Source organism: Xiphophorus maculatus, chromosome 18, assembly GCF_002775205.1.
Source record: "Xiphophorus maculatus strain JP 163 A chromosome 18, X_maculatus-5.0-male, whole genome shotgun sequence".
Taxonomy (NCBI): Eukaryota; Metazoa; Chordata; class Actinopteri; order Cyprinodontiformes; family Poeciliidae; genus Xiphophorus; species Xiphophorus maculatus.
This window is the reverse complement of record NC_036460.1, coordinates 22,172,329-22,275,958: the sequence shown is the minus strand read 5'-3', so window position 1 is coordinate 22,275,958 and position 103,630 is coordinate 22,172,329. Positions and strand designations below refer to the sequence as shown.

Sequence of the window (103,630 nt, the reverse complement as noted above, 5' to 3'; positions counted from 1 at the left end):
CCCAGTCGTTTTAAGTATCTTATGTTTACAGGCACAGATTAAATCGAACAAATCTCAAAGTTCACCTGACTCAGGTTTCTGAGTCAGTTTGACTGACAGATACCAGCTGAGCATATTACTGTCAAAACAAAGCAAGCTGCACGCCTAAGCAACAGAGTGCAGCTGCAGACATGTTTTGTCTTTTGGCAACGTGCCGCTTTTTACACTTAAATGTATAATAGTTTATGTCAATTCAGGGAATCCTGACTAATAACCACTAAAGAAAAGAATAGACGTAAAATATAAGACCTCCTTAAAAGTAAAATGCCGCCTTTGGGATTTTTTTTTATTTTTAGAAGTTGTCAGATAAGATATTGAGAGGAGGAGGAGGGACAACACAGTGGAAACGCAGGTAGGACGGGTAAAGTGTCGTGTTACCTGGATTTAGTTTTGCTTTGTCAGAAGACCTCGGGTTATTAGGAAGAAGCTCCTTTCTAAACTGCGCTGCAACAACACTCGGCACGGTACACCGGCACATTTTATTACAGCGTTGGGATCACAGAGGTGGAGGCCAGGCGTCCTTCAAGCTAGATTCAGTTACGCAGGTGTAGATTGAAAAGGGGAGGGAGACCGGAAGGGAGACCGGGACAGGATCGCTCCAGGTTTTCCTGTTAAAACCAGGAAAAGGTGACAAAAAGGTGACAAAAGGCAGAAGAAGAATATAGAGGACAGCACCTACTGAGGAAAGGGCAGTGGTATTCTATTTACCGAAAAAAAGGACAAGTGCATCCATCATGGGGGTAAGTATAGCATACAAGGCTGTTCTTTTTTTTTTTTAAAAGGCAACCGTCTAGCAGTTATGATTGATCTGACTATTTGACCAAATCCCTGAAACAAGCTTGAAAACACTGCAAAATTAAATGTGGTGATGTCTTAGGTTGAATCATGTCAATCAGTTTCTGAAGTGTAGTTGGGTAAAAACTTCTAAATTTATACTTCCTATTTTGGACATTTTGGACTTTGTTCCATCACATAAATTAATTATCTCATTTTATATTTTGTTTTTACATCCCTCAGCTCTATTTTCCTCCATAGCTTCTCAGATGCCCATTTTTCTCAGCTGAATTCAGATGAAATATTTTTGTTTTCTAAATGAACACAGTTATCTGAAAGGTAACTGCCAAGGTTTTCAAATTACCCAATTATACTTGTCTTTGTTAAAGCTGAATAGCTTCCCAAAAAACTCTTAACTAAAATAACTATTGGATTAATATGACTTAAAAAAAACAAAAAGAGATTTGTGTGTGACTCACAGACAAGTTTATGTCAGTTGTCGTGTTATTTTAAGACGTCGTCTTACAAAATATGCCGAGTGTGTCATGATATTTCGGGGAACAAAAACAACCCACTGCTCTCAGAAATCGTTTGTTCAATTCCCAGTGTTCTACAGCCATGTTTCTGGTTTCCCAGGTTGTCATGACTAGTTTCATCCTTCCTGTATTCTCGATACTCGGAGTTTACGGCACACTTTCAGGTGCTGGTGACCTAGTTTCCTGTTATAATTTGTTTGTTTGATTGAAACCAGGAAAAGAAACTCATCGAGATGAAAAATCTATTTCCGAAGACTGTCCTGGGCTATTCACCAGCAACGTTTCTTAACATGACATTGATTTCTTGACGTGTGTTCAATTGTTCAGATGTATTGATATTTATATATTATATTTTTTTCTAAAACTAGAATGAAGTTCCTAATACAATGAGACTTTATTTTTGTTACTCAACATCAATGTTTTAAAGAAATTAGCCAATCTTCGACTTATTACAAAAAAGAAAGCAATTGTCAAGGCCATAATGTAAAAAAGAAAAGAATTGAAAGTACGATAAAATAACTCTTTGAATGGAAAATTCCTCACAAAAAAATGGAGACATGTATAAAATGTTCTTCACTACAGATTTGACCAAAATGCCTCGCGGGGTCTTATCAACAAAACCTACTATGACAGAATATAATGCACAGAAAACCTGTTCGGCAACATTCTCTGTCTGTGTATCTATTGGTCCTTTTATTTGAAGTAGATGAGTGTGTTTTTCTGTGTCTAGTAACAAACAAATTACATGAAATGTAGGGCAAACACAGGTCTTTAGAATGTCTTTGTGCTGTAAACATGGTTGCAATCTAAAGGCTGTGTGAAAAACTAGTAGAACAAGCTGAAAAGTAGAACAACGGGCAAAGCGAAAGGTTCCTTAAACCATCTGTTTGCACATTATGTGCTAAAATTTCTTAATGAGACTCTTAGAAGCCGATTGCCAAAGAACAAAATCTACCTTTTGTGAGAAACAGCCGTGAAATAAATTCGTATCTGATTGCTGCAACATAATCTCCTAACAGTATCACCTAACAGCAAACTTGTTGAAGCAGTTGTTGTTTTCCTTTTAAATTCCTCTTTTTCTGATATAATATTTTACGATCATTTTACTTGTAAGCACAAACTGCAATAAAAACTTCCGTGTTTTTAGACAAGCTCAAAATGAGCTGTACTTTATTTGTGCATTAGACTTCTCTTGTCTAATTTTCAATGTTGACACTTCCTCATAAACACTGATCAAACAGGATTATATGTCGGTTTGTGCAGCTGGAGAGCTGTGAACTTTACCAGCATATAACCGGATTCAAATGTATTCTAGTTATCAGAAGCTATAGCCCTAGAACATGTTTGTGATGAGTGCAGCCATGACTAAGTGTGTTTACATCTTAACAATTCACAAAATATTTTACATGATTCTATATGCACAGAATTCATATATGGAAAAACAGGAAAGATGAATGATCTTGCAATAGTGCTACCTTTCAAGGCTCCGTCAGAGATTTAGCATTGAGAAAAATTAGTTAATGTTGCCTGATAAAACATAAATATGTTGATTTGAAGAATAATTACATTCGAAATGGACTCTTGTACAAATTGAAAAGCGCGATGGTTGCTTTAAAAGGGAGTGGTGCTGGAGAGCATTGTTGTTTGGTCAACAATGGTTACCACCACGGTAACACAGGCTTCATTCAGTGCTTTGCATAAAAGAGGGCCTCACATGCAAATATGCTACTTCTAATAAGGTCACACCCAACTCAACCATTTATCAAATTAAGAACATCAAGGACAGAGGTTAAGCTGCTTTTCAGAAAGTTTCAGGCCACACAAGGAAGTGACGCACCGGGAATTTCGTTACCACCAGTGAAGAGGGTTATGGGTTAGGCGTCAGTGATTCTGCAAGCAGACACATCTTTTCCTGATCTCAAGACAGGCAACAACAAATTTCTCTGAAATGTAATAAAGAATAAAAACAGAACACCTAGGACAGACCGAGTCAAGAAACTCACACGATGTTCAAAGGTAAAAATCAGCGTGTCAAAAGAAATCCTCAGATTAAAAGAACTGAGAACCCTGACGCTGTAAAGTCTGCTTCAGTCTCTAAACTTGACTTGGATTGTGGAGTCAGCTGTAGTGAACTTGAAACCTTCTTCAGAGCTTATCGATCTCATCTACAGATGTTGCATCGGGCTGTACAGGTGTTCAGGAACGCCTCAATAGTTGTTGGGCAACACACCGTAGATCGGATAAAGGCTCATATTATTTATGGCGCCAACATTACAAACATTGTAGAGATCTAGAATAACATAAATGCCTTTCTTATTGGTTAATTACAGGTTTTTGTTTTATCCTTCAGTCTATTTTCCAATTCAAACACGCCCGGCTAGAATAGTGCAATATTTTAGCTTAATTTGTTACAACAGTATAAGCATGACCAGAAAGCAAAGTTTTCCACTTTTGAGAGCAGCTGGTGAGAATTTCACCAATGGGGAGATAAAATTTCATTCCATTTACCGCCTAATAATTTCTTTAATCGCCCCTCCCACCACTAAAATGTCTGCATTCTCAGATTTACATGGAGGTCAAGCCTAATACATTAAAAACTAACATATATGTATCATTTGCTTGCTTCCCGTTAAAGATCAGTTAATAGGATCTTATCACATATTTGTCGGGTACACCATGTACAGACTTGCATGGCCGATGCTATTGTGTTTCTGTGCTCCACCTAAGCCTTTTAACGAGAAACATCAAGTACAATAAGCCCTCAGCCTGTGGCTCCTGTGGTCGAAGATGCAGCTCTACATCGATTTGCGTCGGTGTCGCTTTTTTCCCACAATGTGTTGCAGACGAACAGCTCAATCATCAGAGCTAACAGACTTTGCAGTTTGGTTGGATGACATTTGTAGAGGATGACACTAACGCAGTGGTAAACATGGAAATGACATCATAACGGCCACGTTTTTTCTACTGGTATTTCTTTTCAGTCATTACGATGTTCCCTCTCTGAGCTTTGGTATCCCAGCAACTAAGACCGAACAGGTGTTGGAAGTAAGCGTCTTTTTCGACTGCTCAAATATCTGCAGGCAGAGTCGGCTTGACGTTTTGATCCAAGCCAACCAAGTATTGCATCCGTCCAAGCAGTTCCTTGGTGATTTCAATTTTTCACACCTGATCATTTGCGGCACATGCACTGCAGATCCTGCTGTGTTCTTTTGAGTGTGGGGTTGGACTGATGTGATTGCATCTAATAGAAAACCAGAAAATAACACTGTGGTAATTTGACAACTCATATTTGTGCAAAAAAAAAAAGTTCCATGTGTCGTGCAGCGTTCTGGTTCTGCACCTATAATCACACCATAGCTGTTTTGATCCTTTTCCATTCTTCACAGTTTTTGACTATAGGCTTTCAGGCCTCTTTTCTTATTGTATAATTTCTCCTAAGTTAAACCTCATGCTTTGTATCCAAGGATAGACTTCAGCAGGGGTATTTTATGTAAATAACCAACTATTTGAAAATTATAACAACCAAGCAACGTGGTGGTAATAAAGGTCAGGCTTCACGTATTTCGTACATTTCACTGACTGCTGTTTTGCTAGATGCAAACATGAATATTTATATTATTTGGATCGAAAACCTCCTTTCAAATGAACTGCTACATTTTTATTTTATGAATGTAAACATGCAAAAACTAATCAACAATCACAAAAAGATTTTGATTGTTACAAATTCTAATTAAAGATTTTCCATTAAAAAGGTTATAAACACTTATTAAAACGTATTTTTTTTTTTTTTTTTTGATACCCTTTGTATAGTGGCTTATTTTTTGCAGGTTGCCTGCGTCTTTATTAGGAACAAATGTCTAAGTTGAATTAAAAACTATTAAAAGTCTGAATCTCAGAGAGGTGCGAATAATTTTAGGCTTAACTATAATTTTTAATATGTTGTAAACCGTCTGCTTAAAGAGAACTTTTACAGGTAGGGCACTGAAACCGGGCCACGCTTCCTCTGAAATCTGGCCCTGGTTTCACAGACGCCTGTTGCTCATGTGATATCTGTTCTCTTCTGTCCTCAGAAATCTCAGTCATCAATTCAGGAACCAGCAGATATCGACATACCACTTAATCCGAGGATGCCAAGTAAGTTAAGAGTCCATCTCTGGTTATATTGATTGATTGATTGATTGCTTTCTTCAACAGACTCGTGTTGTGGTCCACAAACAATATGTCGTTGTTGTACGATACACAACAACACGACATATAAAAAAATAAAATAAAATCTTACAAAGGACTTGCATACCAATGTTTCCACAGAACCGACTGGTATCTTAGCACACTGAGAGAGGGATGTGAAAACATTACAATAAGACTGTACAATGAGCTGCACAAACGACACATAAACTTGTATATCAGATTTCTCACAAGTGCCTGGAATGTTCTGACAAAACATCTCACTTGCACTGCTGAACCTGGGTTTCTTAAGCAGACTTCTAGGGGAGTCATTATAAGCAACCTAAAGCTTCTGCATGCTAGCTTTTCTAAATTTACACCACAAAGGAGCTGCATACAAGGATGCACAGTAAGCTTTAAACAGACTTATTTTTACCTCATCAGTGCACATACGAAATTTCCTCCCCAGAATGTTTGCCTGGGCGTACAGCATGCGACACTGCCGATAAATATTATCTTCACAGATCTGGTCTGTGATGTAGTGACCCAGATATTTAGTTTTGGAACAAACATTTAACTTTTGCCCTGAGAAAAAAAAAACAAAGTTATTTGTCTGCTTTAGTCCTACATACTAGTACAAAAGTTTTCTTAGCGTTATGCTGCACATCAAATCTCAACCCATAATCAGAGCAGATATTCAGTAACTGCTGAAAGCCAGCACTGCTGGGTGAGAGGGCAGCCAGGTCATAAGCATACATAAAGTGATAGATCGAATGTGGGATCAGGAAGCTAAAACATTTGAAACTGCAGGGCAAAACTCTTGAATCCCACTCAGGTCCTTTTCTGGCTCCTTCACAAGTCCTAGATCAGGCTATTTCAGCTCCAGTCCTCAATGGTCAGTGTCCAGCAACGTTTAGATGTGTCCCCGGTCCAACGCACCTGCATTGTCTGATTGACATCCTCAGCATACAGTCAACTACTGGAGTTACCTTCAGACCTCTGTTATTGATTATATTTTATTTTTCTGTCTTTGATATTCTGACTTTTTTTTACTTTGTTCTTTAGCAGTTCCACAACAAGTTGTTTGCAAAAAACCCATGACGAACTCAACACCTCAAACAGAAAAGGCGTTGAAGAGGAGGAAAATATTAATCTGGATTCTGATAGCAGTTGTGATTTTGGGCATATTGGTCACTGCAGGATATTTTGGTAAGTCCCAATTCCTGATAACATTATATGTTACAAATGTTCTGAGGATACAAACGAGTTTGCTATTTTAAACAAGACTTTCCTTTGCATTTTAGCAGAACAAATGTTTCTATGTAAAGAATCATTTCCAGGATTTAGTGTCACACATTTCTAACCCATATTCTCCTCTCCCCTCCAGTTAAGAAGCTAATTGAAAGCAATTACTACTACTGCACACGCTCAGCACAGTTCATCCCAATCGCTAAATCCTGTGATGGGAACATTGATTGCGTTTATGGAGAAGATGAGGTTTATTGTTCGACAGAATTCAAAGCAAACGACACATTTCCAGGTACAACTGAAACACCTGACATTTTCACATATTATCCTTTAAGCAAAACTAGAATTTTGAAGCGAAATTGTAACTTTGTTCCCCCTCCTGTCCCTCTCAGTGCGTCTAATTTCTGCTGAGCGTGTCCTCCAAGTATTCAATGGCAAAACATGGGTGACCGTCTGCAACGACGACTGGAGCACACAGCACACCGAGACCGCTTGCAAACAACTAGGATACACAAAGTGAGTTTTAACGAAAATGTCACGACTTAAGAAACTGGTTGTTTGGTCTTGGATTACATAGAGCCTCCCCTTTTCTCCTTTACTCTCCGTGAACAGTTCCCCAACAAGCAAAAATGTCTATGTCAGCTCCTTGCCGTCTCCTTTAAAAACTGGACCGTTCACGGCAGTCAGGATCGGGAGTGGAAGCACACCAGTACATCAGGCAACCATTGACCGGTGAGAACAACACAGTTTTCCTCATGTTTTTTTTAAAAAGTCCTGTTTGTTTGTAGCACTTGTAGGGATGACTTATGGCCAAATTGAGGTTTCAAGCTATCTGAGCAGGCCAAAAGATCTCCCTATATAAAAAAAAAAAACAAACGAAAGTTAACATACTATAAATATTAATCTGCTATTACTGTACAAAAACTCCCCTCCACTTTTCTTTTTGACTCTTGTTGTGTTTTCTTTACAAAGTTTCTGTTCCTGTAAGCCACTGTAGTGCAGAAAAAAGTCCAGTTTTTGTTCCTTAAATGCATTTTCTACGAAAGTGAACAAACAGGTGCTATACCCAGATAAAACGGAACGAAAACTGAGGCATAGTTCAACATGGGTTGAAGTTAGAGAAGCAGGGGAAAGATTATTCCTACATGTCCATCATTTAAGTTGTTTTCGGTTACATTAGCATATACAGTTCTTGGCTTATCACCCTTTCTTTTTTCCACCAACAGCAGCGTGTGCCGCACTGGATCTGTGGTCTCTTTGACGTGCTCAGGTGAGTTCTGGTTTTAGAAAACCAGTGTGTCATGTGACTGCATTGTTTCCAGGGTTTTCATGACATAAAATAGGTTTCAGTGGCTGTGAGCATTGGAGGTGACAAGTTTCACACATGCAGACCTAAACAACTCCTAGAAACTCATCACAGATTGTGTTTATTCCTGTTGCTAGGATACTAAGAGTTCACGTCCCCCTCTACCATACATAATAATGAGCACAATCTTTATAGAGATTGTTTTTCTTGCATTTACGCCACTGTTATTTTATCCATTTGTACAGACTATAAAACCATCCTCGTTACTCTATATATTACATACTTTTAATATGCATTTATCAAACACATACCAAGTATTACAAGACAAACATTTGTGATCATTATGTGATCATTTGTCAACCTTATGATCTAAAATTAAGCACTGTTATAGAGCAGGACAAAAGTTATTTACAAAATTTGCTGGTGGGTGGTGCCATTAAAACCCGTTTCTCATAAAAATTGCTGTATTGGTCAGATTGTGGAGTGGGGGGCAATCTGGAGCGCATCGTTGGTGGCGTGGATGCCCATATAGAGGAATATCCCTGGCAAGTGAGCCTGCAGAATGGCGGGCACAGATGTGGCGGCTCACTGGTGTCATCACGCTGGATTGTCACTGCCGCCCACTGCTTTAGGTTAGTAAAATCACCACTGTTCGCCATTTCTTGTGAATTTTGGAAATATTAAACCCCCTTCCTCCCACCTCTCTCTCTCCCTACCTTATTCTCGGGCCCCTGCAGCAGTAACAAAGAGCTGAGTCGGTGGACAGTGATGTCAGGAGAGACATACTTGACCACATTAGGAGGCTCTTCTGTGGACAAGATCATAATCCATGATCAATACGATGAAGCCAGTAGCGACTACGACTTGGCAATGATGAGGCTGAGCAGCCCGATCTCAGTGGGAGGTTAGGCTTTAACACTGTACACCTAAAAACACGCAAAATCTTAACACGCTCAGATCCATCTCTTAAAGGTCAGATGACCTTTCTGTACATTTATCCCACAATTACTGAACATTTATCAAGAGCCTTTTACTGACATCTAGTGCTCAGTGTTTCAAACTGCAATGTAATTTTAAATTTAAATCAACAAGCTGATGAACTTGTTTTTTTTTTTTTTTGACTGCTTCTCTGTAGAGATTCTTACGCATTCTGGTCATGTTAATAGTAAATGCTTGAAAAAGCAGCTAATTCAACTCACCTTTGTAACTTTCTTCATGATCAGATAAACGTAAGCCGGTGTGTCTCCCTCCTAAAGACCTTCTCCTTCCTGACAAGGCTCCTGTGGTTGTTTCAGGCTGGGGACTGCTGAGAGAAAATGGTGAGACTCTTACATGAACCAAGGGAGGAAAAAAAAAAGAAGTTTTGCTTTGGTAATCTAATGCTACAGCAGATTTGTTTTACCTTTTCAGGGAAAATTTCAACTACACTGCAAAAGGCTAATATTGAGATGATTGATCGAAATACATGTTCCAGTATTTATGCCACCATGCTATCGCAAAGAATGGTCTGTGCTGGCAACTTGAAGGGAGGCGTGGATTCCTGCCAGGTAATGAGTTGCAGTCGGGGTCCATTTAAATCAGGAGTCTCAAACTCCAGTCCTCAAGGGCCACAGACCTACAGCTTTTAGATGTGCCTCAGGTACAAACCACTGGAATGAAATGGTTTAATTACATCCTCCTTGTGTAGATCAGTTCTCCAGAGCCTTGCTAATGACCTAATTATTATATTCAGGTGTGGTGCAGCAGAGGCACATCTAAAAGTGCAGGACTGCGGCCCTCAAGGACTGGAGTTTGAGACCCCTGATTTAAATGTATAAATTTAGCTACTTGACGATGCATCGTTACTGTTCTGTTCTCGCAAATGTCTGAGATTTTTTTAATACTAAGCCATCTGTGTTGTGGCTCAAACTGCAGGGCGATAGCGGAGGCCCCTTGGTGTATCTTTCCGCCTCTCAGTGGTATCTGGTGGGAGTGGTGAGCTGGGGCGATGGCTGCGCGCGGGAAAACCGGCCTGGCGTCTACAGCAACGTGGATAACATGCTCAACTGGATCTATGCAGTCATTGAGGTACTGCATGCAAACAAAGGAACCTCCATTTTTACAGGCTTTAATTACATCGGTTTTTTTCTTCTTCTATTTTTTCAGAAAAACCCATGATGTTCCACCGTGACTGGAGCCACTAGATGGATTTCAGGCATTTTTACCTGAGACAGACTGTGAAGCTCAAAGTTCTTGTTTTAGCACTGCTGTATGGAAAAAAGAGGACTTTGAGGGAGAAGAGAGGAATATGCGCATCTACTGTCAATGAAACATTTGCATTGCCCTGAGCCACAAAAGTATGGATGCAGACATATTCATTTTCACAGATTGTGCCATTATGTCTGTATTTACCTCAGGGAACATGCTTATTTTTGTTTCCTTCTGTTGCCTATTTAAGGTCTCAAAAAGTATTGTAGCTTTTGTTTTTTCTTTCTTTATTCTGGAAGCACTTTTTGGCAAAACAAGCCAGTCAGAGCAGATTCAGTGACGTGTGTTTTGCAATAATGGATGCTTTTATGGTGCTGGATTTGTGACCCTTCTCTCCACTTAAGACCCAATAATGCCCGATTTTTACAGGCAAGGATATTTTAGTCTAATTGAAAAAGAAATAGCATTTTATTGTATCACAGTGACTCATTAATACTCGCATGAAATATTTAAAAGTGCAGGTCAAATAATTTTTGCCTTTCCATGTAAATTAAATGTTGTTGTTGCTGTTAACATTTATTTGGTTTTAACATATACTTGTAAATAGTCTGTAAATATGATCAACTTTTTCCTCACCTTGGAGGCTGTTGTGTTGAAGTGAGAATAAAACTGGGAAATTAACGTCTTTCATTTTACTGTCTGCTTCACAAATGTGAACAAACCACTCTGTACCAATGCATTTTACCATTCAACATTAGTTTATTCCTATTAGTAAGGTGTTTTTAATAAACTGAGATAAATATTTGAACAAAATAATAATTTCTAGTAAAAGGAATTAGTTTCTAAACATTTGAAAATACTTCAAGTTTCAATTGACTTTAGTTCTGGGGTCAAACTGATTCTTAGGATATCTGGTCAACTATAATAAACTGCAAATCAGGAATGAAAACCTTGGCAGTGATTTTAAACATCTTGGACAGATGTTTGTAATTTTATATGACAAGTCTTTATTTTTCCATATTTAGAAAGGGCAGTGAAAAAAAAAAGATTCACAACAGCAGGAGCCCTCCAGGGAATGGAAAGCAAACGAAGGTGCAAACTTGACATTTTCTAAACTCCTCTGCTCAAACTCTTCAAACCCCACAATAACGGAAACTGATGCACTCCATTATTTTTACCCCATGCAGGTTAGGTTGTAAAATTGAATTAACCACTGTCATCATTTAAGAAGACAGAAGAACATTGCAGGAACACATGCAGTAATTCTTTGAATTAAACACAACTGATGGATGTGCTTATCTTCTTGAACCACGACTGTGGCCTTTGAATGGGTTGTCCTGCAAACATATGAAAATAAATAAGATAAAAGAGTCACAATTAGTTTGTATATTGCAAAATAATAAGATGTAAATGTGGAAAGTCTATGAGTGATCTAACTTCCCATATCTCTTCATACCTCCTCATCACTGTCTTCAAAAGCAACTCCTCGAGATGTCTGACTCTGGCTCTGAGAACTGTACTTGGGGAAGGATGATGATGACGACGACGATGATCTGTGTTTGACAGGAACAAAATTCAGCTTAGAGGCCAAAGAAAAACGATATGCATCTCTCTGGCTTTTCTCTGCTAAATGTTAGCGTAGCACAAACCTTGGAGGCGGCCTGGTAGCTTTCATTACGGGTATATCTTCATCCGAGTCATCTATGATCACCTGAAGACGGTCAAACGGCACGGAGAGGAATTATGTATTACGTTTATGAAGGTTGCAGGAATGTTTTCCAAGTGACAGGTAAGCTCCAGAATTAAGCTGCAGAAGGACTTGTCTGAATGTTTTTATGCTTATTTTTGACTTAATTAGTCGCTTGAGTTTTTAGCCAGGTTCTCTGTTACAACTTTCCATTTCATGATGTTTTTATAATTCTTTTTTTAAAATTTTCATTTGATCATTTCTACAGTCCGAGCTCGACACTGAACCAAAATTTGGGCCAGGTCAGGCCAAAATTATTTGCTCGATGGTCAGGTTAGCTTGGGCTTCTGTGGCGAGTTTCAAAAACCTACAATACATTCAGCAAACGATAGACCAAATGTAAATGCCCAATATAAAGTTGTGTTAATCTACTTATTAAGGCCCAGATAACTGATTAGGTAGTTTATTATGATGAGGACAGAAAGACAGTAATGTGCAGATGTTTGTTAAGACTGTAAAACATGCAGCGCACCGCACATTAATGCACATACAGCTCCGCCCTGCTCTGCTCCTATCAATCACACATCCCAGATGATTTGCACATGAGTCACCCTGCGGTTACAAGTGACAAAATGGAGCTGGAAGTTGCCAAACAAAAGCTAAAAACGGCAAGAGTTACACTGCTTACTCAAATTATACTCTAAAAACAAGAGCAGTGAAATCTTATTTGAAGTAATATGTTGCGTTGACTTCAGGCTCGCACCTGTAATTAAAGTCAATTACTTATGATAAGTTAATTACTTGGGCCGGATTGGGCTTGGACGCTGGCTTGGGATTTTTTTTTTCTTTTTTTGCCCCAATCTAAACTCTAAAATTGACAGAGCTGAAACATAAGCAACAAAGAAATGTTGAAATGCATTTGAGTTGCTGAATAAAACTAAAATCTTAACGCACGCTACAGCTTATTTGTTAATTTACCTCTTCGGCTGCAGAAGAAGTGGATCCTCCTATTTGAGATCTTTGGGATGTAGCCTGAAAAGCTGAGAAATGAGAAGAGATAAAGACATACTATTGAGAAAATAGGAAAAGATCTAAAATATTTCAGCAGATTATTCTTAATGACTGAAGAGTCCCCTCTACCCTGAAATATGTTTCTGGTTTGAGATGCTGGTGCTGATCTCTGGGAACGACCTCGACCCCGACCCCGACCGGCTGGCTTTGCTTCTGATGCAGCAGAACCTGGACAGAACAAAGAACATAAGATTTACTGAGACAAAAAACACACACACATCCGCAACGCAGAATTAGATGGAAAGTTCTACACGACAATTTGAGTAAACGCTTTATTAAATTAACAAAAAGGCTCTCACTGCAGGACTCCAGTGGTGGCTTATTTATTTACCACTTTATACAACTAGGGTGACGTTTCGAAGCCCTAGGCTCCGAATTCAACTGTGAAGAACTTTCCAGGTCGGCCCACGCCCAGATTCCGGCCTGAATGACGTACTGAGAGCACATTTGAAAATTCCAACTGGTTTGCATATTCAAATCCAGAAATCAGAAACTACCGTAGCTTTCCAGCTACGTAGACTTCTTCAGTAAATTAGGCCCGACATAAATAACAAATTGGCTGCAACTGCAATAGCTCACTGAATGCCTGGTGAATAATAATTAGCAGAAAGTTCTCCACCTGTATGAAAACAGTGAGCAGAAGATATTCGATATCATCATTATTAATATCAGTCTTTCTAGGTGTCTGATAAAAATAGGAACCCGTTACGTATTTGACTGGATGGCAGCAGCCATTTATATCAAGATCATATGGTAGCTGAATTTAGAGAGAGTAACAACAAATAAAATCAAATCACAAACCAATATGGTTATGCCGACGGCCGCGTTAGGCCAGATTTACTTTATGAATATAAGGTAAGTCACCAGATTTGCAGAGATATGTTAGTGGTAAAAGGTGCAGCTTGCAATACTGGTGTGAAATGAGAATAAAATTGGATTTTAATTCAATAAAGTCAAGCTAATTTTGTTGAATTTGAGCAAAACGTAACTTTCTTGCTTCTATTTTTATTTGACTGACATGAACACCTCGAATAGCAGCCTTATCTCTTTAAATGTCTTCTCTGTGTTTAGATGTGTTTAAGTTTTAATTGTTGGAACCCTAGAATTGATAAATAAAACATTGCATCTCACAAAAGCACGTCCTGACATCCACGTGAGACTCTCACCCTTAGCCCCGCCCCGACTTCCTCGCCCTCTACCGCCTCCTCGTCCTCTGCCTCGGGTCGGAGCAGGAAGCGTCCCTGACTCCTCGTCAGAGTCCATGGTAACATCTGCGGGCTCATCAGACAAATCGAGATCACCTCGCTCCATCCGGTGGGCTCTGGCTCTGTTAATGACCTGAGACACAAACGCGTAATGAAACACAAGCTCTTCAAATCATCTCAAAAGCCCGGTTGGTGTTCTTCCCTACTTCTTTGATGTCGTCCTCTTCTTCAGTCGTATTCTTCTTGGAGTCTCTGAATTTCTGAATCTGAAAGATATTCCGTTAACCACCCGTCACAGCGCCACACGACACGACGGTTTGCTTAGCTCTCTGGTGCCTCTCTTGCCTCTGCATCAATGTCTTGCTCTGTGGTTACTCCTCTGCTCTGAAGATGCCGCTGCGTCTTCTCCAACTGGTAGGTGATCAGCTCCTCGATGGCGTCCTTCTCGTCTTTGTCCACGAACTCCTGAATGGCTTTGCCCATGCCCTGCTCGGTCAGCAGGGACAGCTGCACCTTCTGTGAATACACACACACACACAGTGACAACATCAGATGAAGCGCGGGAAAAAATGAAATCCTACGAGTGACGTCAGAATTTCATTTAATGTTTACCCACCTGCTCAGCCGCTTCAAAGTACTGTTTAACCAGGTCCTCCACTCTCAGTCCCTCAACAGCAGCTGGTTTTACTAGCTTGCTGTAGTCGACATTGAACTCATCTAAAATTTGCAATAAATAACAAATACATAAAACAAATAATACATACTTAACATAGAAAACACCTGGATGTCTTACAAAAGAATCCACTGACGGTATAAAAAAGCAAGATTTTTTATTTCCCAATTTTTTTTCTCCAAATTTAATTAACTTGAATTTATTGAATACAGATCCAGTCAGAAGTTTAGAAACTTATAATCTGCATGAATGTCATTATTTCTTGGATTTTAAGCCTTTGACTGCCACATTTTTTTGTTTGTAAAATTGGGTTCCCGTGCCTTCATTTAGCTGCATTTCAGATTTTGTAAAACGTACTGAGATAACTGGGATTTCCATTAAGATAACAATCCCAGAGAGATGAAGAAAGTTAACATCAAGCTTCTGGAATGAATGTGACATTAATACCCTGGAAAAAGGAAAGCAAAGACGCATCCATAAAAGAATAAAATTCCTCAATTTATGCCCATAATGAGGGGATGCAGACTTCTGACTGAGACTATATCGGTTTGGCTCAGTGTTGGATTCAAAAAGAAAAAGTCAGCGGAGGAATATTTAGGCGAAGTCCGACCTTTGACGCCCTCCTTTTGCTCACGCTTTCTGAGGAAGTGAATTACATCTTTTGGGTTAGCCACGCGGTCCACAAACTTCTGACTGAAGCGAGAGGTGTTGAACGTTTCAAAGCCTCCACTGTAGTCCACCTAGAGACAAGAACAAGGGGAATTCATTTGCTGATGAGCGCTGGCGTAAAGATGAGTGCAGAACTCAACTCACCCTCAGTCGAATTAAAGGTTTCTCCGGTGTGCGTGGACAGCCGAGTCTCTCCCTCTCGGCTTCTTCTAACATTTCAGAGACCTGCATATGGACAAGACGGAAAAGATTAACAGAGACAGATAAAGTGAAGTCTTAAACCAGTGCAGTGCATTTTAAGAAGAACATCGCTACCTTTGCATAGCACAGGTTCTCCACCTTCTTTGTAACCTGAGGAGTATCAGGTGTGAAGAGGTCCTCATAGTCAGCCAGCACGACATCCTGGATGAAGAACTGACGGACTGTCTTTAAAGGGATCTTCTGCAGGTTCATTTTACGACCTTTGACTCTAAGCAGTCCTATATGCCTAAGTGAGCACAACGGCAGAAGCTTGAAAACTGTAGCTGTTCAAAATACAATAAAAATTTCCTGAAGTGTGTGTGTTTACTTCTTGGCGGCCTCTCCAGGCGACAGGGAGGTGGCTACAGAGCTCCCTGGCTGCGTCACGTAGAACAGCTGCTGCTCATTTCTAGTTGGAGTAATCAAACACTCGTGTTCATGGCCCCACACAACCAGGTCAATGAAATCATCCAGGAACTGCTCAGGAATGTAATTTGTGGGACCGTGTTTACTCCTAAATAGAAAAAAGCAAAGAAAAAAAAAACTGATTTAGGATACATTTTTAAAAAATGGAAAAAATACTGCTCATTTTGAAAACAATGCATCAAAAGATTGACAAAAGTTATTTATCTTTATGGTAATAAATAACATAAGAAAAAAACCAGAAATAACATATTTTTCAATTGGCCATTCTTTCTTAAAACAGTTTGACATTGCTTTTCAATATGGCCACTCCTCGCATAAACAGTGGTAAGGTAAGATGAAAACATGTTCATTATACAAGACACACATGTAAGAGTGTGTCTAAATTCATTATTATATGTTAATATAAACTGAATGAATCAAAAGTGGTGCTTGCTTATGCGAGATAAGGCTGTGAACCTGATCTGACAGGCCTGGTAGTAAAGAAACCCATAATCAGAGAAGCAGCCAAAGGGCCCATGGTAACCCATAGTAACACTGCTCATGTGGGACAATCAGTTAAAGCAGCAATATATCACTTTTATAAGAGATACATACTGTATATAAATATGTTCTTTACATATTTGTTAAAACTATCACAATGTTGTGACAAGATGGTATGAGACAGATAATCTGTGAAAAAAAATAAAAATCAACCTCCTCTGCCTTCTCACAGTGCCAACTACAGATATACACTGCTGGGTCAGAATCAACCAATCACAGCCAGGAGGAGGGCCTTAGCACTGTCAATCACTCTCATGTATGCACTGCTCACACTCTTTTCTCTCTGTTGCAGCTGTTTCACTACAACAACCTGCCATTAATGCTTAGCCTAAGTGGCATGGCCACCAATGTCTCTCAGGATCAACTTTCAGTGATTTAACCCTGAGAGACAATGGAATAGTTTAGGTTAAGGGCTGCACACATGTTAGAATGGCCCAGTTAAAGTTCAAACTTAAAATACTGACTATAGATTTTAACAGAAGGGACTGAATACAAAAACAAACGGTAAATTGTCTTCCATGTCACAATTATGCACTACTTTTTAGTTTGAGTATTTTTGCGAGGCACTGTATTTGTTACAATACAAATTCTACCAACTAATTTAAAACTGTTCACATCACTCATGTTTGAGAACACACCTGTTCTGGTGAATTGCAAAGAGGTTAAACCAATTGTCTTGATCCTCTTTGGGTCGAAGCATGGTAACCTGCTTGTTGACAAACATCCTGTACAGGCGCTCATCCGGGATCGAACCTTAACATGCATTCATACAAAATTTAGGTACAACATAGATGAGAATTTAACAAATAGGAACCAATAGGAAACCCAAACTTACCAAGACCATACAGGGCCAGCTTGGTGCTGCCTTTCTGCAAGAGGATTGGACTAATCTCTATCCTCTCCACAGAGTGAGAGTGACCAAAGTGATTGACGAGACCAGAAGCACTCAGCAGGTCCAGGGCACACAAACCTTCCGCCTTGAAATAAAAGACATTTTAAGGATGAACACACAGATAAAGTAAATTATATATTCAGGATTCATTTGTACTTGATGTACTCGTTGTTTTTCAAGCAGAAGGAACTAACCCCAGTTGGATCATCGTGGTTGCCATGAATACTGAAGACAGGGATAGAAATGTTCAAGTTTTCATCCTGATAGTTCACCCAGGGGAACCTACAACACAATGATTCATTCATTCATTCGGCACATATACAACACTGATGGAAAACCCATAGAGACAAACAACAACGAAAAAAACTGACTGTGTTGTGTTGAAGTTAATAGTCTGGTCACTGAGGATGTTGAAGGTCACAGGCGAGTCTCCCATGCAGTATTCCCTCAGCATAGTGATGCAGCTGTGGAGGCATCGTCTTGACGGCTTGTTCTCGTGAAACAAATCCCCGCCCAGCAGGATGAGATCTACCTGCGGAAAAATAAATTAAAAACCAATCAGCCAGATGAACAGCAGAGAAAAAAAATTGTAGACGTAAATACTGACTTCCACACTGGATCGCAGCTATTCGCGCATACCTGATTCTCCTTGGCACATTCCAGGATTTCTTTCAGCGTGTGGAAGGAGTCGCTGCCGCGAATCGCGTCTTTCTCAAGGTAACCGAGGTGAATATCGGTGGAAATCAGGATCTTGAATGTATCCTCATCATCCCTAGAAAAGTGAAATGAAAGGTGATGATAAACACAGCTCAGATATTTGATCTTTAAGAGAGACACAATACAATCAACTCTCCACCGTTGCTACACCCTCAGGAGGAGATGTTGCCTCTACAAGTTGGAAAAATTCGAATAAACCTGAATGCATTATCGACTAGCATCAAATTGTGTTGTATGTAATTAGCTTTAAATCAGTCAGTATGATTGCAATCTGTATACATTGGATGTCCTATTTGTTTTTTGTTAAGTTCCTTAAGACAACATCTGTTGTTAAGTGGCGCTGTATGAATAACTTTAATTTGTATTTCGCCACCTTGACTTTGATACCAACAGCTGACCAGTGCAAAGAGGGTTGAAGCATGACAGTGATAAAGGAATGATCTGAAAAGAGAAAGAGTATGATCTAACTAAACTGGAACACAAGAACCCACAATGAAGTATGGTGGTGGCTGTATCATGCTGTGGAGATGCATTTTTCAGGAAGGAAAAGGGAAACTGGTCAGGATGGAAAACTTACAATATGTTTTCTGAAGACATGACGATACAAGAGGCTCTATTCAAAAGCTGGCACGTTAACAAATGGTTCCCCTGTAGAGAGCAGAACAAAGACAATCCAGAACAAGTAGATTTTAGACATGCTAAAAGATTCTCAAAAATCAAGTTGTATATAAGCATCCCGCTTCTTAAGACATCCTCTGTTCATTCAGATCCCACGATTTCTTTCAAATTTTCTAACTTTTTTTTTTTATATAACCATCAGTTATAAAGTAAAACATAGTGTCGAAATGCCTACGTTATTATCTTTTTTTATTTATTTTTTAAAAGAAAGCCTGATTTTCGTCAAATGGAATTATTTCCGAAAATTATAGCTATAGCTTCTGAAACAGCTATTCGGTGTTGTATGGATTGACACCGCGCTAACAACTAAATCTGCTAACGTAGCTAACAGAAGTGTGTAACTCAATGGTAATTTAGCGTGGGGATAGTACAGTTAGCATTTTTAAAAATCCTATGGTGCAATGCACCGGCTTTCTTTGCATGGAAGCTAGCTTTAGTTAGCATTTAATATGTATGCGTAACATTGGCTTGATAAGAACACAAAACATATAAAACACAGATAAAACTGTAAGTCTTGCCACCAACCTCCCTGAAGTCTCTATTTACCCTGAAAATCCCGGCAACTCTTGCGAAACGTCATTTCCTCCCCGCCCCCTTTAGATTGCTCACGGTTATTGTAGTTTGTATTCCAGGTGATCACAAAGTCGATCTACAACAATCTCCGAGGAAGAGAACTACATTTCCGCAAAACGAGTGGCTTGGTTTATCCGAGTAGGAGCACCGCTGAACCTTCTCCTCGCGTACTAAAATGTATAGAAATTGAAGAATTAGACGCCGCAAAGCGATATTTAATACTTGACTTCGCTATATTAACAACGGTATTTTTGTTGGAAGGCAAACAAAAACAATATCATTTTTTTTGTGTGTGAACACGACACACAAAGTAGAGTAATGTAAAATTCAACTTTCACTTTTAAAGAAATGAATACAATTGCTGTACATTAAGTTCACGGTTCTGAATTACAAATAGTATTTTAATGGTGGTCTGATATATTCTCACTTTAAACATTTTCATTACATTAGCAGTAAGCGAACAACGGAAAGAATAATACAGTAAAGACAGGAGAAAAATACATTGCTAACCATGAAATTGGTTGGATGGTCCAAATGAAACTATACAGAAAAATAATACTTTCAGTGGTGAACAAATAAATAAATTTAAATGCATTTAAAGCACGATGTGTAATTATGCAATACCTAAAATAATACAAAAACAACAGCATATAATAATAATAATAATAATAATAATAATAATAATAATAATAATAATAATAATAATAATAATAATAACACATTTATTAAAATCACATACACGCATTTACTACTGCTGCAAAACACGATATAAAATTAAACCGATGCGCACTTACATTAATTCCTTAATTCGGTGAATCAAGTTCTAGGACCGCAGCGTTTTAAGGCATTATGTTACTGAGATGAAGTTGCCACTCACAAAATGGCGGAAGAACTGACGTACGTTTCTACGGGGCAACGCGAAGTCTATTGTCTACGTCTATGTTTAGCCCTGCTGAGCGTCGTGTATAACGGGCCAACCCGGACTTGGTATCATTCGAACACCAAGGAGAGCCTACTGTTGTTTTTCCCCCACAATATATTTGCACAGAGAGGCTGTACAAAAAGCGGAGCTTGGCTAGCTTGTCATAATTAAAAAGGGCGTTGCTTGACCAAGTTTGAAATCAAATCTTATGGTTTACACCCTTAGCTTAGGCGGACAGCATCGGCTGTGCATCAATGGAGATACTTTCGAAAACACCCACAGCAGAATCCTATCGGCATAAGGTAGCTCTACTCTTTTGTATCATTTAACTCGAAAGAATTTGAACTTACTCGTTGTCGGTTATATGTATTAGCCAAACCGCTAGCAGTGGTTGCTACATTCTCAAAACAGCTCCTCGCTAAGCTTAAAAGTCTATGTTTAAATAAACTTATTTTTAGTTAAGTCGTAAATATAAACGCTTGTCGTACTTTTTTGTTATGTTCTTTTAATTGCAAGCTTTTATTAATTGAGAAATAGCTTCTCATTGACATTCTCAAGATGTTCTTGATCCTGTTTCTCTGCAGGCACCGCGTTCTTCTCCAGCACCTAGCAGGATGGTGTCTGACACCTTTTCCCTGTCGTCTTATAAAACCTATCCTGCTCATCGATATTCCATCAACGCTCCTGCACGTCACACGCCCCAAACATTCACTCAGGATTCATATCGTCCAGCATCTCCCAGCAAAGCTCTTCCAGAGAGCAGCAGTGCAGGTAATTCGTGTGTGGACAAAAGTTTCCACTCAAGCAATGTGTTAGAGCTCCATGGTTACACGTGCAACATGATGCCACACTACTTGAATGTCTCAGCCGCAACAGCATCCTTTAATTCCTGCTGATTTTATTCTGTTAATTATACTGTTGCAGCGATCTTATCTGCCTTGAGGAACCTCCAAGAGAAGATTAGGAGGCTGGAGTTTGAGAAAGAGCAGGCAGAGTTGAGCCTTTGCACTTTATTGAAGGACGGACGTCTGCAAAGTGACAGCCCTGCGCAGAGACTCCTCACTGATGAGGACATAGAAAGAAAAGCAAGTGAGCAGTCAAACTGTAACCAAGGTAAGAAATGACCTCCAAACGGAATTGAAGTTTTAAATTCTGTATGTTAACTCATTACATATTTTGTCCTTCATTTGCAGTGCTGATCACCCACCTTGCTGCCGCAGAGAATCGTTGTGAGAAGCTGGAAGGACAGTTGGAGCAGATGAAGAGGATGTTGCCCAGGACAGAAAGCACCAGCTTGCCCAATCAGGAGGTGAACTCAGAGGTATGGATGTCCTTGAAGAGTTGGGTAACACCTCATGCTTCAAAATGCACAAAACATTGTAACGCGAACAAAGCTATTTGTTGCCTTCGTAGGCTTTAACAGAGAAACCGGGTACAGGTAGTCAGCAGCCTGATGGACTGAGCGAGCATGCTCAGTTGGAAAAGCTGGAAAAACTTGAGCAGGAATATCTCAGGCTGACTTGCACACAGAAAAATGCAGAGGTACGTACAAGGCACAAACATGTTTTTGTTGGGGGGGTTTTAAGCAAAATGTAGCTATTAAACAGTTTTAGCATCACAAGAAGGAACAGTGTTCAAAAAAAAATTCAGAGATGCTTTATTGGCCCCAAAGGGAAATCTGTGGTAATGATGAGAGTGGCGCAGAATAAAACCACTTCTGATTTCTTGCAATAACAGTCATAAAACTGGCTCATTTGGATTAAACCAGAATCAAAGATGAATAATTACTACATTCATAGATCTGTTTATTACCATTCAGTGATTTGGAGGTGACGGATGTCCTACTCCGACTCTGCCTCCCCAGAGACGTTGGAGTCACTTGTTGCTTCCTGAACTATCTGGCTCAAAATATATAGCAATCCTTCATTACTCGATCTAGCTTCTTCCTCCAAATACATTGCTCACAATTCCTCCGCTTCTTGGCGATACCTGTACTCAGCCTCAGTTGTTTATGATTTGACTTACCCTGATTACATCACAAGATGGCACCATTGTTTGACCCACTTACTACGACAAAACCTTAACACTAATATTTATTAAAAGCTTCTTTTTTTCTTTTTTTTTTTTACATAGAATGAACACACATTAGTTCCATCTTTCTCAGACATGCAAGTGGTTTTATCATGTCAGTGACACTTTAAGCTTATGCATTGTCCCAGATCTAATTGGAAGGCTGTATTTTTAGCTATCTATGGCCACGGAAGAGTTCAGAGCACAACAAAATATCAACAAACCAACCAAATTTTAAGTCAATGTCACAGAAATGCTTTTTGGAGTCTTATATTTTCAGATAGACTGGTAAAAAAAAAAAGTAGTTCACACTAACCATATATAAAATTTATCACAGAGTGTTGGTGTCATATTATTATTGTAGTATCGTTATTATCAGCAGCACAGTGATGATGATTGTTGTTGATTTCAGATGAAGATCTGTGCATTGGAAAGAAAGATAAACGAAGAGGAGCACCAGAGAAGGCTCATTCTGGATAAAGCCAATCAGGTAGAAAGACTTTATCTTCTTATTGTTTTTGAATTTTTATATTTTATTTTTAGCTGGGATTGATAAGTCGAAAGACTATTATTTTCATGCTTTCGTTTTGCTTGCAACCTTCAGCTACAGACAGGTATGGAAGCCAACAGAATGTTGCTGCAGTCCGTTTCTCCACGTTTCTCCATCAGACAATTCAAAGAGAAGAAATCCAGCTCAAAGGTAACAACCTCTAATGGATGGCTCACGGTGTTTGGCATGTTTGCACTTCAAGAGAGTCACATTTCATTTTATTTACAGTTCCTTCAGACCAACTGTAACATCAGTGGCATTGGAAATATTAAAGGTCTTGATGTTTAAATACATAAATACCAAACAGACATTTAAAAAACACACCCACACACACTTCACCACAATTTAACCATGTTGTATGTTGCACTACAGTCAGTGAAACACACCTTGCAGCTGAAAAATGTTTCAGCTGCAAGGTGAAATTCAATTATAATTCAATTATAATTGAATTATATTCATTCAATTATAATCATAATTGAATGATTATAGCTTTTAATCATTCAATTAAAAGCTATAAAACCTGCAGTATGCAGCTTTTATAAAACTTTTTTTTTTTTTTTTACATATTTATTAAAATTGTCACCATGTCGTGACATATGAGACAGATAATCTGTGACATAAAAAAAATCAGCTCCTTTGCTGCCTCCCAGTGCTACTATTGACATCTGCAGAAATGCACTGCTCCCAGTCAAAAACTACCATTCAAAGCCTGGAGGAAGATCTAAGTGTTGTCAATCAAGCTGGTGTACGCACTGCTCAATGTGCTAACAGCGGATAAACAACCTACCGTTGCATACAAATTGTTTATCCGCTGTCATCGGTGGCCTGAGCTATTCACTCTTATCAGGAAGACGCTGTAGTGTAGCGGAGAGCAAGGGAGGGGAGTGTGAGCAGCATGTACAGCGCTAAGACCCGCCTCCTGGCTCTGATTAGTTGTTTCTATAGTTAGCACTGAGGGAAGACAGGGGAGCTCTATTTTTCTACAGATTATCAGTCTCATATAATACTGTCACAACAGTTGTAACAAATATGTAAAAAGCAGTTTTTTAAATAAAAGTTAGATGCTAAATCTTTAAAACATATGTTAAGTTGCTGTCATGATTTGTATCCTTCTTTCCCTCTTGTTTGCTAAATCATTGTTCAATTTTTTTTCCCACAGCAACCTTCTCCAAAATACACAGAGCCTCACTACAGACTGAGCCTAAGAGACATACCATTTGTCACTGGAACGGTACCATTTGCACTTGTACACTTCTGGTTGTGCCTTTTGAAACACAATGATAAATCCTCCTCACTCTCCCCCTCAGTGTTTATCTTTAAATCTCTTTCCGTTTCCAGTCGGTCGCCTGCAGCCACTCGGTCAGAGCCAACGTTCAGGCAGTCTTGTCCCTCCTGAAACGGCACCAGCCTCATCTCTGCAACAAACGCGTCCTGTCTCGCGACGCAGATCACTCTGAAACGAGCAGCCAGTCAGACGCTTCCTCCACGTCGTCGTCCTCTTGCGGAGACGAGCTATCGGAGCTGCTAGAAGCCCTGCAGGAAGAGCTGTGCCTCATCAGTTTGTGAGCAAGCTTGTAAATCTGCTCAATTTTGGAGTCCCGTTTGGTTAGATGTTAAGGCGCATCCTCGTCGCATACAGGGAGCACGGTGAGTTGATTAAGCAAATGGAAGGGAGCGCCTCTGAAGAGGAAAGGGGAGCGCTTCAGAGGGAGCAGGAGAGGCTACTGGTGAGAATGGAGAGTAAAGAAGAACAGATCAGTAAGCTCTGCAAGCATAAATTACAGGTGGGCCTTCGCAATAATTATCATTTTGCATCCGTAGTGTGACAAAATCGGTGTATGAGTGTCTTTGTTTGTGCTCCAGATAAAGAAGTTAAGAAAGAAGGTGAAGTCTGGGAAGAACAGTCGAACTGGAGAAAGACTTGCCACCAGAGGGCGCTCTGAAGCATCAACTAAAGCTCAGCTAGTTGAGAGAAACAAGAAGAACCTGATGCTTCTGAAAGATATGAGAGCTTTGCAAAACTCTTTACAGATCTGAAACTCACTACAATATATTCATAACATAATCTGTTTATTGTTTTTGGTGCTATTCTTCTACCTCTGACTATTAGTTCTTACCTGAATCTGCCTCGTGCTGAAAACCCACTACACACAACAGGAAGATTCACTGCTTTCATCTTCTTTATGACATTATTGGTGCCTCGGCAGTCGGATTTTCTGAGTTCTTACTTAGTAATAGAACAAGGACATCGACTAAAGTCAAAAGTCCAACAAGGAAAGTCCAAGATCTTCAAGTAGCCCTCAGTTTAGTATCTGAAGTGGCTGCCATTCATATAGGATATCATGAAAGGTGCCTGTTACCAAATAATTTATGATTTTTAAATTACATGCCTTAGTTTGGGCTATGATCAGGTTGTTCTTTTTAAAATGTTTTATTGAAACAGAAATTGAATATTTCCATTGAGCATCTTCTTCAACTTTCCACGCTCTGACCAGCAGAGGGTGGAAAAGTGTAGCGACGCACTTCCAGATTGATTTCTGATGTACAAGGTGAAGCAAACTAAGAGTGCTTTGATTTTTTTAAAATTTTCTTTAAACAGAGTATAAGATTGTATTATACATATGATACAATCTTGTATGTAGGTAGGTAGTATGTACGTACTACCTATGTACATATATATATATATATATGTATATATATATATATATATATATATGTATATATATATATATATATATATATATATATATATATATATATATACACAGTTTCAGATATCAAAAAAATACCATTGCTCTCGTCTTCAATTAAATTCATAATTACTCAAAATTTATAAAGAAGAGCTGGACATATCGTCCTCACATATTAAATAAATAAAACTATCGACATCAGCTCTCAGAAGACAAGTAATCATTTTTAACTTTTTATTATACTTGGAGTACAGCTGTGGAAGACTTACGATAATTTCTTCTAAGCATGTAGTCCTTAGCAAAAGTATTCCACTTGGATTTTCTTCACATTTTACAACCTGATCATGATTTTAGGATCAGTTATTATGCGATAGACCAAAAAACAGTAATTAGTATAACACAGTATACATAAGAACCTGAAGGAAATGAAAACCATGTTTCCATTTGCGCTGCTGTAAGTTTAAACCTTTTCACTTGAATTAATTTATATTTCAGATTAAAAGGCGCTGAATACAGAAGTACGCCACACGTTTGAATGGTTTTTCTGTAAGATATTTTGAAACCAAGTCTCATTTTTGTTTCATTACACAATTATCTATGTCAATCTATTTAAATTCACCAAAATTTGTTGTCAAAGCGCAAAATGTGCTAAATTTGAAGGGGAATCAACTTTCGGTGATCTGCTGAACTTTGGAGCAAATGTAGCAGATCACTGACTTTGTTCCATTTACTCAGTCCAGTAGAACCAGCTGTAAACTGGTCTTTAACAGGTACAACACTGAACTCCATACAAGACACTAGTTTGCTCATTCCGCTTTTGAGCTTGACAGTACGGCTTTACTTGTAACTCATTCACTAGACATCCCGAAAAATAACTATTTCCACTTGGGGAAAACGTTTACTTTTGTACCAGTGTTAATTTTGATTGTGTTTCATTTTAAACAATTAACTCTGTGCATTTAATAAAAACATGCTAGCGAATGTTTATCCCATTGCTGTGTAAAAGAGTTCACAAGAGGACACAGCTAGATTTTGTTCATGCAAAAGTTGACTACATAATTACATAAACCACGTTGCTGCTTATCAGGCAGTAAAAACTGATGTTTCATGTGTCATTTTTAGATTTTAATGAGGATGATGTGTGGTTGTGAGATATTGGGTAATGTTGCTAAATAAAACCTCCTGAATAGGGACACATGTTGTTGGTGACACCTTTAATTCCCATTTTGCACGGGTTACAAATAAAATCCTCTTCAGGATGCCAGTTTGACTTGGGGTTGTGGATATGCATTTCAGCGTGCCTTGTAAAGAGAACAAGAGATGAATAAATAATGACTGTGACGTGACTCACACGGACAGAGTCAGCGAACACAGCTGAGTCTGATAAAGGCTGCCACATGTGTCACCCTGAAACCACAGCCCGGACCGGGAGAGGAGTCCGGACACCTGATCCTCTGTTCAGAGAGGCCCGCGTCTCATCCCTGTTGACCAGGCATAGATTGCCATGGCCAAATGAAAAGAGCACCTGTAATCAGAGACTCCGGTTTCTTGGTCAGGTGTGATAAAAATCGGTCTGCTTTCTTACTCATTAAGAGCCCAATCTAAATTGACCTAGTTAGGAGGGAAGAAAAAACTCAGATGAGGATGCAAAGTTCCAGTTTAGATCTTCAACCTGTTCCAATAATATGTCCGAAGTCTTTTTAACATTTTCTCTCAGGACTCGGTCTCGGCTATGGACGCCAGACCGGTGATTTTGGGCTCCTCTCGGTGTTTGGTCAGAACGGGTCGACTGGTGTAAATGTCATCAACGGGGAGAAGGAAGGTTACAGTTTTTACCTTGGCCCTAAAGGGAAAACCAAATGATAGGAATGATTTCACCTCAGTCGGAACACGGTCAGCGATTAAACGCCACACCTTAAAGAACGTCTTTGTACCTGTTTTTATGGACGTACTCCTGCAATGAGTGGCGGTTGTTGGCTTTCTCTGCTTCTCCAAACACATCGCTGTCATGCTGGATTTCTTCATGAAGTCTGGCCCATCCTGAGTTACTCTGCCTGTTCTTGTCGATTCTTCCCTCTCTCACTGTCAACCCGGAGAGGCCGGAGCTCGTGGAGTACCTTCGCACAGTCATGGCAGTGTTTTCTAGAACAAAAACGAGTGAAACTAAACCTTTTAAAATGTATCCAGTTGCTCTTAATTTCACACCATTAGTTATTTAGTAATAAAACAATAATTTTGTTTTATTACAAAATGATTTATGACTAATATTCTTTAGTCATGAATATTGTGAACATGTCTAACTTGATAAGAAAAATGCATCTTAGGTAAAAAAAAAAAAAAAAAAAACTGCTTTGATAAAGTTGTGTGGTAGTTTAATCTAAATAAAAATCATCCAAGGTGACCATGATAATATAGGAGGAAGAATTCAATATATGAATGCTTGTATTCCGTAGGGAGAATTGATGGGATCATGGATGGATCTAAATACGGGGCATCCCTGAAGGAAACTTGTTATGCTGCAAAAGACATCTTGAAGTTTCTCTTTTATCAGGAGATCAACCACTAGAATTTAGAGTAACGGATTAGATCAAATCATATTCATGTCTTAGGATGGTCCAGGCCTAAATTCATTTGTATTAATTTATTTAAAATTTAGTGAATTTTCCTTAAGAAAAAAAAAATACTTGGTGTGCTAAATTAGTCAATGTCCGGCCCAAAAATAATATAATAATAATAAGTACAGACAAGACCAGCAATGGGATTTTTTCCCAAGTTGTCTGTTATGTGTACATAATATTTGTCTGTCACTTATTTTCAGTTAGATATATATAGAGAATCTCTGGTCAGAGACAAAACAATGAAGCCAAAGCCTAATCCCATCATTATTATTTCTAATAGTTACTACTAATAATAATAATAATAATAACTATTATTATTATTATTATTATTATTATTATTATTATTATTATTATTATAGCTGAATTGTATTAAAGAATATACTGTTTTGCGTATTTCTGCACACTTGCTCTTACCTTTATACTGTCCCTCCAGGACTGGCGCAGACGCATTCCGTCTCAGGTTCCCATAGGGGTTTTCCAGTATCGCGGGTTGCTCCGTTCCAGCGCTGGTGTCTCCTGCCGTCCCTGAATGCTGACCACCACAGTCCCCCCGCAGCTCTCGGTTTTCCGCTTCCAACTTCTTGATTTCGTCGCGCATCTCCATGATGACCTGCGCCAGGCTGCGGCTGCTCTCCATGGTGCTGCTGCTGCGCTGCCAGTACCAGGGCTTCCCGAAGACCGGAGGAGGGTCGTGCCGGAAGGGCTCGCCTTGCTGCTGCGGGTTTATCATGCTGCCGCCAGGAGACTTATGCGGTTCCTCCAGATGAGCGTCTCTCCAGGTCCTCTCTGTGTGCGTGTCTCAATCTCAGTTCGGATCTTAATGTGGGCCGATTATGTCGCCTTTCACCACTTATACAGCTGAAAGAGCTCCAGTGATCAGCCAGCACCGCACAGGGGTTCTTTTATTTATGAGCACAGGAGTCTAGTTTCATGAAAGCCAAGATAGGGGTCGGAAATGAAATGTGCTCTTCACAATAGCTTTAATTGGAGACCAGTGGCGCCCCCAAGAGGGGGGCACTGGAAAAAGTGCTGACCATCCCACTGGCCCCCCCGGAGAATCATGTTCAGCTCAAACACATACACACACCTTCTTCTTTAATCAGTACATACATGTAAAAACCTAGTAATTATTTTTATGTTAGTTGTGCCACCCTAAAATTTTTAGTGGCTTGTCCTGGCCACAATAGAAAAGAAAGATTCTGGAGTGGCATCATTGGAGACGAATATGAACCCAAGCCAGAAGAGTTTGCTGCTCTTCTAGTTGGTTGCTATGCTTGTTTGTTTATCATCAAATAGTGCATTTCCGGAGGCACCTCTGTTATAGGCTATAGTCAGAACAAATTAGGAGGAGAATTTGGAAGCAGAAGGACAAGATTTTTCAAAGATTTTTTAAAAATAAAAATAAGAAAAATGTTTTGAGTGATTGGATTCATCACATCCATCCAAGCTCCCTGTGAAATCACCTAATAAATTGCAATTTATTGAGTGGCTATTATCCATTAATTGTAATGAACTGTAATGAAGAAGTCACCTAATGAATTATAATTTCAGGGTCATGACAACCAAAAACACATCAGGGAAACCGGTCAGAGTTGATGGGAAGATGAATGGAGCTAAACAGAGGAATGTCCTTGAAGAAATTATTATTATTATTAATAGAATAATTTTTTTAAAGAAAATTGAAAATCATTCATCATTTCCATTCACTTCCCAATTATTCTCTACTTCGTGTTGATCTATCACAGCGGTCTGTAATCTGGGGCTCCAGATCCAAACTCTCAATGTCTCTTCATATATTCGTTTCAAAATGATAAAGAACCAATTTTGTTTTTAAATCTAGATAAGAAATGCAGGGTTTTTTTGCCTTTGCTGAAAAGTGCTATTTTTGAAGGTTGGAAACATAAAATCTCAATAAAATATTTAAAAGTTTGTGGTTGTTGTGTAACAAATTTAAAAACATTGAAGTCATACGAACAATTCTGAAGTAATCCCTACAGAGCAGACTTCACCACCGTATTTTGATATCATAACTAGAGAAACAAAAATTATAAATGACTGTAGCAAATGTTCAATCTGAACCTATCAAAGTCCAGGCTACCAGGAGCAAGACAGACACCAACAAACCAGTCTGCGGAGGAGAGAAACCCAACCAACCCGCAATTTTAGACTTACAAAATAGGCTGCAGGAGGGATGAGACTAGAAGGACGATCTTGTAAAGAAGATGTGTCAAAGGAGATTGGTGCAACTCTATCGTCTACTTCATCTCAGATGCTCAACAGACCGAGGGTGAGGAGGCGGAGATATAAATGTGTCAGCTGTCTTATCAGACAGCGATAGAAACCGAGGCCCTGAGTCCCAAGGCTGCCTGTTATCAACAGCATTATGATCAGGGCCACTTAACCTCTTTCTATGTGCAGTGTCCAAACCTCAGGCTTAGCATCAATAAGTAAACAACTGCTCTACTTTTCTTTCTCTCTGCATGGTCAGTAATTATACCCAACAATTGGGGGAGGAGGAGGCGGGAACTGACATTAGATCCCATGGAAACTGTTCTCTGCGGGAGTGCAAGGTAACGCTTAATGTCATTTCACTTTCAGTGAAGCCTCAACTTCTGGTCGCGGTGGCAAAATCACTTCGACGCAACTTTCTGCTCTACCTCACTTATTTTACTATTTAGAATCAAAAACTCAAGCAAGGGAACAGAAACGAAACCGAGAGAAAATCTTTTGCAATCCTAATTTGCCAAACACAGGACAGAAAACCAATAAAATAACTCTTCAAATTAACTTGGATTTCTAAAATATATAATAAACTAGGTTAAAGAGAATGAGTTTCATTTTTAGCTTAACTGTCCATGAAATATAATCAGGTTTAAAAAGAAAAAAAAAAAAGGTGAAAAATAACCTCACCATGTCTAATGTAGAGTTTAAATTGGCTTAAAATGTGACAAAGTCAACATATAGGGGCAAAACTGTGTAAATAATACCTGTCAAAAAGCTTAAAACAACAAAAGATTTATCAGACAAGGGCAACATACACCAGCATATCAGAGGATAATAAGAAGGTTAATTAAAACTCGAACGCTCCCTGTTAAAAAGAGAACTACAGGAAAAAGAGCATTCCCTTAAAATCATTAACACTTATGGATACTAAAAGACAGAATTAGAGCAGGATGTCACATTATTAGCAGCATTATTTGGTATAATGCACAGATTTAGTCTGAAAAGATTGATCTTATTAAACATTACTGAAATCAATATACTAAATTGACTGTATTGTATCAAGATGAGTTGCAGGATGACCAACAGGGATCCTGCCTTTGCAACACCCAGATATTAGATAAAGACAGTAGTGAAATGAATCAACACTCATTTTAACATTAACAATTTTTTATTCAAATCTCATACATAAAACTTTTAGTTGTTTTTTTTTGTTTGTTTGTCTGTTTTAAATTCAGCTAAACAAATATTAATATACTGTATACTTTATAAAAGGAGACATTTCAAACATTTTTTTAAATAGTAATACTTCTTATTTACAATTTAAAACATGAAATAATAACTGTAACAATGCCATTTCAATTATAAAAATGTTACAAAACATGTTTTTTCTTTTTTTGTTGTTGTTGTTGCTTGTTTTCTTGTTTCTGTTTGAAAATTGGCACGGCGATATCCGTTCAGAATGTTTCAAGGATACAAAGTAGCAATGTGGAGCTGCTCTACATTCAGATAGTAGCTGGAGTTCTGTATAATACCTCAGATTCTTAGGACCTGCATTCAAATCCGCTTTTGTTTTTCACATTAGTCTTCTTTAGATTGTTTGAAATACGTTGGGATTCCATACGTAAACAAAAATGTAAAAGCCGTGCATGAGAAATGCACCAGAAACGCACCTCCGTCTCAGTAAGGTCACCGTATTCTAAAGGGCAAAGGGGCGTTGGGAGAGAAGGCGCACGTGTGTGTGTGAACAAATACATTGTACGTTTGTCAGTTTATATTAAGTCAGCTGGCAGGGCGGGACAATCTGTACCAAACCAACACAAACAGTAGCTAACAGTCCAGGAGCCTGGCCTCTTTTGCAGACAGTCTAAACTCAACAATGGGACTACAGACTACCACAACCACGGTCTACACACTTCTTCTCTTTTCTTGTCTTTTCTCTAAAAACACGCCAGTCACAGTTCCACTAATCTGCCGCTTCAAGCAGCAGCAAAAACAAGATCACGATCAAAAACAATCAAATGAGCAACGCTGAGGCTCAAACTGGCACAAGGAATTTCTGACTGTTCAGTAGGTGCTGTGTCGCTCCGTTCCAGGTTGTCTTGTGTGAGGAATCTAGACAAGGGCAAGAAAAGAAAGCTCGAGTTGGAACAAGAAAATCTGCGTTTCCGTGCTAGCGCTTTGACTGATTCGACAGGTAATTCAATAAGCATGAAGCGAGGTGGCTCATGAGTGGTGACATGGCATAGCAGTTTTTAGAAGGAGTGGACAGAGAGGAGGCACTGAAGGCAACAGCATTTGTCAAGCTACAAAAGTTGGGGGGGGGGGAAAGAAGGCAGAAAAAGCTGCAGTTTAAACAAAAAGTCCATGAAGTCCATGAAAATGCAGAATGTTTGATAAAAAGTAATGCAAATTAAAAGATGCAGTGCAAATGCAATCGAAATAAAGAAGCAAAACCTATGCAGAATAGGCACAAGATGGTAACAAAGTCAGCGGAGCTATGTCTCGTTGTGATGTGAGACCTGTTCATTCATGATGCCCGACAACTCAGTGAGCATGTCCCGGTAGTGAGCCCTCATCTCCTCCTGGTACTCCAGCTGGTCCTCCTTGATGAGGCGCTCATTCACGTCCAAAGCCTGACCGCAGGCTTCTGCAAACTGCCTGCAGAAAACAAATCAAGGAGTAGCTTCTCAAGTGCATCTCATTTGGCTTATCAGCAAATGATAACGTAAATGAGCATGGATGATAGCATGTTATTCAATTGTAAAACTGTCTAATTTTAGCATTTTATCCCTATTGTGACTATAATACCTAACTTTAGATAATCAAAATTAGACATACTAATACTAGAATGTTTTTTAAAGTTAGCATTTCATAATAGGTTGTGATCATGTGACTTGCTTGTTATGATTAGTAATTCCAGATCCCATGTAGTCGATTAAGACCAAAGTTTTAGATTTCAAAATTCAGAACTTTTCTAGAGTCAAGTTCTGTCTACATTAACACCAAATACTTTACTTTAGCGTTGCTACTGACAGCAACATGCTAATGCCAGTATGACTGCTGATCCTAGCATTTTCTGTTTCTGTTTTCACTATAGGGAAGTAAAAAACAGAAAAGTCCTACCTGAAAATCTCTTTTAGGAGTTTGACCTGGTTGTCGGGATATTTCTTTGCATTCTTCTCCTCCAAAAATGCTCTGGCATAAGCCATAGGTCCTGCATTCACCTAGGAAGGACCAATCAGCAGCTGTAAAACCAAATATTTAATGTGGCGTATTTGTATCTTTTTTTTTTTCTGGAGGAGTACTTACTTTGACGCTAACACTGCCTTGAAGTTTTAGCTGGAGCCGGATCATGTCCACCTCTCCCATGTTGCAGAGCTGGTTGAGCTCAGAAACTTTACGCGACATCTCATCAATGGCAACTTCGATCGGATTCATCTCTGTGCTTTGCTGCTCCACCACCTGGATGCGCTTCTTTAGATAGGGAAAGCTGGAACTTGCTGCAAAAATGTAAAAGTGCCACACCAACATTAGCCAAATTTGCCAAAAGACTCGAGTATTTTCTGTAACTTCTCATTTGCACAACTACAAAAGATGTTTGGAGAGAAAAAATGAAACAAGATGTAACAGAAGAACAAAAAAGTATCTTAGGTTTAACAAACTTAGAAGTTTTACTAAGACTTCAGGCATAGAAGCTTTTCATTCAATGCTCACTATTGGAATTAAAGATTGCTGAGCATAAAGCAGCCATCAAGCATAAAAACAGAAAATAGGGGGCGTGCCGTGGTGGCGTAGCGGTTAGCGCGACCCGTATTTGGAGGCCTTGAGTCCTCGACGCGGCCGTCGCGGGTTCGACTCCCGGACCCGACGACATTTGCCACATGTCTTCCCCCCTCTCCTTCCCCGTTTCCTGTCAGCCTACTATCATATAAGGGACACTAGAGCCCACAAAAGACCCCCTGGAGGGGTAAAAAAAAAAACAACAGAAAATAGGCAAATGGATAAACAAACACTAACTGGTCAGTATGGTGCGTCTCTTGCATTGCTCCTCCACATCTCCGTGTTTCTTTCCTGACAGAGTGAAGGGTGTCTCGAACACAAAGCGGTTGATGTTGTGGTGTCTCTCAAAATCTGTTCTTTTGTCTTGTTGCTCTTTCTCATCAAAGTAGGGCACTACATATGTCACCTGAATGTAGGCGTACTTGGATTCCAGGTCTTTAGGATTCACCTGTATTGAATGAAAATTAGGCACAAAATGTGAGACTTTAGAGAGAAAAAAAACATGGCTCCTACTTGTTGGCAAAACTAATAAAGATAAAAATTAGTACAACATTGACATTTTTTATTGCAGTTGCATGATGTGGGAATGTTTTGAACCAATTTTTTATCTGAGATAAATTTTCAGGACCCTACTCTCAGTACTTGATACAACTGTCTTTAGTAATAGGACTCCACCTAGCTTTCTAGCCACAACACCTGGACTGACTCTGAGCTGACAGTCATGTTTTTGGACTGTGGGAGGAAGCCGGAGTACACAGAGAGAACCATGCATGCACAGGGAGAACATGCAAACTCCATGCAGAAAAACCCTGGACCGGGAATCGAACCCAGGACCTTCTTGCTGCAAGGTAACAGTGCTACCAACTGCAGCCCCCTTGGTAAACTATTACAGTGTTAATTTGTTCATGTTACCCTACTTAAAGATCAAATAACAACTCCCTCTAAAGCTTACCAACATATGACATATTCTGTCATATTTTATTAAAATTTTCCTGATATTTTAGAGTTTATGATGCCATGTACTCTTCTAATCAGGACCTTTGTAAAAGAAACATGCCCACAGTATCCTCCAACATGCTCAACATTAGGCATGAGGTTCTTTTTTACATATTAATTATTTGCTTCATGACAACCACAGATGGAGGGTTTGTTACCAGGAAAGTCAAGTCAGGAAAGTTAGCTTCATTTGACCAAATCACGCTGTTCCAGGTGTGTTCAGCATAGCTCTATGGAATATGAAATAATTCTTTGCTGACTTTCTCTCACATTGATATTTGAGCTTTGTCATCCTTTCTCTCGTGTCGTCATGCTCACTGTGTGTGGTGGCAAGATAAATGTGGTTTCTCATCAAACCTTTGTTATCTCGCTATGACTGTAGATATGGGCAACTTCAGGAAAGACACAGAATTATGTGAGGGCATTTTACAAATCTTTACCAACTGTGCAAATACTTGTTGAGGTTGCTCAATTTTATTTTTAGATCACATCCACATGTAATAAAACCAAGTAGATAAACTGTTGTTTCAATGGAAAAATTCTACCGTTACCTTGTTAGAGTCCTGGATCATCTTCACATTGTCGGGTCCAAACTTGTCAGAGTAGAGTTTGAGTAATCTCTGGGAGATTTCAGACAAACCCGTCAGCTTTGGCTCTTTATAGATAAACTCTTTGCTCTCCTCCTCCTCAAAGAAGCCCTAAAATCACACATATAGATAACTAATTAGTAAAACATAGATAAACCATACTGCTTTCTTCATTCACATTTCTTGAGTCAACGATGCTGCAAATAAACATGATTGTATTAAAGCACTTCACTCTGCCCTATCAGCATGTTTGTTAAGTTTTGGATGGAAGAGTAGGAAGATCATTTTCAAAGCAACATTGGGATCAGATGTCAAAGGTGAGTAGGTTTTGCTGAATGTGTCGAATGTGGGTGCATGACATCAACCTGTCTTAAGTTTTAGGGGAAAAAAATGACCTCATCGTCAGGCGTTACGGGGAGTAAGGTGGACCACAACAAGAGTCACACAACCTTTCAAAGGGTCAGAGCAGCAGATGTTATTATTGGTAAAAGGACAACAGAGGTAAGATTGATTAGCACCAGGGGAAATGAAAACTTAAGGGCACTCGAGACTTACCGCAATCTTGAATTAAAAATACGATAAACAGAAAAGAAAAGAGCAAACAGAGAGATTAAGGATTCTGACTACAGAGAAAATTTTAGCTATCTAATTTTGTCTAAACAGACTGTATTTAGAGCTCAGAATTGATACCAAATCAAAGCAAAGTGTAACACTTGAATGTTACCTAAATCACAGTAATTGTAGCTGTGGAGTTAAGTCTATGCTTCGGAAGTTGGGTGCCCATTAGCATCTCATGAAATCATAACCACACTTTCCCAGCCAGCACTGAGTTTTTATAGTCGATTCTGTTTATATTAGCATGGTCAGCAGTGTGTGCCTTAATTTACATTAATTGTCACTCACTTGTCCATAAAAAGCCACACGGTAATAGCGTCCAAAGAGCCGTTTTTCTGAGTTCACGACCTCCGTCACCTTCAGATATGAGCGATGAATGTCGTAGTACAGCTCCGACAGTCTCTGCGGAAAACAGGGAATAGCACACAAACTTAGACAGATATGGCGGTTATTTATATGGCACCAATTCACAACAAATATCATTTTAAGGAAGTTTGAAATTATAAAGCTTTTCTAATCCATATTCAAAATGTAACACCATCTGATTCATTTCTATCCAACGATGCAGTCCGATTATTGCTACATTTTGTTCGAATACAGCGAAACTCTCAAAATCAGAAAACAGATTTTGACTTTGACTTTAACTTCAACGTTACCTTGAAGTCTCTCCTCTTCTCAAAAACAGCAATCACAGGTTTGTTTATGTCTGCAATAAGCTCATATCGCTCAGATTTCCACAGGTAGTCCACACACAGCTCCAGCTGCTCCACCAAAGTGTCCTAAAAGCATAATCCAATATATTATTTTTTAAATACTAAACTACTATTATCCATAAATGATCATCTTTTTTTTTGTAAAGAAGAACACTGACCTCAGTGTATGGCGTATCTTGTGTACCTGTATCTTCCTTCATAGCACCTTCCTCCTTAACATTGGGGCTAATGCACATAAATGCTGCCCAGCCCATGGAGAATGATGCTAGAGTAACAGACAGGTAAAACTGACATTAGGGCATGCAATTCAGAATATATGCAGTACAGACCTTCAGATTTTCCACTTAGGTTTTGTGCTAATGGTATTGAAGTCAGTTCCATTGCAAAGGTTTTCAAAGTCCTTGAACATTTTCCACATTTTCTCTTGACAAGAACCACAAACGTTAATGTATTTTCTAGGGTTTTATGAAAATCCCAAATAAAACTAGTTGAAATTTGTGGTTATAAAAAGGGCAAAATGTGAAGCACATGCATAAAATCTAATGTATAATCAGGCGTCCGTTTTTGCTGCCTTACACAAAATGAACATCATTCAGTGTAAATTGTGAGTTATAATATATTTTGGTTATATATCCTATCAAACAAAACTGGTGTGCACAACACTGGGCAGGCATTGACTGCCATTTTATTCCCTCAAACAAGCTATCTGACATCAAAGCTAAAATGTTAATTCCTAATCTGGACAAAAGTGATACAACCTACAGGAGAGAAGATGTTAAAAAGAACACCTGATAAGTCAACTCTTCTTTCAATATCAACACATTAGAACAGATTATGTGAACTCCCAGTCCCTCCACCCAGCAGGCCCCCAGGCGCACACACTCACTGTCTTGATCTCGGGAGGAAGTTAGTAAGGAGCTACAGTTAAAGACAGGGCTTTCTTCAGGGGACACACAGGACATTCCGGCTTTGTCTGCTCTCCAGTAGCCTGTTTGGTAGGAGGGAAGGAGGACCAGCAGGTTTATAAAAATATGCGTCCACTTGCTTTGATCTTCTACGCTCGAGGACGAGACTCACAAAGCGACTAAGCAACAGTAGCTATGGACTCGGTTAGTGAAGCGCATGCAAATGGATGCCAGGCACATTCGGCTAAAGATGCAGGCTTTATATGAGGGTGCACAGACAAAAGGAGCGAGTGAAGACAAAGAAACAAATGAGAATATGTAGAGATCAGCCTAGAGCTCTACAAGAAATCAAAAGACTGTTATTCGGAGCTAAATATCTTCACTATAACTGTGCAGTAAAGTAAATCAGCTTTAATTCATTAGCCATCTGCACTAAGCCACTGTGAACATATTCCACTATTTTCAACAATTTTAGAAAGAAATTATGTCTGAAAGTTTTGATGATTGTGTTAAATGTGAACAACAGTTTGCAGATTAAAAAAAAAATATATATATAGCTGTATATTTTTATTATACAGCCATATTTTAATACAAGTTCTGCTAACAGACTAGCAGAACTTATCATGTAAGTAAAGAGGAACAGAAATAGATGCTCAGTAAGCAGAGATTTTTGGGCAAAACGTTACACAGGCAGACCATGCTGCAAAAGAAAGCTTGTTAAATTTAAGTGGCCAGGACTTACCTCTCCTCTTCAGCGATTCAGCAATCAGGGCTGAGATGTGGATGTAGCACATGGCAGCCTAAGAAAAAAAAACATCAACAAGTGCAGTTTTCAGGTACAATCGTACAGCAGAAGGTGATACATGCAGTAAAACGTTCCAAAAAATAAATAAAATAGATTAAAAAAACAATGTAACAAATGAGTGAAACAGAAAAATCATGTAAACGGTGCCTAGCTTTTTAGCTAACCCCTCTGCATAAAAGCCTTGTGAGAAGGAGCAGAACAGCTGTTTTATGGTATTAACATAAAATTAAAAAACCCACATAGCATGATAAAAATTCTTTAAAACAAGTTTTTCTACTGCTGCAAAAACAATAAGCCACATTAACCATTACAGTTACATTATTTATGTTATATAGACTATTAATCTAATGTTTTTTGATTTATAAATTTGGACAGTTTCTAAAAATCTCCTTTAGCTAAAATCAAAGAACAGAAATATTATATATGAAAGTTTCAGAGGTCTCAAACCGTAACTTTAAAAACCTTAGCATATACTATTTTTGGTCTCAGACATAACCAAGACTTTATAAATGTAGTCTCAAAATGGTACATTGTTATAGTACATGTCAAACAGGAAAAACTATTGTAGCAATTTCACCATTGGTTAGTTAGTTAAGTGGAACTCAATTGTAACACTAATGTATAACACTTAAAATTTATTAAATTTAGGTTGGTATGTTACTCCACTTCAAAGCTACTGAAGACTGAAGTTAGGTATTGACAGATGCCTTTCCCTAAATGACTTAGATCCATATAGGTAAAAACAATAAAAATTCTAATCGAGACATCCCAAATTGAAAGTGTTTCAAAAGTCATTTAGGTGAGATCAGCCAAAGAAAATTTGAGATGTCTGACCTCAGACAAGTCCCCGTTGCGGACGTGAACCTTGGCCATGCTCTCCAGCCAGGTGCGTCGGAGCTCAGGCGTGCTGGCGTAGGAGTTAGCCAAACTATACTGCAGGTCCACCAACATTTCTGGGTCTTTTTCATGCTCCTTCATTTGGGCCGTAGCCATCAGGACCGTCCTGATCCGTTTGGTCAGATCCTTCACCTCAGCAGGGAATGGTGTGTTCTGAAGGAATTAGAAGAACATTCCTTATTTTAAAATGTTGATGATTCTCAAAACCCATATGGCCATAACACAACTCTTAAACTTGCATTACCTTGAGCGGCACATCTCCGTTGGCAAAATTGTTAATGATGGCCAAGGACTGTTGAAACCTCGAGCCTCCAATTCCAGCATCTGCGATCAGCTGGCTCACTGCTTTGATAACCTACAGTGGAGACAGAGGCTCAGCGTGGCTCTGGAAGATCCCTTGTACTTCCATTACCGTAAATCAAGGGGGTGGGGGTGTCACTGACCTGCAAATGTGAGCGGACGATTGATTTGCCTTTTGTAAACTCAAAGTTTTGCCTCATGAAGAAATAGAGCAAGGCAGCTGCCTCCGTCTGGGTGGAGCTGGATCGATGGTTACAGCATTTTAGGATCTCATGGCACAGACAGCCACACAGATCTGCCTTACCCTGGAAGAATGCGCTGGGAAACTGCAGAACGAAAGGACCGTCAGACCCAACATCACATGAGAGAAGCTAGGGGAAGTCTTCGAATGCATTTTTGTGTAATTAAATGGGGCTTGCTGGACCTTTTGCACAAAGAGCCTGAGGGCAGCAAAGACGTGCCGCAGGGTCGCAGTTGATTGGTTGATCTGAAAGAAGAGCAAGTAGGTGTCCAGCACCTTCTTCATCAAAGTGTTCTGCCCTTCATCCTGCAGCAACTGCTTCTATATGAAGTAAGAGGAATAAAGGAGAAACTGTGTGTTATTGTGGTAGCTACATTTAATAATAGGAATCAATATCATTGAAACTTAAGGAAGTAATTTTAGATATTTTAATTTTGTCGGGAATTAAATTGAATATGACAAAAAATGTTTGAAATAACAGCAACAAATTATGGATTTGTGGGAAAAAAAGAAAGAGAGTGCAACTCTGGAAGATGGAAGAAAAATAAACCCAATTAATAATGAGCAAAAAATAATACAATTTTCAAAATTAAATATACATAATCATCATTTTTGCAGCATGCATTCATTTTATAAGTTAAAAATATCAACAATAATCCCACTTGACTGTTTTGGAGCCGCATTGCCTTGTTTCCATTTTTGACCTCCATCTCATCTCATTCCTGGTGGAGGTCTCACCGAGTATTCATTGCTGGGTTTCAGACACGTGACCCGGTTGACCCGCGAAATTCAGATGGCGGTCCGGAAGTGGATTTCTCCGGTTCAAAACAAAAGCAAAATGGAACACAAGGAGTACGCTAATGCCCTAAATAGGCTGAAACAGACGAGGCACCTCTAGAAAACATGCGTATATTTAGGATATGATCCATATTATCTCGGTTAAAAAAGACTTCTCTTATAATCTTGAGGATTTACCAGATGTCGAGACGATCGACATAACTTAACTATTCTGGTGATGCAGAGTTCATATTATACGAAGAGCCAGAAGAAAGTTTTCTAAAGCCTGGAGAATACAATTATTTAGTTCCAGGTTGGGTCAACCATTTTGGATCAAAAGTAGCATTAAATGGCTGTCGACTTGTTTCTGCCTGGTGAGTAGTGAGTTGTGCTATTTTAAGTAATTAGTCTATGATAACAATGCTTTTGCTAATAACAAGCTAATCCATGTTACAAGAGCTTGGATCTCCTGGTAAATAATTTATTTGGCTTCTCTAAACCCAAATTCAGGCTGTAGTTGTATTTTAATGTTGAGTGGCTGTAGGACAATGGATTCAGGTTCAGTGTAGGTCAACCATTCACAGGGATCTACAGGATCCCCCATGTTTGTGTCTGGCCACATCTGGTTCGTGGCCAGACACAAACCATATGGGGGAATAGTCACAACTCACTGTTACTGTATGGCTGGGTAGGTTATATTTAATTTATTTAGCTTTTTAAATTTTTTTAGCATGAAAGTCCCACTGCACAAACATTTTCTGTCCGTGACTGCTAACAACATTAGCTCTCTGGGGACTGTCAAGCTAGGGCATAAAAATAATATATCTTATCTTACATATGAATGCTTGTCCTTCTGAATAACTGTCCAATGAAACATCTGGAAATATGATTAAACGATGCCATCGTTACCTGTAAGAAAGTGGGCGCTGCAAACTCTTGCATTGTTAGTTTCTGCTCCTCCTGTTTTTAGCTGTAGATTGTTGATCCACATTTCTCTTCTTTTTTCGGTAATTTTTTTAAAAATTAACTCCCTTCATAACACAAAAATAATGAAGTGTGCAAAAACAAAAAAGCCACACGACACATAACCTTTCATGCACAAAAGTGCAGAAAGTGCAAAACAGTTTTTTCTTGCCACCGGGTGGCAGTAAAAGATTAGGTAATATGCTGCTGAATCCATAATTTACACCACAATCCCTCCCGGATTCAACACAAGCCTTTATTTACACTAAATAGTTTAAGCGTTTGCTACCACAATTCAACCTTTTTTTTCTGTTTTGTACAAAACGTCATCTGATTTTACATAAGAAACAAAGAAAACTGATAAATATACAGGCAATATGTTGTAGCTTTGGCTGTGCAGCATGATGCAGACCTTATGATGGTGAACAAAGAGCTCTAGTACATCCAGCACGGTGAGAGCCACTTCTGTGGACAAGTTGGCCTCAATGTCTGTGGGACTCAGCGTGTCACCTTCCTGGATGCTCCCATCTACAAACAGAATCGAGCGCGGGATGTAATTTCAATCCACCAAAAGCAGCATTATAATCCTCTGTCTGTGTTTTACCTGTTTCCATCATCTGCAGCAGCTTTGGGTTCATGAGAGCGTTCTTGCCCCTGATGATGGGCATGGTCTGGGAGCGAGCATGTCGGTGGCCTTCCCCTCCAGAGGCCATCCTGGGGATGACAGCACCAGGCATGTTTTAGAAATTAAACAACTGTAGCTATAGGAATTAACCTACAGCGAAAAAGAAAAGTTTATGCAACATATTAAATACTAACAACACATAGTCAATAGCTGTGAGGAGGGGCATGCTCAAAACACAGCTACAATATGTGGCATGGAAACACAGTGATATAAAAAAAAATGAATATACATAAAGCAAAAAAAAAATATTTTTAAAAATGTATCTACTTGTAAATTTCATCTATAGTTGCATTTTCTATGGTTTCTTTTTATTAAAGCCAACCAGACATCATTAAGACCAAGAGCACTTTGAGTAACCAAAGACTCAGCATCTTCGTCTTAGCTCATCGTCATCATCATAATCATCATCATGGCTGAGGTGGAGGATGATTACCATTGTGGGAAGAGGCTCGAGGGTTGAGAGGACTGGGAGGGGTTGCTAGAGCCCTTCAGGGTGCCATTGGCCTGGGTTGCCTGGGCCAGCTTTACTGCCGCTGCTAGCTTCCTGTTCACAAGCCAACCACATCACAGCTAACGTTAGTTACTGTAGTTAAAGCAATCAATGTTTTTTATGTCCATCATTTATCAGTCAGTGATCCTAACTGAGTGGCAAGCTAACAGGTGTCGTTGCTTGCTTATATAATCAATTAAAGCCCTTTATGTAAACGCGATGCACATCAGAGAGCTTTTGGCTCTTTTGTGGCCTTACATAGGTATAGCAGCTGGCTCACAATGTGTGTGTTTTCTTTTTCCCCAGCAAAGCAAAATGAAACGCAAAAAAGCATTCAAGATCTGCAAAATTGACCTTGGTAGGATGAGAGAGCAGCTGGAGTTGGAAAACAAAATTCAGCTCGTACAGAGTGGAAGGTCAGCCAGATGGAAAATCAATTGTTTTAGTTTGCCATTAGTATAAACCTACAGAACTGAAGTGATGAACAAAAGGTTAGAGTTTGCATTAATGTAATACAAATATCAGCGTCAGAATTAATACATATGTATTTGATCATGCTGAATGCCAGCAATCAGATACCTGACCTCAGCGTAGGTTTGTCTAGGTAAACACTTGCTGCCTTTGTAAAACAACAAAAAAAAGGATATGGAAATGTTGCAGATGGATTCACAGAACAGAGGATTCCATGCACCATCGGTGAGAAAAAAAAATACATAACTATACATCAACACAGGAAAAGCAATCAAGTAAACACAGATAAGTGCTCGATTGATGCAATACATCATACACGTGCACCAACATGGATGGTCACCATGCACAAACCTGGGGGGAGACATGCAATATGATGCAGCTTACGGTACAATGTTTAACAGTGACATTACTTTATTAATGTGTCAGATAGTGTAGATAGCCATTCTTCTTTTAGGGTCGTGATAATGCAGATTGGGAGTTAGCTAAACTGTTTAGGAAAGCATAACTTGGCAAACAATTCTTTTCCAAAATATGAACATTAGGGGGATATTGGAGGTAGTTTTCAGTGTCAATATGGTGTGTAAAACAAAGTCTGGGTACGCATAAGGGTAAGATATGGACAAAACTATTTTAAAGGAAACTGCACTTTCTATGACTTTGCGGGTCACGTCTGAAGTACATTCAAGTTGAGAGAAAGACTGCAGCAGATAACAGTTGGAACTGGTTTCCTGTTCCAACATCTGTCTGCTATAGAATATGTTGAATTTGGAAATGTTGGCGACCATTTGGAAATCTCAGAGCTAAGGATCAACACTCTGGAGTATAAATGGAAACTGCTGTCTTAGTAACGCTGGCCTCAACAGAAGGTATACGTCTTTTAGTCTTTCTTTAAAGGACCAGTAAAACGCTGTTTTAAAGTGATTGTTTCTGCATGAGTCATAATGTTACATCCACTTTGACACTAAAGAATGAATGACTTCTTATATGAGGCTTAACTTAAGAAGAAAAATCCATATGTAGGTCAAAACTTTACAAAAATAGGAGGTTTAGAAACTGGCTACAAAATTCTTGTTGCATCTCTTATAACTGCTGGATTTTGCACTATGTGAGTATTATGAAAGGATTTTAATGTCAAACCTGGACACAGTTCCCCCTCTGGATGACTTAATACAATGTGCCAAGACTTGAAGCCTATATTGTTGTCTGGCTTGCAGGTTGGCTACACACTGCTCATGTACTTCACCCCTCCTGACCTACAACCGGTGCCCACACTGACTCAGCCAGGCACTTAGAAAGGCAGACACTGATACATACACAGGCGTACGGTGGTGAATCCTCCGATGGCCTGGCATTACAGACGAATGTTAAGCAGCTAGCTTAGCCACGACCGAGAGCCTCCCAGCTATTCATATTCAGTTAATGCCTCCGCATACGGAAAGTCAGTGTGTTCATTCAGTCTTTTTGTTTTGTAGGGCTTACACATCTGAGTCCTACTGCTGAAAGGAAAAAGACGGTTAATTTAATTAGCTGCAAGGAACCAAAAGATGGAAGGGTCTTGCAGTGCCAGTGGCTCTGCTCCAACAAGAGCAGACAGTCACATCTCAACCCCCATCCTGAGCTTTCCAACTCCTACAGCGCAAAATCCAGCAGTGATTCTTTCCTCGCAGCACGATCCAGGAGTTTCACCTCCCCCCTTCTTTCCGTCTTATTCCCTCCTTATCCATCTTCTTCTCGTGAAGCTCATCCACGAGCATGCACACGCATGCAAAGCACATATTAGGATTTCTGCCCGACCGTGCCCGATTAATTTATTTGTGTGTGCTCCAACACGTCTGAATGCGGCTGCATTTATGCATGTGTGCAACCATGATTATATGAATTATGTATCAGGTGGTCGAGGGTGTGGAAACTCTCAGCTGCAGCAGGTAATAGGTTTTTTTTTTCTTTTTTCGCCATATCAGTAGCTTTGTGAAGAAAGCATGTGAACAACATCAATTGAGAAGAAAGCAAAGAGAGACATGGACATACCTGGCTATGTGGCGTTTCCCCAGAAACCTGAAGTGCTGAAGACAAAGCCTGAGGGGGAAAAAAAACAACAACACCCATTTGGAAATGTCTTGTGTTTCAAAGGTTAAAGGGGGAAAAGAAAGTATCTCAGATAAAATTGAACTAGCATACATGCTGACACAAACAGGAAGCATAGAAAGTTAATTTAATGCACTCCTCTGTGGATTGGGATCTTGGACTAAAATCACAAACTGTTTTTCTTCTCTTGCTGTGTCATTATTTTCATCTGTTCCCTTCTGGCCATGTTCCCTTTTCTTCTCATTTGCCTTTCCCCACCCTTGGCTGTCTCAGATTTCTTTCGAATTGCCCGCAGGCTACTTCTATAATCAGCCGAATTCGACCTGTGGTACCGCTCTTTCAACAAAGAAAAAACAAAAAGAAATTAAAAGCTCTTACTCCAGGATGTTAAAGAAGTCAGAGATCTCCTGGTGTATGGCCCGGTGCCAGTAGGACACCAGCACATCTGGAAACAGTGAAAAAAAAATGGATCCAGTCAAACATTTCTGATTAGCTGAGTACTGTTTGTAAAACCAATGTTATAACTCAGTTATTCATGCAGCTCAGGAAACAATGCTCACAAAGCTTTTTGGGAAAAGGAGAAAATATCCTTACACCAAATAAATATTACATGTCATATTGTTTCTCCAATGTTACATTCCGAAACAAAAGAAAAACAGCCAAATGTTGTGGAAGTATGCAACTTCAACAGATTTGAGATGATACATCCGTCATTGTGACACGCATGACTCCATGTCCAGTAGCAAAAATTTTCAGAGATCTGGCTAATTTGGAGATCAACATCTTGATTTTTTTTTTCTACGTTCATTCAACCAGCATTATTCTGCTGAAAAAAGGCCACAGTTGTCAGAGAACGACAATCATAAAAGGAAGTCCCAGGTCTGCAACAGAAATTACATAGGTGGTATATGTGTATGTAAGAGTAACTTTCACTTTGATGACACTTTGACTGAGGAGCATTTTGTTGCCAGAGACTCCACAGGTACACAAAGTACAGCACAGGTAGTCAGGTCTTCCATGTACTGTGACAGAAAACATAATTTATCAGACCAGGACACCTTTTTCCATTGATCTCTAATCCAGTTCTGGTAATCACATATCCAGACCCTGACTGGTCTCTGGCAATGCGTGTCCATAGATAGCTGAATGCAATGTAGTGTGTGTTCTGCATGCTTCAAAGAATTTTGGTTGGCCAAAACTCTGTTTCCAGTTCAACACTCTTCCTTCCCTGGACCACCTTTGGTAGTGATGCTCTCTCAGGTCTTTAAGCAATCACAACTGGTTTCTTGTTAAATTTGCTCAAATCCTTATGCTTGCCTTTTTTTCCTTCTTGAAATCCATCAATCAGGGTAAACAATGTTTATTTACCCAATATATTCTACCCACAAACAGATGTCAGGATGTAGAGATAATAGGCATATCTACTTCACCTGTCAGTGGTTATAATGTGATGCTTGATCTGTGTTTATCCCATGACTTGGGATATACAACAAACCAATGCCAAAAAAAGCAAAAATGGATGGATAAAAATTTGGAAAAAAGAAAGGGGTCAAAGTAGGTCTAGTTGAAATGCAAATTTTAAATCTCAAGACTTCCACCACAATTCATCATAGTCATGAACTGAGCTGTCCTGCCCTAGTTATATTATAATAATAATAAAAACACATTTCTTACCTTCAGATATCGTCTTCATGATGTGTAGAAAGCACATGAGGAGACTTCTGGTTTCTGCCTGGTCCAGCTTGTCACAGCGAGAACCATAACCAATTAAAGACTGTGGACGAGCAAACTAAGACAAAGACAATAAAAGAAAAAAAAAAGAAAGTTAGTCAAAAATAATCTGTCAGCTATGTGATGATGGACCTTTTCATCTCCTCTTCAATTGCTTTTAGGTAACAATGTAGGCATTCAGAAAAGACAGAAATTGTATTTTTAATAATATGCAAGAAATCAATTGCCCAGAGATCTGAATCAGACTATTTTCTGTCTGGTTCTTATTATAGTCCAGGAGGTCAAATACTTAAAAATCAAAATAAAGAAGTACTGTTCACTAAATGCTTCCAATCCTAGAACACATACCATGATGAGTCTACACCGTGTTCCAAATTATTATGCAAGTGATGTTTTCTCAGATTTTCCTAAATGGTCGATGCAAATGATGGCCAGTATAATTTTCAAGTCATGAACTATTACAGTATAAATCAAATTTTACTGAACAAAGCTCCCCAGTATTTTTTTCAAAAATAAAAAACTCAAAATGCACTTTTCCAATTTATTATGCACAGCAGATTTTCTAAACATTTTATGGATTATAAAGAACTGCAAACGGTCATTCTATGAATGTGCAGCATTAAGTGGTCACATGTACTAAAATCAAAAGCTACTTCAATCAAAAACATCTTAAAAGACAGAGTTACATGTTAACATAGGACCTTCTTTGATATCACAGCACAATTCTTGCATCCATTGAATTTGTGAGTTCGTGGAAAGTTTCTGCTTGAATTTCTTTGCAGGATGTCAGAATACCTTCCCAGAGCTGCTGTTTTGATATGAACTGCATTCAAATCTTCTGCTTGAGGAAACTCCAAAGGTTCTCAATAGGGTTGAGGTCAGAGGTCAGAGGAGGATGGTGACCACCATGAGTTTCTCCCCTTTTATGCCCATAGCAGCCAATGACACAGTGGTATTCCTTGCAGCATTCATTGTCATGCATAAAGATGATTTTGCTGCTGAAGGTACGGCTCTTCTTTTTGAACCATGAAAGAAAGTGATCAGTCAGAAAGTCCATATACTTTGCTGAGGTCATTTTTACACCTTCAGGGACTCTGAAGGGGCCGACCAATGATTCTCTCCCCATGATTTCGGCCCAAAAAATGACTCCACCACCTCCTTGCTGACGTCACAGCTGTGTTGGGACGTGGTGGCCATCCACCACCAATCCACTACTGCGTCCATCTGGACCATCCAGGGTTGCACAGCAGTCATCAGTGAACAAGTCTGTTTGAAAATTAATCTATGTATGTCTGGGCCCACTGCGACCGTTTCTGCTTGTGAGCTCTGGTTAGGGGCCCAATATTGGGTTCATGCACCACAAGCCTCTGGAGGATCCTCCACCTTGAGGTTCCAGAGGCACCAGCAGCTTCAAATAACCGTTTGCTGCTTTGTAAGGGCATTTTAACAGCTGCTCTCTTAATCCGATGAATTTGTCTAACAGGAACCTTCCTCATTTTGCCTTTATCTGTACAAACCCATCTTTGATCTGAATCAGCCACAAATCTCTTCTCAGAACAATGATAACGCTTCAGTTTTCGTTAAATATCTAATGTTTTCATACCTTCTCATATGGCTCTACATTATCTGATGATTTTCGTCAGCAGAGATCCTTTCTCTTTCCCATATTGCTTGAAACCTGTGGCCTGCTTAATAATGTAGAACATCCTTCTGAAGTAGATTTCCTTTAATTGAGCTCATGAGACAAACTAATCAACCCAGCTCTCTGAAATTAATTATAGTGATTCAAAGAGCCCTGACACACAATACCATCTATAAATTTAATAACACAATGAAAAATGTAATCTTTATGACACTTAAATCCAATTTGCATAATAATTTGGAACACGGTGTATAAAAAACAACTTAACATATCCATTATTTTGCTCTTGTTTTAGTTACATAAAAATTAGACAAAAGTTAAGAAAACTACCTTTATCAGATAATCTACAGCATACAGTTCAAAGTACAAGGCAGTAGTGGACCACACAAATACATCTTTTTTAAATTATTAAAAATGCAAAAACAACTTTCCTGTGACGTTTTCCATTTTTACTTGTTCAACAAAAACTAAATACAATAATAGTTTAACAAAACAAAGTGTTCAGACTTCTGTAGAAAAACATTGTAGGTGCACTGTACAGCAACATGAACAAATATCAGTATTTCTTTTCATAACAGGCTCAAAACTCCTAATTTTTTTCTATATTTCTCTATAAGTAAATAAATATTTTTAACATTTATTCTGGAAGATTGAGGACAGAAAAATGCAAATACAAACATTACTTAAATTATTTTTGCACCATCTGAGGAAAAAAAAAATCAGCTTTTCATAACAAAAAGGAAATTATGAAAGTTCTCTCAAATGTTTCCTGCCTCACCTTCTCACATCCATCCATCTTTTCACTGTTTCTGTCACTGTTGCTAGGGTTGGAGTCCACGCTGATCAGAGAACCTCGGGAGTCAGCCTGGTTACCCGTAGCAACCGCCAAAGATGAAAAAGCTGGTGCAGGGTAGGAGGAGCAGTTAGAGGATGGGAGGGAATCGGTATCATTGTCTCGATTCATATATTTTTTACAGAAGATAGGCTCGCAATGCAGACAGGCGCATGCTGCACTGGCATACCTGTAATTGAATTGAGCACTTCTTTGGAAAAGGAGGCATCCACAGAGTTTCCGTGGCGAGTCACCCCTCCTGCCACTCCTCCACTGACGCTTACATCATCTCGAGAGCCCTGCAAGGCGGGAAGGCAGAGAAGCAAAGAGAAAAATATCAAATGCATGTCATCCACAGTGATTCTAAACCTAAAATTAATTATCAACATGAATAATTTTAAATAAGTCTGTTTTGTTCAGTCCAGACCTCGAAGAACTAGAACCTGTTTTTGAAAAGAATGTTGTGTATGACATATAAACCAGAAAGAAAAAGCTAAACAATTATGCTAAACTAAAGGCTTTCCTAACCTTGGGCTGATATCAGTAAAAATCCACATATGTAGAAGATATACAGTATGTCAGGGTTATTGATATTTGACAATAACCTTCAAAGAAGTGGAAGCTGATCGTTCATCATTCATTTGATAGACCTTTTGAAGCAAATGCAGAGAAAATCCCACTTGTACAACGGCAAAGAAAAAAAAATCATCTAGGGAATAAATGCTGCATAGCTGTCCTAGAGAGGAGCTTCTGCTGTCCTTTCTTTTATAAACTAAACTTTTATAAAATAAAAAAAGTGCAAGCTACGTGTGCAGGAACTCAGAAACATCGTCAATCTCTCTGACTTACTTGGTCGCTTGAAGTGAAGTAGATGGGGAAGAGGTCCCTGAGGAAGAAGCGAGGCATGTTGTCTAAAATCAGTCCATACAGAGGCAGGTAGAGGGATGCGATTCTCGCCTGCTTCTCCTGGAAGAAAAAAAATCACCCGGCGATAAAGAATCAACACATGAAGATTATTAGAGGAAATCTCCACTTGACAATCAATTTTAGGTTTAGAAGCCCGTTTTCTCATATTAACCTGACTTGAATGACTAACAAATGTTTAAAATTTTTGGCTTTTTAAAAGAAATAGAAAAAAAAAACCCTGAAAATTACTTTCAAATGACAACCTTCCCATTTCCCACATCCTACCCCTTGTGGCACATTGGGTTTTGACTCAGACCTCAGGAGACTCGGTCAGGGTCCAGACTGTTTGTTGTGGTTGGCACTGCTTGTCCGAGGGCAGATTATAGACTTAATCTGATCTAGATACTTCCCAGCATTCATTAAGAAATCCTGACCGTTGGTTGCAGCTGCCATGAAGAATCACGTCAGTGTGTGTGTGTGTGTGTGTTCTTCTATGGATGAGTCACAATTGAACGATTTCTGCTGTGTGCTCATGAGTCATTTTTATGCCTTTTGAGTTTTCATCCAAGCAAACGCATCTACCTTGGTGGCATAGCGTGAATCCAAAGAGTGTTTGGCCATCAAAGTCTTTAGCGTGGCCAAGGCTAGATGCCTCAGGTCCTGCTCGTCCTGGAGAGCCAAACCCAGTTCTCGGAGCAGTAGCCCGGTGAGGAAGTGCTTCCTGCAGAACTCTCCAGTCAGGTTGTACTCAGGCACTGCAACTAAATCAAGATAGAAATTAGAAATTAGCTGAGTTGCAAAAAGCTTGTGACGATGTTTGATTAGGCTCAGTTAGTTTGAGAACTTCTTTACAGTATGAAGTCTGCTGCTCACATTATTTAGAGGAAAGCAGAGTTGCCCAAAACTGTATCTAAGTAAGAGCAGCATCACTTCCAAACATTATTAACAAGCAATTCACCAAAGAAATACTTTTGGAAAAGAAACTGAGAAAAGCACTGAGTGACAGTGTTAGATCTGATTTATTTTTTAGAGATTATCAGACAGACAGAAAATTAATGTAAATAAGATCATGTGCAAGTTCTGCTATTTAACATTAGAATAAAAAAAGAATAAAGCAACAGACAACTTTCCACATAAAGAATGTGCATGACATAAACCATTTGAAATAAGCACCTCCAGTACATAACGTGTGTATGTCTGAACAGTGCAACTATTTCTAGTGAAAATATATATTGTGTGCTTTATATCTGCTGAACAAAAAATGATGGGAAGACAAACAGGACAGACAACAGTATAAAAAGGACTGAATGGAAATATTTACCATGAGTGCTTTGCGGCTCTGGGGATACATGATCTGACAGGGTCAAAAAAAATGACAGGAAAATGGCACAAAGAGAAGGACAGATGGACTTAATGTTAATATGCATAAATAAATGAAAATGAGAACTACTCGGTGAATGGCTTTAACCACATAAACAAGAAGCGGCTGTGAGCTGCAGGGAATCTTACCAGTGATGCGGGCAGAAGGGAGAGGCAGACTGAGAGGAATATAGTGCTCATGGTTGCACACCTCCCTCAGGAACTCAAATTTTAGCTCACAGAGAACCTGTCAATCGCACAGAAAAATGAGAAAATGTCTTTACTTACAGTAGATACGAGTTATCTCCATGCTTATATTTGTGTTTATAAGAGTTTTTGTTACCTTGCTGTCTGTAGCAGTGATCATATTTATGTAGTTGCTTATCAGCTTAAATGTGAAGCCTCTGTCCATCAGTGTAAAACAGCGCTGCAAACACAAAGACAGTCACATCAAAAACTCAATTAGGTCGAAGATAATATGCATCACATTAAGGGAATTTGATATGTAAGGAACAGAGATGCACCAAGGAATCGGCTGGTGACCGGAATCAGACCCTTTTCAGCTTCATTGGCAGTGATTAGTGGCAAGCCAGTCACAAGCTCAAAAATGTGATTTTTCTCTAACAGTAAGGCTACCATTCTAAGCACAACGAGGTCATGCTGAGATCAAGACTCTTAGTGGGGACGCTGTTACTTAGAAAAGATGATCAGCCATGTTTGCTTAAACCATGAAACACACTGGATTCAGAAATGTTGGCAGCCTATGGAAAACCTTAAAGTTAAAATAAGGAGCTAAGTTTTCTAGAAGATTCAGATGGAGACATTAAAATAATAGTAAGACACAGTAATTAGTGTGTGCTATGTAGTTCCTCCTTCCTTAAAGAAATAATTATTGACCATTACAACAAAATGGGTAGAGAAAAAATATTTGCAGCTTTGTTCATATAGCTCTTTATATTAAAGTGAAATAGGAATCTGCTTAATCGGTATCCGCAAGGTAAAACTTTATAGTGCACTACTAGTGAGGATGATTATATTATACACCGACTGCAGTGACGTGCGGTGAGGTTCATAGCTAGTGAGGCACTGACTTAATCATAATCAGATATACAAATATTGACCCCCAGCATGTTATTGTTTACATAAGGAAATTTCACGCATGCGGACAAAGCTGGAGGGCAAAAACACTATCAACATGTCGTGCACAGCCGCGCTGCCGCCGTAGAATAATTTCGTTAACTCAATCAAACTTGGACATGTAGATATTATTAATTTCTTGCTGTGCTCCACAGCAAAGGGAAACCCCGATAAAGTACAACTCAAAACCTCTTCTTTCTCGCTCTCTGTATCAGCACAACTACGAGCAGACTCGAAACAAAAACAAAAAAAACACTCAAATATTTCTCACACAAAAAGCAGAACATTCAGTCTGTTGCAGTAGTATGGTTTTAGGCTTAATATTTATTTTTGAGATTATTAATAAGTGATTGCTGTGGTACGAGGAGAAAACTATAAATATATCGCTGCATTTGACTTTTCTGTGTAGATAGCTCGCTGTTACTGTCTCTTAACTGCCTGCCTCACCTCATCTGTTTCTGATCGCTTCTCAGCACATGAAACACGTTACACACACAGTTGGTGACAAAAAACACTGTACGTTATATACATAAGCTAAATTATGGAAAATAGGTTTATATATTAAGTGTTTTTTAACCATTTTATTAGCGACGTACAGACGGGAGGAACATGCTCTCATCGAAAGGCAGCCAGTGTAGCTAGCCAGAGGTTGATCAATCCCGGGCGAGGCTCGCTGTTGCCTCACCCGCTTCGCTTCCCAGCATTTGAATGGGAAATTAATTAATTAAAAGCAATTTTGAAGAAAAAAATAATCAAAATCGGCTAAGCTTAATGAAAAATAAATACTTCATAGTACAAACCACAGGGTGAAAATAGCAATATAAATGATTTTATCATTATATATTATTTTTCCATGCTGCCTCCCCTGACCGCAAGTCACTGACTGACTGCTCCAAAACCATAAAGCTGTAAAGTATTCAGAGCAGTGCTGTATGCAGCAATTTTCTCCACAGTTTGGGCTCACCTTGACAAAAGATGCCACAGCTGAGTTGGCACTGCGGGTTTCCTCCAACAGATCTTTATACTTCCAAAAAATGTGTTCGGACACCGTCTCCACCAGCGTCTCCACGCGGCTCAGGTAGGACGAGGGGAAACGCTGAGGCCTCGGAAGCTGTGGATACAGCAAATGATCAGATGAACCTGAATATGTAGTTATATCTCTGTTGATTAACTAATTAGCAATTTTTTTTATTTCAGTGACAATTTACCTTTAGTTTTTCAGAGTCGACCAAATGATGAGCCATGGACTTGACAATGAGGTCAAAGAAGAACCAGGAGAACTGAAACCATGGAAATGCCAAATATTTAATGTAAGGCTACAACTATTTGGAATATTTACAAAATATTTGTGTAAACAACAACCAAGAAACTTTTTTTTTTTTTAATTAATACAAATATATCTGGCCCAGTGAGTGGAGACAAACCTTGAGGACATTCCTGACTGCTGCCTGCTCATTGCTCTTCAGGTCAAAGGTCATCCCTTTGGCCAGCTCTTCATGAACCGTCCGAAAGCCATGATCTTCTGATTTAAACACATACTGAAAAAATATCAAGATTAAAAACTCAGGTTACAGGTATACTTCCAGAAGGGCAGCAGAGTCTTGCAAAAAAAAAACTCATGCTGTAGTAATTGAATTTTAGACAATTTAATAAAGAGTATGTTGTTGTTCACAAACATTTGGAATAGGCTGAGATATTAACTAGAAAGCTATGTCATAATGAAACAGTTTAAATACAACATGATCATATTTGACAAAGAATAAATCAAAATTTAAATATTTAAAAAGGCAATTAAATATTGTTTTTATCCATTTTACATAGGAAGGGAATCTAGAAAAAAAGGAAAACCGGTATAATCATTATAACCTCTCACAGACTCACTCAGCAGTTTAAATTGGACACCACTTCATCATGCCAGTCTGTTACTATGGCAACCTCAGTTTCATTAGCTCTATTGGTCATCTCCTCGTCCCTCCCAGCACTCCCTCTCTGCTGTTGCCTCTTCAGACTCTGCAGCTTTCCTGCTCTGTGGCCAACATGAAGTGGGTCTTGAGAGTTTTTTCCATCTCTTTTGTCTAATTTTGTCTCTTATTTTTCACTAAATAAAAAAATAAATTGTGTCGTGTTTCTCGCTGAGAGGGCTGAGTGTGCAGATCTATGGATCTTTCTCTTCTTTATTTCACAAAGAGCTTTTAAAAGCATTGTGTAATCTTCCTCAAAATGACTAACAACACGGGTACAAAAACAAACTTTCCTAATTTCCCAGAAAGTCACATAACACACACATTCATCTCTTACACTTTACCTTAATGTAAGACTGCAGGTAATGATCCAGGTTTTCTTCGTGACACTTGCTAACAATATGAACCAGCACTCTGCAGACACAAAGAAACAACAAAGATGTTATTTTCTTTTAACTAAGGCATATAATAACTTTCCTGTCTATAAAATACACAAGAACGAGGGATAATTTGTTTTAATTGTTATTGGTACTGCAAGCTTTTCAGCTATTAACTAAATCAACACCAATGCCTTCAACATGCACAATGGTCCTGCAGCGCCACTGTTTACCTGGTGGTGGCAGTAGTGACCTCATCATTGTCATTCTGAGTCAGAACCTTGAACAGCTGGTTGAAAAGAACAGGCAAAAACCGAACAATCACTGTGATTCTCTCCATGCTGAGGAGGCCCTGGAGATGTATAAGGAGTAAAAAATAAAATAAATAAGCGAGGTAATAAAAATAAGTTAAAAAGAGGCTTAAAAACAATTCTGATTTGCAGTCGTATTCATTAAAAGTAGGAGTTATAGGCCAATGTGCTTAGTTTCTGTCTCAGTTACAGCTTTTTGAAATAGGAACAGATTCTGCTGGCTTTCCTCTGACCTTCAGGCAGTTGAGGAAGTTGGAGGTAGGAGGCTGAGAGAGGTCCAGCTCTCTCTTCTGGCACTGCTGGAAGAAACGGTTCAGGTGGGGGTCCTGGCAAACAGAGACGGGTTCATAAAAAGCAGCAGCAAGCAGCTGAAACATTACTTAGCGAGCTCCTTTCTTTTAAAAAGAACACAAAACCTCAGATATAGTTTCGTAGCACTATGTAAATCACCTTACCTACCTGAGGTCAATTGTTCAACTTCAAAAGCAACAGAAAATGTTTTGTTATTGTACATTTATTTTGTCCATAAAATAACTTTTATCAGCATGTGCTGATGTGAGATTTTTTTTTAGAAATTAGTTGTACATTTTGCTGATTAAATTAAGTTATCCTAATCTAGGCCCCGTAAAGAGATTCTTCTGCCGATCGCCCAACAGGCTTTAGTTTCAAAACTGAATAGAAACATATACACAGAAATATGCATTTATATTAACTTTACATTGGTTTGCACATATGAGAGTTTTTGCATACTTTGCATAACAAAACACGATTGCCATTTTATGAAAGCTTTTGTCACACATAAGCTGGATTCTAAAGCTGTGGTCACGCTTTCTTATCCTGGAAGATATTTTGATCAATTTAAAAATTCTTTCTACCTGGGTTTCAAATATAAAGAAATGAAGCAAATTTGTCAGTCTTGCCACTTATGAGGAGTGTGGGAATTATTTATTATGCTCCTTCTTACATATATTATTTATGTATTGTGAAAAAAGGGTATTAAATTTAAAATACATTAATTTTCTTATGACGTCATCTTCGCTTACTGATTCTTTTCGGTAATGATCACCTATCTGGGGTTTAAAGTTCAAAACTTTAGACTGACCCCAAGTGGTTAACTATGTATGAGCTGTTATAATCTGAAATAAAGTCGACTGCCCCGCCATATTAGTCACTCTTAGCAACTGGGATGTCAGACTGAGTGAATCTTCATTACTGCAGTCAGAGCATTTGCATGGCATAGAATGAGTTTAAGTAATGTTATTATTGTGTTGCAACCTTTGCATAGCCTCTAGTGAAGTTCAATAGCAGTAACACCTCTTAGTGTTACTGCTAAGAGGTGTTACTCTTAGCAGTAACATCTCTTACTGCTAAGTAAGAGATGTTACTGCTAAGTAAGAGGGGAGTTATTTGCTAGTTTGAGGGTCCAAAAATGATCTTTGCTTTTTTTTGTGTGGCATACATGGAGTCTCTCATTCAGAGGAGTTTTTAAAAAATATTTAAAAAACCCACCGTAGCCTGTAATTTGTCTGGAGATCAGATCAGATTGTGCAGAAAGGCAAAGCCTCCAGCACCGCTTTCGTACATCATAAATATCCAAAGGAACATGTATAAAAGTATGAAGGCAATATCACTGTGTTAATAAATTAGAGGACTTGCAATAATAAGCAGATATTTCAAGAAAGTCTATTTCACCAAGGGGTTGGTAAAATACTGCGTTAGAAAGTCCCTGCTTGTCATTTGCATGTTCTTATTGGTCTTGGAACATGTGAACATGGTGTAAGGTTTGAAAATAAGCAGATACTCAAAACACAGTTCACTGTTTTACCTGAGTGTATACAGTTGAAATGACATTGGTGGACACTTTGAAGATTGCTTTTCCTCCATCAACCCATTTCACGTCAGCTCCATTCTGGTAAGAGCAAATAAAAACAGCTCGAGTTGTGAACTCTAGAAACTTCAAATCCCTTTATGTGCCTTTCTTTGCCAAATCCTTTGTTGTAATCATCTAATCTTCTTAACATCCATCTGTTACTCTTACCTTGGTGTTGCTGGCTTCTTTGATGGCAAGGTATCCAGGAGGCAGGTTGCAGGAGACAGGAATGTTGAACTCCTGAGATGACACTCGACCTTCTTTCAGTATAGGCAGCCAAGAATACCCCACTGACAAATAAGACATATATTTTTTTTAATGCGTAAGATCGAACCAACGTTATCCCATAACCTGACTCAGACTTTAGCACAGTCTCACCTGGGGTCTCTAAGGCCTCTTTCCTTTTTGAGCTTGTCTTCGCGTTGATGTCGCATGTGACGTGGTAAAATGAGAAAAGTAGATGGTGCTTTTCATGAAGCTGAATAGGAAGCTCAATCTTCACCTGCGGAGATGGAAATGTTAGTAATGAGTGGTGGAAAGTGCAACCCTCTTCAAGATCATCCCTTAAGAGCCAACTCCCGACATCTCCTTTTCCAGCTGACCTCATCGTAGAAGTCAGGGTTCTGAGAGTGATGTAGGACGGTGGAGCAGGCCGCTGTAGTAAAGACTGGTCCTCCAGGCTTGCCATAGATGCACTAAAATAGAAACCCCCCCATGTTGGAGAAAACTTATTTTGGGCAACAAATGAATCACATAATTCCAATAAAAATCCCATTAGGCTTTTTTTAATTTAATATATTATTTTTAAGAGGGATAATGTTCTACCTTTAATGGTTTGGCAACTTCTTCGTCTGAACTGCGAAACTCTACGTAGACTGCAAGGTTACGAGCCTGCAGACAATAGGACCATTGTAATGCTAATGAGTGAACACATAAACCGCACAATAAAAAGGGCATTAGAAATATGCATACCAGGAGGATTATTGGAAGTAATTTAACATTTAACTTGCATCCCGTTTTTACAGACTTTAAGTCAGGATTTAGCTCAACAAAACCCACCTTGGCAAAACTCTTCTGGCTGTCGTACTTGAGGTGTTTTGGGTAGACATAGATGTGGTTTCTGTAGACACGGTGCGGTTGGGTGAACTTGGTGGTGTCCTGTACAAACTCCTCCATCTCAACAGTGGGCTGGTGTTTGCTCAGCTCTTCAAAAGGCCTCACCGGAACATATGAGGATGTCACGCAATCTGAAAGACAAGGTTTCGAGTTAGAGCAGAGACTTGACAAAAGCGGAGAGTGGAGAAATACTGGGATACATACTGGGATGCTCCATTGGAGCATTTTCTATTGCTATGTCCAGGGTCCCGGGGACTGTCTGCAGTTTACTGGTCTTCTCAGCTCTGCAGAGGAAAAAAGACAGAGGTGATAACTCTGCATCTTATCTTGAAGATAAGCAGGTTGCTTTCTTTTCGCGTTCAAGTTATCTCACCTCCTGTATTCAGAAACCAACTTTATCAGGTCATCAGTGGAAATCTTATTGCTCTCTTGTTTGAAAAGAGGTGAGAAACGGGACTCGCGGTCCAGCCCACCATGGCTGTCTTTAAACACCGGCCTAATAAAGACAAAATGGAACATAAATCACAAACTCACTGATAGCAACTATGAAGAAACATTTTTCAGTGAGCCATTACTCACCTGACGGACCAGGCGAATGGCATTCGGTACTTCCCTAGCTTGCTGCAAAACTGCTTGTTGGTTTTCAAAGTCTTCTGCACAGTCTGTTCAGATTAAAAGCAAAAAAAAAGTGGATGAGTGGGCACTTTAGTAAGATGTAACAGCTTCCATTTTTGTGGTCAGCCCTAGATTGAACCTAATATATAACAGGCTAAATCATTGATGCAAAACCTAAGGTAGCTGATTCAATGTCTGCTGATTAGCTTAGCTGTCTGAAACATGGACTGCTGAAAACGGGAGAAGGAAAAGGGAACATCTCCGATAAAAACTTAGAAAAATCTAATATTTGAACAGTGTAAATAAACAACTGACCTTGCTTGAGTCTGTATTTTTGATGTAGGGTTCAGTCCCAGAAGCAATGTTTCCCATCAGCACCTTTTCCACTCTTGCCACCATCACAATGTCAGTGTGGGGGTTGGTAACTGAGAAAATGGCCTGTAAGTAAACCATGAAACAGTTGACTGCTACACTCATTCTACGGGGTAAAAGGAGCAACAGGAAAAAAACTTGTACCTGTTGGGGGAAGCAAAGCCATTGTTCCAACTCCGGGCTGAGGTGACAATCACCTGGCTTCCTCTCAGCAGGAGAGGACAGGCCATTTTCCTGAGCTCCCAGCCCCGAACCGGAACCCACCGGCCTGTTGGCGCTTCCTCCGAGCATCTGACGCACAGCTTCGTGATTTAGGTCTACGTGAAAGTCTGCGGAAACTTTTCTTCCTTCTCGTACGTCCAGCAGAGCCAGCGACACGAAGAAGGGTTCAATCTGGAGGAGATTTCAACCTGTCAGCATCTGCACATTTTCAGTTATTTTTTTTAAAACCGCTGCATTTTTTTATTTACTTAACCAGGAGAAAATAACCAATAATCATCAAATGCCTTATTTAGTCACCCTAGTTGAAATAACATTTGGAGAAAAAAAGTAAAGGTCAACATATCCTATCCTCACATTTGTGACTGGCCCAGTTTCACTTTCGGTGATGCAGCCTTGCAGCATCAGATTCAGGGATTTGCAAGTTATCATGAATCTTCTGCCAAGCTTCTCCTCAAACGGACGCACCGGCACACCATCAGACAAAGAGTGTTCAGTCCGTGGGCTCCTCAAAACCTGCAGTTGGATAAACACTTTTACTTTGTGAAAGAAAATGGGTAGCTGTGAGCACAGACGCAAACTGCTCAGAATAAAACAAGTGAGGATTTAAAAAAAACAACAACATAAAAGTGAAAAAGAAAAAAAAATCTTACAGGTGTGTCGGGATCAAGAGAAAACAGATTCAATCGGCCTTCTCTTCTGACAGAACGTATTCCATCATCTGTCTCTGAAATATACTGCAAAGAGATGGACAGTAGAAAAACATCAGAGTGTGTGAGAGAGTACTACACTATTAAATCGGAAAGGCTGCAGCAAAAGACCTGATGATAATTAAAGGAACACGTCGCATTTGTTCAATTCTAGCTCCTCATCAGTTGATTCTTGTTAATTTGTTAAATCCAGACTAAAAAAATACCAGTCTTACATAGAAATCCTCAAAAAGATCAAACTCCAGTATATAATTGAGATATACTGGAGTTCGCTTTTTGATAAAGCTGACAGTTAGCCATTATAGGTTATCCTGTGCTATCTCTGCAGTTATGCTGCTCCAGGTACAGTGTGCTGGAAGACATAATCCCATATGAGGGATTGCTCCACCACAGTACGAGACCCAAAGCAATGTTTTGGATTACTGTAGATAGAAGACTTTTTACCAATTGCCTGGCATGATGAAACTGTGCTTGGCTCCATTGTAATATAACTAAGATAAAATTGGATAGGACATATGTTTTTTTTTCTGTATATTATTTGCCTCAGTGTATCTTGTAGAGTACCTTGAGAAGACATTTATTTTGAGTTTGTGCTATGTTAAACCAAAATGAATGAAACTGCATTTACAATCTTTTATTACAACTACAATTGGTGTTATTTGGTAAACTATTTATCTTCTATACTAAATTCTTTAAAATTCCACAATGTCTTCTTATGTGTGGCAGAGAAAATGCCCCTGGTTATTAAACAAAGGGTGGACTGGCACGGTCCAACTTCTGTTTTTATTACTGGGCAGCAAGTACGCATTCCTTAAACTACTGGTTGCTAACCAGAGAGGCCTTGAGTTCCACTCCTTGTGGCTGGTGACAGAGCTAATTTTTGTTCAGTGCATTTATGTCACCTTCTTAGTAGGTTATTCTCTTCTTTTATCTATTGATGTACCGATAATTCATCCAGTAACCCAAGACAAAGGTTTGGTCTGAGGTAATGAAGCACTGGAATCCTTGCAGTTTTCTCTTTTAATATCCCCGATAACATCCAGGAACTCACCTTCCGGCTTGGACAGAATCTTTCAGTTTTGACATACAATAGGTCTTATCCACTTTCAGAATTTTTTTTATATAGATAAAAAAATAGCTTCCTTTGAGCAATTGTATGTTAAGTACACTCTTCCTAAAAGTAATTTCTTACATAATTGCAGCTCACTCATTTTCTACAAAACAAGTACTCAAACTTTTCAGGTTCGCTAATGCAAAAGCAGCCGATGAGTTTATTTCTTACAACCATCATGCAACGGTTTAATCTCCATTACTTCTAATAAAATATGAGACACTTCAGCTCTGATTATAATTGGGATACAGTGCTTATTTTGGTAAATTCACCAAACCTCTCACAATTTAAGGTAAATCACGGGGCCTACAGGTCCATATTGAAAATTGGGTCAATATTGTGAAGAAGAGGCAGAGAAGAGGCCACACTAATCATATGCTTTGAACCAGATATGCTTTAGCTTAACTCTGGAAAACGGTTTTCCACAGCTTAAATAAATCTAGTGGCCGGAAACAGATCCTAAACCCTCAATTTGTGCTCTTTGTTGCCATGGGGAAAGAAAATAAACATATTACTTACATGAGACATTATGTGCTGTAATTTGCCTCTTCAGGCCCATTTTTAAAATTTAAATATTCTGAGCATAATACTATATGACAAGGAAGATTGGAGATCATCATAAAATAATTGTTTAATGCCATCCCCAGAATGTCAAGGAAGACGAGATAACCAGTGCTGGTGTAAGAAAACTCATTAAAGAATAAAAGTTTCTATACAACTTTTAAAAGTCAGTGTATAATGTTTTAAATGTTTTTAGATTACTTATTTTCTGCAATGCAATGTACCCTGTAACAAGAACAGCAGTAGTTAAATGCATCTTTGAAGCTGAATAGATTGAAGTCTGTGCTGGAACAGCAGAGCTGTGGGACTACTTGTAAGAGGCAGCCATAAGTGGAACCAACCTTTGCCAGATCTGGATGGATGCCGTTCTCTGTGGTTTCTTCGTTTTCCTGCAAACAACTGTCACTCAGTGACATGTCAAACACGTCTGCAGAGAGAAGAAAACACAATGAGGACTCCCTGGAGTCTGTCCATAAGCGATGACTGCCGTCATCAATCGGATGGGAATGTTTACGCAAGCGGTTCATATTACGTAAATACGAGGCCATGAAATGTTTTCTAAAACAGGTTCTGCAGTAAATTAAACACTCCGTTACCTGAGCCAGCAGACATATATCCAATTAGGTATAAAATATGACACCATTTGAACCGTTTATGGGTAATAACGCAAGCGGGCCTCCGCAGAAATATACCTCTCATGTTGCCTGGAGCTATTCTTCCAAAAAGGCATGTTGGCTCATTAATGATAGGTCACCACACACCCACAGCCTGATTTAGAGGCATGTCAGCAGACCACAGAGCCATGCAGCCTGAAGCCATTACATCATTCCTTCACTTTTCACTGGTTTAAAGAGCCTGACAGGCTGTTATGTTCAGTTAGAGGCTGTGGGCCTACAATGTAGCGGGTCCAAGAGGTTTTTAGACAACTACTAAATAAAGGGTGGAGTCACTGTCAGGTTTCATTTCCTGAAATTGAAAAACAAAAACTCCAAACCCTTCAAAACAAATTCCCCATTACAGCAACAGCATGATGATAGACAATACTTAGCTCAACTAGGAGAAGCATTACCTCTCCCAGGGGATTTGTACAATTGATGCAATCAAAGAAACAAATTTCTCACGGTAACGGTGAATTTTGTGCTCCAGAATACAATCACGTCTCACCCTGCGGTTTTTCTGTGGTGAGTTCCAGACTCTTGCGATCGGGAGCCGGCCCATCGGGGGGACTTATCTGCAAAATGCGAGTCAACGTGCTGATCCACTCCTCCATGTCCTGCTCGCTCTCCGCGGCCAGCACGAAGTACGTCACCTCGTTCATCTTCAGCTCGAACGCGTGCTTCCTCAGACGGTTGTTCTTTGAGGAATGAAGATAAGTAAATTAATTACTCATTCAATTCCTTCATTGAAGGTTTCTCACCGTTTTTGAAAATCGGAGAACCTGGTGTGTTTGTGATATGCAATTAATCGTAAAGCTGAGTTTTTCCAGTAGGGCAACTAGCCAGACTTTTATCTTGCACCAGATGTTTGCATCTGAAACCTAACATGTTAGTTGAAAATCTGTGGTGGTATTTTGTGGTCTTGAGACCAGACAAGCAATAACTGAGCTGGCCTGGTGAAGCATGATGGCTGCCTACAAAATAAAGTGCACAGTAAAGTGCGTGTGGCAAACACTGTGACGCAATCATGAATTTAGTGAGACCTACCTGTACAACACCCGTGCATGAGTCAAGGAAGATACAGCCTTTGGGTTCCTTAGAGATCTTTTCATCCTTGTAGAAGTTCATGATGTAGGAGTTATCTGTGAGCTGAGTGAGCTGGAAATATCTCCGCTTAAATGACTGCACAAAAACAAAAAATACGTTTCACAAGAGCAATTAAGAAACGTATATATTATACGTAAAACAAATAAGAATCCAGAACATAAAATTAAACCAAAGCCAGATATGCAATAGTGTGCATTTTAAATAATAATGTAAGCACACGTTTATAATTAATCCTTTTAATTATTTGGGAAACTTTTCTCAGCTTGTGTAGATATATACTGAACCAAAGGTCAACGTCAAACAACAGCATTTTCTTGGGCAAAGACAGAAAAAGTGTGGCGATAAGCCAATGTGCAAAAGCGGAACAAGACGATGCATTTCTCCTCACTCGGACAGTGATGCTGTTGTTAACTGTGCTGTTGAAGTTTCCTTTATAAAGCCAGCCCGACCGAAACACACCAATTCCCCCTCCGCCTCCACCTCCTCCACCACCTCCACCCCCTCCTCCTTTGGATGAGGACAGAGATGTGGTGTCCTGTAGAAAAAACACAATCAGTTATAAATGAATAATTTCTTTTCAACTGAAACTCAACTTCTAGACACGAAACCAGGATCTTTTTACAAAACACAAGAAACATAGTGGTAAAAATAATAATGAAAAATGACCAAGATGTAAGCAGTGTGCAAAGTTTTAACTCTACCAAAAAAAAGGTGATTACAAACCTCATCTTTGTCCACATCTTCATAGTCAATCTCAAAAGAATGGGATGGCAGCTTTTCCGGTTTGTACAGTTTTCTTGAAAGGAAATGGAAAACCAAACAAGTAGTTGAATCAGTACATCTTTGTTCTGATAGAAGGGGAAAAAAATCATTTGTTGCGTTGGATTATTGCTCTCAATTGGGAGGAGTGCAAACAACCGTGTGTGGCTGCCTCCGCTCCATCGATCTCTGCCAGGAGTCAACAATAAGTAGCCCTCACTGGATCCCGCTCCACTAATTTTTACAGGAGGACATGTCTTTGTGTGTGAGCGATGGAATGAAATGTTTTTTTGTGTGTGTCTGTGTGCTGTGAGGGACAGACTGAAAGGTTGGAGTCTGTGGAGGACGGCCCTGGAGCCAACCTCTACAAAAGGTCTAAAGGCAGTAAAAGCTGTCCGGGAAAACATCTTGTTGGACTACGTTTAGATGAATTGTGGCGACTGTGGGCTGACCACCGACATGGGAAGACTGCTGCTGGATGGAAAACATGGAAGCCTCTTCACTCAAACCACGGCAGTGACAACAAGCGATAATTCCTCATTGTCATTTGGTTTTTAGAGCATATTTCACTTCAGATTGTTCCATAAATCCGGAAGCAAACAACATATTTACATGTAAATTGAACAAGCACTACAATCTGTGTGTCCTATGTTTTAAATGACAGCACTTTGGGGACTACAGCTCTGCAAGTGTTGTACTCTAACTTGTCTTTATGCCTCTGTTTTATTTTATGGTTCATCCACGATGTCATATCAGAGGTCGTGTGAACTGGCTGAAAGAATATAGTGGCAACCCAGGGGACAGAAGAGGGACATTCCTGTGGCCGAAGGGCTTTTTCTGGGTCAGCCTCCCTGGGACTCACTAAGCTAAAGTTAACTGACTGACAGACTGATTCAGAGCAGAAACTACATTATTCAATCCATATCTAACAGAATGATTGGCATCAGAAGAATGGGATAGTAGAAGAAATGTAAGGTCCTTGGAAAATTCAAGATGGCTGCTAATGTAAAACAAAACAAAAGAGACAGTCCCCTCAATAATTATTGGTGGTGTGAAGTGTCTGTAAAAGAATTCATCCTTTAGAGTGGGAGCATTTTCTCCAGTATTAAATGTTAAAAATTCCACCTTCAATCTGAGAAGGTGAGTAAAATAACTGTATTAATTTATTGATTCCAGTAGAATAAATATAATAATCATATTACGTATGCTGCTGTACTTTTTATGTTGACCAGAGTGTTTAGCTGCCTTTAATTGGAAAATCACGACTTCTGTTTTCTTGGGGTATAAATATGACATGACACAAAGTCCCATTTCTCTTAATCAATCTTCTAAATAGAAAGAGGAGGAGAAACATGTAAGTCAAGTAAGGCAGATATATGTGCTGACACTCACTGCAAGAAAATAATTACTTATCTAACGTACCCATGTCTACAGCTTAAAGTTAAACTGAAACTTTAATAAGTCAGGCTCGTTAAGGAGGCAAGTATATCTTCTGTCATCAAGACTCCATGACAAACACTAGACATTATCTACATCCTGACTGCTTGTTTGGGCGTGTTGCTCGGGAAAAGGCTTTTCTGTCCACCCATCTGAAATGTAACAAGTGGAGTTTGCCAAGCACTACGGGAATTTGGTCAAACGAGGCTAAGTTTGAGCAGATAAACAAAAAAACAGAGATTTGGCATGAAATAAAGGATACATAGGCCTATGCGGAAAAGCGCCTGATGTTCACTGTTGTGGATGGTAGGATATGTGATGATGTTTCTCTCCCAAAGGCCCAGAGAACCTTGGTTGAGTGGCTACATCGTATCACAACCCCTTAGAAATTGAATAAAAATCTGGTGACACCAGATGGAAAACCAGAAATGGCTACTTGTTTGATCTTTCATCAGGATAATGTTTCATAATTGTCAAATTGACACAGAAATGGTTGAGCAGACACAAAATCCACCTTCCCCATGTTCATGTCAGCACCCACACACATAAGGAATAGTGGTAGTAAGAGTCCTATTTTTATATGCAATTCAACTGAACTGGAAAGAGAGAAAACTTTTAACATGTGTAATAAACACAAACACACTGCAAACAAAAACATAAAAGCATGGCATAGCATAATACAAAAAAATTAAACAGTAGTCATTTCATAACTTTCTGTACACCAACCAGCTGCAACGTTCTCAGTTTAGCAGGAAGCTGAGCTTACTCAAATTATAGAGCTTCATCTTTGCACACTTAGTAACTCACTCTTCATAATTCACAAAAAATGCTTTTTTTTAATATTAATATACAAAGAAATGGAAATGTTACATAATCAAAGGAAAACATGTTACTACCTCGGCAGCAAGCGATAGTCTCCAGCATAGTCGTCATACTTGAACTGGACCACATTTAGCTCAGAGTTATAATATTTGCAGGCCTGAAAAAGAGGGTGAGAAAGAAATATTAACTTTTTTTTTCTTTTAATAAGATCAAGTCTGTGTAAAATGTGGATGAAAAGCAGGTAAAAAAATATTCACAGGTCAGAAAGACAGGGTAGATGAACTGACTCCAAAGCAAAAAAAAAATCCTTTATCATTAGAATATTTAAATTCATGCAGGGGAACTAAATTTAGATTCTGTCACCAGAGATATCTTTAGCTTGCCAGAGATTGCTTGACTGGTTCAATGACTACTTTCAGACGGTTTGTGCAGTACACTGGAAGTCACAGAGGCTGCAGGGAAGTTTCACATCCTGCTTGTTTGGTCAACAAAGTTTCACATTTTCCTTTAATCCATTTATACACATCGACATAAATAATTTGTTGCCAAGGATACAAAAACCAGTAACCCAACAGTTACTAGATTCAAATGTAACCATAAGAAAGTGTGCACATTAAAAAAATATGGTCAGAAATATTATGCTCCATTGAGTTATACCTATCTGATATCTCAGGTATTATTCCAAGCTGAACCCCATTTCATGTACATCACCGCTAGTTCGTCGCAGAAACACAAAAGAACTTTGCCTTTTGCACCAGGAAATTGTAAAATTAGTGTAGGTTAAACTGACAGTCGACCACCAACCGATTTTTCTTTTCCCCTTCAAACCACATTGAATTCAGTGAAAGGCTCTCGCACAGTAATAGCAATAAAGCACTGTCAAACAAAGAGCTGAACAATTACGAGGAGACAAAAACCAAAGTAAAACAATCAAGTTTAAAAACAGACACTAAGTAAAGCAATAAATCAATAGGCATAAAAGAATAAAAGCATCTTACTTGTCTGACCAGCAGACACTCAGCCTGGAGTTCTGCCCCTTCAGGGACTGTTGAATTGAGAGTTCGTCTCTCTTGAGGCACCGTGGATACCTGCAAAAATAAATGGGCCGATGACGGTTGATTACCAAATTGAGAGATCCTTCAAATATTTGCTTAAATTAGTTCATTCTCAAACATTAAGAATTTACTAATGGATCTTTAAAAAAAAGAGATGCTGTAGTGTCGCATACAACCAGAAGGCTTGTATGCAAAACAGCGTTTCAGCTGCAAAAAAGCTGAAACAACAAGTTCCTTTAAATCAAGACTAAAACCCCACCTGTTTAGAGAACTTGATTGATTGAAGTGTAGTTAAAGTTAGACCTGTAATTTTTTTCCCCTTCAAATTCCACATAAATTGACTTAATTGTTGCAGTGAGTCTCATTTTAATGGCATGGATTTGTCTTAAAGGTCTAACCTGCCAATTCTTATTTTGACCAAATCTGATAACACATAAAAGCAAAGATAAATAAATAAATACATACATAAAAAAACAAGAAACATACCGCAGGTTCCTTTATTAAAGATAGTGGGATTTATGAATGAATTTTACAGGCACAGCTTAAATATGTTTTTATTTACATTTTCAAAAAAGAAATATCCATAATTATTTTTATCCTTAATAGAAGAATGTATTGAGACTGCTTTTGCATGTTTTCACTGTTTCTGTAACTAATCTCTGGTGATGAGGTCCAAGCCCTTGACATTGGAAGGCCTCCTTGTCATCACCCTAATCTTTAGCTGTTGCATATCAGATTCAAGTATAACTTTGGCTGTACCATTCTTAAGTGTGAACATGTCATGTAGACTGGAGAAGAGTATTGGTAAAATAATAATAATGAAAAAAAAATACTTATAGCTAAATCTGCCAGGGGTGTGAATATGCTTTGGCCTTAATTGTATTTGATATTTCCAATTACACATGAAGAAAACCATGGCCTGGAAACTAAAGAAGCACCAACCTTTATCAGGCCATGTTTTAAAGACACAGTTAGTAAGATGCAAGCAACGTGTTGGTTAAGCAGGAGACTCAGAACAAACAACAAAATTACTTAACCAAATGGTATGAGCTTGTTAGACTGGTGTTACTCTATACAAAACAACTGACTAGGTGGGATACTCTTTTTAAAATCCACTTTAACACTTCTGCAAAATTTAGTGGGCATTTAACAAGCTTTTTATTTAGCTTTTTAACTATGTTTGCATTTAATATAAAAGCAATTAGATCATTTTGTAAGTTTTTTTTTTTTTTAAAATACAGTGAAATCTTTGTACTTTTACTAATGGTTATTCATACCATAAAAAATTAATACAAAGCTACTGTATGTCTATTTCTTGATTTTATTCTCGTTTTTTTTTGTCTTGTTTTAATTTCTCATAGTTTTTAGCGTTGACATTTGGTGCTTCTTGACGTATGCAGCACATTCAAAAACTGAATTAAAAGTGCAGATTTTGCAGTGGCTAAATCAGTACAGAACGTGTTTGATGACATGCTATTTTTTGGAAACTGAAAATAACTGCCAAACACCGGTTGGTGGAAAGGTGAGAAAAGTTTTAAATACAGAAATCAAGCTTGACACCTGCAGCCAACACTTTAGAATCAAAAACTAAAACGGTCACGCTCTAATATTTTGACACCAAGACAGTTGTCTTAAGAATCTTCCTCTACCGAGTTTTCTACAGACACCACTGCAGATGAAACAAATACCCAGAATCCTTTTTTAATTTTTTTTTTAGTAGATTTACACATTTTAATCAGAATGTCTTTATTATCATTGCACAGATGAAGCACCACAGAACTTCATTTCCATACAGCCCATCCAAAAACAGGTGCTTGAGGCTGCAGCCATTGTGGGAGGCGCCACCTTCATAGCGCTGGTGGTCCTTTAGACAACTATGGTTCAGACTTTTAATCCTGAGTAGCCCAGATTATGTCCATGAATGTGCCTCATACAGCTTTTTACAAGACACTGGGTCGAGATCACAGAGACCCGATTTCATTTTTTATGGTCAGTGGACGTTTTGGGTGAACATCAAACCAATGTGAATCATCCGCTACAACCACAAACAGACAATTAGTGTTACAAGCCGACAATTCAAGATGTTGTTTAGTCTAACAACATCTTGGTTAAGTTACATTTTAACCAAGATGGTGAGTATTTGATAACAAATATGCCTCATGGCTAAAAAATTTACACTTTTTTTTAAGGGTCTGCATGAGACAAAATGTTTTCAAAGGTTTTACTCTACATGACAAGCATTTGATCCTGAAATATGATTCTTCTTTTTATCAAATGTATGAGCTTGCATCCACTAAGATATATTTATATATATTTAAACATTTTGTGAGAGCCCAGATAATAATGTCATAGGTTCTGAAAAGTTAATTTAGAACACTGGAGTTAAGAAACACCTTTTGATGCGTTTTATGGCTACACCTCAAACACAAAAAAAATGGAGACAGGAAAATGGCCACAAATCTCCTCAGATCCTTCAAAAACTTAATCAAAAGATTGTTCAATAAGTTTATGAGCTCAGACCAAAAATCGAATGCATTTAACTAATAAATTGCACAAATTTAATTATAAAAATTCTATTTCCTTGTCCATAAACTAAACATCAAATTTCAAACAGACGTCAATAACCAGATTAAATTGCTTTGATACATTTTTACAAGCCCACGGATGCAGAAAAAGGAATAAAACCCTATCAGCACCAACATTCAGACTTTGATTTAGATGCTGTGCAGTCAGCTGGCAACAATTTTTATTTCTCCAATGATTTAGCAAAAGAGCAGAGCTAGTAAATACCTTCTCCTTGATTAATACTCTGGCAAGCTGCTTTGACTTATAAGAAAGAACATTGACAGCACACTGCAGACATAAAAATCAGAGAAGATTGCTATGCTGCCAAATAAAGCTGGCAACCAGCAAAGCCATAAAAAAAAAAAGAAAAAAGCTTCAGTACTGGGGTCAAAAGCAAATGGATCCTTGAAACACACAACGAGGCCATTTTATTGTGCAGTGGATGCACATCTGCAACAAAGCATTAGCATAGTAATAAAGGTGCTAATGAACAAAGAGCTAAGGAGAGTCTAAGAGAATGAGCTATTGAGTGACTGCAAAGACTGTGAGCCTCTACATGCGTGATTAGTGTGTGTAAATGATTGGCTTCCATAATGAGCTGGAAAGTAACACACAGTGCCTTTTAATAATAAGTCTATCATGGTCAATTTCATTTACAATCTTTTGTTTTCATTACTATAAACAAGCAATACGTCCTGCCAATTCCTAGCAATATTTAATGCTAATTTTAAATAAGTAAATAACTTTTTATGAAGCAGACCTAAATTCTTCCAGGAGCTCCAGCTCAACAACTGACTCACTCGATCAGCCAAGACTTTTTTGCGGATATGTTGTTGGGAAATGCTGTGTTAAACTAGCCGAGGTTCAGATGAAACGCTTTGACAAATGTCCAATAACAAACCCAATTATTTTCTAACACCAAATCGTCATTCTAAAAAGGTCAGACGCAACAGAAAGGTTTCTTGTTGCCTTATATGTCAATGACTCTATAAAGCCTGAATGCAGCTATGAACGTATAGATTGATTTCTCCACAACGGCACAAACCACTGAAAACTTTCACTTACCGAGAAATCATTGTCGGGGAAGAGGAGCAGCTCTGTGAGCGGGTCCTCCTTCAGCTCCTCCCAAAGTTCAGAGATGACAGCCTCATAGTCAAGAGGATCGATCAGCTTCGGCTTCTCCTGCTGCAAATGGAGAAAAAGGAAAGGGGCAAAATTAAATTTTGGATGTGTGTTGGATCTGAACACTATAAAATACAGTGTCTTATAAGATACCATATAGCTATCCAATCTGAAGCAATCCTGTGTCGCATGGTGCAATGCAGTGCAATGGAATAGATGATAGAGCAGCATGTTATTTTGAATGACTTGAATGAATGAAGGATACCATAAAGTATTTCGTCATAATTTGGTGCATCATACCACGTAATTGTGAAAAGGGAGAGAAATGTTTTTCAACAACTTTTACAAATGCAAATATATAAAAAGTATATAACGCATTTTTGCTGGGACCTCTACGCTCCGATGCCCATAAGTAATTTCAGAGCAGCCGACTGGTATGGGCAGCATCAAGGTAAAGTGGAAGCAGGTAGATACAGGCCACACCTGTGAGAGGCTGCAAAAGAATCTGAAAGGACAGCAACCCTAAGCATACAGCCAGAGCTACAAGAGATGGTTTAACTCAAAGTTTATTTATGTGTCAGAATGGCCCAGTTAAAGACCAATCATTAATAAAACTGTGGCCAGACTCAAAAAAAAATTCTTGCTTACAAACACTCTCTACCCAATCCGAGTGCAATTGAGGTCTTTTGCAAAGAAAAACAGAGATATACCTCAAAAGACTTGCAGCAGTGATTGCAGCAAAAAGTGGTCTTACGAACACTCAGCTCAGCTTGATACAAATATGTGCCAAACTTTTCTGATTTTGTTTTATTTTATTTTTTTCAGGAAAAAAAAAACAACTTAATACACAGTGTCTTTGTTTTCACAATAATGCACTACTCTGAGCTGGTCTATCACATAAGACTTTTATCGAGTACAAAAATAAAAAAGTTTGAAAAGGTTCAAGGGTGTATTACTGTTGTAAGGCACTAACACAATGTAATACAATGTGATAAAGCGCCATATGAAATGGAACATATTGTAAAACATATATATAATAACCAACAGATCATTACAGTAAATCATAATTATCATCATTTTAAAGTTAGCATGTGCCATATCACCAACACAAGCAACTGCATAGACAGGGATGGAACTAGCTACTAAGTGCAATGCATTTGTATTTTGAAGGCCATTATGTCCAGTGATGACCGAGTGACAATGTTTAATCAGGGTAGAAAGATGTTTTACAAAACCTTGCAAACTCTTCAGTCAAGCAATGCATTCTTTATATTTACTCTTCGCTTCCTGATTTTGCATGGCATAATCAAAAGAGAATCCATTAATAAATTGTGAAGTGTTTAACACCGTCATGGCTGAACTGACTAAATGTCTCCACTTGGGAACAAAATGCAATAAAGTAAACCTCTCAACATATTTACAAAAAACATTTCTTTTTCTGTTCAAACCAAATTCATGATGTTATTTTGATATTTCAGGTACATACACCAGCCAGATTCAAGCAGAAATGTGTGTGTGCGCACATGGCAAATAGCCATGAGCATTATGTTCATTTTAGGTGTTTTACCATGACATCACAGGAACCTAAATAAGTTGCAGAGGAAGTGGAGCTGCTGCTATAGCTCAGCTTTTGAAACACCCCACTGAAAAGTGTGAAGTTTAAAAGCAAATGAGATCAATAAATTTGCGTATTAGACAGCTTCCTTTATCTTCCAGTCAAAGTAATTATGTTTTTCTCCCACTAAATAAATAATAACAATTCCTGATATTATAGTGGGCTAATGCATTGAATCACACAACATTAAGGAACCAGCCACTCAACAGTTTCTGCTACTTTTACAGGTCAAGTCAATCTTCTCACAAATAAAGTGTAAGCCGCCAACCAGGACTTGTGACATGACAAAATAAAACAGCATTTTAGGCATGTTTACAGCAGCAGACAGCAACTTCTGTCATTCAGAGAGCGGCAGCCCTGCAGCAACAACAGCAAAGTGAGAGGTGCAGCAGGTTGTGGTCAGAAACCCAGAGGAAGTTAAGGTAGCTAGTTCAGTTCACATCTATACTGTAGCCCGGGCTTCACAGTTAGGTTTAACAGCCTGGCTGTTTTCACGGCCGTCTCTGGCACAAAAGGTGAAACAGATGGCAACAGAATGATGGAAATACAGTTTTAGTTCTCTGCAAAAATGTGACCATGGATGAAAACGACTTCTGCCCCTAAGATAGTTTGTGTTTTTAACAAGGAAGGAAGTTCAACCTACTTTATTTATTATCAAAGAAAAAACAAAACAAACAGTGATCCCTTACAGTTATCGCTGGGGATTTTGTTCCTCATTTCTGTTTGATTGTTGAACTTTGTTAATCTATTGGTACTTTAGCCTAAAATACTCACTGTTGCCAATTATTGAAGACCTTTAACCATTCTAAAATAATGGCAACTGTTAATTAAAATGACCTCTATAGGGAAAAAAAACAATTAGATTATATCTAAAAGCAAGAAGCAGCTGTGTAGTTGAGGTGTAAGGATTTTATTTGTAATTAATAACTTCAGTGGCACTCATGTGACATGTCAGGAAATGTTTCAGGGAAAAGTCTAGATTTCTGTTCTCAAAAACTGGAGATTATTTAAGAATTACAGTTTATTGTCGAGCTGGATTGACTGGTACAAGCATGTCTTCCGAAGAAAAGCAAGAGGACTACTTGTAGGTTTCTGTACAAACCAAGCTTAGTATTGTGGTCCTAGATTTTTAATCAAATAGTACACTCACTAAATGTGTGTAAACCACAAGAAAATATGACTGACATGATCTATAACTAATTGCTGATCAACTACCAGTCTGGAATAGTGAGTCAATCCATCTAAAATAAGGAAGAATGCTACAAGAAGTAGAAAAAAAAAACCATAGATACATACAATGCTGAGCCGGTTGAAATCCGCCCGTGCTCGTTTGGATTTTATTTTCCTCCTGAAGGTGATTTTGCTCCTGAAACTCATTGCCGGCTGCCTTCAGAGAACCATCTCCAGAACCTGAAGTCAAGAAAAGCTATACGACACGCACATTGTGGGCATGTGCTCTTTCAGAAGCAGAACTAACTCTCAGTGTGAGCTTGCCTCAACACACGTGGATGGAGGGGAAGTGGATGTGTGATTGTCCAACAGACACTGCGCACACACACACACAGATGGCAAGAAAGTCCCCATTGAGCGAGACATTAACCAATCAGATTGTAGAGATTCTACAAATCGCTTTTTAAACTTAAGTGAGTTAGCCGGAGTTTTTAAATAAATTAGCCGCAGAGTTTAAAAAAAATAGAGGCTATACTAACTGCGGCACTGACGATCTCATTTGGTGTTTTCAGTTTAACATTTTCTTGGTGTTCGCAACAACACAGAAACAAACACGCCCACAAACTACCACCTTCCTGCACGAAGCAATATTGTCACAGCAACTGTGAGCCAAAAATAAACATCAGCACATTCACGAGCGCTCATAAAAATAATAAAAAGCATATATATTGCACATGAGCTAGATATCATAATTTACGGCAGCCAGCATAATGCTTGTCTCATGTTTGGCTGCTCTGAGACCAGCACCCACTTCCCTACACTGAGCAGAACAGAGACATATACAAGAGGAAACAACTTTTGATGATACAACAAATGCTCATGTATTTATTTTCAGACTGTGTAGGGAGGTGGCCAGAGCACAGTCTGTAGAGGACACCATCATATGAGCGCGTTTAGATTATATTCAGAGCTACAGTCAACTTCAGTAAGACTATGAGTTCTGATGAGGCTCATCTGTCAGATTTACAAGCATCACCTTTCCTTGGTCCGATGTAATATGATCTTAAATCCGTAAAATAACAATAACTAAAAGAAATATAAGCTTGATGCGTATGGTTGTCTGTCCATTCTCTTTCTATGAGGCCCTGTGATGAACTGGTGACCTTTTGCGAGTGGACTCTCACCCACAAACAGGTTATTGGAAACAAGCGTCCCCATGACCCGTCGTGGATTAAGTGCATATAGGAAATGGATCGATGGATGCTTTTCAGGACAGTAGGAAAACAGACGCAGATCATTTGGTCAAGCAACACAAAATAGAAATAGGAACAAATCCCATAACAGCTCTGCTCGCAACTTTTGCACCTTATTGTCGGGAAGTAAGGCTCTCCCAGACTTTTATTCCCCTCGTGTATCAAGAGGGCAATAGAGTAGCATTATACATAGTGCAATCATATAACTTGAAGAGCTAAAGAAATAAATTAGCAGCCAGAAGAAAATTAAAGCAAAATTAAACCTAAACTTGCCATATCTACAGTCAGTACAGAAACTTGAAATGTGAGGAGGATGGTAAAAGAGATTAATAAACCCCGCCAGCTGACAGATGGAGAGCTGGATCAAACTTTTAAATGTAAGATTAAATGACAACACAAGAGAAGGCCAATATATTTCACGTGTTTTAATGCATCTTTACCATTAAATGTGAGGTGTGCTGCATTTTCAGCCTGTACCAACCTGAGCCACATCCATTCAAGATGAGAAAGTTGAACTATATGTTTGTCAACTGGGGAAATGATAACAGCGAAAAAAAAAAAATTTATTAAGTGAAACCCTTGTGGAATCTGTTTCATAAGCCTCGTCTTTTAAAGCTCTTCTCTCATCAATTCAGTCAGTGACTTCTATTCAGTATCTGCAGCCGCTCTTCCCTTCACTCCATCCTTTCCACTGCTCCCTCCCAGCTGGCTCCACCCACCTCTGCTTCTCCTCAGCAGCTCCCACATTTCATCAAACATCCTCAACAGCCTTCAGTTTTTTTCTCTCTCTTTGATACCTCTCTCTATCTTCACCCCGTTCCCTTGTTCTCACCCTGTTAAACATCCCCTTTTATCCTCTCTCCTCCGTCCCGTCTCCCCTCTGTGTCCCTTCCTCCCTCCCAGCAGGGGTGAGGCAGGGTGGGTGTGGTTGATGCTAAGCTCCAGCTGCATGGAGGACACGAACAGAGCAGCAGACTGTCGGCTCACAGCGTGACTATTGACAAGGATAGCTGGGAGCAAAGCAGTCTGTCCGAAATTAGAAGAGAAAAGAGATTGAACAGAAGTTAGGAAAACACAGAGACAGACAGCTAAGAAAGACGTGTCATTTTCAAGCAAAGATTTAGGAGCTTTATGTCCTATTAAAGCATAAAAAATGAAGGTGACAGAGGGAGGGATGGAGCGTAAAAAAGACAGATATTGCAGAAGATTGATGTGGACTAATAGCGGAAGACGGAAGAGGTTAAAGACAGCTGCTGAGCCAGCAGAGACGAGCAGATCCCAGACAGAAAACATCTGCTTCATATCATTAAAGCAACACAGGGTGAAAGCTCTGGAACTGATGGAGAGTCACACGCCTGAAGTTCCCGTCTAACAGAAGAGAAATAAACGGATGAGATTGAATAATTGAAATTGCTAAAACTAACAAGGCAAAGGCAATTATAATTTGCATGCAAATAAAGTTCCAAAAGGCTGCAAGAGTTATTTAATAAAAATAAAACAAAAACAATTAAATTAATTAAGAATAACTAAAAGTTGTATCAGAAGTTCATCTGAAAACAGGATAGATTCAATTTGAATTCCATTATTTGCCATTGGAAATTAATTTTTGCATTTTCCTGGCTTAAAAAAACAACAACTAATTATTATAAAAGTCACCATCAATGAGGTCGACCTTTCCACAAAGATCGCGGCTCCTTACCTATCTGACAGTCCCAATTAACAGCAAACAACTTATAAGTGGTTTCCAGGGAAACATAACCGGAGCTGACTGAGAAACTGTCATTCAATCCATTGTTTATGTTATGCAAATTTGATTTGGACAACATTGTGGGATGTTTTATTGTTTTTGGGTTTTTTTCAGATGTTTGCTCCAGCCTCCAGAATATTTGTCTTTCAATCTGAAAGTTATGAGCTTGATTTCAGACGTGTTAATGTGCTGCTGGGGAAGGTACTTCACCCCAAATTGCCTACAGATCTGCACATCAGTTTATCGATGTGTGTGCACATTTGTTAGTGTGACTGGACAAATGTGCTTCCACTACAGGGAGCTTAGAGCGATCAGTATGACTAGAAATTGCAAGTGACTTCTGTCCTTTAATCAAATCCGCCAAGATGCTTTTCTGTTTTGGAGCAACATTAATGTGACATCTTGTCCAAGGAAGAGCTGGAATATTTAACTCTATGTATCACTGGAGGTTGCGGTTGACTTTGTCATTGTCCACCATGTTGACAGGTGTGATAAAAAGAAAAAAAAAACCTGTCATAATTTTTTTTTAACTATTCATTTTTATTTTATTATAATGACATTTTCATTTGCATTTCATTTTCATTCTTTTAATATTCAACAAGCTGAAGGGGGAATTCGCATAGTGCCGTTCCTTCAAAAGCAACTTCAAATGGCTACATTTGTTTTTCTTTATAAGTCACACAATCTTCATACTTTCTGAGGGAAAATTTTGTTCAAACCTAATGGCAAACCACTGGTGCCACCATATTCCTCTTCACCATCCATCAGTTTTACATTCCAATTCTGTTTGTAAAAATCAAGAAACTCTTAACAAGGACGCAACAATTATTGTGAGGGTGCACTTACTCTGGCCTTGTTGAGTCAGACTCGAGATATTCGCTCGAAAAGTCTGATCTGTTTGCGGAGGCGCTGAAGTGCAAACAAACTTTGGTTCAGATCAAAGAAATAAACTCTCTGCCCATAAACGTGGCTCTTGACTCCCTTCCAGTGAACAAGATCCAGGAAGCAGACTACAACACTCAGCACTGTGGGTACACACGACCAAAACAAATGTGTGTGAAGCAAGGTAGCCAAGAGAAACATCTGGTGGTCAAATGTGGAGGGAGGACGAGTTAAACCGATACTAATAGAGTCACATGAAATTTATCACCGCTGCTTGTGAGCCCTCAAAAGGCCAACGAGGTTTTCAAGTTAATTAGTGGGAAAATGGTTTGCAGGATTCACCCGTGCATTAGAGCAGCACCTCACAAAGAGGCTTTGTAAAGCCACGGATTTAGAATCTCACCCTGTCCAAAGCATCTTTATTCTCCTTTGAGGGAAAATGTGAGCAACAGCTGGTACGCTGCCATATACACAGCTTGGACTGATTCAACCAAAGAGTTTTTCTTTTTAACTGGTTCGCTCCATATTTGAGCCAAAGGTTTACACGCCTTGAATGAAACATGACAAGCTCCCTCTTCAATGGATCGCCCCTGTCATTCAAGAAGGATGTGGGATTTTTGTTAAGTCCTGACCTCATACAGGTCACTGAGGTCCTGCGGGGAAGTCCCAGTAATTTTGCAACACGGTTTTAAAATGCCCTACACATCAGAATATTCTGAAATAATAAAACGTCTCGTTTATTAAAAATGCAACACAATTAAAACAAAATACAAACACTGACTAATGAACTTTTTGTTGCAAAGGAAATGCCTATTTAAAAAAAAAAGGAACTCTGCAAGATAGGCACTTTGTGCTCAGTTGTTCCGTGAGCTAAATGGATCAGCGGAGTCCACATGCTAATATGATTTTGGAGTGGATCTCGCCCTCTTGCCTTTCACAGGAGCCAGAAACTGGGCACCAAAGACGACAAGATTTAAGGAGGGAGGGAAGGGGATTAAGGGGAAACAAAAGGGGCGACTGTAAAGATCTCCTTACTGCCAAGATTCAAACATTTTTTCCACTTGGCTTACAGAGAGTAGGATTTCTTGGAATTAAAAAAAGAAAAGTCTGGCTAAGAATAGTTGTTACAGATGGCTGACAGGGAACTCTGTCCTGAAGAGAGAAGATAGTAAGGAGAAACGTGTACTTTTACATAATCCATTCATCAACTGTGTAACCCATTCATTCATATATTTAGCGAAACACTTCTCATCCACCAAATACTTCTGTGAAAATCAAATAACATTTTCTTTTTTTCCTTTTCACTTCAGGCCAAATGCAAAGAAAATACTTTTTTCCCACAGAAACCAGATTCCTCATGTCTGACCCCACCACCCCACTCTACTCTCCTTCTTCCATTTCCGTCTCTTTGCCTCTTTCTCAGCTGTGAAACTTAATGGCCTCCTCAAGCCATTGCTCATTTGTCAGCCTCAGCAATAAAATAAAACAAACTAAATTTCAACAAGGGAAGGTAAAACAAGATGCAGAAAGACAAAACGCATGACTTAAACCTGCACACCCCAACGTACTTTTTAAACGTTTCAAAGTGCATGCTAACAAACTTTAAAATGCAGCTGCTTTTTTTGGGCGCAACTGCTTCCTTTCCAGCACAATGCCAGCTCCCACCCACCGCTCATCCACACATGCATTTCGTACTTAACGGGAAGCCACAGATGCAGCGGTGTTGGTTACCATTATAATGATGGTCAGAGGCGAACTGGTGGAGATGTAACCCTCCAGAGTGGGAGTTGCAGCTTCCACTGATGCCTGGTCCTGCCGTGAACATATATGACCACAGTCTGCTCCGCCCACCGAGCGAAGCAGCAAGACCACACTGGCCGAGCATCCCATTCTCCAACGCCGTGGCCTCCGAATCCTCCCTGATCCGCTCCGGATGAGCTCAGCCTCGTCTATCGGACGATCTGCTCAGGCCTCTGGTCCCGCCAGAGGTGATGTGTTCTCCTCTAGAAGTGTGACACCTAGAGCTCCATCAGGTGTCCCGTCAAGCAGTCCTGCTCTGAAAACTTGGGGAGGTTTTCCCAAAGCTGCTCTGCTTCAGCCTGCAGCTCCTAATGTTGCTGTTGCTGAGCTGACACACTGGCAGCCCTGCATGTCTCTCTCTCTCTCTCTCTTCCCTTCTTGTGTTCTCGCTCTCTTTTGCTCTCATTTTCGTCCTCCAACACACACACACTGACTGCAGCTGTGTGAGGTTCAGCCGAAGCCAGGCACATCCAACAAATCACACTCAGCAAAACCCGTCAGCTGACCAGAACCAGCCGCCACACACATATGCACACCCCGACTTCCACACACACTCAAGCCAACGCTATTTTTTTCTGATTTCCATACTGCTGCAGATATGTCTCTCTCCATTTGTTTCCCAAACTACACCAACACTTTTCAGTCTTAGCTCTGTTTGTTGTGTTTGGGCCATTGTGGGTTTTGCTCCTAAGAGCTTCCAGCAAATATTCTGCAAAGCTGCAACTGCTCGGCTAAATAATGCATACCCCGGCTGATTGTGATGTGTGTTGTGATTTTGCCGCAATCCTGTTGCAGCGAAGTGTGAGAGAATGAAAAGTTTAGGAACACAAAGTGGATGGAGAGAGTGGAGTGGTGGCCTTACAGATGAGGCATGCATGTGGCGTGTTAGCCCTGCAGAGTCTACATTTGAAATCATTCAGATTTTGCTTGAGCATAAAGATAAGCCGCAGAAGACCGATGTCCCGCATGCATTCAAATTCCATTGCGTCACTTGTGATATTGCTGAGTGACTCTGATTTTTCTCATGTCTTCAAAACATCTGGTGTTGCTGTATTTCACTGACTGTGGCTGAACGAAAAAAAAAGAGGAGCGTTCCCAGAAGCAAACATTTCTCAATTTGACGTATCTGTCATCATAAAATCCCCTTTTATTCTGCGCCAGTTGTCCTTGTTGAACTGCAAACAGAACAAAGTAAAGACTTCTTTTTTTTAAGGATTAATGCAAGCCAGGTTTTTGCTTTGAATTTAGTTCAACAGACCCTGATATATTTGCTAAAATCACTGGGATCTAAAACAGTGGTTTTCAACTCCAATCCACGAGGCCCAGTGTTCTGAAACTTTTGGATGTGTCTGAGCTGAAAAATGAGGTCATGAGAAGGATTCTGGGGATCTTGACTACATGCTGAGGATATAATTCGACCATTTGATTCAGGTGTCTTGGACCAAGGACACATTAACAGTTGCAGGACACTGTCCTCACGGCCTGGATTTGAAGACCCCTGATCTAAAATGATGCTACATGGCAGCTTTGATTTGCTCCACCTCTCTCTGCTTCCGGCATGTCTCCAACCAGCCTGATTGGAAGAGCCTGCTCACAATCATCTCCTCCTCCTGTGTGTATTTAGTGAGTGTGTTCTCTTCCCTCAATGCCAGTTTGTCTTTGTTTCTATCAGCAAACTGTTCAGCCATCTTTTCCTCTGTATTTTTGCCTCTATTAATTTTTTATGCATTTGACTCTGCCATTGCCCTTCCTCGCAGTCGCGAAGTGAGATTATATATGGCCATAATTTTCAGGATGTGTCTAAAAAACACCACAAAACTCTGGTTTGCATTTCTGCACAGCCTCTTTTACTCCGATACCCTTAAATGGGATCCAGGGAGAATGTTAGTGTCTAGGGGTGATAGAAGGAGTGGACCTGCAGCTCACGCTTTCCAGGGTTTTATTTTCTTTTCTTTTAATTGTTGAAACCCATGTATCATTTTACTTCCCCTTCATGGTTATGCAACACTTTGCATTGGTAAATCACATAAAACCTTAATAAAACACATAACAAAATGCGGTCGTGACATGTAGGCAAAAAATATTTTCACTTTTCCTTTTACAATATTAGACTGATGAGTTAAAGTTATAATTCTATTACAGTTTTCCATCATGCATTTTCACAATAATGTCATTAAAAAGTGAAAGTAAAGCCAATGAATGTAGAGTTTTGAAGTAGATATGAATACTTTTGCGAGGCACTGCATGTCTCTGGATTAGCTGGACATGAGGTTCAGAGCAGCACTTCAACTAGCTGTCAGAGAGAGGCCGAGTCACTTATCAGTTGACCAAAAACTACCAAAGAGTTTCTATTTCAGTGACTGTATTGCTTTATTACAGCAACTCTCAGAATCAGTGAAAATGAAACAAAGTGTAAGCAGCTAAAAGGGAAAACACCAGAGAGAGCTCACTATAGAAAAAGAAGATCTTCACAGACCTGCTGATTTGTCTCAGCCCAGTGCTCCTATGAATGGTTATATAATGGAGTAGCATTGTTGTGATGGTGTGTCCGAAAGAGTAGGAGCTTCTTAAAGAGGCAAAGACCAAACTATATTTGATATATGCAGCATTTTTATAACAACTGAAGGTAACATACGTAGTTACTTGACTGGGTTAAAAATGTGCCTTAAATGCATAATACCATTCATTTAATACAATGCTTTCAGATACTATTCATCTGCTGCAGAGAGTGATTGTTGACAATGCAACAATCAAACACTCATTATAGTAGCCGAAAAGCTTTTAGCATGTTTGCACTGGTATTTTGACGAAGTCTTTTAAGCTCTCTGAGGCCAAAGAAAGGCTTTGCGAGAGATTCTGGATCATATTGATCACAAAAACCTTGAAGGAAAACCAATTATCTCCATGAATAACTGGAGATAAATAGGAAAAATATTCTGCTGATCAGAAATTGACAATTTTCAACTCGATCAAACCTGATTAAGGGCCAGCAGGCTTAGAAAAATAAAAAATTCAGGAGGGCTTCAAATCGGTGAACACCACCAGGAACATGTTTTTACTGAGTGAAGAAGGCTCAAACTTAGCTATTTTATTTTAAAACTGTAGTCAGAAAAAACATGAAAGATGTGCAAAAGTATTCCAAAAGAATTGCTACAAAATTTCTCTAAAAATATGTTCAAACTGAGATATGTCTGTAGTTTTTTAGGCTGTGGAAGTGGTAGAGCAAAAAACCTCCTGCAGAAAAGTTGCTCTGTTTAATCCTTTGACGCTTTTAATCTCTCTCCATCATGGAACATGTCAAAAATATGGAGATTCTGGCAATTTTGGGGGAAAATCTCACATTTATAGCAAGTAAATACATCCTCTACAATATCCACATTGAGGCTCATGATGTGTGCTAACTGCTTACATAAAGTAGATAAAGCAGGAATCTCATAATATGCCATTGTCTTCAAAATATTTGCTAAATGTTCCTTTATTCTACACTGGCAGTGTGATGTCAGCTCTGATCCAAACATAAATAACAAATAATTATACATGGGCAAAAACCTAGACCCATATGTCGAATGTTTATATGTTAAATATAAATCTAAACTGGCTAAAATTGGTATTGGAAATTTTAAATATGACAGAAATCAGAATTCAGCAGCAGATTTTAAATCTCTCTAACTCTGTAAGAAATTGGGAGTTGTTTACAACTTTTCCACTGCAAATAGCTACTCCAAGCTATGAATCAAACAGATAAATGTAAGAGGAGAAATACATTTGGTGTCTATGAAGTCTTTCCAAACTATTACATAAAACCCTTGAGTCACTATTTTATGATTAACTGAATTCCCTATATGTGTAATAAAGTTTCTAAGTTCGGGTCTACATTAAGTAAAATGAGGAGCTCCTGAGTTTTGCACTTTCTTGGTCTCACAACACAGAGTGAGGTAACCATGGAGATGCCGTTAGGTCATTATTAAGCTCCTCAGCTCCATGACAGTGCTGAGCAAGATCCCACCCCCCACCCACTGACATCTTCATTATTATAATACTTTACACAGCTATATATATAAACAGCAAATAAACACAAATGGACAAACAGAAAGAGGCACCAAAGTGTAGACATTGAGAGTTTCAGCCCTTCCTCCCACACAGTGCTGTTAACAAACACGGCCCACTTAGCAGGAGATGACAGAGAACATGTCCCGCGCAGCCTGTGAAGTCCACAAAAGACAAACATTAACTGTTCCCACCATCAGCCTCTCCTCCTTCTACATCCACTGCCTGTCACTGAGAGCCACTCAGTGCAACATGCCTCATAGCAGCAGCGTTTACACACTGGAGCCACAGAAATGGGCTTTGTTTCTACGCCAGGTTTCCACAATGGTCCCGTCATGCAGACATGCCCACACCAACGTGCCCTCCGGTTTCCAGCAATGTGCCCATGTTACACAGCTGTCTTGATCTCATACACTGATTCACCCCGTCTGCCTTCGCACCATTTCCAAACACATGGTACATTATCGTATGGGCTGCTGCAAGGACGATCTTGGCCAGAATTGAAAATGTCATAAAACGCTCAAACAGTGAGAGAGTGGAGACACTTTAAACCGGATTTACTATATGTGATCTTTTTGTTGTTGTTGTTGTTTCCCAAGCTTTCGGAAAGAATTTTAAAGTTTTATTTTTGCCACTTTTGTCTAGAAACAAAAGACTGCCATTATCCAAAGGAAAACTATAAAAGACTTTGGCAGAGCCTGGATAATGAGTAATAATGGCCATTTTAAAAGAATGTCCAAGAAGCTTATCCAGAGTGGAAGAGTGCTTAAAGTGCTTTTACACAGAGCTTTAAATCATAATGACAGCAACTTGAGAGACCAAAATCACTTTACAGCACATCCAGAAGACCAGCTCAAATCCTAGAAATCCTGTCAGGTTGTGTCTGAAAACTGTCTAAAAACACATTAGTGCTTGTTTAAGATATGCTTTATGTCAAACAGTGGACATTATGGACATTCTGTTTATTTAGCTTTAACTTTAAACCTTAAAAGAAAAACTCTCCTCTTGGTAATTGTAGTTGAAAGAAGAAGGGTTGACAGTGATGATGAGTCTTTGACAGGAACAGAAACGCCCCACCTTAAAACTCTATGTAGCATAAAATAGAGCAAAGTCAGGTCAGAAGGAAGTAAAAAGGATGTCAACTTGTCTGTACCATGCTTCACGCTTTCCCAGACATTAGTGTTTCAGTAGGAGCATGACTTAAGGTTAGATCTGGATTTATAAGATGTCTATAAATCTTCCTGAGGCATACTACTGTCAGTAATAAATATATCATTTTAAATACTAATGCTGATTACGAGCATTTGTCAGTGAGGTCAACGGGCCGTGAGCATATTACCACCCACCACTGGTTTATATTGAACGACAAGCAATATAAACCTTAAACTTACTACATATTTTTGACATGAACAGCAGTATGAGGTGCTAAAAAGAAAAAAGAAACTCATACATTTTATTTATACAATGACTCTGAATTAAAACAATTCTGCATGTACAGCACGCGGCTCAGTGAAAGAGCACTAGTTTTGATTCCTGACCCCAACCCATTTGCAGCATATCTTCCCCGTCTCTGTGTCTTTCTTTCTGTCAAGCTACTGGTAAATCAAGGCCATTTGTGTCGCAAACGCAATAAAAGGCCGACATTCCTCAACAGGAATCTAAAAAGAAACCTTGACATTTATCACAAGTGCTTGATTGCAGTTGTGGCTGTAGAGGGTGGCAAAACCTCTTATCAGGTTTGCGGAAAGTCACTTTTCCACACAGGGCCGTGTTAGTTTGTATAGTTCTTGCAAAAAAATTAAAAATAAAATCTAATTTTCAAATGGATCATTTGTTTTATTTCCTCAGGTTGCCTTTGTCTGGTATGCAAAATTGTTTGATGATCTGAAATATGTAAGGGTGAGAAAAGAAAACAAAAAAGTCACAGCACTGTCCAGTCTGAAGAAAAACATCAACATAATAACAAAAAATATGCTCCTCTAAATTGCCCCTGCAGGACAAGCTGAGCAAAATCAATGAGCATGAAAACACAGCTCTGTTTTTTTTGTTACTGTGTTTACATGATGTAAATGTGGTTACCAGGTTCTGCATGTGTGTAACTGGATTTAAACTGTGAGTGAGCCCGAACCGCTGAGGAAAATGACATCACCGTGTTGTGTGAAGCCGAGTTCTCTCATCATGCGTGGAGTTAATGTGTTCCAGCTGTGGAGCCTCCATCAATGTAATCCCTCTCTCCCCAACAGGACCGCTACTCTGACGAACAATCCTTAAAAACAACAAAGCGAACGCTTCACATTCTACATTTTGCAGGAGGGCGAACAAACGCACACATGCACGGCGCAAGTCTGTGCCGGTAAGTCCCTGAAGGTAAAACTTGAAAAACTTCATCCAACTAGGCCAAACGGGAAGGTGGAATTCATTAAACCTCGTGCAAACACTGCCTTGTAAGCAGCTAGCTCTGCTATAGTTAGACTCCCTGTAGAGCTGGAGGCTGAATCATGGCAGCATGTTTTGATGTGGTGTGGAGCTCCACTGAGTTTATTCAGGAAAACACGCCCCTGTTACCATGGTAGCTACAATGTGAGGGATGCTGCTATTCAAGAAACGAGTTAAGTGCAGTGGAGCATTTGGCATTTGCAGAGGGCAAAAAACCAAAAAGGCCCGACATTAAACTTTTCCTGACTGACGTACGCGAGAACTTTCACTACGACTGCAGAAATCTTATCAGCTCATGACAAACACGACTGACCAAAAACCCTGTAGACACTCCCAGTACCATCCCATAACTAGTGATAATGTCTCAAAGTATTTTGTCAGATGCACTTCTCAGAAAAACCACAGAATGCTGATGCATTACCACAGCACACCATCTCTGACAAACAGGAAGGCAGAAAAGGTGTAAACTGAGTAATTTTTTTCACTTACCTGATGCATTTGGAGAGGTTTTCTTAGGTGACAGATGTCAGAATGTGTGGCTTTTGTGAGCTGACCCCTTTTTTTCTGGTTTATTACTTTTTTGCAACACATTTTGTCAGTGCTCTTAGGGTTTTTACTCTTTAGTCTGTCCCTACGTTGTAGCTTTAGTGAGCTTTGCTGTGAGATCACATTCGTTGCTTATTTTATTCTCGGACTGTAGTTTCTGGTTTTGACTTGCAGACATTTGCAGAACCTTTAGTTTTGTTTTACATTGTGGTCCACTTCAAAGCTGCTTCATAACACATGCAATGTTACTCTGCACTAATGTTCGTAAGGGACGTGTTTTGAACTTTTCTCTGTTTGTAAGTCATAAAAAGTTCATTAGAAGGAACTTTTGAAGAAGTAGGATTCTGTTTCAAATGTGCAAACTAAGCTTTGCTTCTCCATTCTCAGCAGGCGGCCAACATAAACTTGCAAAATTGGTCAGAAAACGTCTTGCCTAAAACAACTGACCGATGTTAATTTGCCTCTGTAAGTGTGCAGAACCATTAAGCAAAGGCATGATCTTAAATATAGATTTTCATGCAATACAATCAGGCTGCACACAACGTAGGAAGTCGGTGTTGGGACACTGTTTATGTTGGTTGTTAACTTGAAGAGCTTATACAGCACACTGCCAATGCCATCTAGTGCTGGGAACTCAACACAGCAGCATTCTGTGCACTACATTATGAGAGCATCTCTGTTTATGCCAGTCTGAATTTCTTCTGCTTCCGCTGCTACAGCTTTCACGAATGACCTCAAGGAGGCACTGCATGCGCGAGATGCTATCTGGTTCTCTGGTAGTTGGTTTGTTTAGAAAGGGAAGCTATTAAAAAGTCTTTAACTAGAGCTCGAGTCCTGAGGCAGGAGGGATGTTGGGGGAAGGGGGCTAGAGAGGGGCGATGAGACGGAGAATTTGGAAAGGGGGTGGGGGGGGCAATTTTAAGATCTGCTGCCGGGTACGGAGGGCATTGTTAAAACTTTCCAGTCGTCCTCTTTTGGTTTCATTTTCCGTCTAAAATTAATTCCAAAACTGAAAGCAGGAAAACATCACCGCGTTTCTACTTTAGTCACTTACAAGAGAAATGTTTCCAAAGGACTTTAAACTTAAAATTTGCAAGTGTGCAATCTGAACAGAAAACTGTTAACATGATAGAAAGATACATTTGTCATTGTCAGAGAACAATGTTTAAACCAAAGGTGAATAGAGGGACATTGGTGAGGCTGGAAGAGAGAGAAAGAAAGCAAGTAAAAGGGAGGTGTCTTTGACGCCTGGCTATTAACTGGACTGCACTATAAAAGAAACTGAACTGATATTCTTGCAGAATGGGTTTTATATATATATATATATATATATATATATATATATATATATATATATATACAGTATATACAGTATATAGCTGTTAAGGTTTTCTTAGAAACTATGTCAGACAGCGGTAAATCAAGTACTTATGGAACATAAAATCCTTTTAGATATTTGTGTTGGGACAACAGGGAAGTCTGAAAAGAATCTACACACGTTTGTGAAAGGAGAGAGACTTCTAAAACACGTGAAGTATTAAAAGGAGAGCCTAGCAGAAAAAGCAGACACACAGCTCCTCTTGGAGACCTTCATTAATTCTCTCTCCCACATGGCACCTCTCCACATCTCCCTTCTGTCTCTCCTCCTGTCCTGACTCAGACAGCTGAGGTCGCTGATTGTAGATGAATATTGCAACAAACTGCTCTTTCTCAAAACACAATGCTTTGCAAAGCTTTTTTTTACCTACTGAACATTTTCACATGTTGTCGTATTACAACCAACATCATTCGTGTTAACATTGGGAAAAAGATCAAGACAAAAGCAGCAGATACTCGTTACCTGCAACCTGTAGCACGTATGGTTTTGGACTTTTACAAAAGTCTAATAAATCTAGAAAGGGGGAGTATTCTTATGTATCCAACCCCATTTCCTCTAGTACCCCTACATAATTTGCAAGTCACTCATTAGGCAAATAAGAACAGTCAACTTGTATGCAATTCCATTTACAAACTCAGGTGCTTTATGATGGCCTCAGGGATTTATTAGAAAGCATTGATGAAAAACACCATGAAGACCAAGGAACACAACAGAATGGTCAGGAAAAAACTCTGGGAAGTTTAAAGCAGATTTAGATTAAAAACACTTTTAAAAAAAAGCCAAAATTGCAACAGAAACCATGTTTACCAAATAAACAAAAGACACTCATTACAAATGAATATACAAAACACTTTTCAGGATTTTTTTTTTAAACCATATAAATTTAATTCCACTTCACAGTTATGAACTTCTTTGTGTTGGTCTGTCACATAAAGTAAAATAAATAGTAGTTTGTTGGACAAAATCTGGAAAAGTTTGAATGCTTGTTGCAAAACACTGTAAATCTGCATTTGCCTTTATTCAGAAAAAGATAAGAGAATTTTGTTGGCATGCTCAGTTGCCTTTGCACTTTAGGTGCAACAAACATACTTTTAGTTGCAAAAATAAGCACAAGCTCATGCAAAAAGAAGGTATCAGAAGTAGAAGTACAGTAATAACAATGGTTAAAAATAAAGCCGCTGTTCATTTAATAGGATTCTCCATCGCAGAAACAGAAAATGGAGCCTCTCAGCTGAAAGGGGACATTTTGTCAATATTAATCTGCACATCAAAATTTCATCTCACTGGAAAGAACATCAGAGCGACATAATAAAAATCGCTGCATCACAGCATGATCTTTATGACTTCTTTCTTTCAATGCTGACATTTACTCTTTGTTTTTTAAAGATCACATCTGTGATATTTAGTTAGGTTAGGTTTTCTCCAACCAACACGACACCAAATCTGCTTGTGAAATTTCTCAGTCTTAATTTTACTTTTAGTGCACCAAGTCACCAAGAAACTCTTATACGAAAAAAACATCCACAAATGTTTTTTTCGTATTCAGTCCTTTTTCCTGTAACTCTATAAGCTTGAATATTGTGTCCTGACTTTGAATTTGACGTATTCATTCTCCACCAGTACTTAATTGCGTCCTCTCCAGCCAGAAATACATACCAGCACAATGTGTGAACTATATTTATGAATATAAAAACAACAGCTTGATTGCAGGAAGGCTTCTTTACAACCTCCAATTTATATCTTCGCTGCAACAAAAAGCCTACTTAGATGGTTATATTTGCATTAATCATCCATTCACAACTCCTACACATGACACCTACACAAAGCCTACATGTAACCTCCACACCAGTCATGTCTACTAACCAGACTCCCACTCAGCTCTGCTGAGTCTCCCTGGGGTCTCAGTTCAGGCTGAGGACACAGCTGCTCTGAAGACTTTTCCTCATGTGTTTTAATAAGCATAATGTTTCTTTACTGTCTCCCTTCTCTCCCCCCAAACCAGATCCACACTTGTCCTGCCTTAACACCCCAAATAGCTCTCCATGACCCCTACCATCCAATCCATTTCTTGTGCGTCTCAAGCAGCACAAGCAAGCTAGGAAAAGCCTATTTTCCTACCTTGCTTGAGACGCAAGCTAGGAGAACAGCTTTCGTCTCAAGCAAGCTATTCTCTGCATTGTCCGTATAATGTCTTCATTATACGGACAATGCAGACATTGAAGTTGGTAATTCAAACAAAAGACTAAAACCCTATAAATTATAACCCACCAACAAAAACTACTTCACCTTTATGCTGATTTGCCAGTGTTGCCATTAGGCAACACGTCAATGTGACACTGCTAGCATGAGTTAGGAGGAATGGCAAAATTTGCCATCTTTGATCAAAATTACATCGATTTCCTGAGCACAATTTGTTATTTTATGAATACTTTTTATGTTATCATGGTCCTGATTTCCAGAAACGAGACAAAGCAATCTATTTTCTTCTCACTTACTTCCCAGCTGGAATGTAGCTTCTGTCCCGCAACGATACACTTGAATCTTGATGTCCTACAATGCGATGGCACTGATTCCTGATGCGCTAGGCAGACAGTGTTGCATTGCCCAAAGCTGACTGCACCTTTAAAAGTAGCAAACGGAGTGCAGTGACATGCTCCAGACTTCAATGTAAAGATCTGATGCACTGCACATTTTGCTCTCCATTCAACATTTACTCAGTTGTTCCTCACAATGGTCTATCAATGTACTTTTTGAAAAAAAATAAATGAATAAAACACAAGGGGGACATTGGGAAGCAGAAAAAAATATTAATTCCTATTAAAAAAAAAGTTTCATCTTATGGATTTTTGTTCTAAATTATTTGTTTCTACCAGGATTTAGTAAAACTGTGATACATTACTCAAGGTCATCATATCGTGAGGAGCTCTTCACTTTGTGGCAAGTTTTTTTTTTTTTTTTTTTTTCTCTAGATATGATCTGACCATCAAAATGCTGTCATGATTTCCTTCAGTACTGAAAAAGAAAATTGTTGTTCTTCATCTTGCATTTTACTTTTGTCTGACTAGTGCAAAGGCATCGTTGCATTTGTTGATACCAAAAATACTAAAAACCACTAGTTAAAATAGTTTTGAAAAAAATAAGAGTTGGCAGCAGAGCAACTTTACTGAGGAACTGAATCAGGAACATCAGCAAAACAGTCCAAATGTGTCACTATCTACCACTTATGACTCCTAACCTGCCTTCACTATACAGCATTAAAAAAACATCAAGTGTGATTAATGCCTTTAGTTAATTTTAGTTGTATATATTGTTATTATTATTATTGTGCGTTTGTTTATTTTATTTATTGTATATATTTGACTTTTTGCACCGGAGTTGCAACAGAAATTTCGTTGAATCCTGTTCAATGACAATAAATGCTATCTATCTATCTATCTATCTATCTATCTATCTATCTATCTATCTATCTATCTATCTATCTATCTATCTAATGTTAACTCGAGGTTGCCATTGAGTATCAGTTTATGCCTCAATATGAAGTATTGTTTATAAATTACAGAGATAAATGCTCATAAAAATGTTCAAATGTGTTTATAATTATATGTATAATTGTATATTTTCTTCTGAACACCTTCTATCGTCCCTTATTCCCACTTAATATCCATACAATTTGACAGTTTATGACCTCTATTCTACAAACCATAAAACTAAATGACCTCCTGCTGATAGGTATAAGTAATTGGACATACAGTGAACCATTTTAAAAGTATAGATTATCACCATAAGATGGAAAAATTACTTTTTTCCTTTTTAGTTATTGGTTGCCATTGGATACAAACTGACACAGGCTGTCCCAAGAAAGAACGGTTTATTTCCTCAAAGAGAAATATGGACTTTGTAAGACTTTAGGGTTACGAATTTGCACATCCAAAAATGGTGTTTTTATTGTCAAATTAAAAATTAGGCATTCCTAGTTTGCGCCTGTGTGCTTCCTGTTCCGCCTTAAAGTAAAATCCATATCTTCCTGTCGTGAATATGGCACGGGAATGACTATGCAAGGTTTTTGCAGGGCATCGCGGTCAGACAGCAACGGCAGGAGCATTTTCAGCCCTCCTACTCTGGAATGCCGTACGAGGGAGAGAGACAAGACTGCGATTCACTCGCACAGTCACTGAACTATTCTTAGTCCACTTTATGAAGTGGACCTTCACCACCGGCCCAGCAATCGCTCCACCAGGACTGTGAATAGAGCCTGGATAGACAACAAGTGCATGCTGCGGCCCAGTAAAGTGCATGGAAGGACGTTTGAAGCTGAGCTCTTCACAGATGCAAAGTCTGCTCAGCTGCATGTAAATGCAGCAGTTCTCAGCCTCTGAATCCTCACCCAAAGAGCCTATTGTGGACGTACATTAGCACAATGCCTGGAGCCCCGGGGACCTCGCTCTCTCCGTGTCATTCCTCTGCTCATGTGACCTCTCACAGGCACTGCCGTACTGACAGACACACATTTTCACTCCAGTTTTCCCACATGGATCAAACAGAGTTTTCTTCTCTTTTTAATTCGATCCAGCAAATGGAAACGTAATACCGTCTTAAAAGAAGCGTCTCCGAAAAGAGCATTTCCTGTGTTTACGTCCAAGCAAAGACCCACACCACTAGGATTACTGTGCAGTGCATTATGCAGTGCCCAGACAGTGGAGTAATTCAGTTGGAGGCGGTGTTAATAGTGACAGTGACAGACTCGGGCTCCAGCTATTTTCTCTCTGTCCTTTTTTGAATGAAACATAGACAAAATTGCTACGATCACACACCAAGGCCTGGCAGTGCAAGTTCCTTCTGCTGCGGGGGAAAAACAAATGTCTGCGGATCAGATGTGGAAAAATTTCCAATCAGTCACTCATCACCGTTAAGAAGATACGCATTAAAATCTGGAAATATGAACGGAACCACAACAGAATGGAAAAGATCAGATTATACGAAGGTCTATACCTAACAGTGATTCAGAAATGAGCTGTGCAGGTTAGAGATTCTCTGCAGAGTTGTTCACTGATGGGAAAGAATGAATAAGACATCCTGTTTCACACAGGCATGCACAAATAGTTTCTATGAGGTTTACAGCCCAACATGTTGGTTAGACATTTGGTATGGAGTTTGATATCAAATATGTGCGAATTGAGTTGGGTGTTGCACAGCGTGAAGTGTCTATTTGCCTCAGCACAGTCGCTACCCTTAGTCTAACAGGAAACTGCAACACATCTTGAAGGTTTATACAGCCATATATTTACCATAGACAATCTTAGAAAAGATTAACAGCTATTACTTCTCAAAAACTTGTTTTTAAACATTAGTGTTTTCATTAGGCATGAGCTGTTAAGCCAGTAGGGTCAATTTGTTTTTTTTTTGTTTTTTTTTTTGCTATCTGTTTGAGTCACTTAGCACAAAATGTCTACAGCCAACAAAACGAACGATCCCAAACGATAATCTTTGAGTTTTCAAAAGAATTAAACTTAGCCGCAATTTTTTTTAGGTTTCTCATCTGCCTGACCTTGTATATTTCCTTCATTATAAGTTTAGCACAGCTTACCTACATCTTCACCATAGTTTCAGTTTTGCTCAGGTGTTTCCTTTGTCTGAAGAACTGCAACACACTCTGCTGACAAAGTTGACCTTTTCGCAGCAATTTCTGGTGTTTGTGAAGTCATTTTGGTTGCATAAACTAAAATGTTAGTTTGCTTAAACTTGGTATAAGTTTAAGCAAACTAACTAACATTTGCTTTAACAAAGAGGAGATCTAAGGGTAAAAGTAATTATTATTTCATATTAAGGTACTGCAGCCACAGTAGAAGCCCAGATTATCATATTTCCACCACTCTGACATTTTAACTGACGTCCCTGATGGTGTTGAGATGTGGTCTTGTTTTGAGATGTGGTCTTGTTTTGTGATGTGGTCTTGTTTTTTTTTCCTTTCTCTTCTTTTTATAGGAGAATTGCAATGACTAAACCCACTCAACTGTGTCATCGAACCCTTGCTGAGGTAATTGGATGCAGCGGCGAAATAACGTTTTAGGGTTTGTAAAGTATGATCAACAAATAAATTTTGATCTTAATGTTCTATAATCAGAATTTAACTGGACTTTATGCAATTAATCTATATGTGACTGGAAAGCATTGGAAAGGATAACATTGAGTTCAATTGAGTTTAAATTAAATGTTAATCGTTGATAATCTACATCAGACTATATTTAAATATTAAGTCAGTCTCACAATCTCTCAAAAATGTATTTAGACCAAAAATTTATTTCACTTCTCAATTATCTGTTTTACACATAACAAATTTAAAGGAATAGAAGCCCCTATCATAAAGCCCTTCAAGATATCACTAAAGCTACAGCATGTACCTTTACACAATAAAATACGATAGCCCATTATGGCGTGTTTTAGAGAAACTCTCTGTAGCAGAGTCCTAGTCAAAGATGACTGAGGTACTGAATCTTTCACTTCTTCTTTCATCAGTTTTCCCCTAATTTTCTCACTGGGTTTCCCCTCGTCACTCAGTTGAGCTGTCTGACATGATAAAACCCGGCGATGTCTGAACCAATTAGAGACTTTCTGTCTCCATCCTTCAAATATTATTTAACCTCTTGACTGCCTTTGCGATGAAAGTCAATGAACCCATGAGGTCACCAGTGTCATCGTTACAGTCAAGGTTGTAAAATATGAAAGAGTCGGAATCTGCATGGAAATAGATTTAATGCATATTTCTGGCAATTTGGCCAGAAATGCACTCTGCTCTTAGTTTTTTTAGGAGAAATGGGAATTTAAAACAACGCCTCCAATATGATGAACAAATTAACCAAGTGGACAAAGAGCTCATGTAGGAGGCCTGGTACATGTGCAATAGTAAAGAGGTTATAGAAATGGAATTTCACACAACTTAACCTAAATCACACACAGAAAATTAGAAATGATAAAGTCGGAAGGAAAAAAGATAATACATGAAAATCGACAGGAACGCTTCCTGTTAGAATTCCATCCTAATTGACTTCCAACCACTTTCTCTCCTCTGACACGATTGATTTTACGGATTACAGGCTGGTCCAGCAGACACAAGGCAGGGGTTTCAATAGCTGTTGCTGCACACAGCTCATGGCGAACCAAAAATCATGTTGGCATCACTTTCTTGTTGAAGCACCAGGGCACATTGCAGCTAAATCAAGACCCACACAGATCTAGACCAAGCCCAAACCTACCATGCACACGCGAAGTTTAAATGCTTCGTCCACACACAACTACAACACACACACATAGACAGAAAGAAATGCACATACACTGCTTTGCGCGCTGAACGAGTAGGCAAGTCAGCAGTCACATGCAATGCACCCCAGGCAGTTGACATGAAGTGTCATGAAGAGGAAGCAGAGTCAGATTGACAGCACGTCCTTTTGACCACAGACAGCCACAACATATCACTGGGACATGTCGACCAAGAGAGCCCCCACTAGCAACAAATGTGCATGTCACAGTGGGCGACGCACATTTTAGCTACGGGAGGCAGGGGAGCCTGGTCAGGGCATTGCAGCAGAAAACAAGGCAAAAGACACAACGAAACCATCTCATGGGATGCATGAAACCAGGCAGAGGAAGAGAAAGCTGAGAAATCTACGGCAAAGTATGCAACAAGGAAGTAGAAAATCGTCCTGATTAGAGAAAACTCATTTACAAAGTGTTTATTGCTATCTTGGGGGTGTTATGTTTAGATTTAGAGATGAAGACTCCTGTAGACGCTAAGTATCCATCTAGATTCTACACAGAAATGATAACATTTAACCCAAATTTGAGGTATACTAAAAATAAGATGAAATGGTCAGTTGCAATAAAGTATTGGTCCATTTCCCTCACTGAAATTAAAAGAATGTCTATGTGAGGCAGATTTATTAATTCAACATCTTTCATAAAATTACAGTAACAATACCGATTGAAAATAAAAGCATGCACCACTTGTTTCTGTGTCCTGGTTTAAAAGGAAATATTTTGTTCTGGCAATGTTTTAAGATAGCAGAGGACCAATCAAGTAATAGACTTTATGTTTATTATCAAAATGTATTTCAGAGACCATAGTAACACCAACATTTCAGGGTTTTCCTGAAACCCTGAAATGTTCAGAAATGTTATGACACACCTACACCTGAAATGTAGGTGTGTCATAATGCCCGGTGGGCCATCAGGCTTTCTTTATCTTCCCCACTAGGCTAAGTGTTGTCTGTTTATTTTAGATATGTGTTTTGATACACCAGTAACAGTGAAAACGGATTAAGCTAGGCTTATGGTTGACGTTTTGAACTGGGAGAAACAATTACCTAAAGGAACTGTGTAAAATATCATATATTTATGAGCTGAGGACAGCATATTGGTAATGAATGAAAGTGGCTCGAGAACGGAGCCTTCAGGAACCCCACAAGTGATCTTTGCTACCTTATATTTGTAATCATCATATAACATAAAGTAGGCATGCGCTGCCAAATAAGATCTTGACAAATATAGCACATTCAAAGACAGACTGATAACAACTGCACAAACTAGATACACAGACAAGTTTTACAATTTAAAGCTGTATAACAGACACTGATTTGTAAATAAATGCTGAAATTCAGAATTAACTTGGCACAGAAGATCACCAGTGTGTGGCAAGGCTTGAATCTTGTGTTGACCGAAGGACACGAAGAATGCCGAAGACAATGAGAGGCGTTTATCTGTCAAAGTAAAGATACAACCATGGTGATGTAACACTGCAAACCAAAGGAATGACCTAAAGTGCAAGGGTGACTGCATGCACAAGCAAGCCTTTTCTGCTGGTTAAACAAATTATGAGCCGCGGTGATGCCAGGGTGAGCATGTTGGCCCAAGTCACTGGCTAAGCGGCTGTTCCATGGAAGCATGGAGGCATGGTACGACATGTGGTTCATCCCACCCGGCAGCCGGAGTCGCAAGAATGACACTTGTGTGCACGCTGCTGTGATGCTCGGTTCAGCTGAGAGCCATAATAAACAGTCAGTGCTCCACAATACAAGAGCGTTTCTTGTTAAATTGCTTTAATTGCTGCCCTAGAGGAGTGTTTGATATAACGACTACCTCATTTCGTTCTGCAAACAACTCATATTTAATTTCTTCATTACTTCATTAGGTAGTTGATGTAGAGCAGCTCAGGCTCTGACAGACTCTGCTAAGATTTGATGAATCCCTGAAGCAGAAAGTGCATTTTTTTAGGGGTTTACCAAGGCTCATACATCTCTCAATCCTGCATCTATCTACTCCCTGCATATTACTCTCTGCATATTTGGGAATGGGTGGGCTGACCACTCTGAGAAACACTCTGAAAGCATTGATTGCTTTCCCAGAGCTGCTCATCTGAACAAAAATGCAGCTTCAACAAGCTGAAGTTTCCAAGTATTATGTTGGTTGCACTCACAAAAAAAAAAAACAACCTTTCACTCTTGTTCTCAAAAACCGATATCACCTCAAGACACAGGGAGCGCAAACAGGCGCCACATGCAACAGAGACATAAAGGAAAACAGGCATAGAGAGGAGAGAAGGAACGTCAGTGGAGGAAGAGGGGGGACTGATGTTAAATGAATGTATAAAACTAGAGAGCATGAAAACAGAGACGAGTCCAGGTTAGTGAGAGGGAGAGTCTTCACGCTTCGGCGAACGTCATGCCATAGGGCCTGATTCTGCTGACCTGCTTTCTTTCGCTAACAAAGGCTGAGCTTTTGCACACTCCAAAATCGTTTCCACACGTGCACACAACACATTTGGAGATTTGCACGCTCACTTAAACAAAGCCTGTGTTCACAAGTGGAATATGCAGGTCCACAGGCACGCCGCCACTCAGGTTCAGCTCCATGCGTCTACTTACATCTTTGTGAACAATATATAATATCTTGAAGTTGATCTTTTTCATCCCTTTCTGACAATTGCATTGTTGATATAGGCAAAGAATTGAGATGAAGAAGTTTGTGAAAATACTCATTTTCACACTGGGAGGTTTGATAAAAATGTGCATATAAAAATAACTCTACATATTAATGTTTTCCATATCCATGGTTTCCAAAAAGTAAAGCAGGAACTAACAGAAATGACAGAATAACAGAAATGATGCACTAATGCATAATGTTTAGTTTTTATACATTTTAAAAATATTGTATAAATGATGTAAGCTTGGTCTGACTGTGCTAGCTCTGTCCAGCCAAAACAGGGATGAATAACATTGTTAAGCTTTTTCAGTTTGAACTACAGCCTGTTAAAATCAACAGGAATGTAGAAATCACAAGGAGTAATGAAGATGAGGAGGAAAGAGTTGGCCAAAGAAGCTGGTGTTTGTGCTGTTGCTGCCACCTTCATCTTCATAAATAAAACAATGAATGACATGTACCTCTGGTCGGACTATGTGATCTGTTAAGTAGGTGACATGATCTGTGTCTGATTCGGTCTTCAGTTCGGTAACACCTGTTTGGGTTTGGCTTTGGTCCAGTGTTGGGTCCATGGTTTCACATTCAGCACTGGTAGCAGTAGTAATAGCTCCCTTATCAATTTAAGGAGCTTCCAGTGTTGCCTGTCTCTGATGTTTCTCCCAGCGTCTTTCGCTCGCTAGAAGGAGGTGGGTTTAGGCACTTTGTCGGTAGGCCTTTGGTTTTACCTTGCAAAGGTAACGACCACCTGTTTGAGCCTTCATCAGTTTTGCTCGTACAATTGACTCCTGGAGAAAAATGTTGAGAGCACAGTGGGAAGTTGTGTTTGGCTCACACCTTTGCTCTTCTTTATTTTTCATGTGGGAAATAATCCAGACTCACCTCACTTTTCTTATTAGTTACAGCCAACAGTGATGCAGTGTGGCATGCAATATGATAATCAATAACTCAGGCAAAGTTAGCCTTGCTGTGTTTACTCTGTAGATTCTACCACAGAATGGACCCGACTACATCAGGCCAGCAGGCATGGGTCAGGTGAAAAAATGGCAACAAAAGGCATACAGTTTTACATATCACAAACACCAATTTTTTAGTTAATAGGAAAATTACAACACATTTAGGCCAACATGTTCAACTAAACGTGGATCCCTTTAAAGCATTCATCTATATTCTTACCAAAAACAAGCCCATGCTTAGGTAAGATTGTAGCCATAACATAAAACATGACAATTTTCATCCTTTTTGCAAAGTTGTTTTTGTCAAACAATGTCTAAATTGCATCAACAAAATAAATGTTATTGAAAGTATTATGATTAAGATTAATAAGTATTGTTTAGGCTTACTGGTGTTTTCTCAGCATAAATATTTGCTGCAAGGTTAACTTAGTGCATTAAACTGTCTATATTGGTTACATGCCTGTTCAGGAAATTGTAAAGTGACTGCAAAGTCAGTCACTTTACTTTACTATTTTACTTTTTAAGTGATCTTAGATGGTGTTTATTTTGAACTAAAACTGAACATTGAATTAAAACTTCTTTGTCTTAGAAGACCTAAATTGTTACAATTTTCTGCATTTTTTTTAATCTAGATTAAACATTGAAAGTTCTCAAAATATGGTAACCTTAAGTGAAAATGACTCACTGCATCACTGCATTAAAAAAAAACAGGAACAATTCTGTGACTATATTTTTACAGTCTACTTTGCTCTATTTAAAACAGAAAAATCAATTTGTTCCTTCTTAAGACTGTGTTGCCTTAGGGTTTGGAAAGTGTAGCAGCCTTCTTTCTACCAGCTGACTTGCAGCACACAGCAATAATTGGGGGAGAGGTAGTGCTGTGTTACTCTATTCTAAAAAAAAAAAAAAACACTGATTACCCTAGCACATTTTCAGAACAGGAACAATAAGCTACAATTCGCACAGGGTCACCAAAATTGGACGGTAACAGTTTGAATAAATGTTGCCTCATCCAATGAATCTCATTTCTGCAGCAACATTCAGATTTCAGTGTCAAAATTTGGTAAAAACAACATGAAAGCATGGACCCATCCTGACTTGCATCAATGCTTCAGTCTGCAGCAGTGGTAGAGTCTGGAGAATATTAACTTGGCCCATTTTGGACCCCATAGTACCGCTGGAACATCGTTTAATCTCCGCAGCTTACCTGACCCTGTCTACACCTTTACAACCACATTTCCAACTTAACATGGATGCTTCCAGAAGCATAATTTAACATGACAGTGAGTCATACTCCACTCATCTCAATCCAATAAAGACTGGATTGAGATTCAAAATCTCCCTTTTTGAATGGGAGATTTGCATCATAGATCATGCCGATGTGGACCAACCTCTGATGAATGGCTCCCACACATTGTTGAATATGTACCTTGCAGATTTAAGGTAGTCCAATTCGGTACTACCAAGGTGTACCTAATAAAGTGGCTGATGATTGTATTTTCTTGTTTTATGCTGTGTGTTGAAAGAATGCCTATTATGGCAGAATGCACTGCTCAAGTTGATTGTTTGAGTAAACCGATCATTCAAATCATCGTCAGTCAGTTTTCATACCAGCTTTTCTTCCTTTTAAAATCTTACTGACAAACATTAAGCTTCTGACAAAGAAAATTGCCTATTCCGCAATGAAAAGTGACATTTCTTAAATCTTTCATGCACTATACAGTTATTTAAATCATGTTCTCAGTCATGCAATTCCTATCCAAACCTATTCTAACTCTCTGTCTCTCTCTCTCTTTCAGTCGTGTAATTCGTCTGTCCTACTGACACAGTAACACCGAAGTGAAGAGGATGGTGGAGTGGGAGTAAAAAATAGACTGGAGTGGAGTGGCCTTTTCCCTATGCTAATCAACGTAGGCTGAAAACGCTCAGAATAAGATGCAGAATTCGTTTGTCTCCTTCCAAATGAATCAAATGCACACCGTAAAAACACAAATCCTCTCGTTTTTTATGTGTTTTTGTGCCTTTACCCCCCAGAACTACCCCTCCTCCCACAATGTTATCTGTCAATCAAAGCCTTTCATTAGAAGGCGCGACACACCCACCACAGCATATCTTCCACGTTTCCCACTATAATATCTTAATAATATAATCGGTCGTAAATTAGGCTCAGCAGAACTCATTTTCATCGTTTCCTCTCATTTTCGACCCTCCATGTTTCCCCCGTATGTCCTCGCACCGCTGGACAGATGTAAACCGCTGCTTGCCATGTCGCATCTCTCTTCTACAAATAAATCGCTTATTTCGTGTGTTTTTCTCAATTACTTGAAAGCGCCAGCATTAATCCAATCCAACAGGCTTTCGACCTCTAGGTCCTTATATCAACGTTCGCGTGTATTTATCCCGATCATTCAGAAATGTAACGCGATAATCCTTGCTTTATTCGTTTTAGTTCTATTGAACTGCTTCCACTGCAGGATCAATAGAGCTGAACAGGCACGGCTTCGGCTTCTGCTTCTGCTGCGGCTGCACTGCTGCTTGCGCTCAACCGCTGTACTATGCAACATGAATGTCAATGTCAGGTTTTATATACAGCTGCGGTGCAGCGGTTCGGCCAGGATACATCATCCAAAATCACTTGCATTCAAGCACTACAGGGATTCATGTCTCTGCGATTAAAAAAAAAAACTGACAGGTGTTGATGGGTTTTCTTTACCTTTTTACTCTTTTTTCCCACCACCATATAAATATATATTTTACAATCCACGGAGGTCCACTCACCGTCACTGCGGAGTGTCTGACTGCGTTGCACGCCGTCTGCCGTATCTCGGCCGCGCTCCCCGGTTTCAGCAGGTTCTTGGTGAATCTCCGGGTCGATTCGGCTGCCATCTCCTCATCTGAGCGGACCGAGTGATTTCTGCGACAGCCCCAGTCAGTTCCTGGCCCCTTCGCACCTAACCCGATCCTTCCGAGTTCTGTTTACACATACGCATACGCACCCCCTCACACGCAGACACAGCCTTGCGCACGCACACACACGCTTCACACACACAGCGGCGTGTCTGTGATACGCTCAGCATCAAGTTAGTGGCTTTCTCAGACATTACTCATCGCACGGGCTTTCAAATTAAAGTCCGACTCATAACCTAGAAATGAATGCCTCGCTGCCTTCAATCACGGCTTTTATTTTGAAGGGACACATTAAATTTCCGTACTGCACAAGATTCCGTTTTCTTTTTGTAATTGTTCCGCGTTAAATTGCCTATTTGAACTAATTTTGAATCAAAATATTTTATACTCTACATTTACTCAAGAGAAATAAAACTCTCACTTCTATTTTATTTGATATTTCACTCAGGCCTTTATTAGAAAAAGCTCATATATTGGTTGGGAAATGTCAGACAGCCTTTAGCAGTCCAGTCACGATCAAGGTAGGCTTAGAATGACGAGGGATACACACGAGCCAACACTGACAC

The 103,630-nt window shown here is 39.1% G+C and overlaps 5 protein-coding genes across 13 annotated transcripts; 2 read left to right on the top strand and 3 right to left on the bottom strand.

Annotated features, from left to right (window-relative positions):
• The first annotated feature begins 200 nt into the window (after positions 1–200).
• On the top strand, positions 201–10,935 carry LOC102227268 (transmembrane protease serine 4-like). Of its 2 annotated transcripts, none has more exons than XM_023351363.1 (13): positions 201–779; positions 5,420–5,483; positions 6,582–6,722; positions 6,901–7,053; positions 7,154–7,277; positions 7,374–7,493; positions 7,988–8,031; positions 8,543–8,699; positions 8,805–8,971; positions 9,291–9,386; positions 9,478–9,614; positions 9,982–10,134; positions 10,213–10,935. In XM_023351363.1, exons 1-13 carry the CDS (start codon positions 774–776, stop codon positions 10,222–10,224), a joined length of 1,374 nt encoding a protein of 457 aa, XP_023207131.1. In that variant the 5' UTR covers positions 201–773; the 3' UTR covers positions 10,225–10,935. The 2 variants fall into 2 exon arrangements, with proteins under 2 accessions (XP_023207131.1, XP_023207130.1); XM_023351362.1 differs by having other exon boundaries at positions 217–779; positions 6,579–6,722.
• An 85-nt stretch (positions 10,936–11,020) lies between these two features.
• Positions 11,021–19,617, bottom strand: mre11 (MRE11 homolog, double strand break repair nuclease). 3 transcript variants are annotated; one of them, XM_023351360.1, is made up of 20 exons: positions 19,599–19,617; positions 18,952–19,022; positions 18,297–18,429; positions 18,029–18,189; positions 17,852–17,939; positions 17,601–17,742; positions 17,404–17,518; positions 16,128–16,313; positions 15,875–16,046; positions 15,704–15,784; positions 15,501–15,630; positions 14,834–14,934; positions 14,563–14,733; positions 14,424–14,483; positions 14,179–14,350; positions 13,082–13,180; positions 12,920–12,981; positions 11,904–11,965; positions 11,711–11,807; positions 11,021–11,591 (listed from the first exon to the last, which is right to left on the bottom strand). In XM_023351360.1, exons 2-20 carry the CDS (start codon positions 18,969–18,971, stop codon positions 11,550–11,552), a joined length of 2,094 nt encoding a protein of 697 aa, XP_023207128.1. In that variant the 5' UTR covers positions 18,972–19,022; positions 19,599–19,617; the 3' UTR covers positions 11,021–11,549. The 3 variants fall into 3 exon arrangements, with proteins under 3 accessions (XP_023207128.1, XP_023207127.1, XP_023207129.1); XM_023351359.1 differs by having other exon boundaries at positions 19,578–19,613; XM_023351361.1 differs by lacking the exon at positions 11,021–11,591 and having other exon boundaries at positions 11,716–11,807; positions 12,920–13,009; positions 19,578–19,613.
• A 967-nt stretch (positions 19,618–20,584) lies between these two features.
• On the top strand, positions 20,585–25,802 carry LOC102226757 (centrosomal protein of 57 kDa-like). Its single transcript, XM_014470664.2, has 11 exons — positions 20,585–20,849; positions 21,132–21,318; positions 21,472–21,660; positions 21,741–21,868; positions 21,961–22,089; positions 23,030–23,107; positions 23,222–23,317; positions 24,327–24,398; positions 24,506–24,729; positions 24,807–24,951; positions 25,031–25,802. The coding sequence occupies exons 1-11, from the start codon at positions 20,802–20,804 to the stop codon at positions 25,202–25,204; spliced, it is 1,470 nt and encodes a 489-aa protein (XP_014326150.1). The 5' UTR covers positions 20,585–20,801; the 3' UTR covers positions 25,205–25,802.
• A 1,254-nt stretch (positions 25,803–27,056) lies between these two features.
• On the bottom strand, positions 27,057–29,552 carry LOC111611939. The gene is made up of 3 exons (XM_023350984.1): positions 28,890–29,552; positions 27,792–27,999; positions 27,057–27,700 (listed from the first exon to the last, which is right to left on the bottom strand). Exons 1-3 carry the CDS (start codon positions 29,203–29,205, stop codon positions 27,571–27,573), a joined length of 654 nt encoding a protein of 217 aa, XP_023206752.1. The 5' UTR covers positions 29,206–29,552; the 3' UTR covers positions 27,057–27,570.
• A 2,506-nt stretch (positions 29,553–32,058) lies between these two features.
• On the bottom strand, positions 32,059–103,175 carry dock10 (dedicator of cytokinesis 10). 6 transcript variants are annotated; one of them, XM_023351245.1, is made up of 56 exons: positions 102,936–103,175; positions 72,305–72,424; positions 68,618–68,707; positions 67,694–67,776; positions 65,325–65,397; positions 64,990–65,136; positions 64,542–64,676; positions 64,003–64,192; positions 63,180–63,265; positions 61,110–61,193; positions 60,814–60,972; positions 60,382–60,630; positions 60,181–60,303; positions 59,830–59,912; positions 59,624–59,746; positions 59,455–59,534; positions 59,194–59,381; positions 58,960–59,025; positions 58,737–58,829; positions 58,513–58,636; positions 58,303–58,424; positions 58,090–58,173; positions 56,498–56,590; positions 56,187–56,305; positions 55,921–55,990; positions 55,040–55,153; positions 54,824–54,895; positions 54,580–54,726; positions 52,822–52,905; positions 52,629–52,725; positions 52,441–52,473; positions 51,702–51,880; positions 51,063–51,179; positions 50,404–50,512; positions 50,160–50,281; positions 47,683–47,797; positions 46,387–46,453; positions 45,952–45,999; positions 43,396–43,506; positions 42,882–42,991; positions 42,690–42,805; positions 40,721–40,858; positions 40,440–40,622; positions 40,241–40,351; positions 39,934–40,149; positions 39,037–39,094; positions 38,276–38,377; positions 37,548–37,654; positions 37,333–37,455; positions 36,965–37,078; positions 36,026–36,172; positions 34,716–34,926; positions 34,008–34,198; positions 33,822–33,922; positions 33,218–33,356; positions 32,059–32,810 (listed from the first exon to the last, which is right to left on the bottom strand). In XM_023351245.1, the coding sequence occupies exons 1-56, from the start codon at positions 103,041–103,043 to the stop codon at positions 32,763–32,765; spliced, it is 6,522 nt and encodes a 2,173-aa protein (XP_023207013.1). In that variant the 5' UTR covers positions 103,044–103,175; the 3' UTR covers positions 32,059–32,762. The 6 variants fall into 6 exon arrangements, with proteins under 6 accessions (XP_023207013.1, XP_023207011.1, XP_023207012.1 ...); XM_023351243.1 differs by lacking the exon at positions 102,936–103,175 and adding an exon at positions 80,760–81,144; XM_023351244.1 differs by lacking the exon at positions 102,936–103,175 and adding an exon at positions 80,760–81,144 and having other exon boundaries at positions 40,721–40,855.
• Positions 103,176–103,630: the final 455 nt, after the last annotated feature.

Bases quoted from the DNA above. Each gene is read 5' to 3' on its own strand.
- LOC102227268 (XM_023351362.1), top strand. The intron at 8,032-8,542 runs GTGAGTTCTGGT...TGTATTGGTCAG, and splicing joins GGTCTCTTTGACGTGCTCAG to ATTGTGGAGTGGGGGGCAAT. The intron at 9,387-9,477 runs GTGAGACTCTTA...TTACCTTTTCAG, and splicing joins GGGACTGCTGAGAGAAAATG to GGAAAATTTCAACTACACTG.
- mre11 (XM_023351360.1), bottom strand. From the start codon at position 18,971: ATGTCTTCAGAAAACATATT. The intron at 18,430-18,951 runs GTAAGTTTTCCA...TCACTTTTCTAG, and splicing joins ATGTCTTCAGAAAACATATT to GGATGATGAGGATACATTCA. The intron at 15,631-15,703 runs GTGAGTTGAGTT...TCTTGTCTCTAG, and splicing joins AACCTTTAATTCGACTGAGG to GTGGACTACAGTGGAGGCTT.
- LOC102226757 (XM_014470664.2), top strand. From the start codon at position 20,802: ATGGAGATACTTTCGAAAACACCCACAGCAGAATCCTATCGGCATAAG. The intron at 21,869-21,960 runs GTATGGATGTCC...TTGCCTTCGTAG, and splicing joins ATCAGGAGGTGAACTCAGAG to GCTTTAACAGAGAAACCGGG. The intron at 22,090-23,029 runs GTACGTACAAGG...TGTTGATTTCAG, and splicing joins GCACACAGAAAAATGCAGAG to ATGAAGATCTGTGCATTGGA.
- LOC111611939 (XM_023350984.1), bottom strand. From the start codon at position 29,205: ATGATAAACCCGCAGCAGCAAGGCGAGCCCTTCCGGCACGACCCTCCT. The intron at 28,000-28,889 runs GTAAGAGCAAGT...TTTTTGTTCTAG, and splicing joins CCTGGAGGGACAGTATAAAG to AAAACACTGCCATGACTGTG. The intron at 27,701-27,791 runs GTACAAAGACGT...TTTTCCCTTTAG, and splicing joins GAGTACGTCCATAAAAACAG to GGCCAAGGTAAAAACTGTAA.
- dock10 (XM_023351243.1), bottom strand. From the start codon at position 80,918: ATGGGATGCTCGGCCAGTGTGGTCTTGCTGCTTCGCTCGGTGGGCGGA. The intron at 43,507-45,951 runs GTATGTCCATGT...GCTTGTGAACAG, and splicing joins GGGAAACGCCACATAGCCAG to GAAGCTAGCAGCGGCAGTAA. The intron at 40,150-40,240 runs GTAATGCAAGTT...TAATTCCTTCAG, and splicing joins ACGGAGATGTGCCGCTCAAG to AACACACCATTCCCTGCTGA.